The following is a 110655-nucleotide window of genomic DNA, read 5'->3' on the forward strand; positions in this document are numbered from 1 at the left end:
ATTCATTCTAAGTTGTGTTAAGAGATGAAGGAAAACAAGATCTTTATTCAGTTCAGCTAGATTTATTTTTTCTTCAACTAGTATGTACTTTGCATTCAAAATAAGAATAGATTTCTTTTCTAAAAAATGCTAAACTTAGCCTCAACTATGAGGATTCAGTATTAGGGTGCAAATGTCAAATTTTGGAGGTACTTCAGAAGTTTTACACTTGGACTGCATGGACTCTATTGATAACCTTGATTTGACACAAATCACAGAACATCTGGAACCACATGTGTTTTACTGACTTGCTTTATGCTGTATTTAAATATTTTAGGGGTCACCGGTCACCTCGGCTGTTCACTCTCAGAGTCACAGCCTGATGGCCAAAACTCTGTCAAGTTCTTTCTCCTGATCAGAAAATAGCTGAGCAGGTTCTGCCCTATCTTTCCCTTTGCAGAAGCTTGCACAAAGTTACCCATTTGCTCTGACTTAGAAGACTGTGTGTAGGTCACACAACTCACAGACATCAAGCCCACAAACACACCTGTGCTAAACACACTGAACAAGGGTAGCAACAAGGAATTTGGTCACATCATAAATGCAGATAACTGGACCAGTACACAGCATGGGATAACACATTTTTACCACTAGAAAAATGATCAGAAACCATCTCCTACATCCTGCCTGCCCTTTCCAGTATTCTTCTCCACATCCTCTCTGCTGTAAAAGATTTTGATCCACTGGGACTGTGAAATGTTTGATGCAGTGCTATTGGTGTGAATGAGATGATTTCCCTCTTGCAGAAAGTTGTAGGTTGTTTGTAAGAAAGTTTTCAATAATTATTCTTTTGTGTATGTATATAAATCAAAAATAACTGATAGATCTGCAGTAGTTACCCAGACTTAACCAGTTTATTGCTAGAGGCAATAGTGATACAGCTTTAGGTAGCAAATTCTGTTTACAAAAGGTTTTAGAAGTATCCCCGTAGAAAGGATCTGCGTAACATCAGGTTTACATGAGATGAAGGGCAAGTGGCAAATACACCCATGTTTTCTGAAAGGTATTTAGGTAAAACCAGAGGCATCTTCATCACACGGCTATTTCCTCAGAGTGTGCTATTTCTGTATGCATATATTCAATTAGGCCCAGTGAAAAATTCAAAAGCTTGTCTAAACTGTAACAGCATATACAATTAGGAATATGCTCTATAGCAAAGATGCTAATGTTAGTTTTCTTAAATACCAATTAGAAAGTTATATATTTTCACATCAGAAAATGTCACACCTATACTCATTCATACATGTAGTAAGTTGTCATGTATCAGCTTTATCATCATAATGGTTGTAAACAGAGTGTGAGTACAAGGCTCCTACAAAATAATGACAACAAATAAATCCCACCACTCTTGCTACTACCCAAACATGCTCAGCAGCGTGCATGACTGGACACTAACCATAAGACCAAACTGGAACAGATTCTTCCCCAGGCTGCTTTTGATCGCATTTAGGGAAAACAGCTCTCTTTACTTATTTGAAGTTACACAGCTCAACAAAAAATATTTAATATTCTCCCTACAGAACTTAATAGCACATTTATATCAAAGATATTGTTAGCGTGGCTGGAAAATCCCTCAGGAAAAGTCTTACCTTATGTGGGGGAGACAAATGAAACCCAAGTTTGCAGCTTGAGACTTTTATTTTATTCTAAGGACGAATTTATCTCTTTCCATTTCAGTACCTCTGTGCTCTCTTCTGACCTAGTTTTGTCTGTGATTAATGCCAGAGTTTCAGTGGAGTCACTTGAGCTCCTGTAAGAAAAGAACTGAAGTAAAAAATGAACGCACTCAACATTCCTGCTCTGATAGATTGCTTGTCAGGACACTAAAAGCCTTGCAAGGCTATAAGTGAGGTAAAGCCCCAGAACTGCCATTCTTTAGGAAAATCGCATTTTGGTTTTCTACTAATTATTCTGTTCTAACATAATGAAGTCAAACCTCATTCAGACTAAGCAGGTATACCATTTGTACAGGCCTCATATAGGCTGTTTCATAGGATTCATTCCCAGTGTTGCATGGCTAGAGGACATTCAAATTTAATTTCAACCTTGGTTTAGACAGGAGAAAGACAACAAACGTCTTCTACTGAGAAGCACTGCAAAGCACAACTGGCCAAGGAAGTTTCTCAATTTAACTACTTCCTATTCTTTCCCTACCCAAGCACCTTACTGGGAATGTTTTTCACTTGATGATAGAACATCAGCAAATAACATGAAGGACTGAAAACAGCTGCATCTGCTCTTGCAGAAATGGGCAGGAAGTGACCACAGAAGGTGTCTCATCCCAACCCTCCCAGATGGATCCCAGGGTGTAGTAGGAGACCAACCTAAAGCTTGCCTTGCAGGGTTAAGTGGGCAGGAAACCTCAGATGTGTCAGGTAACAAGAACATAAAAAGGGCTGTACTGGCCAGGGCCAAAAGCTCTTCCAGCACTGCATCCTGTCCCTAATGTTATCCAGTAATGGGTCCTAAGGAAAACACTGCATCAAGCACATGTGATCTCTCCTCCAATATAATGAGGTCTCAGTTTGCTAAACAGATAAATACTTCATTAGTTAGGAGCAAGAAATGAATGCCAGTCCCACCTCTTATTAGCAAAAAAACCCCACAAGATATCTTACCTGAAGCCATAAGAACAAACGTTGGCTGTTTATGTTGTTAAAAAAAACACTCATTTCATATGAGATAAGCAAGAAAATACCTTCATCAAAAGTGCAAGTTATCTTCCATTCGAATAGCTCCATTATTCCTAGTGTTCCCTCAATCCTCTGAAGATATAAAAATAAATAAAAAGATAACTTTTTTAATGAATAGGATTATTAGAATTTTTTAACTACTAGTAAAAGGCAATATTGTTGATGCATTAAGAGTACAAAGTTACCCAAGCTTATATGATAAAAATCCTTAATGACTTAAAAGATTGACGAAGGCTCTGAAAAGTCAATATTTAATAATACATTTCAAGCCTGGCTTTCAGTTGCCCAAGTGAACAGTATGGGGTTTTGTTTAATCAGTACTTAAAACAGTACAGCTATAGCTCCTCTTCATTATTGCTAGAAAGGCAGGTAAATTCACATGACTACCGCAAAGTGGCACACACACATTGCTTAAGTATTAATAAAGCTTGCTTTCACAAATGTATTTCTCTTACATAGGACTGCATTTATAGTTCACGTTCTTGGTTTTGAAGGAAGAGTAGACAGATTTCATGTATCCTATCACTTAAACACTTCTTCATGTGCTAGAAAGTATCTGGACTTTCAAAGGTTTAAGTAAATTAAGCGTTGTCCCCCAGTGTTAATGACACTAAGGTGTTTAAGTAGTGTCTCTTATAAGCTCACCATAAATTAAAAAGTATTAATCATTAGTATGTATTAATGTAAATGTATTAATCATTAGTGTGCTCTCCTACACCATCTTTCCCCGTTTTTTTCACAATACTTAAATACCTAAGCCAAAAAAAAGGCACCCTTTACCACGTGGAACTTCATAAGAGACAATCAGCTGACAGCAATGAGATTTAAAGACCTCAGTGCTTTATTCACTTCTGACATCAGAACAATAGTACTATTTTCTAATGCTATTTTCTTAAAATAAATTATACTATTACACATACAACCTACAACCTGTATCAGAATACCAGTTAGGAGGACACAGCAGCAATACATTCAAAGCTTCATATTGCTGCTGTTAAATGGGCACGCCTCTTATAAACACTTTTAAATTTGTACTTGCATTATTCTGGCCCTTAAAACTTGTCCTGAAAATGCTGAAAAGGATATTAGAAAAAGCAGTTGGGACTGAAATAGAGAAAGGAAGAGAAACATTTTATGTATGTGTCTAATCTTGCTTTCCATGATTATAGAGATAAAAAGATTTCCAAAACTGGGATTCAAAATTGCATGTTTTCTCCACTTCAAAATCAAGAAGCGCATTTACCTCTAAGGACTCTCAAGTACATTCAGCACTGTTTTGTACAGCAAAATAATAACAACTTCTCTGTCCATATAATTTCAAAAAGAGCACCAGAAGCACTTGGCACCAGAAACTAACAGGGCTAAAGATAGCTAAGCCTCCACTTCCTTAGGCACCAGTCCCACAACAGGAGTCCTGGTAAGGCAATGGGCTCAGGGTGCTACTTAGCAATTCCTTAGCCCAGTGCCAAAAATTTTTGCAAGGAAGCATCAGCTATAACAACTCCTGTGCTCCAGTCTGCTTTCTGCGGCACCATCAGCACAGTAGCACTGACTCTAGATTCTGTTTTCTCTCTTTTAAACCTTTTAGAGATCACAGAGAAGGAGGAGTTGTCCCAGCACATATTCCACCTACTCCCAGGAAGAGTTTGCACAGCGGTTTGATTGACTATGACACAAAGGACTGGAAAGCAGCTAATTTTGACATGAGTGATGACAGCAAAGCTTTGCTTTTTCTCCCCTCTCCTTCAGGAGGAGGGAAGTACAACTAAATAAGGAATAAAAGCAGGATCCTAGAACCACTTGCCACTAAATGGTCATTTCAACAAGGCTGTTTTGCATTGGTATCCAAGTTGCTGCTGCTGTTTATGCAAACAGTGAGCCATGGTAGCCATGCAAAAAGCCATGCACAAAACACGTTCGGAATCTTCACTTGGGGCACAAAGGATTTAATAGAGGGAAAAAAGGTACAAACTAGAAGCTGTAAATGACAGTTTATGTCCACTTTTATCTTCAGTATATATATATTTTTTTTTTAAAAAAAAAAGCTTGGTTGAAATCCCATTTAGCACAGAAACAGCTAATAGCTAAATCCCTGTGGTGCACATGCTCCAACACTTTTAATATTGGCATAATAAAGCTGAATTTTAATAGACTTTGACATTACAGTTATTCTAAAATGGGTGTTATTCTGCTTTCAACTATATTGTAAATAACATTTTTTTTCCATATTACCTATAAAATGGCAATGCTATTCAAGAGAAGAAATACAGATTTGACATGGAGCATGAATATATGATACCAAAGGCTAATGTTCCGAAAAGTGTGTTCCACGTACCATTCTACAACCTCTATATTTATATTTGACCTATTATTTCTATAGATTTTTCATCATTTTTTATGTTTCATTACTTTCAAAAGTAATTTTTAAAATAACTAAATTTTCAAAAATAAAATCAAAACAAAATCTTTAAATCATTTTTAGGGTAGCATATCTGCAGAGGTCTGAGTAGCTTTGAACAAAAATATTGATTATCAACTTTCAAGATGGAACCACAGAGGCCTTGCATAGAAATCTGCTTGCATGGAAACCCTACAGCCATCCACGAACGTGTTAAAATGAGAGTCTAAAGGTTTCTGCCTTTTTCTGAATGTACTGTATATTCCATTTTCTCCACTGTGGAGGAAGAATCAGAATACGCACACAAACACACACATACACACACACACTTGTGCCAATCCCATACTATAGCCAGCAACTGTTCTGTCTGATCTGTAGGAGGAACAGATGAAGACTGGCTTTACAGCACACAATCAAAACTTGTTTTTAACATATTTTAGGCTTTCTTGAGTGGGAAAGAGGAATCATTCAACCAGCTTCTCTGGAAGCTCATGGTTCTGTAAGTGAGATTCTATATTCCAATCAGAAATACAGTCCACAAGGACATAGCCTAACCTTACTTTTCATTTATTTCTGCTCAGCTTCCTTTCCGTACACTGGGAAGGACATAACTTTCTCCACTCTGTCTCTTAAAATTACATGTTTAAGACAGGTATTTACTCTTACTGCTCATTATTTTAGTACACTAACAGCAGAGTTTTTCCTCTCAACTGAAGTTTAAATGGTATACTTAAACACAAACCAGATCATGATGATGAGACTACACATCTCCAAGTTTTGCATTCCTCCTTGCCTCAAGTGAGTGTCAGGTCTAGTTTCTGAAGCACTGTATTTGCTCAGGAATACCTGCTTATAAACCACAACAGACAATACTTGGCTCTCCAAAACTGAAAGCATGTTTCCAAGCAGTGTCCAATCAATCATTCAAAGGAGAAATAGGGCAGGAACCTTTGTTCCATACTTTTATAACCCCTCATTACAACATATCACATTAAGGTTTTTCCAAGTCTGTGTCATTTCAGACTGTGCAGGTTATAACTACATATTCCCACTGCACATTTCCATTACAGCATAAACTTTGCTGAATGAATCATGCAGAGGACTTGCAAGCCTTGATACATGAGGAGTGGAAAGGGCTGGACTATGTTAGTTTGAACACGTCGGAGAGTGAATCAGTTCAGAAACCTCCCAACAGATTCTAGAAAGAGCTTAACAGTAAGAACAAAGTCTATAATGACAAAAAAAAACCTCCAATTTATTGCACTTTCATTCCACAAGAAGGCACACGTATAGCTGGTAATAATGTGAGGGCAGGTAAAGTACTGTTTGTTTGGAGGTTGGCTTTCTTTTCTTTTAAATTGGGCTTTTTACTTTACTTCTTCCAACACTATAGGTACCTCCATTAAGAGAAATTCTGTATCTCAATCTGGCATTTCATAGCTACAGGTTGCTCACTCCAAGCTGAACCCAGCAAATTAACATAAAGGGAACAAAGATCTGTGTGATGAAAGAAATGAGCATTACTCTGCATGCACTAACTCCATCCTTGACTTCTGGCAAACCTTCTCTTTGAATATTTTGTAATGAGTATGATGAAAAAGGAAAGCAACTGAAGAAAGTTACTGGCTACTATTCAGCAAAGCATTTGGAAACAGAACTGTGGAAAAAGCTAAGCACCAGAAACATATTTCCTTCTATACAGTGCCAGGACTTTGATAGAGCAGGCTGGCAGCTGAGGACTGCTGTCAGCCCTCGAGCTTTCCATTTGCAAAGTGATACAAGTCCATCGTCACCAGACTGACAGCTGTATGACATGCTACCAGCAGTCTACCATGTGACACTGCTGGGACAGTAAGGCTGAGCTCCATGTAGCAGGTAGAGCATCATCTTTGGTCAAGAAAGCAGGACAGAAAGCAGCAGAGCAACTGCTGCATTAATAAAATCCATCAGACAAAGCTCTTAAGTATAGCCACCACAAATGGCCTAGTGCTATCCTGTTCCCCAATTCCTGCAGCATGCTATATCTTACAAGCAGTGGAACAGCATTTATTAGGGCAAGAAAGAAAAATGCAATGGGTCTTGAGAGTTGGGGGATTTAAACTTCTTACTGATATATGAAAACTGAGTATCAGAGGTTTGTAAATTTGGATTCTACTTAAAAGGGCAAGTTTGAGTAAATAAATGTGTATCTTCTTTTGTGCCCACATGATTTCATGTACTGTTAGGTTGTTAAAGGGAGACAGAAAATATGAGAAGTCCAAAAGCACACTGGGTGAGGGGAAATAATTGCAGAGAAGCTCTTGCAGATATACTGCAGCAGACCCAAATTCCACCCGTCTTTATGGTTTTGATCATGAGTATATGTAACTATCTCACGTTACCTCTGACATTTTCATACAGTGTTATTTTGGCTTTACATACTTGGGACTGAGTAACACATTAAGCACAACTTAATCCATCAAAAACAAAAAAGTCATCAACAATTCCGGTCCAAAAATTGTAAAAGGGCAATCATACCATCCAATACGTCTAGCAAATAACATTATGTTGCTCTGTAGCTTTTGTGCCCACCACAATTTTGGCCAGTCATTTTAGGCACTGTGTAATATGCATCTTGTGGTTTTGTGTAGGAGGAACTCCTTACTGTCTGTGGAATGAAGAAATGCAATATGCGCCATATAAAAGGCAAACACAAAGGCAAGACAATGTCAAAGGACAGAAAAAGCTCTTTTTGATAGAGTTTTCTCTCTTTGTTCAGCATCCCGGTACAATCCCAGCTAGCTTTGTGAGTGGTCAGTGATGCAGAAAGCTACGTGGGCACATACCCAGCCAAGTGTTACACACGGAGAAGCTGCACATTTGCACTCACTGTCAAAGCACCACCTTCCCCTCCTGCACACCGGCCACGACAGAGCAGGGCCCCAGACATTACCTTCCCCTCCCTTCACCAAAGAGCAACCTGACCCCTTACCCGCCCTCCACTTGTCAGCCCTCCAAGTGGAACCAATAGCTGTCTGCAAATTAGCCCAGCACATACTGACATACTACTCTGAAGAGCCTATTTAAAAGGTTAATAACATTTTAAATCCAATTAGAGAGCCTAATTAGCTAAAGTAATCTCTGCCTACTAAATCTCAAAACAGGTGAATGCAATAAAGATTACTCTCCTCTTAATTTTTTTGCCGGCACTGAATAGGATGCTGCAGACCAACAGTCACTCAGTTGTCAGGCGGGCACCGCGATCACCCCTTCATCAGAGCAAGTTTAAACACGGCAATTTCACCGACCCGCTCCCCGGGCTCCCCCTGCCCCGCCTCACGGACGGACGGTGACCGGCAGGTGTCGCCCTAGCCCCGCAGATGGCGGCCCCAGACCTGCGAAAGGGGTTCGGGCTTCTCCGCCTCGGGAAACCCGAGTGCCGCCGGCGGGAGCTGCCGCCAGCCGCAGGGCTGAGGCGGCCTGCGCCTTCCCCCGGCATCCTGACCTCCAGAGTGCCCCGGGCGGTGGGGAAATCGGCTCCAGTTAAAGAACCTCGAGAAGTTCAACAAGGCCAAGTGCAAGGTCCCGCACCTCGGTCAGGGCAATCCAAGCACAAACAGGCTGGGAAGAGACTGGATTGAGAGCAGCCCTGAGAAGGACTTGGGGGCGTCGGTTGATGGGAAACTTAACATGAGCCAGCAGTGTGTGTCTGCAGCCAGAAAGCCAACTGTACCCTGGGCTGCAACAAAAGGAGTGTGACCAGCAGGCCGAAGGAGGTGATTCTCCCCCTCTACTCTGCTCTCATGAGACCCCAGCTGTATTAATTCAGCCACGGGGCCCTCCAGCTCAAGAACTTGGACCTGCTTGACAGAGTGCAGGGGAGGCCACAAAGATGGTCCAAGGGCTGGAGCACCCATCTTGTGAAGACGGGCTGAGACAGTTCATCTTATTCAGCCTGGAGAAGAGAAGGCTCAGGGGAGACCTTAGAGCAGCTTCCAGTGCCTGAAGGGGGCCTACAAGAAACCTGTAGAGGGATTTTTTACAAAGGCAAGTAGTGACACCAGAGGGAATAGCTTTGAAGTAGAAGAGGACAGATTTAGATTAGACATTACGAAGGAATTCTATGAGTGTGACACTGGAACACGTTGCCCAGAGAAGTTGTGGCTGCCCCATTCCTGGCAGTGTTCAAGGCCAGGTTGGACAGGGCTTTAAGCAACCTGGCCTAGTGGAAGGTGTCCCTGCCCATGGGAGGGGGTTGAAACTGGATGAGCTTTAAAGTCCCTTCCAACCCAAACCAATCTATGATTCTACAAACCCAGCCTCAGGGTGCAGGAAAGGAGATCCCCGCCCACCTCCATCTGGAAACCTGCTGCTACAGGCCGAGAGCATCCCTGGGCCTTCCAAAGTACTCCCCAGTACAGGCAGGGTCCTCCCATTGTCGTTCTGCAGTTCCTCATCACCCATCACCAGACTTTGATACTTTCAGTAAACCTATATAGACAGAAGAGATTCCAAACATTTCAGGACCCTTTTCCTCTGAAGATTAAACCCCCACATCACTGTCCCCATCGCTGAGGGAAGCATTCATGCCTTTAACGGTGCACAACAGTAATACACTTCAGGCCATAGACAACAGTATTCCCCAAGACAGTCACATCAGAGTCTCTGAAATGATCACTTACACCATGCAGCTCTCCAGAAAACAGAAAAAGCATCACAGGCATAACACCAAACCAAACCTGGTCCAGGCAAAGCCCACAGAAACTGTAAAATCTGTAATACAAAAGCATTGTCAAGAATACATAGGTTGTTTTTTTTATATGCTTAGAGAAGAAAGGCTGTCCAAATTTATGCATTCATTTTAAATGATTTCCTATATAGGTCAGCTGATAAGATCAACAGGAAAATAAACCAAAAATAAATAAACTGTAATGGAGCACTCCAGTGAAAAGTTCCGTATTTCCAGTTTAGGGAGATAGACCATTTAAGATAAGAATTAAAACCTTTTAAACTATTGTTTTACAGTATGTAAGAGCTTGGTCAGAATTGAACAGAAAACTTCAAGTACATTTGCTGTATTCTTCACTATTTGGCTGCCACCTCATCAGATTTTTCAGAATGCAAAGGTTTCCCTTTCAGCATACCTGTGTTCATCTGCAGTCTGCCTGCTGTCTTTTCAACCCGAGTTTCTACCTTTTCCTGGTATAGATGGCCTACTACTAATGCTGAAATTTGTAACTCAGGGACTTAACATCTAGAAGTAGCTTCCCACATGCATCCTGATAATTTCCTATACAACCCTGCTGCACAAGCTCTCGGGACATCTGCTGTTATGCTGGAGAACCATGATGCTGGCGTTACAGCAAGTCTAGTGCCAAATCTAACTGTACTGGTACAGAGAGCTCCAGCGTTGCCTGCAGGGAGAGCCCACAGACCCCTGGAGGAGCTATCCCATTACAGAAGGTAATTAACTCCATCAACGTTGCATTTCAGTTACACGATTTCACAGAGCACAAAGCACTACACAATCTCTTCATAAGTCCAGATAACACAGAGATGTCACTTCCACTGTATTCAGTGGAAACAAATGGTAGCAAACAAAATCTGTACTGCTTTACTTGCCCAGTGCAAGGCATTTGAAGAGCAGAATTAAACTGGACCATTAAAAAGGATAATAGAGGTCATTTGCTCAAGTACACCAGTATAAATCTTCATATGTAAAGTATTGATGAATCCATCTGATGGATGGACATGGAACCGAGAAAGCATCTGTTCAAGTACTTTGCAACAACCACATAACTAAAATCACCATCAGCTGACAGTGGAACAAGTGCCTGTGCCAAATACAATGACAGGCCTTAATCTCATCTTCAAAGAAATCGGATGAATTTCCTTCAGAAATCCAAACGGAAATTGTACATATTCCAAAATTGAACATACTTGTTTAAAATAACATGAGCATGGAAGGGAGGAGATAAGAAGTCTTTTGAGCATCCAAACTTAACTTGGACTTCTCAGAACACTATTATCTCCCTCAAGGAGTGGTTTTGTTATTTGATTTTGTGTGGAGGAGTATTTTGGCTGTTAGGTTGTTTTTGTTTGCTTGTTTTTTTTTAAATTTGCTTTATGAGAGGCAAACTTAAAGAATCTTTCCAAACAAAAGACCTTCATAAGATTACAGGAATGTTATTACCTTGAGCTATTAAAAGTTACAAGATTTTCAGTTCCACAGATCAAGATCTGTGTCAAAAGACTAACACTCCAACCTCTTCCCTAAGAAGGCATAAAGTTTTCTTCAAATTTCATTACTTCACGCTGACTTTTTTTGCATAGCATGAGAAAATGTTTGGGTTTTTTTTCTAATCCATGTTAAAGTTTACTATGTTTACTTCAACAGGAATTATTGCTCTCTCCCTGTTGTGAGCATGTCCACGAAAAACAAACAGGGTCATTGAACTTTCACACAGACAGTGAAGAAGATACAGTCCTTCAAAGTGATAGGAAATACCTAGGCACAGAACACAGATATGGGTATGGACTGTTTAGATACTAACTAAAACCAGCACAGCAAGATTTTTGCCAAAATTTACATCTGACTGCAACTTCAATATGCAAAACAAAGCATGAAGATCAGGGTAAACTGAAGATTATTCAACATCAGGAACACCCTCTACAGCCTTCATAAACTTGGACAGATAGTGCCAAGATACAATACATAAGACACCCCTTATGCTTCCAAAGTGCCCGCTTCAGAGAGTGCTCTGAAATTTTTTATTTATTTCTTTTTTGATGCGCCAAGAGACTGAACAGAAAAAGTCAGCAGCCTGAACTAGCCATAACTTTTCTATTTCAGGCTCTCGATGCTGAATTGCCAGACAACACATGTAGACGGCGTTATCTGACCCACAGATCCTGCACAGGCATACACACACCAGAGCAGTGCCAACAAAAGCACTTAGGAGACTGCAGAGGTGAAAACTGAAGCCTACACTAATCAGATGGAAGCAGAAGAATCCTGGTTCTGTATCACCACCATGCCTTCCCTACCAGTTTAGTAGTGAAGTAAAAACTAAATAAACTATTAAGCCTGGAAAGCAGATACTTAAGTGACTTCAGTGGGGAACAACAGGGCAGGAGGGAAATGAAAAATAAAAAGGGTGAAATAACAAATCATGGAGCCCAAGCCTTTATTTGAGCTCCTTCAGTTAAGATATCAAAGGAAAGACGAAGGATGACCATATCCTTAACACTCACGACGAATCCATCCAGTGAACACATTCTGAAAAGAAGCCTTTCTCACTATACGTTTTCCAGCTTGTGAGAAGGGATTTGGGTTGATCCTAACAGGAAAAAAAAAAATAAAAATGTCAAGCTCTTCTTTCAAAGCCTCAAGGAGCTGTTTGTGAGAAGCATGGATCTCTTCTTGCTACTTACAGTGAAGAGCTGAAATTCCTTATAAAGAAAAGTTTGTAGCCAAGTCAATAAAGTTGGAACACATGCGTATGCAGTAGTGATGGCTGGAGCTACAAGAAATGGAGGTGTCTGCAAAAGTTCTGTGGCTTTGCTCCTTTAAGGATCAAAACTGAAATAGAAGACCTGAGCCAAGCAGGAGGATTCTGCTGAGGGAAACCCAACTAGGGGAATACCGATATCATACCTACAAAGAAAGATGCTCCTTAAGACTGCTTTCAGTTAACAGTTTATCCACCAAGCCCAGGATTTCAAAACATCTTCTATAGGACACAATATGTAAAGAAAAACTGGGTATTAATCATCTGAAAAAAGAATGTTTCACATGAAAGACTAATTCCTCTGTTGAATTCTACCTACCTGATTTTGCTAAAAGACCTCTTTGGAGAAGAGATTTTTTTTATTATATCTGTATTAATATTCTCTCCAGAAGCAGGTATTGCAACCTTTCCATTACTTTCTCACCATTTGTCTTGCATCCTTCTAGAATATATTTTTTAAAAAATTAATGTTATGTATTTATGTTGGAAAATGCCATATAGATGAGGTTGCATCAACATTCTTGTGTTTATGTAAGGCCTCCCACAGACATTTGGACTCATTGGACTTTCAGAAACAGCACAAAATGAAGAATATAAACAACCACCATTCTCTTTTAGCTTTTAGGACCTTTATGTATTTTGGGCAGTATCAGCCTGCTTCTTGTATGCTACTGTTTATGTTTGGTACCTTTTTGAAGCTGCAGTCTTCACAGCTACTGGAGTAACCTAAAATAATCTGAAAGATATTGAATACAGACATTATCAGATTTTGTTGTGTTTTAATGCTTGAATCCGAAGCCCACGCTTTTGACTATGCTCATGCTTACGTTTTCTAGAGCAAATCTCTTCACTGCATCAGCCATTCACTGCAGCTAAAGTACAGATTGTCCACAAAGCAATAGTGACTCAGTAACACTGGTCTAGTCTACCCCCTTGTGCCTGGTGTGATCTCAAATATCACATCGAAGTAGTACAAATTAACTCCCATCAATCCATTTGTGCTGATTAATTCTGCTGCTGCTCATGGTCTTCTGCTAGGCTGGAACTAACAGACCTGCTACGGCAGCTTTAACTAGAATCACAGAATCACAGGATGGCTGGGGTTGGAAGGGACCTCTAGAGCTCATCTAGAGCACTCTCCTGCTAAAGCAGGTTCTCCCAGAGCAGGTCACACAGAATCGTGTCCAGGCAGGTTTTGAATATCTTCAGAGCAGGACGCTCCACAGCCTCTCTAGGCAGCAAACAACAGGGTATTTAATATTACCAAAGTATCAGTTAAAGTGCAGAAATATTAGAGGTCAGCTAAAAATAAGACACACAGGGGTGGGGGAATACACGTAACTGTAAGACTGCAGTGCCTTCAGGGTCCCCCCATAGTGTGAAGACACACCTGGAAAAAACAACCAACCCTCACAATTACTCGATGTTGCAAGTGACTTGGTAAATGAATTTGGGTTAAATTCCCTTTTTGTGCTCTGTAAACTGAAAAAGCAGCCTGATAAAAATCTTGTAATTCCCATACTGAAGAAAAATATCTACTTATGTAATTTAGTCACAGATTATTAAGCCAAATGGACTGTATGCTTTACCAACTTAGTTATTTGTGTAGGTTATGTGCCAGGCATCGTGAATCCAAGCTATCAGCTATCTTATTGCAGTGAAAAAAGCAAGGTTTTTAAAACAAAACAATAGCTTAAGAAATTATAGTGAGGATTTAAACTCATACAAGATACTTAAAAGACAATAAAATAGTAAAATACATATTTATTACTGCTCTACCAGACAGACCTTTCCAACTCAAAAATTCAAGTCATTGCAAATAAATATGTATTTATCTTCAGTACTATGAACTACGATGAATTACTGTTGCACTTTAAAAAGATGAAAAAACCTGAAACAAGAAGAAGAAAACATCTCATCCTTGCTTGCTTCCTTCTGATTTTAATATTTTAGATATTCTTCCCAAATGAGATACTTTCTTCCTCTTTTTACCTTAGAAAGAGTGCTTTCTCCCCTGTGTTAGTCACAGAAGTTTACACAGATGAGGGTAACTGGCTCCTGCGGGGCTAGAGAGGAGCTTTCCTTAAAAGTTTTCACAAACATATGAATTCAAAACCTGTTAGTAATAAAGAAATAAAACTGCTCTTTCACTTTTGTTTTTACCATTACTGAAAAAGGCAAATGAGAAGTCTAATCTGTTCAAAGCCTTGTTTAAAAACACACAGTGCTAAGTAGGCATATTCTTGAGTTTCAAATTAAAGTGCAACAGATACAAAATGTGAAATCTTTAAAAATGTACCTTCATTCATTTCACAATATGCACATCTTTTTCCTTTAAAACTGGTATTTCACCCATCAATAGTTTCAGATCTAAAAAAGGCTCCTGAGTAGTACTGCACTTGTAAGAGTTCAATATTCTTTTTTAAACAAAAGTTTGATAAATGAATACTCTGACAAAAGTATGAAGCACTCCAATATTGAAAACAGGAGAGGGAAACGTTCCTTCAAAGGTTTTGAATTGAAGGCCACATTCTATTCACTGTATATTGCGATCCAGTATCTCTCAAGAGTGAACAACTTTGAAGACCAATACGTACCAAGATTGAGCTCTGACTCTTTTGCATAAGAGATGCCTACATTTCTGCTCACTGTATTTCTAGGTGGTCTGAACTTAACCACTCCTTCCCTCTGTGTTTTTATTAGTAGATAAGTTGAATAAATGCCACTTGAAAGCCTGTAATGAAAAGTTAAGTGCCGCTCCAATAAAAACATACAAACAAACATTTACATGTTTTACTGTTCTAACACAAAATGTTCTCTATAAAGAGTAGAAATCAAAATAGTGTCAAGTAACACGATTACCTAAGAATGCATTAAATTTCTTTTTCCACAAAATAATTAGGTTTCTTCATTAGAACCAGACAGTATTTCAGTTCTACCAAACAAGCCCTATGGATCTTTTCTTCCAGTTTCAACAGAAATTTAATTAGGACAAATAAAAGACTTCCGAGATATTTTGTTGCAACTGTAGCAACACATTTCAAGTAAGGAATTAATGTAAAGTTTTATTTCTGGTCACTTACATGACTAAAATACCAATTGAAAAATTGATTAATTCTTAAGCTTCACAAATTCCACTTTTTAAAAATCTTTATTTCCTCTACTTAAATCAATGTCTAAAAATTTTTCTCAAAAGGGTGTAATACATTTCCACTGAAAATAGTTTTAGTTCTTTTTCCAAACTTTTTTCTAAGAATTGAAGGAAGGTGCATTATTGTTTTGCTTCAGAAGCCAGGCCCTACTATCAGAAAGGACCTGGCATGGCCATACACACACGTGCTCAGGTGCAGTATCATACACATCAGTAAATAATATACAAAAAAAAAAATCCATAGTGTATAATACTGTGACAGTTTTTCAGTATATTCACAGACAGTAATCTCTGATTACCTGTAACTAAACTGGCCATAAATCCTGAAGGACCTTGTCTATAAAATTGAGTAACCCATCAATATACTCTATCTCTTCTAAAAATACCCATATTTTACACTAATATACACGGCATCTGCTTGCAAACACAGACGTAGCCATAAATAAAACTTTATTCTTTCATTTCATTTACAAGCTACCAAGTACCATGTATTTACACAGCACTGGACACTTAAAGTAGTTGCAGTCACAAAATGATCCAGACAGCTGTTGATAAAGTAAAGGATCTTAAGATAAAAGCAAAGTAATACTGTAACAGATAAGTGGCAAAAAAAAGCAGTTTTGCCATAATGATCAGACTTGCATGTTGCATCAATTCTGGTTGAAACAACTGAGTGCCATGCGATTCTCAGCTTTAACTGTTTGCAGTCTGGCTAAAGTTTGTACAGTCATTTCTCCTTTGCAGTTATTAAAATAAAAAAGTTAAAAACTATAGCAGCAACAAGCAAACCCTGTGACAGGAAGGCAAGGTTTAAGAACTAAAAAAGTTTATACAATGTGCTTAGGAAGGTTGCAGAATTTATCTTCCATCGGCTGGAGTTCGACTGAGTGACAACATGATTCGGGCGTATCTTTCACACAGTTCATGTGTGGAGTAGGAGGGTAACTTTGGCGGATCATTGAAACCTTTAATCTCTGTAGAGCAATCTAGCAGTTTTGGCAGGAAATCTGTCAGCTTTTCTTGCAAGTTGGCTGCAAATAAAACAATAAAGCCGAGCATAAGCATGTATTTCTGTTGGATGTGGAATTCTCCTTTTTCTGCCTGATTTTTATTTAATGGTGGGTGGGAGGAAGTGGACTTTCACTTGGAAAGATCCACTTCCTTTGAGTCTGCCAGTGATAACTAGGACATACCATTCCTAGGAAGATGTTAATATAAATGCCCCTTAAGAAGGTCTTAAGAAAAACAAATGTTTTTCCATTCAAAAAGCATGTTTCCTTTAAGGCCTAATAACCCAGTGCAATATATGGGAAAAATTGGGATTACTTAAAAGTCAGGGTACCTCAAAATACATTACCAAGGCAGAGAAGATACAGGTTCAGTTCAAGATACGGAAAACATCACATTTATAAAAAAGGGCCTTTTACCTGAATGAATAAATGACTTACGTTCCATTTCTTGTCCAAGATAGGAACACCAACGGTTTCTCATATCTTCCACAGCAACAATATCTTTTTCTTCCATTTCATCCACCAGTAGTAATGGCAAACATGGGACAATAAGCTCATTCATAATGATCAGTCCGTTGTTTACTTCCTGATCATCTCCTGATTCAAACAGTGCTGCAGCATGTTCATTTAGTTTCTTCATAAGCCACCACAAAAAAAGGAAAGCCTTTAAGTATACAGCATTTCATGTTCTACCATGCATCAGTTTCTGTTTAAAGCACAGTCATCCTACAAAGCTACCTGGTAATTTGTATTAACCACAGTCACACTTTATCATTTACAGCGAGGATCATATACTCTATTAAACCACTTGATCTTGTGCTGTTCCTCAAACCACTTCATTTGATACCTCCCAACTCAACCTGTGCAGCTGAAGACCCAGATCCTGTCACCTGCTTTGGTTTTCTCACTTTTGCTAAAAGTGACATAATCAAGGAAAAACAACCTTGTTTCCTGCTGATGCCTTTCTCAGTATTCATCTCCCCATCAAATTGTGGCAACAGGGTGAGTCAGTGAGTCTGCTCACCAATACTGTCAATTGCTGTTCCTACCTAACCCAGATATGATGGCAGCGAGCATACCATTTACAGTCATAAAGAACATGATTGATTATTCCCCCCAAAATGCCAATAATTTCTTTATTACTTCTACTATTTTTCCTTATAAAAATTTAAGTATTAACTTGTAAATGAAACAAAAATGCAACACTTTTCTACTAATTAATTTTGTTAAAGCTATTCAGCACATTCAACTCTGAAACATACTTCACCCTTCACTTACTAGCAAACATTCTCGTCTGTAGTGAGATATCAGCTCTTCATCATGCCCTCTGTATGGGCCTTTCGACAGGAGTTCTTTGTTATTCTGGTAAGCATAGATAAGGTAGAGCAAGGCTTCCATGTAACTGAAGAAATAAAAAACATTAGATGCAACATCTAGGTATCCTCTGTTTCAAGATAACTACTATACTTTTTAAAGGACAGGTAACTTCACTTGCTTGTTTGACTGTAAGTCCACCCCTCCCCAACAATCTCTTCATAATGTTTTTTTCTACCACACAATTTCATCTTTTATGTCCATTTAAACAATTTATTTTATTATCAGGTTACATCGTTTGCACATGAAGTCTGATCCAGAGCTCTCTGAAAACAATGGATATCATTTCACTCAAAAAATAGCTTTGGATTAGCCTTGAGTATACATGAAAATTCATTTTTTCCTGCGTGCATTTATGTCATATTAGGTTTGACCTTCTGCTGCCATATATACCTTGATACCATTCTACACCTTAGAAAATAAAATTGAAAGCTGTCACCTTATTTCTAAAATGTAAATTGGGAATTTTTAGCCTCACTAACTGGAAGTACATTCAAACTGTTTAAGTCTGAAGTGATGGAAGAATCCACAACATTTCAAAACCAGAAGAGCTGCCTGACTGGTTTTAAACCACGACATGTCCTCAACATAAAAAGGACATGGAGCTGTTGGAACAAGTCCAGAGGAGGGCCACAAGGATGATCAGGGGACTGGAGCACCTCCTGTATGAAGACAGGCTGAGGAAGTTGGGGCTGTTCAGCCTGGAGAAGAAAAGGCTGCGTGGAGACCTCATAGCAGCCTTCCAGTATTTGAAGGGGGGCCTACAGGGATGCTGGAGAGGGACTCTTCATTAGAGACTGTAGTGATAGGACAAGGGGTAACAGGTTCAAACTTAAACAGGGGAAGTTTAGATTGGATATAAGGAGTAAATTCTTTCCTGTTAGGGTGGTGAGGCACTGCAATAGGTTGCCCAGGGAGGTTGTGAATGCTCCATCCCTGGCAGTGTTCAAGGCCAGGTTGGACGAAGCCTTGGGCAAGATGGTTTAGTGTGAGGTGTCCCTGCCCATGGCAGGGGGGTTGGAACTTGATGATCTTAAGGTCCTTTCCAACCCTAACTATTCTATGATTCTATGATTCTCTGACTTACAGAAACCTAGTTATGACAGTCACTGAAAGCAGTTCAGGCAGCTACCCTAAAAAAAAGTGGTTATAAATCTCATTCTTATTCAAACGTAAAAGAATCAAGGAAGATAAATTTCCTAAGGAAGTGGTTAGAGGAACAGAACACTGTGCACTCACTCCAGGTGAGAACAGGAGGTCAAGTTTAAACTACCAAAATCAAACCACAAGACTACTAAACATAGCTAAAAACTGTGTGTAAGCACACGCAGAGTATACCTGAAAAATACATGTCAGAACTGTCCAAAGTAAATAAACTCAAGACTTACAGTAATGCCTCCCAATGAGACAACGTAGAGAAAGGAGAAAGCTACTTGAAATAGCAATGGCTCCTTAAAGCTTTTACTTTTCAATATCCCTGTTTAGAAGAACAAAATGAACCCCAGCACCATAATTTCAGAGTCTACTGTGATACCGTTTCTTCCACCAATGAGATCTGCTTATAGTACCTTGCAGTCCTAAATATTTATCAATATATTGTAAGTACAATATATTTACTTTTAAAGTTACATTTTTATTATTTCGGTGTTAATAAGGGAATTAAATAGTTCATCAATTTAGTCTTGTTTTCAGAATAAGGATGGTACCACTGCCCTCTACAGTGCACAATGCAAGAACCTCAGTAAATATCTCCTTTGGGAACCTGTAGATGAAACATGGGTTCATAATTGCAAAAGATGTCTTTAGGTCAGGTCAGTGGATACCCACCTCCTCACCCATCATCTAAGCATGTTCCAGAAACTCATAACTCTAGTCTTATTGTCTTTGTATTAAATACCACTTGAAGCATTTATGAAACTGAATGTCTTGCCAGAGTCTGATAATTTTTTCTGATAACTTCATTTCTGACACATATCAGAGTCTTAAGACTGGTCATTATGGGCTTGTGTTGTAAGTTATAAAGATGTTTGGTAACAAATGCCTCACCATAATTCTGCAAATTGATGTAAATAATGTAAAACTACACCAAAAACGCTGTTCAGCAGAGAGAAGAAACCCGTGCTTCCCTCCCTCCCTTGGCATAATAAGGATATATTATGGTAAGAAACAGATTGCTGAAAACACTGCTATTCTACAGCTGAAGGTGCCATCCTGGAGTCCAAGTGCCAAGCAACTTGAAGGTCTTACTGTTCCTGCCTGCCTGCTCTGCGTGTGCATGAAGTCCGGGGATAACAAGGAGGTTTCCTATATACCACACCCATGCCAGAGACATTTTCTACTGCTAAGGGATCAGGCAAGGGCAGTGTTTATTTTTAAAATAAGCCAGGCAATCTTCTGACTTTGTACATAATATTCTGTTTAAGACTGACAAAATAGCCTATTGCAACTTAGATTATTAATGAATGTTCTAATAATGACATACTAGCAACGAGAAGACAAACCAAAACTATGGGTTCATTGTGTTAGCCACTATACAAAGACATAGCTTGTCACAAAGACAAGACAGTGTCTTTTGCAATTGATTTTCCCATTTTGTCTGGGGCCTTTATTTCTGGGAAGCACATAACACAAAAAAAGAGAAATATGAAGCGATTTACTACACAACATATAGACAAAAAATTAAATTTTATTCCTTCTATAATTTCCCTATCTACTGTGTTACAACACGAGAAATCAGCTAAAAACTGACTATAGAATTGTTTTCACAATCAAATATCTGTATCATGCAATAGCTTGCAATTTTCACACCACAGATGTCAGCCACTGGATATTCTGCAGCTCATCATTTCATTCCTTTGGCTGGGCATGGAAGAAAGAGGCAATTCTGTTTTAAAGACTCTTCTGCAGAATATTTTGAGGCTTTTATGCTGTAATTACTATCCTCTTTGCATTTGTAGATCAGAGAATAAATTTTAGGTTTAGTACATTAAGTACATAAATGTCACCAATTTTATATAGCCATAACTCCTGTCTTGGTTCAAAAAGAGCAGGGAATAAATCACCATTGCCTCATGGAGCTAAGAAGAATCAGCTACAACTATGACAGTTATGGATGATAGTTTTCCTCATATGTGTTCTTTCTTCCTGACCTTTAAAACCCTTCATGGGTGGAATTTTGGCTCAGATAAATGCAGAAGGAAAAACTTGGCTTCTGTGGGAAGATGCAATAAAAAAAAAACAAAAGGGGGGGTCTGGTCTAACTTGTCTAATTGTGATTGCTGATGAAAACAGATGAATGTACGTGCACATATGGTTCCAGAGAGGAAAGATTCTTATGGCTGAGGGATACCCAGAGCACTTAGGTATACCTAGAGCACTTAAGAGTAGGAGAGAAAGAGGAATATGGGTATATGTGGAGGGTGCTCTGAAAAGAGTCCATGACTTGGTAAGAGATTGGAAATGGAGATTAAGAATAGGAAGCTGTGGGAAATTTTGAGGAAGATGCAAGACTGAAGAGATTAATGGACTGAATAAATACTTAACTAAAATGAAGAACATGTTAAACAATTCTTAATTTAAAAAATAGCTTTACTTATCAGTATTACATTTTGCCTTCAAATTGCTCTACTACATTTGAGCTCTACACTTACCTCTTTTTTTGGAAAAACTCCAATCCTACCATGAGAAACATGGTTGTTTCCCTGAAATTTCTATAGTCTTGATGCCATCTCTGCATATAAGAAAGGGTATACAGAACTTCATTCATAAACATGAAACACTTTTTTTTTTCTTTTACACACACACACACACTTTACTTAGCGCTGAATACTCACAGTAAGTGCTAAGGACCCCAGGAGGCCTGCGTGTGTAAAGCTTGCCTAAATCTGCCCTGCCTCAATTAAAAGAAAATACTTAAATTTCTAAACTGTTTCTAGATAATTTTTACAGAATCTATTACCATTTGAAAGGAACACAAAGCATCTTTGAAGAACCACAGTCAATTATAAGAGATCCCTTTCTTCTCAAAAACAGCTGAGAAGCTAAGAGCCTTTTTCTTCTTCCTTACATTACACTCAGTTATTTACTCAGAAAGTGTTAGAAAGCTTCTGTAAGTGGTTAGAAAGCATTCTAAGTGGTGCACAGGAATCTGCCTAGGACATAAGTATCGACTGTTAAGAGTCCTTAATGAACGAGATTATGCAGAGTTGAAAGTGACACTGTAAAATCAGCTACAAACTTAGTTTTAAATTAGAGATTAATTATTTTCAGCAACTATTAGTCACAAGTATTTAATGTCTGAGATTTGCTCTTCTTTTTCTGATTATTTTTTTAATGGCAGAGGAATTAAAATTAAATACATAAACTGGTTATGTATGTTCTCGGCAAACAAAACAACCTGTTGTTCATAAGAAAACGGGAACGGCTGCAGAGACAGCTGGAGGAAAACCACAAATGTGATTGTGCTGTGACCCAGTGCTCAATATGCGTAAGGCTGGGCTTAGACCACCTTTACTCTTTCGTTGCTGTTTATAACTAGAGAAAGCCAGTTGGCTCATATGGTGATAAATGACAAAAATACATGACATTTATTTAGGCTCAAGTCATTGGAATTAGATGTGCGGAAAAAAAAAAAATCCAGCTTTAGACCAATTGATAAGAGCAGTCTTCCCACAAATAAATGGTCTTTCAATAACCAGTTTTAACTTCTCAGTGTAAGACAAGAAGAAATTTGTGAAGATAAAATTCAGCTTACTGATAACTATTTCATATTACAATTTAAAGCATAAAAAATACTGACCTCGTATTCCTCCATGTTTACTTCATCTGGTTTTATCATTTCAAGCTTGGCTTGCGCAACCTTCATTATGTTACGACACCTTACAAAAAGCAACAAGAAGTCATGGAGTATTACTGGAAATTCTCAAAGAACATTATCCATACACAGACAACAGCCTCAAAGAAGTATAAGCTACAGCCTTATGCAAACCAGTATGAAAACACCGTGAAAAATGTGCTCTCAGCAGGAGAGGGCATATTTCTGAAGTACATGTGATGGAGGCCTGTATTATCTAAGAATTACTTCTTGTTTTGTTCTGCTAAATTGCAACATTGCCCAATTTTTAATTTAAAATTCAGAATGCTTTAAATTTCCAAATATTTACTTTCAAAAGTAACATTAGAAGGTTATTCTAATAACACTACACAGAAATTATGTTCACTTCTTTTCTATTTATTTATTTATTGGAAAAAATAGATAGAATTTCAAGTGGAAAAGAGACACTCTCTTACTTTCAGGTAAGTTACTCATCTAGCTTGTAATGCTTTGCTGTCTACTACTGGCTTTCAGGGCAGCGAAGAAACACAAATTACAAAGCCTTGCACAGTGCTTTGAAAGACAGTACAGAAATCTTTGTGCAAAATTATGAACCACACTGAGTATTTCTCCTTATTTCATACCAATAGAAGCCCATTTTCTTCCTTACTCTTTTTCACAGAGATTTTTATAAAGATGCTATTATTTTTATTTTTTTATTTTTTTACAAAATCTACTTGCAAGCCATAACTGGAAGAGAAAGCCAAACAAGCACACTAGCAAATACACACTAGCTGAATATGCAGGGGCCTCTCCACACATCAGAGAACATTCATGAGCACAGGAAATGAGACATACAAATCTTACTACCTTTCATCAAAGCTAAGATTGTGATCTCCAAACTGTTCCAGTAATGTTCTCTCAATTATCTTCTTTGGTGCCTGGTTTTGGATGAAGTACACAATTGCATGACGCAAGCGATAATCACATTCAGGTGGTGGATCTTCCTGGGCTAATTTTAGCAAGCGTGTGTATTCCAATTTAATTGCCTAAATAATTTCAAAAAAAAAACATTATTCATTTTGGCTTTTAACTCTTAAGCATCGTAAACACTAATAGGATAATCCATATCCCATAGCCTGTTGCCTAAAAGAAAAATATATTTTTTAGCACTTCCATAGATCAGACTTCCAACAAATCCGAACTACGTTAAAAAAAAACCAAGCAAAAAACCAATAAAACAAATGGTAAACCTGTTCCTGTCTCTCCCCAACTAAGCCTGCCAAAATCCCAGGCAGACCTTTACTTCAAAAACAGTCCCTGAGCAAAGGTTTAGCCAATCCCTAGAGACGCTTCTGTAATCTTTTACAGTCCAGAAACAGTGTAAGATTTCATACACTTTACAAATCTCATGAGGTTAAAAAAAAGTACCTCTAATACATGGTTAAAATGCAAATAAGTGAATTAAAAATTCTACAGAAAGTTTGAGGAACATGTATGATTTTGGAAACACTAAGTGAGAAAGATCTTTCAAAAAATCAAATTGTAGGATCTCTCAAGAAAATAATACTTTATGACAAATGGTACTGGTCTTCTATAGGGCAGGACAGAGTCCTTACTGAATATTGACTTTTAGGTCAACAGAAGCATTTATTTTTCCAGCTTCACCAGCACATTAGATTTTAATGAACATCATCTGTTATAGCAATTAGATTTGATTCACTGAAACTATACAGCATTAAACAAGAACAACAAAAAAATAATTAGAAACATGATAACAAACATTAATATGTTCCATAATTTATCTCTCAAAACAGGGAGCTGATAGGATTGTTTGCAAACACTAAATGCCAACTTGAAACAAATAACTTAGCACAGTAGCTCACACATTAGCAAAGTTCAGTGCAACGTAAGTATAAACTAAAGCTCGCAAAATACCCTCTTGAATATTTCAAATTCCTTTATGTTGAAATACCTGGCAGTGGCAGGTAATTTCTTGACTTTTAACTGAGAAATTTAGGTTCCCATCACTAGTACACATTTTGTTTCAGGACAAAACACATGGGTAGGATATTATTCATACAGGCTTAAATACAGAGCATGGGGAGAACTTTAAAAACAAAGAGAATGTTCTGCATCAATATTTTTAAATATTACTCATTTGCATTACCATTTAAAAGGAAGTTTGTGAGAACCAATTATAAATATCAAAAGCCACAGACAAGGTTTCTATTATCTTACATCAGAAGATGTTCTACCATTAGAAAACCAACAAGGACATCTATGCAACTAAACCCTGTTCATGGGGTAGGCCAGAAACAAAAAGACAATTGCTATTAGGCATTTTTCAGATAATTACTTAGAAGCAGGAAAAAAAAAAAAGCAACACGAGCCCACTATTTTATATACATATGTAAACAAAAGATGTTTTAATACAGATTCAGAAATCCTATGTACAATTAAAAAAGTAACACTATTTCTTTACACAGCATATAAGAAAAAGGGATGATAGAAAAAATATCACATGCTTTCATTTTCTCACTGAGAATGTTATATAAAAATTTTAAGGCAAACATTCTGCAAGGAGCTGCCTATAAAGTTTAAAAAAGGATGATTGGAAGAGGTCACTGATGAAGAAGCATCTTAACGGGTTTGTATTAGTCATGTTTCAAGCCTTTCACTCTAAAGGGGGGATGAAACTTTAGCAGTAACAATGACCCACATCAAATGGGCTTTATCTAAGTTACACTAAAATAAAGACATCATAGAAAAGAACCCACAATTTTCTGTAAAAACTCACTTTATAAAAATCGAATACATGAAAAGACCCAGAGTCTAACAGCATTAAAAAAATATTGTAAAAGCTTCTACAATAGGTTTATGGAGTAACATGAGATTTCATCGGACACATTTCAAAATACAAATTTTGTTACAAAGTAGGATCACTTCATCTGCATACATTCATCTGCATACATTCCTCAAAAATAAAGCACGTTCCACCCCTTATGAGTTATTGAAAACATGAATCAGCAGAAAATGAGTGAGAAAACTTTTCTACTCTCCAACAATTTTGTGTCAGAACATTTTCCCACTGAAAGACAAAATTCTGTCCCCATGAAGCGAAAATGTTTAAGTATTTAAAGACCAAAGAACATATCGAAACAGGGCTCAGCTGACAACTCTAAAGCAGTAAAAAAAAAACTTATTTTGAACTGCATTTCTGATTTAAAATTATTAAAACACCCTTCATATTAAATAAAATAATTGGCTGCAAACAAACTTTCTGGTAAAGAGTCTCATTTGATCAAATGAGCAGGGTTTTTTTCAACCTGACAGAAACAACATCACCACCACCAAAAAAGACATTTTCATTAAGTAATAAATTTGAGGGGGAAAACACAATCAAATTAAAGCAGAAGACTCACGACTGAATCCAAAACAAAACCTATTTCACTAAACAGAGCCTATGGCAGGTGTCTCTCCATTCCCTGAGGGCTGGCCCAGGGTTAGGTTTTGGTCCATTATAGGTGTCCATTAGAAGAACCCACACAAACAGACAAACCAACCAACCCATGAGATTTTGATTTCCTTACCAAGGCATTTGAAAATCTTGCGGTGGTGATTTTCACTTGGGTTTTGTTTGTTTGTTGCTTGGATTTTGGTTTGTTTTTGGTTTTGTTTTTTTCTTTTGGTTTTTACAATTTCTTCTAATGCAACCATATCATTAAGAAGAAACCAGATTACTACTTAACAACAAGCAAGAAACTTCTTCCCCTGCTCCAAATCACATGAGAGGATTTTACATCATGTCAAAGTAATTCCCTTTCTAATACCCTGAAAATTCGACAGATCATGAGCAAAAAATGCTCAGAAGTTTACATATTTAAGAAGACTAAATCATTTCAAAATCTGGTATCATTGTGAAAAGCAGCAACCACAAAAAGCCTTATGTCTAATTCCTGGTAATAAAACACTGCATAAATAAATACTATTAACATACATGCAGTTACACAAAGGAAAGTAATTTTGATGTACTGAAAATCTTTTCAGGAATATAAAACAAGAACATCTCTGAAATAAATAACCAATGACTACACACCAATGTCCCTGGGTGAAAAAAAAAACTGATTTCTCAGTCAGTCTAGCAAAGCCATGGGTTTTGTTACTAACAGGGGAAAACAATGCACATTCTTACTGATTACATATCTAAATTTCATGTTACTATGATTAGAAAGCTAAAATGCAGAAAGGTATATAAGGTACTAATACCAAGGCAGTGTACTGCTGAATTTACAGGAAAATAGCCTGGTTTCCAATGGGAGAAGTATCTAAATGGAGGACTGATATCAGAGTATGTATAAATGTTGGAACTGCCCTAATATGCATTAAAGGGGGAAGGGAGAAGCTTATCTAACAACAAAAGTCAGCGGAGAAAAAGTTGAAAATGTTAGTTGTACCTTAAAAAACCCTGCTTCTGGCCCACACCTGTCATAAACATTCCTGGCTTTACCTATAGCCATGATAATACCTTGCATGTTCGGGGTCAGCATGACCTGCCAACAAGGGATTTAAGGTAAAAGTTTTGAATGATTAATATTTTAATGACCAAATTCAATATGCTTTTAGTCTCATGCAAGACAAAATGCAACTTAATGCATGCATACATTGAAATGGCACATTTCAATACAGATCTGGTGTACACATTCTGCAAGTCAGTCATGGCATGTGTATATATTTTTACTGTAAGGACATATGATTACAGGAAGCTTACAAAAACAAACAAACAAAAAAAACAACCCACAAGAAAACCCCAACAGAACTATGTCAAAAGCAATTTGAAAGTTACAGTCAAAACTTCCCAGGAAAGAAACATGCATCCTTCAGCATTAGTATCCACCAGAAAGTACATATTGATGAGTGCTACCGGTGACCAGTTTCAAGTCAAAAAAAAAAAAAAAAAAATCAACCAAACATACTTTTTGACACTATTATATATATTATACTAAAAACATAAACTACACCACCTGTATTTTATGCATATTTCAATATCAAAATAAGAAACCCCATTGCTGAAAATACAATTGGTCCCTGAACCATTTGCAGACAAATTCTTATTCTTAACAAACACAAAGCCAATAAAACATACATCTCACAGCTATTCATACCAGTTATAGACAAACAATTTGATACATCTAGTTTACTCAGGAAGGCCTTTCTTCTTTGTTATCTGCGAGTAAAGAAAAACTCCCTCTCTCCTTGCCTAAGGTATAACTGGCACATCAACTAGCACAGCAACAAAAGACAAAAACCCCTAAACCTTCTGGAAGGGTTTCCCACACAAGAACAACATTAAAAAACCCAAGTGAATACACTTACAAACAGAACATAGAAATACAGAAGAAAGTTACCATCCTCTAGAAAAAGTATGGGGACAACGGTGGGGAAAACAACACTGAGTTTTTGGTGTGAAGATGTCAATTAAATCATTTTATTCCTCACCTCATGCTTCTAGTTACAACTGATCCAAATTACAGGGCAGAATGACCTGAAGTACCCATTTGCCTACGGAAGCAAAAGCTCCCCATAGTCCACCCAAGACCACATGCTTAGACACCCAAGAATGTGGGCTGCAACAACACTATCCCCAACCAAACCAAACATGGAGTAAACTGTGCCAAGGCAGGGCAGTTTGATGACCTGTTAAGGTTGGTTTCTCAGGATAACATGGGCAGATGATATCTGTTCCTCAAGTAGTAACAGGTACACACACCATCCTAGGTTTGATTTTAGGGGGAGGGCAAGAACTTTATGCTTTTGTTTCTTAAGCTTTGGAAGAGTCAGCTCCACTAGCCATATCAGTCCCAGGTTATTTCCACGGATCATAGAACTGTAGAATAGTTAGGGTTGGAAAGGACCTTAAGATCATCTAGTTCCAACCCCTCTGCCATGGGCAGGGACACCTCACACTAAACCATGGATAAACTTAATCTTTAAATTTGAAAAGCTTAACCTTGGCATTGACAAATAAGGTATCAGACTTGAATTTTAGCTTTATTGGACTGACATGAAAGCACAAACATTAAGATCACTGGGCATCTTGTCATTTTTTTAAATCACACAGTAGTCCACAATCTAGGGCCAGCATTTCAATTGCTACCTGGCCTAACACAAACACTCAACTTCCACAGCTAAAAAGACATATACACTTCCAGTGTAAATGGTACCATGCAAAGCGTGCCCAATTAGAGTAGCTAGTGCTTTCCTTTCTCATTTCATTACAAATTAAGACATTGTTAAGGTCAAACAAATCACTAAGCATTTAGTTTCGCAGAATCTGTTAGATGCCATGATGTGCAAACATGCCAAAAATTCTCATCAGGCAGGCAGCACAAAAAAGCACCAAAAAGGAGCGGTGCACACAACTGCAATCAAATGTACCTCATCGTCATAACCCCCCTCCTCTGACTCAATCACAAAAGTCCCTACATCAGGAATCGCCACTTCTACAACTCGCTGGTTAGGAGCTTCTTGAGCTGGGGCATTATCAGCTGTCTGCAGAAAAAAACCATCATCAGTCGGGGGGGGGGGGAGGATTAAATAATCAGAAAACAAGAGAAAGATGGAAAGGCACAAACTGATGCTGATCAAGTCAAATCCCGTGCACTGCTGAAATTCTAAGAAAAATTATATATATCATTTATATACACTAATTACTTACAGTTTCTTAATTTTTAATAAGTACATTTTAAAATTAAGCCATTGATTACTAAAAGAAAAAGCAACCAACTTCATTTGTTCTTTATTCACCCATCTAGAGGTTACTATGCCAGTATTGCAACTTTAACATCCACTAACAATTCCAGGCAGTTGTTAAAGGATGTGAACCCACCTCTTCTTTTCATACATTTCACCAAAAAGATAATACATATATCTGAAGTACCTAATGAATTCATACTAGGGGACAGCAATAAGCCAAAGGCTAACATTCCCTGATACTTTAGGAGAAAAAAGCCTCTTACAATCAAGGTATTATAAAATATATTCATTGGCACATTACATTCAACTGGTTTATTTTTTTAGAACAACAACTACACAGAAAAACAGGGGAAAACTATGCTAGTCACCAAAATTCTTGCTATGTTAAGCAAGTTTTAAACAACGGAGTCAAATCACACTTCCTATGGTCTATCATTGTATAACAGCCAGTTTACAACATTTGTAGTACTTAAACCTTGAGTCTAATCTAAGCAGAGTGCCATGCTACTTGTTCTGCAACTATTACAATAGTCTCATTTTTAACAAAGATTCTAGAAACACACAGAGTACCTATTTACATCCAGCACCATATATATACAAAAGAAGATTGTGCAGTCAAAGGGCAGAGAAAAAAGACGAAAGAGCAGAAAATGGACACAAATGATCATGTGGTGGCTAACCTACAATCCTGTTTGTTGCATGGTCTGATGTTGTTGTTCCTTCTTTTAAAGCAGACAAACAGAAAGTGGAGGAAAGGAATATATGCCTGCATGTCAGAATGCATATGGAAACAGATTAATTAAAGATCATGCTGATAAATTGAGAAGGAAGCACAATTCTGCCTAAGTGAACCTTGGGTATACAGAGAGCAGCTTTTACTAACGGAGTACCCTCAAATTAGCTACAAACTAGCTTTAGATTCTAATAGCTAAAACGTATTTGTTTCAAATAAAAGAGTTTGCATGGTTTGGGGTTTGTTTTGGGTTGTGGGTTTTTTCTGTTTTATTTTTAAAGAGCCATCCACCTTGCTGCAGAACAATGCAGTGGAAATATTGAAATAAGACAACCTGCACCTGCCCCTTAATGCCTATCATGATGCTCCCCACGTGGCTCCTCAACCACAGCCTTCTAAAGTTCTAAGGCTGATCACAGTGCAGTGTCAGTAGCCTGAACTAAAACAGTTGATCTGTAGAATTAACTCTGTAAGATTCTTCCCCAGTCCACTGGGATAGATGCCCACAGACCCTAGAACGAGGACAGCACCATACAGAACATTTTATCATGGGTTTGGTATCTTCACAACTAGCCCTTCAGCTGGAGGTAATTCATATTAAACAGACACCCCATAAGCTGTTCTGTATTCCCAGAACTCAGAAGAGTCAGATATGCAGCAGCCTAAAACATCAGTGGTAGAGCGCCTTTTCACCCAGGGTTGGAATAGTTTCCCTGTTGCCTTTGATTTCAGTTTAGCAGAGAAAGCGCACTTCTCTTCTTTCCTGACAGACACCACAGGAGAAAGGACTAGAAAACACGTCCCAAGTAAGAGTCAAGCTGCCACCTCATTTTCAAAGGTTTTAAGTGGACTTTCCTGTTGGCCTCAAAGATATCTGGGGCTAGACTGCTTTTGTTTAATGAGGACCTGAACTTCAGAAGCATGCTTCAAATTTTGCATAGACCTAAATTGTACATATCTCCAGTATATGCTGTACTCTTGACAAGTACTTCAATCACGTAGATGACATCTAAGTATTTTTCTTCTACTACACCCATTACTGTAGTACACTCCTTCTGAATGGACTTTAGTGTTGGGCAGTCTCTGAAGAAATAGCAATTTTCTGTTCAAATTTTCTAAACACACACCCCTTTTTAGCAGCTATTGCACTATTTCCACTTGCAAAATAAAAGCAAAAGTTTTTCAAGCTTCAAAATATCCTCACCGTATCCATTATAGCTTCTGGACCTCTGTCTTCTTGTTCAGCTAAAGCTTTGTTGATCGCTTGCACAGAATCTTCTTTTAAGTGCTTTGAAATATCAGTTCTTGATGGCTGCTCTAAATATTCTGGTTCTCCTGCTTGAACTTTGTGAACAGAAATAAGATGAAAATTTCGTGTGTTAACATAAGCATAAATTTTGAATTGATTAGTTGTATTTGGATCACTGTCTCATAGACAGGTAACCCACCCAGAAAATGCAGGGTAGGTCACACCAGTCACAAATAAAACTTTACACCAGTCTTAGTCTCAGGTAATTTTGAACACTTACATATAAAAATGGACCCATGATTTTACATTAAGAACAACAGACCCATCCTGTCTATAGACCCAGTAAGGCTCTTGAGTGGTAGGTGCTCATCAATCATATGGGGGAATACCGGGAACAAAGATAAGATTCTACCTGGACATTCCAATATATGGAATGACCTACAGCCACTTGGGTGCCAGATTTTTACTTTGCAAAATTAACAATACATTATATTCTTCTGTCTAAGGGAAATCTCAAAGTTTCCCCTACTTGAGGGCAATAAAAATGATTAGCATAAATAACATCTTATACACCTTACATGATGAAAGCCGATTTGACAAACACAACATTCATTTAATACTTTCCTTTACTAACAAAAGAACTAAAACATGTCTCAAAGTGTCTGTGAAGCCAAAACATCTAGAAGATGAAGTCATTCTCCATAGTTTGCAAAAACAAATGTCACTAAACCACTGCACTTTTTACACTCAGTTTGCAGTCATAGTTATGAGAAATATATGCTTAGTCTTAATGACTCATGAACAACAATGAGAACATCTGGACAGCAGTCTCATCACAAATCCATCATGTCATCTTTCACATAATGTACATGCAGCATTCTGCAGTGGACCACAAGGTAAACATAACCTAAAACCCAACAGCTTTTTCTGTGTCAAAGCAGGCATGTTTTCTAGTCACACTGCCAGTGGTCTTTGTTAGCTTGGTTCCTAAATGCACAGGCCTCAGTGTTACTGAGTATTTTCCACAGTTTTAACAACCTTGTTTTTACATGGTAATTTATTAAATGGGCCCTACTATTGCTAAATCTATTCAATACATCACACCAAATAAATTATTCTTCTCTTCAGCTCTAAATTTTGTCCCAATTTAAAACGTGAAGGTAGGTCTTCTACTCAATCACTCTGAATAGAAGAATATACATCACTCATGGACTAATAAATTCTCAAAGAAGACTGCTGAGAAGTCTTCTTTAAAAACCCAAAGTTTCTATTAAAAAAAAAAAATTCAGTAAAAGCTGAGCACAACGGGGGGGGGGGGAGGGAGAAAGGCAGAAAAGCCAGGATTTTATTTTTTTTTTTACTTTATATAAAACAGTAAAATACAAACAAATCCCCAGACTAAACTTCAAGTGCAGTTACCTTGGCTAAGTATACAGTTGTCATTAAAAGATGACACAAATTAACTTTTTGTTAAACAGATACAAAAGCCAGTGATTTTTTAAATTTTTTTTTTGTTCTACTCCTTTTACAAACAAGTAGAAGCAGCTAACCTGGAGCAGGTGAGGGTGCTGGTGCCCTGGGTATCTGAGATAGCAACTTCTCCTGCTGTGCTTTCTGAGCAAGTTCTGCATCCCACTCTTCAAGTTCTTTTTCAAACCGTTTATTGTCTTCTTTGACATAATCCCTTAGATCAGAAGGCAGTGTGTCCATTCCAACAAGGATCTGTCCCGTTTCTTTGTTAAACTCCTCTGTATCAACATGAAACAGAAATTTCAGGAAAAGAAAGAACAGGGGAAAAGGAGGTATGTTCAACAAATTTCCTCAACTCAACTACTGAAAACATACAGTACAGCATCAAAAAACTATTAACTGATTTTACTATCTGTCAGACGCTTCTCTGCTACTGAGATGTATGACTACTGCTCTTCTGATCTTTGGATTACATGTTCTTGGGCACCACCAGATCGCTGCCATTTTGAAAGATGAGTCTCTCCGGCCATGAGCACCCAATGACTGTGAACACTCAGTAAAAGAAAACCTCACAAAACCACACCACAGCTAGATTACTGCCACACAGAGCTGGACACAACTCGACTTGCCAGCAGAAGAGGAGTAGGAGGGTAGGCCAACAGGTATTTGGAACGTTAACTGCTAAGAACACTGGCTACATTGAATAATCCTCCTATTTGCTTTGAAAATGCTCTCTGCAAGAGTACCCCAGATGCTGCTGAATGAATCACCTGCAATTGTCCTGCAGCAAGCAGGCCTCAGACTTAATTAAGAGTAGTACAGCAACTCTACAGGGCCCATAAAACTAGCAGCCACTATCAGGCCCCACAAAACTCATGCTAAGGGATCTTTGCCCTCCCTCCAAAAACTTCCATACAAGCCTTATAGTTACATATTACTACATGACCTGAAAAAAATTTCCCAATTCACATATTACTTTTGTTAACATGTGGTTGATAAGGCCACGGTATTCACGTTTCAATGAGGAACTGCTAAATGTTTATAAATTAGCAAATGTAGTTTATTTTGCTGTCTTAATAATCCTGAAATACTGGCATTATCTTTATTAATCTAGAAGTTGAAGAGCAATTGTTCAACACACAAAAAACAATGTGAATAACAGTAATGAGCAGAACTAGAACCATAGCAATTATTAAACCCATTTAAAAAAATCTGGAAATCCATCCAAAACAAGCTCGATTTATCAATACATTCAGCATATTCAGCTATTCTTCATCATGCAGGAAACAAATCCATAACAATACCTTGTATCAAGTATTGCTCCTTATCATTTATATACATTAAGCAATATGCACTGGCATTCCTGTAACCACCAAAAGAGTCCCGTTCCAACTCTTCCCAAGTTGACTTGGTCACAGAAATGTCATTGTATTTCATCCATCTGTTTTGGTGATGGTCATAAATATATGCCCAGTAGTGTCCTGCATTAGCTTGACCTTCGTGAACAAGCACAGCATGCAACCTGTAAGGAACCTTAAAAAAAAAAACAAAATGAACCACAAAAATGTCAAACTCTTCTTGCAAGCATTTAGTTCCTACTACCTGTCAAGAGATAATAGCTACATTAAGTAACAAAAATAAGATGAAACAGGATCAAAACACAAGACAAAGGAAATCCAAAAAGGTAAAATTACCAACTCACTAAGCATAAGGACTTTGAGCTATTTTACTTACTGCTACTCATTACAAGAGATCTTAAAAACACTAGTGAGCACAAATGTCTACTCTGCTAGCTTCACTGCCAGGCATCCTCTTAATTCCTTAGTATTCCTACTTTCTTTGTACCTACAGAAACCCTCAAATAGGTCAGCCTTGATTGCCCATGATTTGCTCCAGTTCTCACCTGGTAAACTTGCCCTGAAGTCTGGAAAGGCATATGCAAATTCGAGGTAAACAACTCTGTGCTTTCTATGTGCCAGCAAGAGTTTATTTTAAGAAATATCTGGGAGTTGAATACTTCCATTACCCAAAATTTTTACAGTAGAATAGGAATACAACTGTTTTCCAGTATTTTAACCGTAACAGTGAAATCATTGCTGAGAGAAGCATGGAACACACGAAGCGGACCTCCCTCCTGCCCAAGGAAAGAGGGAAGATACAAATTTCTAAGGTCAACCTAAAAAGTATCCTATGTGTTCATTAACAGGCAAGAAGAATAGGCAACTTTGTTTCTATGTAAGCAGTTGGAAATCTGAGGGAAAGAGAAGCAGAATGTATCAGTGCCTCCTTACTTATAAGCACATGCTGCTCATTTTAACCTGCTGAAACAGCATACACAACATAAAAGAGAAAACTGATCTTTCCTGCTATGCACAGCATGCCTGAATGACAACAGCTCTGCTAGGATGAAAACCCTGAAACCATATTCCACTGGTGTCACAGTCTGTAGATAAATGGTCTATTTTACACAAGGTCCACTAAATATTTGTTGCAAATTATCTCAGCACCACAATAATTAGTAACTGTAAATAAATATATAACTATGACTTCATAAAGTCCCTGAAGTTATTTTTAGCCTGATCATTCTCTTCCAGGCTATATGCAAGTGCTGGAGATTTTGCAACCTTCCTTGAACTATAAAGCTGACTGACTGCACAGCAGCTGGAATCAAACAGTCTGTCATCCCAGAGACCAAAACGCACAGTAAATCTCCCAAGCACAAGAATCACACACAGAAGAAATCTTAGCAAGTACTTAAACCTGAATGCTCTGGGGTTTTTAACATCTGTTATCATAACAGTGTGAAAGCCTTCTTAAAATGACTGCAAACCCACGCATATGCAACATAAATATATACAGATCCTGATTAACATATAAATAAATAAATAAAAGGTTAGTGAAGTCTCTTCAGACTTTGGCAATAAAATTTCCTCACTCCAAAATAGGGCATTAAAATCCCAGCTGAATTTAAATCGTTTAACTTAAAACCATGCTAACAGGGTCAGCTTGAGGTCCCCTACCCTTTCCTCCAGCTCAGGAGAATCAGCTATCAATCATCCATGCTGAGCTTACAGGAAGGTGCTCCAGAGAGGTCTGTGACTGGCAGACAGGCAAGTCCAGTGCCAACAGGCATCTCTTGTGATAAGCCATTATATCAACAGTAATTAACAGTACAGGGCAACACATCAAGTAAATAGTTGGCATTAAATTTCTTAGTTTACACTTACTACTCATGAAACAGAAATGGAGCTTCAGCAACCTCTTCACATGTAGCTACAGAACAGATATATCAAAGCTGATATATCAAAGATGAATTCCCATAGGAAAAACATGTGCATCTCTTTAAGGAGAGAAATAATCAAATAAACAGTTGATGAAATTTATTCATTCAGGAGGACAAGACAAGAAAAGAATTTTGGGAATATTTCATATGACAATTTGACAAGAGTTTTATGAGCAACTATAATCTCCTTAGAATCAAAAAGAACACAAAAAGAAAAGCTTCTTAAGTAATTCATAAGAACACCTTGAAGTATCCCGCAAATGTAATATGCTTTCCTTAAAAAGTTTAGTTTTATGTGCGCAGACCTTATCGACTCACAAGAGAAAAGCTTTCAGTGCTACAATCGTATCATTCAGAGGAAAACATTGATGTGAAACTGCTCCCATAGAATGGGGCAATACTGAGCTATCCAAATGCCTCTGCAGAGTCAGCCAAGGGAAAGCAAACAGCTGTATGCACCTGCCTCCTGATTGTGCCAAACACCCACAGGGCCGAAACAGGCCGAGTTGAAGAAGGCCAGCCTTCACCGCCACCCTGACATTTCAGATGGATTCAGTACCTACTTGTTCCCTGTCACTTAACATACCTCACTACTTTCAGGCACAGCACAAAAATGCCCTTCACAAATCTATATACTGTTTCCATCCTCCTTTTTCTGGAATTCTGTTTCAAAACAAACCCAAAAGCATCTAGTCTATATTACAGCACGCTAGGACGAGGTGTTTTCCTAAGTAATATCCTTTTTCCATTGTAATGATTGCTGACATATCTTCACCATGCAGAGGTATTTCCTCTGGTAGGCTGTTTGGATGTGAAATTAGCAAATTACTTCACTTCGCTGTTAGATGATACGTAGCCTGTAGCCTTCCAGTTACAATATGAATATTCCAGTAAAGAAAATGCCTGCCAGTAGCAAGCCTAAAGAAACCCATCTAGGCAAGTCTGCCTGAAACCCTTAACATCACAGTTCAGAGCTGCCAGGAACTATTACAAGCCATGTACAAAACAAACATATACCTCAAGTAAAACTGCAAGCTAAACACGTCTTACATGGAAAGAAAATAGTTCTTTTTCCTAACAAAGTAACAGAGGAAGTAATTTTTAAGCTTAAAATCTGTCGAAGGAAGTGAATGTAAATATGTGAACATAAGAAATACCAGAGGAGCCACAACTCCATCGCAAAGCATTTTAAAAACGCTGTTCAGATTACACAGCACGAGAATCTCCCTAAAAGGCAGCTTAGACTAACAGTCAAGGTTGTGACTGACACTGAATCTAGACAGAGGGTGTGAGGGTTTTTTTTAATAGAAAAAAAAAAAACAAAACCCGAAGCAACAGCAAGCCCACTGGCATTATTAACTATAAATTTACATCAGGAGCCTTGAATTTGTAAGTATTAGTATGTAAGTTTCAATACACAAAGGCAATAAGCATTTGAGTATAAAAATAATTGTTTCCTATGTCTAATGCTTTGCCACCTTAAAGCCATAAGATTACCTAGCAATATTGTCATAGCAGGGTGAGAAAATTTTATTGTTATACAAAACCTGAAGTTCTGCATTCAAGTCAAGAAAGTGGAGCAGACATAGAACATATTTGGGCTTTTCATCACAAAGCTGCTTAAACTCAAGTATGCCACCTGTAAAACATTGTGATATTCCCTTTCATTTGACTGTGCTTAATTAAAAGGTTTGCAAAACTCATTATGACTTTCTAACGAAATTTCACTAACTATATAATTATTGTATACCTGCTTTATTTTCAAGCATCAAAAAACTTTCATTAAAGTGACAAAAAGGATTTGTTTTGATTTATTTCATGCAGAAATTATACTTACTTGGACCATTGTTTTGTCAGAGTACATCAGTTCAATTGTCCGATGTATTCTAGATATACTTTCTTGTAAATCTGAAAGAGAAATAAAAAAGAAGCTCTCTTTCATGATGCTGCATAACTGCACGTGGCTTCATCTTTATTTTATCTCATTAAAAGCCAAACAAGGGTACATTTCACACTTGGTGCATCTGTTTTTCTATCTACATGCCAAACACGAAACCTTCTCATATGATGAAGCAGTGACAGCTATTCATAATGCACTCCTGCTAGCTTCCTAGAGCTCAACCAAGCCCACTCCTGCTGGAACAATAACTTCCTTTGTTTTCCTCAGAGCAACAGAACAGACTGTAAGCTCTACCCACTCCAAAATGTCCTGGCTTAGAAATTTACTGAATTTTCCCATGTGGAAAGGGTCACTCTATCCTAAACTCCTCTGCAGCACCAAGTCAAAGCATGGGCCCAGCCAGTACCACACTGACAGCTCAGACATGACTGCAGTGACCTTCTTTGGCATGGACCACACTTCTATTTCACTCTACTCCCCCCAGTACAATGCACACTGAAGCACTGTGTACACCTCACTCAACAGCCAGTACGCATCTTCAGTTCATATACCTTCAGTCTATTACAATCTCTAACTTCCCTTCCTATTTGCTAGAGGCAAGTTTAGAAGTACAAAACAAGCAACTCAACACACACGGACATTAAGGTGATTTCCCCCACTTCCACAACTTCTTTCCAATGGCAAATGCACTTCCCAGCTTGCGGCATTACCTCTAGTGTCATTCTCTACTTCAGTCCTCCAGCGATGTAAACAGCCTTCTAGGACAGACAGCTCTTCCTCAGTGATGTGCCTCGGTGCTGGATGCATTGGCAGATCAGGAGGAATTCGTGATTGTGTGAATGGTTTATGTATTACTGATCTTTGTACAGGAGATGTGCTTGGAACATCTGATGATGAAGGTCCCTGCTGCTCTATTGTGCTACATTCATTCAAAACATGAAATTAAAAGAAAATAAAAATTGAATCACCATGCATACAAACTAAAAGCTACCCTGTAAAAATAAACTTTTAATCTGAAAACAGATATTTAAAAAGTAGTAATTTCCTACAGTGCAATCCAGGAAAGATACCTACAATATCAATATGGCATTAGCATGTCAGTTCTGGAAACCTGGTGGTGTAGTACACATTAGCACAATAATAACTCTGGCTGCCATTCCCCAAAATAAAGGAACTGGATCGGTCAAGCTACAGTTCGCTTTACTTGAAATGCTATTCAACACTTTCAAATAACATCATACAAATAATCACTATGGTTTGAAACATTTATTGACAAACTGGAAACTGAAAAATCAGAGCAGCTTGTCTTATGGCCCAGTGACCATAAAATCCTAAAAATCCATAAAATCACCTACCTACCATTAACGTTAACTGAACAGCAACAACAAAGGGACCTCTGATATTTACGGCACACTGGAAATCTAGCACCAAGCCATCTAAACTTGCTCCAAACACACCCCCTAACTCAAACGGCAACTCGTACTAACCAGGAAAACTAGGAAAATTCTACAAGAGCAGCAGAATATCAAAAATGACAACCTGTTACAGATTTTTCTCTTCCCATCAGTGAGACCACTCATATGTAATCACTACCAAAAACCTGAAGACCTTTATAGCATTTTACTTTGTGTACATCATCATGATACAGCCTGAGGAACCTGGATTCTTCAGTAGGTTAAAAAGTTCTGAGAACATCAAGAGCTGACAGCGTCACTTCATATAACATGCTATTGTGTTTCTACAGATTGAAAAAAGTATTAATACTAGACATTTTTTACAGAGCTTCCTTTATAGGAGTTTGAACAAAGTATATCACTTCTGATCCTGTATTTCATGCAAATAATGGTAGCTTTTAACAGTTTGTCTTCTCTTATCGTCAAGATTTCTACATTATATCAGGAAGACATTTGAAACCTTTCAAAGGCTTTTAGATTCATTTACTTCGCTTGTCTGAACTACGAAGTTAACCATCTTGACTGGATCAGAATCTAGAACTCTACTTTCCCAATCCAATATAAAAAGCTGTGTTATAAACTGCCAGTGTCCACCTAACCAAGTCTGACCCTAAGTTATACTCCTAACTGTGGGTCACAGTTACTAGCTTCAATAATGGGAAAAATGACACTATTGGAGCTTTATCTACCTCATGCTTTGGCTACTCTGTGTTGAAAAAGTCAGACTGTTAGGTTCCTGACAAACTCTGTGAGAAGTGTGAGCTGCAAAGCAGAAAAGGAGCTTAACTCTGAGGCTAAATCAACAGAAACCCTGAAGCTCTGCAGCACATACACACTGACTAAATTAATATTATTCAACAATGCAATTAGGAAGCAGTGACTTCACCAGATACTATGTCTATCTGGAATTTTAGGTGGAATTGTGCCTTATTTGAAAATAATAATTCTCCACCTGAAGACATTTTTATAAGCACATGAGACAAACCCGGATTATTAACATTTTGTTTTATTTAAGTCATCTGTTGTGCTGAAAAATACTTCTAGGAAGAGAGCAGAAACTTTACACCTTAGAACACGCCTAGCTGTATTAAACTGGTGAACATGGCAGGTAAGCTTCCTTCCCTGTCTCTCAGTGGCCGGGTTGGCACCAAGAGGATGATTGGCCTCTTGCCTTGGGAGAGCAGGAGGAGGCAGCTCTTACCTGGGTGGGGTCTGGGCTGGCAGTGTGCTGCTGGCAGGGGCACTAGCACCCAAGTCATCAACCGGAGACGTGCACACTGGTTTGCTGGAGGCAAACTCCAAGGCGTACTGCAGGACATCTACCAAGGGGAATCGTTTAGGACCAGAACCATAGCTTAAATATCTGTTAACCACAAAACATATTAATGCCGTGACTCACGTATACGAACAATACATTAAAAAAAAAATTTTTTTTTTTTTCTGGTTGACTGCAATTAAATAAAGAAACCCTTTCCGAACATGTTTCATGCACCAGAATTACTGTCCTTATAAACAGTTTCCAAAGAAAACAGTAAAAGAAGAGATGCAGAAAGGAAATCTAGAGCAAAAGCCTACATACAAAGTATACAGCTGCAAGGACTAATTCTACTAATTCTATGTAGCCCATAATATTATTTGTATTTACAGTTATCTATAGTACCGTTCTAATCTCTGTTGTAAAACTGTGAGGTATTCTTTGAGTCTCTTGATTTCATCCCGTTTAATTCTTGTTATTTCTCTGTTTTTGTGCATATACCTGTAAAACATGAAATTCAGAAAGAGGTGTCAGCCCATAGTATCCAATCACTGAAACTCAGGTCTGTACACATCAGCCATACCACAGGGCTAATAAAAACCTCACACTCTCTAGAACCTACAATACACTAAGCAGTAAAGCAGAACTGAGAAGAAAATGCTAAAATCTTCCCTCCCACAATTTTCTGAAGATGCTTTTACCCCCCAGTATCAAAAGTTCATACTATAGATGACAAACATGTAATCAGAAAGCTTCTAAACTAGACAGTTTAGGAGGCAATCACATAGCAATACTCCTGTTTCATTAATTAGACTCACAAATAAATACTCAGCATCTAACTGAAAGGCATCATGGTATCTCACCTCAACACATAAACTGCATGCACTGACGCTGAGAATCTCTTCAAACCATGCAGTCTATGTAGTACACCATGATGGAATAGCTGACTTCTCACCCTCCTTCCCAATTGGACTCATAAACAGTGTGATTATTCAAAGTATTTTTCCTTAGTACACCGCTATCTAGCAATAAATTAAAGACTGAAGTGCAAGAATGTTTTGGCACAATTTAGTAGTATGTCTTAAATTGTTATCTACGTGTATTTTCTGAAACAGATGAAACCCATGGAAATTTTAACTTGTCTAGCTAAAAAATAAATTTACTGTGATTTAAGCACAGATAAGATGCACCAGCAACTTTACCAAACTCATGAGATGTAATTTATATTCATACAAGGACTCTGTTGATAATATTATACTGTACCTGTCCAGATACAAAATTGGAGGAAATTCTAATTTGTTGTGTATCTTCTCTGGTCTCCCCAAAGCCTGATTAAACTCAAATCTTGAGAGCTCAAAAGTTAAGACAGGAGGAAGCTCAGTGAACCAGTGCTGAACAAAAGAAAAAACAGAACACCCCACAATGAATGCCTTCCAATAGGAGAACATTAGTAATAATGGTACAATACCTGCAGACTGACACACGTATAACAGAAACCGATTTTAGAGGGCAGATCAGCATAAGCTTTACGAAGTTCCCATCTTTCCCCTTCACTGTAAACAGAGACCATTTGTCATCCATGCTGCAGAGTTTTCCAACTCATCTATCACTATCTGTGCTAAAGCAGAGCAGGCACAAAGGCTTCTTCCTTTCACATTTGTCTTGTTCAGACTAAAAGCGGCCTACACTTGAACCCACCTGCCTTGCCAACTGCCCTGTCCTCTTTTAACTCTCCCATGCCACTGAAAGGGTTGTTTACATTGTATCAAGCGCTCTTCCCGCTAGTTCCCTCAGGCTCAAGTTTCTGACCCTTTCATTCACCCAGTATTGGAGTTTCCAGTGAACCCTGAAGCAGGACCAGTGAGTACTCCGGGCTGCGTGAGACCAGCTCTCCTGGCGCTGTAGAAGTCATATTTTTCTTTAAATCTCCTCCATACTAACAACCTCTTCTGAAGTTTCTGCTCATGTCACTAACCACTGTTAATCCGTCCATGGACGAACCCATGTTATCATCACCTTATCCCAATTTTCTTTGAGTATTCAGTAGAGGTCTAACTTTAGTCCTTCTTTCTTTCCTTACACACTTGGCTTCTTCAGGTACAAGATGAATTCAATCTTAGTAACAACTAAGTTGAAACATCAGTGTGTTATCAATCAGCATTATTCTCAGACTAAAGCCAAAACACAGCACTGTACCAGCTACTAGGAAGAAAATCAACTCTACACCAGCTGAAACGGGGACACTAAACATCCACTCAGGCTTCCCTGATTGCCGCAGACACTGTTGCCACATACTTCCAACACCAATGTCCACAGCCCACACGTGGCATTTGACCTGGGGCTTGCTTCGAGTTCTCCTATCCAGCCAAAGGTCTCGAATAGTCTTTTCATGCAATAGAGCCTTTTCCTTCTGTGCACATGGCTAAAATTCAGGTCTAGGTTCTCATCACTCCACATATCAGTGCAATGTTTCCTCTCTTCTCCTCTTGCCTGGCCTTAGTGCAGAGAGCCTTTTCACACTAACAGATTTCCAGGATGTTGTTGAATTTTCCTTGTTTGTTGTCTTCAGCATCACTCCCCTCACCTGCTTACAAGCAAAGTAAGCTGCCTTCCTTTTTTTTGCCTGTATCAGCCTCCACTAATCACCTTTTCAGTTTTAAAGGAGATCATAACATTTCTCTTGCAGCAACTTCATGCAGCAATAGATTTCAATGCTAAAGTCAGCAAAGCCACACCACAACTCCTCCACCTTAAACTCTTTTATTGCAAGGCCCCCAAACTCCTTAATGATGACTAAGCTGCTGATGCCCTGAAGTTTATCGACCATGATGCTGACAAACACTCTCTCATTTTCCCTATCTTCTAACTCCAAGTACATGCAATCAATCTTCATCTTTTCTTGAATTTGGATTCAAGTTCCTTGGGACAGAGAATGTCTCTTTTTTTTTTGTTGTTGTTTGTTCATTTGTACGTTAGCTTGCTTGCTGACACCAAACTCAATGGCTGGGGCTTTTAGGCATCATGATAATAATAATAATAATAATAATAGCAGCAACAATAATGATAATAAACAAGCTAAGTACCCCATTTGATGCAATGGTGAAGAAGAAAAGTAGAATGTTACTTTCAGGATCTTTTCATACATGCAACTACCGTGTTATTATTATTTTCTATGAGCTTTGATATCTACCATCTGAGATGAATGCCACTTGAAGTCTCTGTTCAGCAGAGTCAGACGCTGATAAAACTAGAAGAAATTCACCTTCCTTCAGTACTTTCAAACTTTCCAATGCCCTGTAACCCCTTTGAGGCACTATGTTTAAACATAACTAATAACAGCAACAACCGCTATAAATAAATGACTTCAGTTCAGGGAAATGTAATCAATTTACTTGGCACTGGTAATAATGCAGTAATGTTTTTTCTAAATTTGGACTTAACACATTACCTTTCTTGTTTTGCCAATGTTGTCAATCTGTCATACGACTATTTTACCTCCATTTCTACATGCTAAGAAGCCAAGCTGATTAAAACCCTGACAGTTTCACAAAACACAAATCTTAACACTCTAGACACTGAAATTACAGGTGAAAAAAAAACCCTCAAAATCAGAACAAAGCAATAAAAATAGTCTGACATGTCTAGTCAAGCATTTATAACTGAACTGACATTTTATGCATGACTGCACATAGGTTTTAACTGCAAGATATTCTTCACTCCATAAGATGAACAATTGTACTCCTGTATTAAGTACATACAAGATTTCAACTTGCATAAAGCAACTGAGCTTTGTATTGTACCAAGATATTTAAGAGATTTTTTTTTCCTTTCAGTTATATTTCAGGAAACATGCTCACTGTAATAAGACGTTTCTACAAGTGCTGAAATTAAAAAAAAAAAAAACAAAAACCAAAACATAAAATAAAATGGAAACATCATGCAAAAGAAGAACACATCCAGTAAGATGTGTAAAAACATTTGAAAATGCTTGTTAACATCCCCTTTGGTTGATCAATATTCGATCAGCAATACCTGACCAGAAAAAGGAACTGCAAAAGGGATACTATAAAACTTCTGTCGATAACACAAAATTGGAAATAGCAATTTAGACTGGAGGATGATTTCAGGGTATGTCACTATGCTTAGTAATGAAACCCTTTGTGTACGTTGATATGATTAAAGAAAGCAAAATTTCATCACTGCAAAAGACTGACATCAAGGAAGAAACTATACCTGAACTTTTTACTTAAGTAAAAGAAATCTCCTAAGATTTCACATCTTTAGAATAACTGTGATGAAACATGAACAACTTCCAAAAGAAAAAGCAGCTTAGCCTCCACAGGCAATGGGAATTTCCGTATTTCCACATCAATAATGTACATGTTGTTAGAGAGAGCTCTGCCAGAGAAAAATGCTGGGCATATACATACATGTCAGCAATAAGAAGAGACATTTCAGAGCATACCCTCCCTTTTCATTCTACAGTCACCAATGATCCAACTACCTCTTTTCCGTAATCTGTGACTTGTCTTGTTTATCATCTCACCCCAACACCACACACTACACATCCCACTTCTTAATGGGGTTCCATCTGAATCCATCCACACATGCTTTCAGCATGCTCTGACATCTGGCAGCCTCCTACTCTAGCAAGAGCTCTCTGAGGAAAAAGAGCAGCCCACAGAACATGAATTACCTGCCCACTGCTGCAAGGAGGGTAGGGGGCAAAGGGAAGGATGGTGGGAAACATCAGAAAAAGGGGAAGAAGGCTAGGGTGCTGAGGAGTTACAAGACAGGCAAAGAGGAATAACAACAAAGCAACGGTCAAATGCACAGCTCATGGTTGCTCTTTACTGCATGGCACAGGTCAGCAAGTCAGTCAGCAGTAGTCAGCTACCACAGGACATTACACCCATGACCTCTCTGGTGATCAAATATCAGCAACAGGTGGGAACCGGCCTGCTCCAAATTACCTCTGTAAGCACTTGATTGTGCCAGCTTTTAATAAGCATGAACTTTGTGTCTTATGAAAAATTAAAAAAAGATGATACTCTGGATACTCGGAGAGATACAAACCCCTCAGATTAACAACCCAGTTCTGTCAGGCATCAGAACCTAACACAGCAGCAGGTCACACAAACAGCCACGAATCCCAGTGAAAATTAAAGAGCACTACAGCAGCCCCCAAGAGAAGCCCACAGGAGAACTTAACTCACCTCCTGACCAGACTTTGCAGAGTTTTCTGAATGGAGAGATTCAATTTCCCCTTCAATCATTGCAGCTTCTAGGCACTCATGCAGATCTTTAAAGCCATTAACCTGGAGTGGATACTGGCCAAACATCTCTGTGTTTTCAAACTTTTTACCTTCACATAAGAAATTAAAACAGTTGAGGTTTTAGGAACAAAACTTTGCCTTTACAAAAAGCCTAACAATCCTAGGTCATCTTGCCTAGTCTACTGAACAGTACCCACATTTTGTTATTGAGCAATTCAATTGTATGTATGAAAACAAGTTACTAGAGAAAGTCACTTGAATCTCATATCGAAAATTACTGTATTTTCCTCTTCAGCCCATTTTTTTTAATATTGTTTTTGCATCTCTTGGTAATTAGCAAAACTCAAGATGACTTGGCACCACAAATGTATGGGAAATTTTACACATATAAATCAAAGTCCTGCTCCTGCAAATACCAGCTCAGTAATACAACTCTACATTGAATCAGCAAAGTCAGTGGAATTGCTGGTATGAAACAGCCCTTTGTATAAGTACTTTTTGCAAAAATAAAGCACAAAAGAGAACACTCGCGATTTCATCCTGAAAACAAGATCATGATTTGGTAACAGCGTATAAAGATGCAAGTTCAAACATGAGAAGAAATGTGGGTGACAAGCTTCCAATCTACAACTTAAATTTATTTCATCCTAAAGTCAGTAACAAGTCTTCTCACATCAGCTAGTTTCCTTCCATTGGTTTGGATTTTACGTATCTCCTCAGTTAAGATGAGAACATAAGGGAAGAAAGCAGCTGAATGCAAACAAGCTGGAATGCTAGCTAGTAGCAAGAAATTTGCAGAATGTGTAAGTCTGAAAGTAAATCATTAGATACACTGTTCCAGGTAGAGCAACAACCTGGAATTCACTTTAAAAACTATAGCTTCTTCATTCAAATGCATCTCAGGAGTCATTCACTCTCAGGATAGGGGACAGAATCACCAACATTAGAATATTTTCACAACTGCTGTCCTCCCAGAAACACAGAGCACTGCAATTCTGCAGATCTACTAATTATATACAGATAAGATAAAGGGAAGCTTGTACAGTCTCCTCTTCAGTACTCTGACACTGCCCTTGCACAGGTTTCTACTGACTTGTTTTCAATGCACTGTACTTTTAAGAGGGTGACTTACCCATACCAGGAATTTTGCAGAAGAAAATGCAGTAACTGAAATGTTAAACTGCATTAAATGAAGCAGAAATAATGCGAGAGACTAGCTCAACAAAACACAATAACTTGCCTTCCGCATACCATTAGTAAGTAGCAAAAGGTGCCCTGATGATAATTTCTTGCAAGCATTTTCTTAAATATGCTCAGCTCCTGAAAGTTATTGGAAAAAGAAAAAAAAAAAATGTTCTGGACCATTGCAGCTCAGTTTAACTTCAGTCTCATATTCTCATGACAGTCTGTGACAAACCTTTGGTCACAAACTGAACGTGTAGTCTCCAAGTATATGTCCGCAAAAGTAGCTAAAATGTTACAAACTTAGACAAGCACTAAGCAGACATGAGCATAAAAGTCCAAGGAAGTTCAGATGCATACCTTCAAGTACACCTACTGCTAGAAATCGTCCATAAAACAACTCCACCATTGGGTTCTTTGATTTCTCGCCATCCCTGAAAACAGAAAGCATGTAAGTGCAAGATACCAAACATAATGCTCTGACTTTCACAAAACTATGAGCAGAATATTCTGAATTCATTACGGAAATGCTATTTTACTCAGATACTCATTTAGTTTTGCACTTTCCTCTAATAATAATAATAATGATTCACATATTTTCAGTCAGTTTCAGAAGCACTTAATTCTAGGAAAAATTATGTAAATCAGATTCAACTCCTGAGTCGTTAAAGTGTACAAAATCTGTGTAAAAATTATTTCCTGCAACACTCTAGAAACGATATATTCAAAAAGACAGTGTACAGATATACAAACAATGAGTATTTACCTCTGAAAAGATAAACGAGCAAGGTTTGAAGTACTTAAACTACAGGATTGAAAAGAAAAGTTGCTTTCAAATCGAAAGAAACAAAAACCCAAAAAGAAAGCGTAATTGGTTATGTACAAAACACGTCTAATCCTTCTAGACTCTGGACTTCACTCAGCAAGGTTTCTAACATGAAACAAGATGATGAAAATGGACAATTCATGGAAAAAGAAAGGTATATTGAACTAAAAAAAGCTATGGTGTTAGATCTTTTTCTGCCATATAAGAAGATGTGGATTTCTGGTTGCTCAGTTTGCTTTTTCTCATTAAAACATTCTACATACAGAACTAAATTAAAAAAAAAAAGCACAACAAAAACTTACCTCTCTTCTTCAGCTTTAATTTGGAAGGCATCTTCTAGCCAATCTAGTAATTTGTGTGTAAATTCACTAACATCTTGCTGTTGAAAAAATATAAAGTGTGTTCACATAGGTAACAGAACACGATAAAGTGTCACCTTACAAGATCAGTATAGCTTTATTCCTCTTAACAGCAGCTCCAAAATCACACTATATCCAAGACTATGCTATGAATGTTTTTTCTTATAGGTGGCTCTTAATGCATACTAAGGCTCTGGTGTTCCTCAGCCATTACACTGTCCTGTGATCTTTATTACTGGGGCTCAGCTTTCATACCATGCTAGTCCAAAGGCATCCTATGAATCCCATTGTTCAAAACCTTTGGTATCTAACAAGTGGTGACTAATATTACTTTCATCGAGCACTAAATTCAGCAATGCTGTTGACGTTAAATACCTTCACCACATAACCTCATGTGGAAAAAAATGCAGAAACCAAGTGTTTCTCAGAAAACTAAAATATACCCATTATGATTTAGGCAAGAATTCTGAATACAAGTATTAGGATACTCCAAACTAGTTATCTACAGGACAAATAGGACTGTACCAGCTCTGGAAGCATTGTTAGAGCACAAGAATAAAGCCCTTTAAAAAAAAAAAAAGAAAAAAAAAGAAAAATCACAGCCTTAGAAACAAAACCCCAAAAGCAAGAATGCGAAACTATTGGTTACTTTCTAAAATAATAACAAGAAAGTATACTGAATAAAACAAGCAAGCTGACCAGATTTTATTTATAAAAGTGACCAGAGATCACGTAATACTAGAGAAAAAACTCAAAACCTGATAATTAGAAGTTTCTTTTCTGTGGACATTTTGAATTTTTGTTGTGCATTTAAAGTATTTCTTATTGCCAGATAACCATATGAAAGCATGCATAAACTTGAATGAAAAAAACCACAGAAATTACCTGTTGGGAATCATTCGATTTAAAAGCATCTTTAAGGATTTCAACCGCTCTTGATGGGTCAACGTATTTTCTCTTTGAACCAACTAGAAGTGCAAACAGGTACCTTAACTCACGCATAAAAGGCAGATTCCTATGTTCCTGTATCTGAAGAAGAATTAAATATATTTAACAAAGTGGTAACAGAAATCTACTTTACAGAATTGTTACCTAGTGAACTAAGGGTATATCCAGCTAATCACCGTGATAATACATAAGCTTACTTGTAGTACTACCAAGGTAGTGTTGCATGCCTTTTACTTGTCAGTTTTGTAAAATAATGTAGTTCTCTGAGAAAAAAAATTACATTTCAGAACTGAAAGCTCCCTGAAATCACATCTAGATGTGGCTGTTTGAGTTGAAATAGGGACAAATGGACAAGACGAGTTGAATTTAAGACAGAACTGCTGCTCCTGAGACTCACAACACCTTAAGTAATACACTGCAACAATAGGCATTCATTTTACTGAAATCAGTATTCCTATATATTAGTACTCCTATACCTCTAGGAGAATTTCTTGTAAACCTACACACTGCCTATTACCTTTTATTTTATATTGAAGACTAAATCTATAATGTGTACACAAATCATTACTATTTCTCTTGACAGAAGTAAGAGAGATGGCGTGCTCTCCTTTCTACCTAACTTTTTAAGTATAATTCATGGCCAAGATGGAGTTCTTCTGGTTTCCAGGAATGAAGCAGAAGAAGTATTTTCTGCCTGTATAATGAAAAGTAAGTAAACTGAAACGCAAATCCATCATTCCATTGATTAAACCACGGGTTACAAATGCTATGGCGATCAGATATCACTCATACTCCTAAGTAGATAGCTGAAAAATACTTGTGAAATTAAAACCCATGTAATATTGACTTGTATTCAGAACAGTAGTTCTAAATACAGATACTTTGAATGTAAATATCACTCAAAGGCAGCACAGAAGTCAGATGCTGGTCAAACCAGAATTACTTCGTGACAAAATATTTCACATGCTCAAACAGCAGACTCGTTTAGTCACTCCTATGTCAATCCAGTATGCATAAGGCTTTTCGTGCATAAAGTCTGGTTTATTTTAGCTTGAAAACCTGTGTGTGATGAATTGGAATATGTTCTGCATAATATCTAAAAAAATACTTCTAGTCACGTAAACTCCCAGGTTTTACTTGTTCATCTGGTCCACCTTGCAAAACATCAGCCAATTATGAACCATGCTCACAGAAAAGGCTGAAGACTTCATCAAATGAACCTAATTCAGCTTTAAATCATCATGAGAATAAAATCAGTCTTCTATTTACATATTTAAAGCACTTTTTAACAACAAAACAGGGAAACAAATTATGAAAGTGATTTTTTTCTTAGCATTTTCATAAAGTGATCTATTAAAAAGATCAATAGATTTTCAAGTTTTAGATAGACATATTTTATCAAGATGACTGAATACCAGTGATGATTCATATGCATAATATAGAGGATTGACCACAGAGTACTCTACACCTCACCTTCCTTTTCATAAATCTGAAGTAGGTAGGCAGTGAGTAGTGTTGCATTACTTATCCAAATTTACACTACTAATTTGGCTGAATTTTAAGCATTTTGTATCTTTATGTTGAACAACTAGTTACAGATGTCAATAGGATTACTCAGAACAAATATCTCTGTAAAGCCTATAAAAGTTCCCTAAAACCAGAAAAATCCTTGCTGGTTTGTTGTTTTGTTTTTTTTTTTGAGAAAGCACTATTTAATGCATTAGGCATGATCCTTGCCCAGATTATGTGAGCATTACCACAACAAGCAGCAATTCTCATGGAACAAAGCCTAAAATCTTCGAGAAGGGTGTGAGCCCGTCCCCAAGACAAGGTATATACAATTGCACAAAGGACTTGCATATTAAGAACTAATAAGGTGGTCACAATACAGCACACAGCTCTCAATTTCATAGCATACTGTAGGTGCATCAACACCTACAAAATACAAAAAAAATAAAATCAGTTTTGAAATAAAAAATGTATGGAAAGTTCATAATCGAAAACTTTCTCTATTTTATTACCTAGCCTACCTGCATAAATATTTTTTTTTAATAATTTCTTATGTTGGAACAATTTATGATTAGAAATGCCTCTAAACAATCTACACGTTGAATACATAGCAAACATTCATTATTGCCAATCAGTATGCCAGGACACTGGCATAATGATGATGTTGAAACGGGGAAAAATGTGCTAAACTCTAACATAGTATGCACCTCCTCTGATAATAGCACATTTCCTGAAGATATCATTGAGGCTAAATATTTAGCTGGCCTCAGTACATACAACAAAAAAGATCTGTTTGATATGACAGTAAGAGAACTGGGAGAGCAAAGAAGCTGTAGTAATCTCAGAGACCCATATCTGTTCTACAGAAGGAAGCCAAGGATCATACCATGTAAGAAAAATCAATTTTAAATGAAAAAGTATAAAACCAGATCAGATGTATGAGCAATTTTAAAAATCCAGAAAAACAAATTCCAATTAGCTGAGGCAAATAGGGTGGGGTTGTTGTTTGGTTTGGGGTTTTTCGAAGTAAAAAATTATACCAATGACTTCTGAATTAAAATGTTTAGCTGCTGAATTGTTAATAGCATTTGGATTTAATATTTTAATAGGAAAGAAAAAAAACACTTTGCTATGTAAAATTCCCTGAAGTACAACCACATGTTTTAATTCTAAATCAAGATATTGTCATGATCCTACCATTAAGCTCTACTTTCCACCAACTGGAAAAAAAGCAGGATGTAAACCAAGGTCTTGAAAATCTGGGATTATTAAAACTTGATCTTTTTTTAGCAAGGAAATGTGATCCTAGGGAATGATAGTCACATATAGTTCTTAATACTAGATTAAAAGTAACCAAAACAAAACCAAGTCAAGCAAGTAAGCACAGTAATTTCCATGGCCTTTTTTTTGTCAACCAATAGCTTATGCTAGAACTCTACACTAATTTGCCTCTACTTGACTTCACCTTATAAAGAAATAAAATCACCCTATTTGGGGGTATGAAAGCTTATTTCTATTTGCTTAAGTTCTTTTCCTAAATTCTCCTCAAAACATATTTCAACATTAATACAATCCTTTTAAAGCTGTAGGTAAGACAGAGGAGTACATCAAACAAGGTTATTTCATTGTGGAATTTAAGTGAATAGAAATTACTGCCAGAAAATTTTACTAGCAGGCTTGCAGAACACAAAATTTTTTGCACAAATGCATACACTTGCCTGGTGTCACACCATTTCACATAGCCTTAATATTGTCTGTTATGGTCAGAATGTCTAAGAAATAGCACTGTGGAACTGCTAAAGGATGGCAGTATCAATGCTTGGACAAGATGTTTTTCAAAGACAACAGCTTGTTATTATCTATTTCGTATTACCTTTTGGATGCCAACTGCTTTTTACACCCTGAAAAAATGAATGTAAAGAACTTTGAGTACTGGAGGATATTACTAAAACAAATTATATGATGAATAATGAAATACCAGGCAGAAAGTCAACAGAAAAATTTATAAATAAAAAATTTCAGTACAAGTCTTTGGGAGATGGGGCAGCAGGAGAGACTTATACAGTTCTGACTGAACATTCAACTTCCCTTTTACGGTACATACCGTTAACAAAGAGACACTGCCTACTCTATGCCCATTTTCTTTTGCTTTTGTTAATTGCTCTCTGTTGCTAGTGAACATTCCAGTCAAGCCTGAAATGCCAAACAACTAAGAACAAGCCAACAACACACTCCCTTTTTAAAACCCGAAAAAAAAAGAAGCAAAAGGCAATAATCTAATTTCTGGATCTGCAAAAATTCACTGTTCTGTAAGCCCTTGCTAAAGGTCAGGTGATCTAATGCCTTCATGCTTTAAACAGACACTTCCTCTTCCAATTTATTCCTTTCTATTTCACAACACAGAAACCATAGTGCCATAGAAATCAAAGTGTCCCCATGTATTCTTCATGTACGCCCTCAAAGGGCACACATGAAAAAAGAAAAACTGGTTTGTTTTGTCCCTCAGCCCATGACCGTCTCCTCTCATTAGTCTGCGGTCACAAGAAATCTGAGCCAAGGCACCCCCTTCCCAATCCCATATAAGCACTAGATAAACATGGATAAATTTATACTTACAACCACCTCATGAAAAGGCCAAAAAAGACAAGCTAATAACCAAAAGTTTAATCTCAGATCATGAGTTACAAGTAATTAGCATCCTCAAAATAAACAATGAAGTTGCCAGGCCAATGCTACCAATACTGCTGGCAAAGCTATACAGATCAAAACCATATGGGTAACAAAAAAGCATGCCTGTAGCTGCGCAGTGTAAGGGAACTAGAACAAAATATGGTTGATAACACAAGCTACGTCTGCATTAGAAATGGTCATGCACTGGCAGCAGTGCTGCTACAGCTGCACCAGCAAAGCCCTTCCACTGAATCCGGTTAAGCAGCAGTACTTTGAGCAAACTCTGCCTCACTCAACACCTTGCCCCATACCATACTGTGAGGCCAACATAACGTATGCAAGATCCATAATGGGAAGCTCAGAGAAATGTTAATTAGCACCTATAAAATCCATGCTAATTTGAGGTAGAGAACAGTGCAAGGGAGAAATGCCCCTATCAGCCACCAGGAGGTTAATTTCTAATTTTACCTTTTGGTTTCGGGGCAAGTCTTGAGCATTTGCAGGAGGACTGAAATTCAAAACTAATCTTCGAAACTCCAGTAGGTTAAATAACGACTGAAAAGAAAAAAAATTTTAGGAAGTTTAAAATTTTTAAGTACTTCTACAAACAATACAAAATTCTTCCAAATGTGCCTTCATGAAATAAATGAGATGTTAAAAATATGCAATGCTAAGGTTTCATTTCAGAAGTTAGACCATTTCACTTCACTTTGCTAAATGTATTACCACCAAAAAAAACAGCTTAAGCAAAAAAACTCATTTACATTTATCCCATAGATGGAACAATAATTTTACAATAAAAATTGTATTACTTGTATAACTGTCAGTTTTCAATTTGAAATTAAAGCGTGCTTAACTACGTAAAATTCACCTTATAGCCCCCTCTATCATCTACCACCTCAGTGCAGAGGGAGTACATCTCTGCATATGCTGTTTCAATCCACTTGCAATTACCTGTACTAACTGCATTCTGTCCACTCCCCCATTATTATAGGATATAAGTGATGTACGTTAGAGCAAGGAAACTGGATTATACATCTTTTCAGGTAAAGAACTAGTAACATTCTCATTTTATGGTCAGTAAGACATGAAAATGGGTGTCTGACACCCACAAATAATCCTACAGCGTAACACAGAGCCTGGAAACAAGAGAGTACAAGAACAAGACAACTCTGTGGTGCAGAACTAAAAGTCCAAAGCAATGGCTGAGAACTGAAGTCCTCAGCACTTGTGTAACTGCATCATTGCTTTTCTGTACAGACAGAAAGCACTTCAACGAATGTTCACTTCATGACCAGAGACTAGCATTTTGATGAAGAAAGAGTAGCAGAAAAGGTCTGAAGTATTTTAAACATGCCCATGAGAGAAGCACAAAAAAAGATTTGCCCTCCTAGTCATACCCTTTGCTTTTACAATCTATAATTAACTATTTCTGCCACCACCCCGATCGCATATTAGCTATTTATTTTTGAACGGCAGAGCTTGCCTACCCCAGCAATAGCCTTTGATCCCACAATTTGCTCTACACAGGTAAAGACTTAAGTAACAGACCACAGCAGGCTTAATAGGATTTTAACCCCACAGTGAAACTCAAACTGTGAAGAGGCACTATAGTTATTGTAGTAATTTTGAACATGTTGAAAGAAAGAAAAAAACAACTATGAGTTTGTGAAAAGTTGCAACACTCCTGACTCTCCTGTGAGTCTGTACCAAGTTTAACCTCTTCCACACCATACAGTACACAGCACCTCCAGCAAAATGAAAGGACAGAAGCAGTCATCCCTAACATTCTTAGATTTAAAAATAAAATAATTAGAAATAAATAAATAAATAACAGGAACCAAAACCAGATCTTTCTGACCTTGCCAAACCAACAGAGACAACCAAGTAGACAAGCTTTTCATTTTTCTGTTTTGCTGTTGAAGATACAGGTTCCCCTTTTATCCGTCCTTGCAGAGAAGGGAGATTAAAACACGCAGTCCTCCGTTTACTTACTCAAAGCATAGAAAATGTTAATATTTAATTCAAGTGTCATTCTAGAAGTTGATATTAATTGAAGTTTTATTTAATGATGTAACAGCATTCCACTGGTGGGCTCTTCATCACGCAAAACATAGCAATGTCTTACATACAAAATAAACCAGCTGCTGAAATGTAGCGTCCAAAGACTGACTTCTCTCTATGACTAATCCAAGTGCCACCAAAGTCCCAAGCAGCTGAGCTGGCCAATTTCATACTACACATCCACAGATTATGTACAGAAAATTGTACTAAAGTTGAGAATTTTTGCCTGGCATTCAATTCACAAGTTTTCACAAAAACTCTGTTTCTTTAATTGAGAACTCTAAGCTCCGAACATGTAACTCCATACTTCACTAAGCTGAACGAACCTATTTCTTCAAGCTGCAGAGAATAATTGAGAGGATTGTCCGATATGCTCTTTTCTGCTTCAGCTTTGTGGTATTCAAAATTTCTTATGCAATATATTTCTTATATTATTATGCAATAAAAACTTTTCTCCAGAACAGCTGATGCTGTGTGTAGCTGCCCTGAGGCACAGCTTACAGTTAATCTACTGCCAACACCACTAATGCCAACAGAACAGTACCAGTGTAAGTGTAAACAAATATACAATGTGTGCCTAAGACCAACCAATTTTTGTGCCTGAAGTACCTCAAGGACGAACCTACCATTCTTCCTGATGTAAGGAGATATAAATGAGCTCACCTAAGCCCTGCATTGCAACATAGGGCTCCCATGGTCAACCAGCCAGTACTTCAGGAAGGGGCTAGGCAAAACAACTCCCCATTTGCTGTGCCATCTGTTAACTGGACTTCCTACACCCAAGGTAGGCGACACCATGGAGCAGAGGCTGTTCTTCTGCAGCCACCAAGAGAAATGCAGCAGAGACTACCCCTGACCCAAGTACTACCTCCTGGCCCCAGGCCAGAGCACTCGGCTTCCAAACACATTGCATGGGGCAGAACTTACCACTTGGCTTCAGCTACAAAATGTTTCAGGAGTCCCAATGCACAAAAACAGGCCGAACCTGAAAGGCAGATACTTCCTATCTACCGGCCTTGGTTAAATAGGTTTAAAATTTACCAGTGTAAAGTATGCTAAACTCATGCGTGCAAGAAAAATTCTCTAAAAGGTGGCTGCATTTTTCCAGTGTATTTAAACCTATTTTAAGAGCTATCATCCAGAAACTTGACCAAGCTAAGGCTCAGATAAGTTATATCAATTGAAATTGCCATGAAAAATCAACAGATTTTTAAAATACTTGCCCCTTATTTTGTCAGCCTGGGGGCAGAATAAGATGGTAAAAGCAAACGAGAATAAACAACAACAAAAATCCCATGTTAGTTTGGGACATTCAAATTAACTGTGCTGAATGACAACAGATATACTGGGGCTTTCCCCCATTTCTGAGTACCCACGCTATCTATCCAAATAGATGTGTCCAAACACAATTTCAGAATATAAGCTTGCTTGGTTTCACCTAAAACACCCTGCTTATCCCTTTCACCCCCTTAATGTCTAGGATTATCAAACATAAGGACCTTGGCAGAATATAGGTTGCCTGAGTAAGGGAATAATTCTTAACATTCAAGGACTACATTAACATTGCAAGAATATAAATCAGTCAGCATATTAAATCCATAAAAGCTTGGCACGTAACACAGATCATTAAGAGCCACCAGCAGAGTCCTAAAATAGTAAAGTTATTGTCATCAGCAATACTTGCAGAGTTTTCAGACTACTAATTCTAAACCAGTTTGCAAGATGCCAAAAGCATTCTCATTTGGCAGAAAATCCTCTATAGGACACTTAAGTAGAATGAACACATTTGACCAGTGGTGTAAGGGCTGCAGAAAACAAGCCTCTCCTAAGGTAAGTAAGAAAAGTAAGTAATTTAAAAAAAACGAAACCAAACCCATTAGGGTTACTAATGAAGTTTAGCAAACAAAATAGGACATAGGACATGCCTACTGTGCACAGCTGGAACACCACCAACATATTGTGAAATGTGGTCATCATTCAGGTTTCTCTTAGAACAGCTCCAGGAAAAGCTGTACAATTTCTGTTCTTGTGGCAGGCCACAAGAACAGAAGGCTCCCTTTTACCAAAGTGAAGCAGATTAACAACAGGTAAGGATGCCACGACTAGTGTATAATGACACCCACATGTCAGCTGGAAATACTGGCTAGGAATTCGTTCAAATTAGTGCCATGGCTTGAGATTTACCAGGAGAAAAATGCAAAGACTAACTTGAACTTCGACAAATATAATTTAGGAAGGTCTTAATGTGGCTAGTAACCAAGAACTAAAAATATCTTAGTACAGCTTGAAAAGCAGCTCTTTTGCAGGGGGAAAGAAAAGTATGATCCTTCAGAGCTCTTATATGGACTGCTTCAGGTACTGGTACTTAGCTAAAACAAGATCCTGTGCAAGTTAGAAGATTCTATATGCATTAACATACAGCATTTGCCTCAGTTTGTCATCTGGGGCCTTTTATGCATTTCCAGTTTTACATTTATTCAGATTTTAAAGCCACAAAGCGAGGCCGTATCTAGCTTCATTTTGTGTAGCAAGCAGGGAGCAATTTTTAAGAATGAGTACGTTATTATTGTTCTAAATATAAAAAGTGAATATACAGCTCTGCCTATGTCATTAAGTAGATCAGCCATATTAGGGTTAACTTTTTATTCATATCAGTAATCTAAATCAAAGAAAATGCAGAACTCAATGCTGTGTATGCTCCCACCAGCATGCGTTACCATATGTTCCTTCCGGTACCATTAAGAACTTTAAAATGTACTTGCTATCAATATTTGAAGTGCTCAGGGTTCAAAATAAAAGTACTCCTAAATACCGCACTTAGGCTTATTAGTGACTTAACACTCCTGCACTCCTTAGACTGAGTATTAGTGTCGAAAGCTACATACTGCAAAAACATAAGCAATTTCACTGGCAGGCAGATCTACTTCTCTCCAACTTTCAAGTCATTTGGATTCTATAACACTAATTTGAGAGAATCAATTCTCCCTCCTCTGTAAGACCTTCCCTGTTTTTTCTATTTATTGACCTATTTTATAATTTTACCTTGTTTCATATTCTTGCACCTGCTTTTCTCACACTTAAGTCCATGAGGTGGCTGCTCATTGCCACTGCACTGGCCCGCACTATGCTCATTTCTACCCAGCACCCCCCTGTAACTCACACTGGGGCTGCCTTTTACTCCACTTGTGCATGTGTTATTCATGTTAAGTGCTAAATCCTGTTTTCAGAATACAGACAAATGACAGGCATTAAAATTGGTCATCAGGCCTATAATTGAGCCTATGCATGCACTACATAGCAATAAAAGTCAGCAAGCATATATACAATAATAATTCTTCCTATAATGCTTAAACAAAAAAAAACCCGTTATATGCATATGCAAATTCGTTTTAACATATTTTAATCAGTGTAGAAAAAAAATTACTGTAACAAGACTATTTAAAATTTAAAATGTACTTTATCTTAAGCACGTTAGCCCTGTGTTTTGTGTTCTTCCTTTTAGAGAGAAAAAAAAAAACACACAAACTTAAGAAAACAAGTTAGTCACTCAAAACAAATTCCTGATATTGCTTCTTTCCATGCACTGAGCATTCGGCACAGTCAAAAGCCTTCCTGAAAATCCTTACCTTCTTTAGAAAATCGCACATAAGGGAAAGGGAAGGGGAGAGAGGAAAACAGCCTCAAAGCTGGTACTTGAGCTGGTTCCTGTTCAAACTTCCTTGTAAAAGTATAGGAAGAGGAGTTTTTCCTCTCTCCCTCTCCAAAACAAAGCTCCTACAGACTGATCAGACTATGTCAGGGCTGAGCTTCAGCAGAAGAACCCCATGTGTACCGTGCGAGAAGTCAGGATAACATGTATTTTCAAAGTCACAGAGAGATTCAATTTCAAATCTTAAGAGCTTTGGAAAGTATCTCAAAAAGGACATTTTTACTTATAAACAACCACTCAATCAGCATTCCAAACAGCTCAAAAACAAAGTATAAAATGCAGTTTTAAGCTGTCATATTTTGGTTTTACAAAAAGCTGAGGTGCAATACGGAAAAAAATGGAAAACAGCTTTCATATTGTTTGATCTAGAAAGTCAAACTAATCTAGGACCTCTATCAGACTTGGGTTAAGTCAACATTTTAAACAAACAGCTCACCATGGTATTACCAGCCTGCACTCAGAGAACATTTACTTGTTTATAGCAACAAACTCAGAACATGACTGCAATTCAGAAGACAGACAAGTATGCAATGCATCCAGAAGAATTCACTTTACGCTTGTGCCTTGGCAAAAAATGCCATTCAACCACTCCTCTATGACATGTTCAAAGCAAGATTAAAATTAATAAATAAATAAATAAATCTGTTAGGACATAAAATAACAGCCAACATTTCCTTACATGGTTACAGTTTCCAACTTCTTGCCTAAATGCATAACATGAAATAAGTTCGTGGTATAACTTCATTTTTTAATGCAGTTTTGTGTTGACGTATTTTCTTGGGGACTTAATTTTAAATACAAGTTATTATCAAGTCAAAAGTCTTCAACAGTAGTACAGATTTTTAGAAGCTATACTGTGGAAAAATATTACCTGTTCATTTTAACAGTGCTGAATGTAACTGTTGAAAGCAAAACTTTGTTTTGGAGCTATGTGAAGAAAGACTCCCCTCTTCCCCTACAAAAGAGGATGACTTCCACATGTACATATTTCTTAACGCACAAATAAATACAGATTAAAAGGCGGTATTTCTAGCAATGTTTGAATCTGTTAGCATTTGCTGTCACTCACTGCAAACATATCTTAAGTAATTTCATGCTTTCAGTGTCAATATACCAGACCATTGATGACTGTATTTGACTAAGTCAGCAAATTGGTGGCTATCAAAACCAATAAACATTGCACAACAAAACTGTCAAAATGCCAAAAGCTTTATTTTTCCTTAACAAGCACCCCTTAAATAGAAGGAAGAATATTTTTCTCACTTTGCAGTTTAGTTTTAGATTACATTACACAATATATCATTGTGACTGACAGTAGTTAACATTTAGATATTGTTGACCTATGTGATGTGTCAGGTTTCAAAAGTCTCCTAAAGAAAGCTTGAAAATATTCTACATAGTCAATGCAACCTAAGGAGTCAATCTGCCCTGTGGATAAATAAATATGGTATTAGCTAATGCTCTAAGTTAACATGCATTAAATTTCCTGGGATGCTTGTTTGAAACACAAGTCTTCGTGCCTGGCAGATAAAATTAATAACCTATATTTTCAACCAAGTTATAAATCTTTCAATAGTTCACTTGAATTACACTCTATAGAACTAAATACAGAAGCTTAACTACCTTTTGGGATCAAACCTTTATAATTCCAAGTGCCACAGATTTTCACATAATATGGGTGGTGACCATAAGAACTAGCCAGCCCTCTTTATAATCTGTTTTTAAGGTATAAAGTTGCCCATTAGGTATAAATAACATGAGATCATGTTATTTATATCAGGTCTAGCACAGGTTTTACCATTCTCTAGCCTCTGTTCTCATCTCTGTTATTAATGAATTAAAATTCATGTTTCCTCGAAAATATTTAATTTATACACAGGAAACTGCAAATGTTTCAGAGAAATGCACATACACATAAAATCAGTCACCTTGAGACCCTGGGACTACAATGGTACGCAAAACATAATTATATGACTGAGAAGGTAAAACACTACATTACAATAACTCCACAAAGAGCTTTATGGAAATTAAATGTTTCCCTATATTAGCACCAAGACAATGTTTCTGCCACAGGAAAAAGAGATACACCATTACTTCAGTATTACCTGCAGGTAAGTAAATCCTGCCCATAAGAAAAAAAACAACAAAGCAAACAAAGCAAACAAAAAAATCCCAACCAAATAAAAATCCTAAACAAATGAAAACAAAAAAACACCCAACACCAAGAAGTCAAAAAGAACATGGGTAACAGCAAACCAATTTATGTATCTATTAGGATTTCAGAGTAATTTGTGAAGAAAATATCGAACAAAAGCTTTTAACTAAACAGCAATGAGGTAAAGATGGAAGGTACAGGCACAGACAAATAGGCAATCAAAAAGGAAAAGGGCATGAGCAGCCCATTTGTTCCAGCCTGAAGAAAAGTTATTGTAAATTCACTAAGCCTGTGCTGGAAAGCAAAATTCATAAGAGATCTAAAAGAGCAAGTGGCAAGATGACCAAGTTTGCTCAGTACAGAGATACACAATGTCATAAAAACAAGAGCTGGCAAATACCAGCTGACAGAAGGATTATATGGGACTGAACGACTACATAGTAAGAGAGATGAATTTAACAGAGATACGTGTACAGTGGCAAACAGCGGAAAGCAAACCTAAAATTTACAGAAAATGAGGGGCACCAAACTATTACTATTCAAAACTTTGAGTTTACGATAGATAGTTCCATGAAAGTATCATTCTACGCATTAAGTACTTAAAAGCAGGATAAAATAATTAAGAAAGGAGAACAGAATTAAACTGAAAATATTACTATAGAATTTCAGGGTAATTCAGCTCAGAAGGGACTGATGGAAATCTCTTGTCAAACCTCCTGCTCAGGTCAGGCTGCTCAGGGCTTTTTCTTGGCATGACTTAAAAGCCTTCAAGGTTTGACAGAGCCTGCACAGCCACTCCAAGCAACCTCCACTGCCTGCCTGTCCTCATGGGGAAAAAAAATGCTTCTCTAAATCTCTCTTAACTTAATCCCATTGCCATTTATCCTTCTAATATGCACTGCTGTGAAAAGCCTGGCTCCATCTTCTCAGTGGTTAGGTAACACATCAGCCCATAACTTCCTAGGTTGACTTTGGTCAATCTGCAGTTAATCAGAAACCTTTCAAACATGAGAGTGGCCTTGCTAAGACTTTCCCCCATTCTCCCCATCCACTGAATGCAGCTCAATGGGTCCTGTGGACTTTCATAGCTGAAGTTTCCTCAAGTAACCTCTGACTCAATCCTTAACCATATTCAGAGTTCCTCTCTGCCAACTAAGCGCAGTGGTCTTGGGAGACCTCATCAGTGAAGACTGAGGCAAAGCAAGGCACTGAGTACCTTAGCTTCTTAAAGCGTGCTGTCACCTGCTCTATTCAGTAACAGAACTGTGTTCCCCTTGCTCAGACTTTTTTGACTAGTGTAGCATCAAAACTTCTACCCTAGACATCCCTTGAGGTATCAACTCTAGATCAGCTTTCACTTTCCTAACACCACTGCTTCATGCCTGGGCAACACCTCCAAACTCCTCCTTAGCAGCCCATCTCTGCTTCCACAGTGCCTGCTTGTATTGGAGCTTGGCCACGAGTTCCCCGAGGAGCATAATGGACCCTTTCTGCAATGAGAGGATGCTAGCAGTTTTCCTGATCTCCTCTGCCCTTCAGAACTGCCTCCTATGGGATCCCAAATACCAACTTCCTGAAGAATGCAAAGCCTTCTCTCCTGAAGTCTAAGGTCTGCACCTTACTACTCCTTCCTCACTTGCATCAGGATGTTGAACTCCACTATTTCATGGTCATTGCAGTCAAGAGTACCCAAATTACTACATCTCTAACCAGTTCTTCCTTTTTACGGAATGGCAGACCCAGATGTGCATCACTCCTAGCTGGCCCATTAGTATTTCTATCAAGAAGTTGTCCCTGATATTCTCCAAAAATCTGTTTGGCTGTGTCCTGCTCTGCTGGACTTCCAGCAGGTGTTAGGATGTTTATTAAAGTTCCCCACAGGAACCACAGACCATGATCCAGAAACTTTCTTGCCTTTAGAGAAAGCTTTGTCCACACCCTCATCCTGAGGTGGGTGGTCTGTAACAGCCTAATCGTGGTGGTACCTTTACCAGCTTTTCTGTTTGTGACCCACAAACTTTCATGTTAAACTGTGATTCAGAGAAAACTCCAGGAACTTGCCAACAAAGTTTTAAGTTGACAAACAGGTATTCTTTGGAGCAGCTATCCCCCATGTCTCCTGGCACCACAATAAATACCTGCTTGTCAACTTAAACTTTGTAGGCGAGTTCCTGGAGTTTTCTCCGAATCAACTGTCATCTTGTCCCACACAAATGCCACATACATTTGAGCTTCTCCTTCTCAAAGAAGGCAACACCCTTCCTTGTCATCCCTACTTGTCTGTCCTGAAGAGCTTGTCTCTGTCCACCATACCATCATAGCTCACTCACACCCTGCAAACTTTCCTGGTCCCCTAACTAAAATGCTACTAGAGCTAGAAAAGATCTGTTGCTGAAGAACAGCAACAAAGTGGATCAGAAGTTAGACAGATTCTATATAGGCAGCTACTGAGCAACCATCTTGGAAAAAAGAGACCATAGACCTGTTGAGAGAAATTATCACAGCAGTCCACAAAACTGTAACAGCAATCAACTTTTAACTGCCTTCACACCAGGAGACATGAAGGCCACCAGACAAAGCTAGTGGGAGACAGGTTAAAAGAGCAAACAAAAACGAGGCAGCTCTTTATGCAACAGGGAGCACAACTATGGAATTCCTATCCAAAGGAGCCTATCGGTGCAAGATGTTTGTAAGGTTCAAGGGAGACAAGTGCATAAAAGAGAGGTTAACTAGGGGTTAGCAATTAAAACTGCGAAAGATTAAGAAACTCCCCCGGGATGAAAGCAGTTGGAGGCTTGGCAATGCTCTAACAGAGCAGTATTATGTCTAGTGTTTGTACTCATCTGTAAACATCCATTTGCTGAAATTGCTAGGAAGAACATCGATCTAAAAGGACTCAGCCTGAAGTACAACAACCATCAGCATGGAAGTAACTTTATTAGTTTATATGAAGTGCTTCAGCCTAACAGTAATTTGTTAAAAATTGGTATTAAATATTTTATTTGTTTCCTCTTAAAATGTCAGACTTCGAAAAGTTACAATATGCTGAATTTGCCTCTTGTAGACTAAAGAGAAATTTATCCCTCTTGTATTACACTTTCAACCATAGTTTTCTGTGGTTTCGGATGCTTTTCAATGCATCTACAGATTATTTACAGAAGCATATTTAGCAATCACTCCAAAAAAAAAAAAACCTCTTAAAAGATACATTCAAAGTTTATGTGTAAATAAATTACTGATATTAAAACCATCCAAAATAGACACAACTGCATCCATACCAGACCTTATCCATATCAGACCTTCACTTTACTCCTTCTGAAGTTTCCTTTTCTATCAGTTAATCCTTATTTTATCCTACTCACCTATTACAGCTATTCTAGTAAGCACTCCACAATTGAGGGTGTCTCATTTCCTCTACCTACCTCCATTCTTAGCCACCCCCTTTCAGTCACTTGCATGCACTCCTTTAAATATAAAAGGTCTGTTCCTCATCTGTAATCCAATTTTCCAGTTTTTAGGCATCCATAATTGTTACTGATTTCAGCATGAGCTGCAGACACCCAGGATCTTCAGAGACTCAACTCCTGGTCTTCAACAGCTTTTTAACAAGAAACATTTTGAAGTTTCACTTAGTTATGCTATAGTACTTTCTCCACTTCAGTCAGACTAATGGATGAACATGTTAAGAGATGCAATAAATAAGTAATGCTCAAAACTATCTCATGCAGTGGCCTAAAATCCCCAGTTATCCACTTAAAATAAGGTAATTCACTTCACAACAAATACAATGAAGAGTACTGTTTGCTAACTGAAGAGAGTGCTTACCTGAATGACAGCACTAAACCAGCATGTGTTGCCAACGTTCTTTAATCCTACTGGACAGTTGTCTTGCCGCTTTCGATCATAAGGGTTTGGAGAGTCACTCCATACCTCTGGATGGGTCCTCTTTAAACTTGCTTTATTTTCTGCAATACTGGCTTCTAGAACTCTTTGGGAACAGAAGGGAGGGGGAAATGTAAGGAAAAAAAAAACAAAACAGGCATAGTACAACAGCTTCAGTTACTAATACAGACATCATTATTACATCATTTACTAACTTGCTGCTGAGCTTGGTTTTACATTTACATGCAATAATATATCTCCAAAAGTAAGATGCCATATTACTTTTAGGTATATTACAGTAGTTCCATTATTTTTTGGAAAATGGTATTAGTGAGTGAGTGACTGAATTTCCTATGAGAGCTCTCAATGCAAGAGCTATGTGTGTAAGTCATCAGTTATTTAAGAACCAGACTGAAATGGACAACAAGAAATTTTAGGGAGCACTATTAAGTGCAGTGCTTTCATCTACAAATGCTTTATTGGAGAGCAAAGTATAAAGTCACCAATACTTATTCTACTGATAGGAAACCAAAGCTAGCTGGGCAACTTTCAAAAACAAATTAAGGCTTTAGTTTCCATGCTTGCACCTTATGCGATTGTATTAATCGGTTTACATAGCGAGTAATTACTTTATGAGCCACGGACAGGCATCTCCCCACAATTTTTCAAATGCCACCCAGCAAGTTAATTGCATGGTTCAGTGACCACACTCTGCAGGAAACTGTTCCCACATGACTTATGCTGAATGTACATATTTCACATGACATAAGATCTTGTATGTATTACACTCCCAAGCTCAAGCTTCACTCAACACAGTATTTCTATATTGGCACATATCCTTAGACTGGTGACAAAACACCCTGAAGGCAATTTGTGGTAGCCTCACATTGTAAATAGAAAGATGGAGTGGATACATTCAGATCATGTAACTCATAAGCAAAGTTGCCTAGTGTGTGCACTATTGATAGTCACTACCCCCCAACCATCTACTCTGACTCTCATAAAAGGCTGAGCTGCTATTGAAATACTACATTCACCAAGCACAGGATTTCAGAAGCTGCATGACAAGCATCTAAGCAGTCTCAGCAACATGAAGGGCTGCCCCCTTCAGTTCTAGACTCACTAAACATCAAGAAAAGGCAGGTTTAGGCAGGTCTGTAAACTGAGTTCCTAAAGGACAAAGTCTGAACACCTCAGAAAAACCAAAGGAGCATGAGGGAGAACACACACACGGCATAGTCACTCAGTTTCCTAACTAAATTTTTATTTCAAGCTATGCTCCTGGCAAAGAAAAGCTATCTTACAAAATATACAAGAACTATGAAGCATTATATGAATTTACTGTAGATAACTGCTTTGGGGAACATACTAACTTGTTATTTCTACTTATTTAGGGGGAAAGAAATAGAAGCATTCAGAATGAGGCACCATTTGATATAAATACCCCTTTTGCATCAATGTATCTCCGGAAGAACCTAAAACTGGTAAGCTACAAGAGTCTTTCACAATAAAGTTCTCTCTTAAGCAACCCCCAAAATGTAAACAAATATCAAATTGATTTCCCTTCTCACTGATACAATCCTCAAAAGTGATGACCTGTGTATCTCTGCTGTGAAAGTTATTTGAAAGGGACATTAAAAATTAATTCAAAACAAATGTCATGTGTATTTCAAGTGGTTTTCCATTCAGGCAGAATTACTTAAAAATTCTTTAAACTAAGTCAAATGGACCTTTAAAACTGATGGGAAGACTGAAAGACTGGAAAAATATTGTAACAGGACTACAATACCTACACTATAGCCCTTTTGTTTCAGAGAAACAAACTTTTTTTTTTCCCCCCAAGCTCAAGAACATTTCAAGATATTTCAGAATGCAAGCTCAAAAAAAAAAAAAATATATTCTCAATCTGAAACAGTTCCCTAACCCCAAGAGTTTTACCATTTATCAACTTAATTACCTACTAAAATTTCTTCCTTGTATTTTGTATTTCTTTAGCAGGTAAAAGACTTACTCTAGCTCCACTTCTAATCTGTTCCTGTGCCTTAATAGTGTTTGATTCTCAAAGCTTCATGGTATTTTTCCTCACTTTTACTTGTAACATTATCTGTCCTCAAAACATATAATAGCTGCACACCCTATGTGTCAAATTCATTTTTAGCCATAATGATAGCTGTGATGCAAACCAAAGTAAGTGAGCTCAGTAAACAGAAACCTAATGATCAGCTCAAACTCACTTGCATAGTGAGTATACCTCTTATACCATAAGGTTCACTACATTATATTCATATAGCCCTGATCTGGGAGACCACCTTGACAAAGAATCTTACTCACACATTGCTCTCAACAAAACAAGCATCCTTCCAGAAAGTTACTACAAGGCTTTAGCAATTCTGATTATGCAGCCAAAACACCCTCCTTTGCGACCCTTGTAGGCTACAGCAGCAGAGCCGTAAGCTGCATGCAGGGTATGGCATTTCCGTAGCCTCACAGGACCAAAGGCTGCCCCACCTCCAAGTGTTGGAATCTTGTCAGGAGTAAGGGTTAGTTAATGCCACGCTTAGCATGGGTCTTGAAAGCAGTGTTATTTCTCTCTGTAACAAGCTGGGCATAGCCAAGCAGCTTTGCAAAGCTGCATGCATGGAGCTAGCCAGACAATGCAATAAGCCTTGGGCAAAGCGAGTTCACAGCTCAAAAGTTCAGCCAAACTATTCTGTAGAAGCCCACTAAATATGCTGCAGAAAAGCCCACTCTGGCTTGTTACTCAGCTAAAAGAACAAGGAAAGGACCTTTTCCTGTGACTCTTACAGCTGGACATCCAGGAATATCCCAAACCTTTTATCCCCCCACCCAGTTCCACCTTTGTTCTATACACACAATGCTTAACCACAGTGCAGAGAGAACCCAGGAGTTTCATTGACCATAATTTAAAAAAAAAAAAAAAAAAGAAAAAAGAAGTGCCTAGGGGTTGTGCACATCCTTCTAAACATATATATATATATATGGGTTTATATATAAAATATAAACTTATAGTATGGGCTTCATTTTAATATAGCTACTACACTAGGCACAACACAGGGCAGCTAATTTCTCCTTTCAGTCATAGCCTAGTAGCTTCCTCAGTGAAGCCTTATCTGGCCAGCCTCATCCTCCATGAAAATCCATGGAAAGCAACATAAACAGAAGAAACTTTTTCATATTAGGAAATACACTGATCATGCACATTTCACTGGGAGACTTAAAAATGGAACAGTAAGAAAACTTTAAACATGCCATGTAAAGATGTTCAGCTTGGGCACTTGGACATTTCAGCTGCACTTCCTCTCAACACCTACGTAGTAATCAGATCCATCCTCATTAAGTAGCACAAGGCAATTACATTCAGGAAGACAAATTCTATGTGCATTAAAACATTGGGGGTTGGAACTTGATGATCTTAAGGTCCTTTCCAACCCTAACTATTCTATGATTCTATGATTTATTACAAAAGTCAAGAAATTCCATTAATGCTCCCTTGGAAACCTTAACAAAATCAGTGCAAATTAGCTTCCAAGCCTCTATGAATACCTTTAAAAAAAAAAAAAATTACCTCCACAGAAAAGCCTATCTAAAATTGCACACATACTACATTATTTAAAATGTAAGATTTCCATAGTTTAATTTGCTTATTATTGACTTATTTTATTTCTGCCTCTTACTTAACCTACAAAAACAAAAGCAAATGGCTGCAGCTTGACTTGTTTACAACCACAGTGTTCTACTTTTTGTTTTTGAGAAGTCCTGCACAGATACTGTGCTTTCTATTGGAATGCCAACATTCTTCTGTGGGGTGTTAACTACAAAGTGATTCTTTTTTAATTTTTTTTTAAATAACAGTCTGAAGTCCTCTCCTTAAGGAAACTGCCTGAACAATTCAGATCTAGAATTCAATACTGAACTTCCTGTATTTGTACAGCTCAGACATAATTTGCCATCAACTCAGGCTGAACTGTATGTAACTGAGTTGATCTAATACCTCAATGCTGCCAAAACTATCAAGATTCTCACTCTTCCCTGCCTCCATTCACAAGCAAAGTCCCATTCCCTTTTTTATGTCATGATACACTCTGGATCTTTCAGTGAATATTTCTGGATGGCATATACTACTGTGCGTAATTTTTCCATCAAATATACATCCAAAAGACCAGCATTTTCTTGGTATATAACTGAATAGATTGTCTGTATGTCTTTGAATATACAGAAAAAAAGAATGGCACACTTTATTTTCTTCAACCAGAAATATACCATCATTTAAAATGAATGTATTTATCATATTTAGTTATTGGCTAAGCAGGTAAGACCAAGAGAGACTTTTTAGTTTGATAAGTTGAAAAACAAAGTCTACAGGAAACATTCTAAAGCTTCAAGGCTCCCAACAAGTGAGCACAGCAAAAGCAGTCAAGGCTTGGGGAAGGGAAAAAAGGCAAAAGATTTCCATATCCAGAAACAATTCCGTCTTTCTGAGTGCCTGACTAAGCCACAACTCTGGTAACTATGATGATTCTGTCCTTCAAAAAAGGAAGATGCAAGAGCTGAAATTCTGAATCAGAACTAGACAGAACTTCCACCACAATCTCATATACATGCACATACTAAAGTCTTCGGGGGGGGGGGGGGGGAACAACAAACCCCACAACACACCACTTTAAATATTCTTCCGATTATTAACAATAACATAAAATCTCTTTCAGCCCACCTTCTCTCCTGAAATGTGTTACCTGAAATTCATAAAACAAGATGGCTTTTATCACAAATGGGGAGAAGGGAGGCATATGCTTATTCTCACAATTAGTCCATTTGTTTTTCAAAAGGAAAAAGGAAATGGCTGTGGATAAAGTAACATATTCTCAGAGACAGACTTTTCTGGTAAAAATTTTAGTCTGTCAAATCGAATGAACTGAGGAAAAAAATTATTGAGGTGAATCTCCCCCATCATTATATTTTTCTTAGAAAATTAGTCTTTGCAAGAAGGCAGCACTTAACCTTCTAAAGCAAGGATCAAATCATTGCCCTTTTCTCCTAGAAAAAGGCCAGCCACAAATGTGAAAACAAACATCCCTCTCCCAAGGCCAGACACAGATGAAAACCACCAACTTCCCTATACCCACACTTAGTTCAAGTCCCGAGTATTTCATAATTAAATCTATATTTATACGTAAACACACATATTCAAAAAAAATACTGTAAAAAATCTGATCAAAGGGTAACTTATAGACTATTATCATGGCCAAGTCAAGAAAATTACATTCATAAAACTTTAAAACAAGAAGTTAACTTCACTCAAAGCTTATAAATCCTATTTGTTAAACAGGTTAATAACATACTTTATCAGCTAAAATGCAGCAGCTGCTCTTAGTATACTCAAGTCATAGCATTACTATCCCCCTCCCTCAATCTCAGCCTTAGTACAGAGGTAAGAAAATGTTACAGTAAAATGAACACTGCAAAAAAACAGGACAAATAATTTATTAACTTCTTAATTATAGTTTGTTTTTTTTGCTTTTTACCTGATACACAAAAGTTGTAGGTCCTACTTAAATATGACCGTATACCCTCTATCTCCAACTACTTCCTCAATATTTAAACAAATACACCAACATGAAACATACCGTTAAATCCTAGCGCACCCACATAATAGACTATTTTCTGATGTAAAACATAAAATACATTAAAGCAACATCCTGAAGCCAGGCATATCAGTAGCACAAGTGAAAGTAAACAAGTTATTTTTTGTTAAATTAAAAGTTAAAAAAAAGCAATACAGGCCAATCTCCAACTCTTTAATTTAATTTCTGCTTTATATAAGTTGTTTGTTTACCTGCTAATGGCTTGTTCCTCATCTGTTATTCCAGTCTCCCTGAATGCCCTGTTTGATTCCTCCAAACTCAAGGCAATTGCCCTCTGAAGATCATCTTTATCATCTCCAGTGAGATCAATCACATCTGAAAAGCAAAACTATCTTTCTCAAAATTAAAATTGAAACAGAATGAAAGGCAAGTCTTACTGTAGAGGAGAGAGAGCCCAAGTGGATCGCTGAGCACCATTCCAGTCCATCCCTCCTTTGTCCTGAACTTTTCCAAGTACTAACCCTGATAATGTCTCCCTTCCACCTCCAAGTCAGATAAAAGCTTGCTCTTGTTAAAATACAACAGGCAATATTCTCCCATCCTCCTAAAGTTCTTAAGTTTCGCAAAGCTATGGGACAAATTTAGGAATCCATGGTTTCTGAAAGCCCGCTTAAAGCAATACGCTTAAATTTATTACTTTAGTTACCATAATTCATTGCTTCCAGGGAACAGATGATGAAAATAACCTTCCCTTTAAAAGGATACCTTAACTGAGCATAGCTGGTTTACGTTCCTAAAGGAGGAACATGTGTAGAGTTTTCCCAATATAGCACCAAATTATACATGTATTTCTGTGCACTGGTGAACCAAATACTTTCACACAGTTTCATAACATGTGGGAGAGTTCCTTACTTAACCCAATTATTTTCTATCCTGTCTCTGCATTCGTTTTCTGAACACATTTACACCAAATTTCTGTCTACTGGAAGTACCCCATCTCAACAGAATTAAGAAAACAAATACTGAAGTTAAAATGAGAATCCATACTTGGACATGTGGGGAATGCTGAATGGGCTACTGACTGTGTAAAGGAAGATGAAACAGCCCTACTTCTGCCTCCCTCTCTAATCCCATTATTTAAAGAATCAGATGCCAACATCCCCAGAAAAATCTCGTTTCCTGACAGCAATGCCACTCCTAAGGAGGGATTTCCCTACCCACATCACACAGCCATACAAATCATACCCCTGTTCAGCATAGCCATGATTTCAGAGCAGCCAGGGCCAACAGGAATGTCCCTCAACTGCACAAGATTTTCAGAAAAGCCAAGGTCATTGGTTATCATGATTTCAAGGGCAAAAGTCTCATTTTGCAAATTCATCCAGACAGAAAGAGAGGAGAAAGTGCAAAAGAGACTTTTATGTGCAGTATTAAACAGATACACATGGAGCACTGGATGATTTCAGTCTCCCTCCTCCAAGGCCAAAGCTTACCCCCAACAGCTGTGAAAGGGACTAATCTCCAGACAGCAGTATGGACATTAGAAGCTAAAAGACTGAGAGAAAGAGATATAGATTTGAAACTGATGACTGCTCACAAAAACAGATGATCAGCTTGTCTGCATTTCTCCTTCCCCAAGCCAGCTCAATTACTCACACCCAGACAGCCTCTCCATCTAGCTTCTGACTTCTCCTGGATGGGCTGACTTGCTGTCAAGACAGCTTTCCCTATTTCTGTGAGCCTACTTGTCTGTGACATTTCTCATTGGATTGAAATCAAACACTGAACTTATGATACAAAAAACACTGCTATAGCTATGTATGAATAGAAAACAGGATGACGTGTCCTCACAGAAAGCCGAAACTGAATAGAAATCGTAAAATAAACATATAACACCAGCATCTTCAAGAGCTAGCTTTAAACTTTGCCCTGCTTTCCCCATTGGAGATGGTTGAGTTTCTATTTTATTTAGTGAGCCTTTTAAGGAAGCATTCTTACCTGCAAAGTAAACTGGGCAATCTGTTATCTGGAAGTATGGAAAAGTGCTATGGCCACAAAAGCAACACTTAACAGTTTGTTTTCTTACACCTTTTACAGTCAGCTCAGATCTTTCAACATATCAGGACAGTTCAACTCAAATGCCTGAAATTCTCCTTCAGAATTTCCTTCTCCCTCCTAAGGAATTACAACAATCACCAGCAGAAATCTCACCCAGAGAAAATATGACATACAAGATGAGAACAAGGTAATTCAGGCTAAATACTAACTCAATCAGGGTCACATGCAAGCATGGCTCTGTTCTAGAGGGGAAAGGCTAGGAAGGTCATCAGCGATGAGAGGATGGCATGACCACACACTACCTATTACACTCTAAAATGTAGTGCTCATGTTGTATTTTCTACTCGTTTGCATGTATTCACACACAAACACCTCATCCCACTGGAGACAAGTTGTTTTCCTGAAAGGAGTAATAGTGGTCACAACTGAAGATGGAATGAGCCTTAATCAGGCAGTCACACATGCTGATGGAGAAGTACAGGATTACTTTGATTACGAGGGAAATATCCCTTCCTTTTCCCGTCTCTAGTCAGGCCAGTGGTGAAATTCTTTTACAACAATAAATAGGAAATTCAGACTAAGAAGTAAACTCCTTTATATGGGGAGTGTTTTCCAGAAAAGAACTCATAGCCCAGCTGAAAATTCTATGGTTAACAAAAGTTCTCACTGCTATACAAAAATCTATCAAGGTCAACTGCACCTCACATTTTCATTAAATCGTTCCACTTCTTTGCACCTCCCTAGCTCCTTAATCTTTCTTAATCTATACCACCACCCTATGTAATCAGAAGTTTACTACCATTCATATTACCAGTGATTACACCACTTTAATATCAAAATCCCAAACCCTTGACTTCCGCTTGCTTTCGGGAAGTGGATTGACACAACAGTTTTCTCTGGCATGCAACAAAAGTTTTGGAGCAGACAATACAGCATTCTCTTTAGAAATGCTGTTTTCACACACACATTGCTCCAAATCTGCATGAAGAGAGACAATACAGTGAAGACCTGCTCCCAGATACTACCACCACATGCGAGTGTTGCAACTGATTCATGTTACAGAGAGCTTAACTAGCATAACTTGTATCAGAAAAATACAGTTCTGAATATCAGCTGATTCATGGTAACCTACTCCATTCAAGCTTTTAGTTTGCGGCAAATGTTAAATAAAAATGTCCTGGAGATTTAAGCTCATGTATTTTAGCTCATGTTTGCTGTACCTGGAGCAGGTTCAAGGCCTTCTTCAGCATCTCAGCTGACACAGTAATTCACTAAGCTGCAACAGCTCATGTATGACTTGAGCCCTAAACCACAGGATTACAAAGAGGAACTCTCAATAGGAGTCATAACAGAAGGGGAACAGTCAGAGACTAAACTCTTAACAAAACTATATATATCAGCTTGTCTGCACAGTTTGCATTCCTGTCAGTTGGTTATAGATTATACAAATGTACATTACGTCAAATTCATGCAGTGGTATTTTTTTGTTTGTTTAAAAATATCTTCATGTTTTGTAAATTCTTACATTTTCTGGTTTGGGGTTTCTCTTTAGGGTTTTTTGTTTTGGTTTGGGTTTTTTTTTTGTGAAACTGTCAAATTTTGAAGCAGTTATTCTGCAAGTATTATCACCTTGTTTTTTCTCACAATCTTAAAAAATTAACCTAGTTTTAAAATAGTTATTTCTCTTCAATTTTATAGTGCTAATGCGAACCTATGACTCTATTTTATAGCAATTACTACTGGAATTCAATCATGAAACTGACCTACTGAAGTTTCCTACGTGACCTACTGATTTCTGTGTTCAAGATCTGAGTTTGAAAGGGGAGGGCAGGGAGCAAAAGCTGACTTTTATACAAAGTATTTATCAGACACACGAGTTTCCTGTGACAGGCTGAACGATGCATTTCATTAAGGTTTGAGAATGCCACCTCTCCAAATCTGTAGTCACCTGACTTTAATTTACATATGCCAATTTTGTAATACTCCTCTTATTTAGGCCACAGAACATTAAGACAATACACTTGCTTTTGCTCATAGAGATACTTCTGTGTATCACAGCCTTAGAAAACGCAAACATTCTTAACTAAGCCATGACTACTAAACAAACAAAAAAGTTTCCTTCTGAAAAAAGAATTCTCTATGAATGAAGAAACTGCTCTTCAAAAGTCTGCCTTAGTGCACTCATGACCTTTATTCAACTAAAATTAACATGCAGAATTAATCAACTGCTTTTCTAAGAAATGTATTTTTGGTTTACAACATTGTTATTATATAATGATGTGTGGTTCTGGTACATCAGATCCAGAGAATTTAACATCAGTTGTAATTCTATAAAGCAATTCTAAGTTGTAAATTGAAATTTGTGACAAATATATCAGCGTATATGTAGTAAATTCACACACTATTATCTAACCTCATATCTTCTTTTCTAAAAAACAAAGTTCTTATCAGTCTGTTTGCTTAGGAAGTTTCTATCATCACTTAAATAAATGGTTCTTACTTGGTAATTGCCTAGGTCACTAAAACAATTACTGTGTTATTTACTGGTTACTTATACCAGGAGGAGGCAGAGAGTAGGAACTTCAAACTTGAGCAGGCTGGGAAACTGCATGAGAGACAGATCTGAAGTAGCAATTGAACCCAGGGACAGGCAATAAACAATCACAGTGATGCGACTGCTGGCACAGGGAGAGGAAAATGAAGGGGCAGGCCTGATGGGTTCAAAGGACAGGTGCTAAGTATGGAAATACAGCAGCAAGACTCCAATTTCAACACAGCAACAATATAAAAAGAAAAAACATTGAAGTTGAGACTACATCAGTTTTGTTTATTGTCATTATCTATTCTGTCATGTTAAACATCATGAACGTCTTGGGCTCCTACATAAAGATTTAAGGGAATTTAATTGGCTATATATGCCAATTTTGGTTAAAACTGGATGGGGAAAGGGTACGCAGCACCCCAGCACTACTCAGCCAACTCCAACAGCTCTGTCGATGAAAGAGCTAGCAAATGTTGGCCATCACTATCTTACAGGAACTTTCGCATCTCAGCTGCATTTACACTATCCTAGGATGATAACACCTTAAACTGATGATTCACACTGAGAGCAATAGAAAGGATAGGCAGGATGGAACAAAGGAACAACTGAATCTGTAAGATGTAAGGAGGACCTCAAGGTACAAGACTCCTGACATTTTGAAGCAGGGACCCTGCCATACCAAGCTAGCGACACTCCCAGAAACGTGGACTGAGATGACACATTATCCCTGAAATAGAAGGAAATGTCAGAGAGCGATATCTGAGTTGGGTAAGGTGACAGAAGAAACTAGCATCAAATTCTACTCACAGAAACAATAAAATGTACTGCTATAAAATGAGGACTGACTAGGACATGTGCCAAGAAGGATCTAGGAGCTACAGTTGACTCATGTTCAACCTGCAACTCACATCATCACAGCACTTGAAAAATACAAAGTGTTACACTTAGGTATGTTGTCAGAGTACTACAACGGACATTTATAGCAATTCACCCATTTCCCTTAAGAACTCAGCTGAAGTATTATTTATTGTTTTGAGTGTCACAATTCATAAAAAAGGCAGAACTATTACAGAAGGTCTAGAAGAGAGTTAAAAAAGAGTTACAATAGGTATAGGAATAACATCCAAAGCCTTGGAAAGAATTTGAGCTCTCTAGTTCAGCTATGAGAAAAGTCTGAGGGGATATTATGATACACCACATTTGAGCATAAGACACTTCATCTGAGACAAAAGGAATGAAGTGTATCACAATCTCCACATGGGATAGTGCAAGGAAAAAAAAGACTTCACCTGAAGCGAGAGGGATTAAGGCAAAACATTAAGATTCTACAATAAGGTCACTGAAGTACCAAAACAAATCAAACTTTTCAGAACCTATAGAACAGAATGTTTTTTAAGAAATGTTATATAAACAACCCTTCAGGAGGTTTTAGGTGCAGTTAAGTCTGCCTCCTTGGAAAGACTTTTGAAACCTATGTAAAGACTCAGGCTCTAGGAAGAGGAAGAGATAAAAAGCCAGGTCCCAGAAGCAATGAAATCCACAACCCTCAAGTTGGTGTGCATGGCATTTTATAGTGACATTGTACTATGTCTTTATAAAATGGCTTGAAATCTTTTGTTTCAGCTGTGGAATGTACAATTGTGAACAGTAATAATTCAGGTTTTGTGGAAAAGAATTTCGAGTTTTCAAAAGAAAGGAGGGAGAGAATTTGTCTTGACAGCTCTTGCATAAGACGACAATACAACTTCTAAAATACATGTTTTCATCTTGCTGCTTCCTTTACTCATGGGTTCTGGAAGTTTCTCAATTAATAAGAAGGAAATGGATAGATGCTTAAAAATGCAACAGTTCCATTGTGCAGCCACAGATGAAAATACATTGAATTACCTCAAATGGAGAAAAAGAAAAGGTTTCTAGAGAAATCAATATAGTGAAAATATTGGAAAGCACTACTAAATGTCTTTTGCTTTGCTTGAAGTGCAGTGCCTAGGACTTATGCTACTAAACAGAACATTAAAGTGATCTTAGATTAAAAGGTGTGTTCATTTGTACACTGCAACCCTAATGCATCTTCTGCTCTCTAGCAGACTGCAGAACGGAAAAAAAAGAAAAGAAAAAAACAAACAAACAAAAAAATTCCGAAAGAGTAATACAACCTTTGCAAAGGTATCAGATAAAGCATGCATCACTCTTGACATGGAAAAGCTACGCTTGCAGGTGCTTGCACATGTCATTTTTGAACAGGCAAAAAGGCAAGCATAATGAATAACACTGACTGTGCAAGTCAGCCTTTGCTTTTAAAGATGGAGTAAGTTTTATGCAAACTCATTAATATTTTTGCATCTGATGAAATGTTGCATTTGCTAATAAGAGAAATCAGCTTTTCTTATACCTCCTAACATACAAAATACAACATGCAAACAGCTGAATGATCCACGGTCACTTTTGCAAGAGCCAGTGCACAATTCAGGCTATTGCTGATTGTTATACATCCATTTATTTACTCATACATATACATTTTTATTTTACCCCTTAACTAAGTAACCATTTCAAAGAAATGTAGCCAGTCAAGCTCCCAAAATACATTTGATATACCTTAATGCAAGGCATATGTTCAAAAGCCTTTGTAAGGTTTTCTGTGGCATAAAACAGATATGATATTTATCTGTAACTCCCTTTCATCCCAAGTTTGATGACTTAACTTTGTGGGACTGTGAAGCTCGGTGACTCATAACATTCTAAGTTCCAAACACACATAGGTAGTTAAGCAGTAAGGAACAGTAAGGGTGAGTTATAATTATCTTCACGTAATTATACCTACGTGGGATAGTAAAAGGGAGTCAAATTTGAAAGGCAAGATACTGTCAGCAACTCGGCATAGCTACTGAGAACTGCTAATAGTGTTCTTTGCAGAAGGGAGTGATGATGGTTGCAGATGATTTTCATTTATGCCCACCCTTCCATTCTCTTCTCCCAAGCCATCTGCTGTCTTTCATGTTACTCCCTTACATGGCAGTACTTATTAATAAAGGGCCCTGAAACTTGTACATTTTAAGCATAGTGCATTTTTTAAATTCATAATCAAAATCATGACATGCAAGCAGATCACAAGAGAACTACAAGTTTCTGCAGGAAGCTTTTACTAGATCTCCATGATCAGACTGGTTTAGACTTTTCTTGTGTTGTGTTGAGTTCTTACCCTGTAAATCCTCCAATGTGAAGAAAAGGCCAAGATGCCTTCAAATCATAGCATACTTCCAATCTAACTAAAACTGTGAAGGCTGGCAAAGGACTCTCATCTTTGTTGCCAGTGAGGACCTGACCAGACACTGAAGATGTAAACACTTTCCCCCTTTCTCTCTGCACAACACCACCCCCCCTCAAAATGAAGAAAACCCAACACAATAACAACAAGAAAAAAACTGTTTTTCCACAGCTTCTTGATTAGTGACCTATAGTGCTATAAACGTGTAAGGAATCTCGGTCTGCCTTCAGCCCTCCAGAAAAGAGAATCCTGCAAATCAGCCTGGAATGCACAACTAGAGACTGACTCTGTTTAGTTTGATCATCAGTTGTGGGTAACGTGGACTCTGCAGGGTTGACTCTTCCCTCTTCTACCCCTTGTCACCTCGCATGTTAAGTAAGGTTGCATAGCACAGTAAGTGACAGTGAAACTAAACACTTGTAATTAATGGATTACTAATAAATCTAATTAAATACGGACTGCAAGAGAATCCAGCTTACCATTCCACTGCCATAGCAGGTCTTCAGTACAGGACACTACGACAATGGAGACTGTGACAATAACTGACAACAGGTAAGTTTGTTGAAAATAGTCTCCATTTCCCCTATGTCCATTTTCTGGCATTGAAAAATAAATATATAGAGGGCTTTGTGTGTGTTTTCTTTCAAGGGAGGGGAAACTTAAACCACCCCCCACAATTTACTGAGAGGATAATACAGCTACCTATAATGCACTCAGTGCATTTCATACAGGATTACTAGTAACACCAAGGATTTAAATGCAGCTTTCAGATCTGAGATGTTGAGAATAAACTCATTTCCAATTAAACCAAACAAAAAAACAAACAAAAAAAAAAAAAAACAAAAACAAACAAAAAAAAAAACCCAAACAAACAAAAAAAAAACCACAACAATTGTGCAGCTGACAAGAAGACCCAACTAGATTTCTCTACAGTGGTGCAACTGTAGTCACCTCTGCATTAGTGAAACAAAGAGAAAAAACCCTACTGAGGGTGAAGCTAAATAACTCTACCCATTTAATAAAAGCCACATATAGCTGTACTGCATACATGGTTGAAGGATCAATATATAACTGAAATATTCTACATCTGTATTTAGAATGTTGGGATGTAACTACAGTATCAAGAAACTCAGATTTACAGAATTCCCACTACAGAACTTTCTTTGTCTTATTCTTTCATATTCTTTCCTATATTTATTTGCAGAACACATTTAATATGCTTAACACATTTTCGCCCCCCCTAAAAATGACTATGCTCTTAAGCAAAGGAATAGAACTCACATGGCTCAAAGAAACAGAGATTGAGGGACCTCCTGTATCAACTAAATAAAAATCTTTAAAACTAAGTATATTTTATGTTGATTTCACATATAAAATACCTACTCTTTTACTACAAAAATCACACTTAACCTCTCACTTCTTTCTTTAGGAAAGTCACTGCAGCCACAGAGAAGCAACTCTTAATATGCTAAAGCCTAATACGCTTAAGATAGACATTCACATATTCTGTTTTATTTTGATAGAAGACTACCCAGCTTTCGCCTTTACTTATTTACTGCACCACCCCAAAATAAATCCTATCATAGGAAAAAACATTAAAAAAAAGATTGAAAACCCTGTTGTTCACCCTCTGATCAGTACCATACATCAGTACCAGGTAAAAAAAGCTCAAATAATTAAAAAAAAAACAAAAAAAACCCAAACACCATTTAAAGAAAGAAAGAACACATAATAAAAAAATTGTTAAGTAAGAACTAGCAGCATATTAACAGCCATCTCACAGGCAAGTTTTTAGTCTCCTTGCCTTTATACTAAACTTATAAAAAGAAAAAATACCTACTGGTGTCTGCCTGGCTGCCCACGCTGATGTATCTGTCATTTCCAGGAAGGGCTGTTTGGTAGTAAGTTGCCTCCTCTAGCTGGGGAACTTTGGCATTCTTTGCAGTAAGAAAAGCCACAGCCAACTCCAGATTACCGTTGCTGTCCTTTAAGCATCAACAAAACAAGATATGAGAGTCCCCTCACTCTTTTTTTTTAGTTTTCCTCAACAGCAAATGCCATTACAAGCAGCTCAGAAGATCAACGATACATTGTACTGTCAGGTGAAATACTCACTAGAAAATAAAGTTTCCAAACTTAACATATTTTTAATCAAAACAAAGATAAAACATCTTATAAAATTTACTTTGATAGAATTCCACTTATTTCAGAAAAAAAAATAAAGGTCTTGTAGAGCAGGATAACCCCTCAACAAGCATAATCAGTACACACAGACTTCAACACCATTCAGCTGAATTCTTCTGAAAACCCATCATTTCATTTTTTAAAGCCAGAAATATTGGCTTTTGAAGGGTAGGTGCATACATGATTTATGCTGGATCTGAACTACTATATATGATGTAAATTCACTAGATCCTTATTTACCATGCCTAATGCCCAAAAAACCTCTGCTTGAGGGAGATTTTATTTATAGATATATATTGGAGGAAACAGAACGCAGAGAGACCTGCCATTCCTTACTTGCATTAAGGAATTCTTCTGTGCTGTGAAAGAATTTACAGTGGTTAAAAAAAAAAGAAAAAAAAAAAAGAAATAGCAGATTAGCAAAGGGTGGCAAGTTCAAGAAGAGCTCTTCGCTCTACACCTTGACAAGAAAACACCTGAGCAACTGTAGTAGCACCAAAGTTTCTCAAAACGGTTTACCTGAAGGTTAAAGACAAGTCATACCATTCCCATCTTTTCATTTAACACCAGATTAATTTATGTTAACATTTATGTATTAATACTAATTTAAAAAAAAAATATGAATTTATTCCTACCAAAACAGATCAAGATTCCTCCTAAAGTGAACAAGGCATCATTATTAGTTTTTTTTTTTCCCTCCCCAAAATAAATGTAAAAAGTATTTAAAAGCTGAGAATGGAAGGGAAGGGTAAGAAAGGGTGGGATTTAGGGTTTTCACAGGCAGTTATAAGATGTATACATTCAGCTACAAGTCAGACATCCATCTTACCTTCAGCGCCTGTTGTAAAACCTGGATGTCATTGATCCCAGTGATCTCCCGCAGCTGATTTAAGAATGTTTGCTGGTGCTAAAAAAAAAAAAAAAAAAAAAAAAAATCATGAAAATAAGAGCCAAATAACAGCAAAACCAATTACTTACAAGAGTATGCTTCTCTACAAACTTTAAAAGTAACTCCCTCTGAGCTTTATGCACCACAGCGGGGTAGAGTCTTCATTATTTAAGTCTGCCTTAGTTTCTACAACTTGGGCCCTTTTAATTCCCAAATGTAATGGTTTTTTTTGGTGGGGTTTAGTGCTTTGGCTTTTATTTTGTAAAACAAAAAGAATTATAATGAGTGAGCCTATGCAACATGGGTTTAAGGACCTACATAAAGCCACAGTTGGCTCTCCTGAACAAATAAGCTTGCTTTTCAAAGGCAGTAGGGGTAACAGTTGACTGAACTCCCACCAAAACCAGTTTTTTCAACTCTCAATTATTCTCAATCACAGTATTTCTTTAACATACATATTGCCCAGCCATTCCAACCTCAAAAGTAAGACATTTTTCTCTACTGATCATTTCTGTTTTAAGAGAAATGCTGTCAAAATGACCAAACAAAACAGACAAAAGCAAAACCTTAACAATTTATCTTAAACACCTTCCTAGACCAGTTAAATCCAACTCCCCCAAATCACATCAGTCAACATCCATGACTGAGTTTAAAGTAACACATGGAGATGGAACAAAAGACATTCTAAGTCTCTTATATATTCACTTAATGAGAATTTTTGGCCCTTTTACTATTTTTTTTTTTTTTTTAATGAATAATCTGGTCCCATTCCTGTTTAGAGCCAACAGCTGATTGCCTCTGCTCATGCTCAGGTATCACATCACAGAAGCAAAAACACCCCCCAGAAAAAAAAATAAATAAAAAAAAATCACACCACTAGCATGGAAGAATCCCTGAACTCCAGTTAACCATTACAACCATCTGAAACATTAAACCCATGAAAACAAAGAGGACTGACCATTGTTCAGTTCTAAGAAATTCCATTCTTCCTTTGGCAAATGGGAAAAGGAGAAAAGCTCAGTGGTATTTGCAAGTGGTTTTTCTTTTTTATTGTTTGCCCACCACATCCTCAACTCAAACCAACTTAATTTATAAAAGAGAAGATTTTGTAAAGTACACAAAAAGCATATTTCCTATCAGTGACAAATAAATGTTCTCATGTTACTCTCTGTATTCATTAAAAAAGAACAAACCACCAACTACAATTGGCTAGCGGCTATTTCTACAATGCTTCTCTTCAAGTATTTGGAATCAAATATTCAAATACCCTTATTCTCTCCTTATCGCAGCTTTGTACAGAGGAGGAAATTAAGAGCTGCATGAATGCTGAATTCCCCAGTGTGAAATGAACCTGGCAGGCGCTACTTCATGCCCTAATAAGTTGAAATAGAAGGCATATAGTTCAGGATGTTTATGAATTATGTACACAATCTTCCGTTCATTTATGATCCTAAGGGACACTACTAACAATCCAATTTGCCCTCTATTTTTTTTTTGTCTTTGCTTTTTAAAAACCCTGCTATTGGCACAAGAAAAGCGAACTGATGCAGGGAAACAAACTCCCACTCTATCCCCATCCCTCACCCCCTCATTTGTTTACTCTGTGCATTTCATAGCACTGTACAAAGGCAGGGCTTGTTTCCCCTATAAAGTTGTTTCCTGCCCCTGGGTCTGCAAGAAGCAAAGGAAAGAAATAAAGTATTTGGGAATTACAAAGCATTAAAACTGGCAGGAGCAATTCAAGGCCAATGCATGGCAGCAAACTGGATTTATTTTTGTATTTGCTACCAACATGATGGTTAATAAAATGGAAATAGTTTCACTATAAATTATCATAAAAAGTTATAACAGATTTCTCTATCTTCAACTATATATACAACACTTGGAAAGGCTCACCAAAGAATATTCATTGTTCACAAAAACTGGGAAAAGAGAGAAGAGACACAGTTTACCAACAAACAATCTCTTAGCAGTTCAAAATATTGGCTGTCAATTTATGAGCACAGCTGTCAGTTAAAAACCTAGACATCTGTAGTTTATATCCAGATTTCAGTATTCTGGTGTAAAGTTCTGGTTCAAGGCCCCCTTCCCAAGGACATACACATTTAACAGACCAAAACTGGCCCAGAGATGTTCCTTTCTCATAAAAGAGATGATTTAAGTACCTAAATATACTTTCTTCAAGTCAAGATTTTAAGGCACTTGGCTCCAAAATTCTGAACTGGTAGTTAGGTGAAGAGCACAGAGAATCCATAAGCATCCCAGTTACAAATGACATAAATTAAGAGGAAAAAACAGTTATCCCAAGTATCTCAAATGGAGCCGAACTGCTCTGGAGCCACAAACACCCGGTTCAGACATTACTGACTTTTCAGGTAAATGCGGAGAAGCTGCCACTAATCTCTCATTGAGTTATTTCAAATCACATAGAAGTTACAGTGACGATACACCTCCTTCCAAAAAGGAAGAAGGAAAAGATAAAAACAAAGCAACAAAAGAGTATGATTTCAATAGTTTCCACCTGTGTTCTCTTAGTACGTGCCAACAAAGAGGTCTTCAGAAATAATTCTGAAACTACCTAAGGCAGCTAAAAAACTCCTTAACACACCACTTCATTGGCAGTCTTCTATTCCACACATTCACCATCTTCCCCTTATCCCCTCAAATATGCATCATCTTCACTGTGTACAGACCTTTCCTGAAGCTGCACATTTAACTTTGCCATTGTTCTCCTTTACCACTATATTGATGATAGGTTATCACCCACAAAATTGTGTTAACAAAGGCAATTCTACTTTTTTTCATTACAAGTGACAGTGCAAGTAATCCCTATCAAACCTTTTTCCCCACTCATGATTAGCCATTGAGATCCAATTTTCTTTTTGCTTTTCTTTTCACTTAGGAAGTTTATAAAACACAATTGTACCTACAGAGAGCTGTTATTACTTAATTCTTGATGTAACTTTAATTTACTGCATCTGTACTAGACTGCTAAAGTCAAAACGGATAAAGTTTATTTTTTTTGAATTATATTCCTTTAGTACAGCCTATTGTGTGGCACACTGGATGATTTAAAATTATTACAAAAATTTTACCATTATCCATGACTGAAGCTTGGAGATCAATTCCTAATGCAACTGCTACATCATTAAGTCTCTTCTGTACCTTAACTAATATTTAATACAATACTTAGGACAGACTTGAACATATGAAGCAAGCCACCTTCCTTACTCCTATTAATGCTCTTTCTGATTATATCTAGCCTAGAAGCTTTACTCTTCCTGGAGCTTGGGCTAACTTGAGCTGAAATGACTGAAGCATATTGACCCTCAAATGTCCATGAACACTACTGTATACAAATGCAGATCCCAAAAGACTATTCCAGGTGCAAGTACAGGTGCTAAGAAATCCACTTCAATTATTTTGAATCCTATCTGCCTGTATCCACTTCTTTCTTCATATTTACATGACAGATTCCATAGTTTATCTATATAGCACAGATCCTCCAGCTAAGCGAGTCAAGACTCCATGTGTATCTGCAGTGCTGCACCAAATGTGGTACGTTATATACTCACATATATATGTACCATATACACTCCATGTAGTTTGAATTGCATTTGACTCATCTCTAAAAAGGCTTCGGGACCTGGCCTACACTTTGCTGGTACAGCTGCTACAGGGTAACCTAAATCCTTGGCCAGAAAAAGGAGACAGTCTCCTGATGCTATCACTGCCCTGAGATCCAGCTGCTCACACCCCTTGGTCCCACCACAGGACACAGCAATCAGTTCCCCAGGGCTTTCATGCATGAGCTATTCCCAGCCTTCCCCCTTCCTCTGGCTCCCCGAGGTATGCAGTATGTATCTCCAGGCTTTCAGCTCTTGGAAGATTTCAACTAACAGGAAATTCTCACCCTTTTCCTGGATGGAAGCCAAATTTGAATATTAAGAATGCATGCCCTTATTTCCAATTCTTTCCTTTTTCAGTCATCTTCCCTTCCTCTCAGGAAATGCCCAATTAAGATTATCTGGTTTATAACCTCACACAATAGCATACTCAGTAGTTGTGCCAGCACTAGTGAAGCAGAAAAGGATTTACACTATTGTCTACGTAGAGAGATACTGTGCCCAAATTAGTTCTGTGACAGTACTGTAAGCTCTGATAACTTGTCAAAATCACAGCAAAAAGCTAAATTATACAAATGAAATTTTGGACACAGTAAATCTCATAAATTGACTAATTCCGAATTATACTACAGATAAATTTAGGGGACAAAAATAACTACCTTTTGATCTGCTTATTTTCTCACCTCTGTAGCTTCTAAAGAAGTACATGTAATCTTTTGCTTTATTCATGGCAATATCCAAATATCTGTATTTGCAACACAAGCACTTTCCACCTTAGAAGATTAAAAAAACATTTTTCAGCTTCCAAGCACAGAAAACATTGTATGATTAGTAATAAATGAGATGGTCCAAACACTATCAAAAGAAAACAGGGCCTACTGCCTCACTATGCAGTTCATTTAAATAGTACATAATTAAATTGAACTATGGGAATCCCTTCCTTCCCAAGGGCTGAATACTTGTACCAGAGATAAAAAGAAAGGGGGAGGGGGAATGCAACTGCTGAGAACAGCATCTTGACTCTGTCCCTCCATACGAAACCCACTTACTATATTTCCCAGTGCAACACCAGTTTGTAAGAGCTATTTGTTGGAGGAAAATCCAAATGACACTGCATAAAATATTTTATATTAAAGACAATTTTAATGTAACCTGCTAATGGTACCACCTGGAGACAAGCAGCTAGTAAGCTGGTTTCTTCATATGATTTTGCTCTCATGAGAAGACCACAGAGATTAGAACAAGGTAATCATCTATAAATAAAATCTTTACGCTTCTGCCACAAACAAACCAACATACAAAGGACAAGCAGGCTAAAGAACCTCAATTACTACTGTAAATGTCATTTTCTGCCACATTAATCATATCTCCCAGGAAGAGTTAAAAAGCCCACATACACTGCTGAGCATTATGGCTTCCAGCAACACAGATACATTAGCCATCTTCTAGATAAACTGTTGGTCAAGTTCCAAATACGCAAATAAAAACTAACTCCTTCCATGAAGATACTAAGTTGAAATACAGAGAAAACAGTAAACTCCAGAAGGCTTTTAGCATCTCTGCCCTCAAGATTTTTCTCTCTGGTGTGCAAAATAAACATATATATATAAATATGTAAATGAAAAACTGGGTATACATACACAAATTTTTAAAAGCAGTATTCTGCTACTGCAAAGACCAAGATAAATTTCTGCACTGGTTTTAAGGTACCTCCTGCAAGGGAAGATCAGGTTCCAGATGGTTTAAGGAACCTGACGGTGCATGAGTCCATGGGACCCGATGAGAGATGCATCCGCAGGTCCTGAGGGAACTGGCAGATGAAGTGGCCAAGCCACTATCAATCATATTTGAGAAGTCTTGGCAGTCTGGTGAAGTTCACACTTCATGGAAAAGGGGAAACATAACCCCCATTTAAAAAAAGGGAAAGCAGGAAGACCTGGGGAACTACAGACCAGTCAGTCTCACCTCAGTTCCCAGAAAGACCATGGAGCAGATCCTCCAGAAAACTATGATGAGACACATAGACAATAAGGGGGTAATTGGTGACAGCCAACATGGCTACACTAAGGGCAAACTGTGCCTGACAAATTTGGTGGCATTCTATGATGGGGCTATGGCACTGGTGGATTAGGGAAGAGCAACAGATGTCATCTACCTGGACTTATGCAAGGCATTTGACCCTGTCCCACACAACATCCTTGTCTCTAAACTGGAGAGACATGGATTTGACAGATGGACTACTCAGCAGATAAGGAATTGTCTGGATAGTCAGACTCAGTGGCTCAAAGTCCAAGTGGAAATTGGTGACAAACGCTGTTCCTCAAGAGACAGTACTGGGACTGGTGCTATTCAACATGTTTGTTGGCGACATGGACAGTGGCATTGAGTGCACCCTTAGCAAGCTTGCCAACAACACTAAACTGTGTGGTGCAGTCAACACACTGGAGGGAAGGGATGCCATCCAGAAGGACCTGAACAGGCTCAAGAGCTGGGACAGTGCAAATCTCAAGAAGTTCAACAAGGCCAAGAGCAAGGTCCTGCACCTGGATCAGAGCAATCCCAAGCACAAATACAGGCTGGGCAGAGAACGGACTGAGAGCAGTCCCATGGAGAAGGACTTGGGAGTGTTGGCTGATGAGAAACTGAACATGACCCAACAGTGTGCACTTGCAGCCATAAAGCCAACTGTATTTGGACTGCATCAAAAAGAGCATGACCAGCAGGTCAAGGGAGGTGATTCTCCCCCTCCACTCTGCTCCTATGAAACCCCACCTGCAGTACTGTGCTCAGTTCTGGGGCCACCAAAACAACAGGGACATGGACCTACTCAAGCGAGTCCAGAGAAGAGCCTCAAAGATGATCTGAGGGCTGGAGCGCGTCTCCTGTGAAGACAGGCTGAGAGTTGTGGCTGTTCAACCTGGAGAAAGAGAAGGCTCAAGGGAGACCTTAAAGCAGCCTTGCAGTACCTAGAGGGGGCCTATAAGAAATTTGGAGAGGGACTTTTTACAAGGGCACGTAGTGACAGGACAAGGGGGAAACAGCTTTAAACTAAAAGAGGGTAGATTTAGATTAGACATTAGGAAGAAATTCTTAACTGTGAGGGAGGTGAGACACTGGCAGAGGTTACCCAGAAAAGCTGTGGATGCCCCATCCTGGAAATGCTCAAGGCCAGGCTGGATGGGGCTTTGAGCAACCTGGTCTAGTGGAAGGTGTCCCTGCCCATGGCAGGGAGGTTGGAACTGGATGGTCTTCAACGTCCCTTCCAACCCAAACCATTCTATGATTATTAGAGTACCTCTTAAAGCACAGCAGAATTGGGTTCCCTTGCCTGTTATGTGCTAACTAGGTTTCTTTTGTTCTGTCATGGAAAATGAAACCTCTTGCATGACATCATATTCTCTAAGAAAGTAGATAAAGATGTTTTTTTTCATACACATACAAATGCAAAATGCATCTCAGCTTTGGCTTGGACAAAATTCACCTGTGGAGAGAGAGGACATGCACCGAGACCACAGCTTTTCAGCCCAGAACTGTTCTGCATGGACTTCCAAAACCTACCAATTACAGCAGCAGCTTGTGCAAAGTGGATAATTACTTATCTGCAACTGGACTGAGAGCAAACTTCCTTCAAGGAAGCAAAAGGGCACAGCGTATGGCAATAACCTTCAGTCAACCACAGCCTGGACAAAATAAAATGCAAAAAAGGATGGAGTGCATTACTTGCGAGCATACAGTCCTCCCTGAAAAATTAAAGGATCCTACTTAATCACAGTGTTATATAACTGTATTTAATCATAAGACAACATTCAGAATACTCTCACTACATTTCTATGAACAATAACAAAGCTGCACTGCTTCAACTGAAAATGCTTTAACAAGTGACTTCTCAAAATTTAATACTACGTAATCTACACAACATGAGAGCATGCATTCATGTAAATGCTCACTATTCTGAGCCTCCTATGTGGCTAAGAAGAGTCTCATGTATTCTCAACATATAACACATTTATTTTAATTCAAGCTAATTTCACACTTTTTGAAATTGTAAAGAGAGACTTGAGATTGTAAAGAGAGGTTTGAGGAGTCTGATTTGTAGTTACTGACAGTAAATATATGGCAAACCCCACATAAACAACATAGAGAAGGAATGAGACACTGAAGCCAGATTTCTTACACAACTTGGGGTGGGAGGGGGTGGGAAGAATAAAGCAAGAGGGAAGCATCACCTTATTATATGGATCTTCCTAGGCAAATTCCAGGGTGCTAAAAATTTGTGGTGCCAAAGCTGGAAAAGGCACCACTGAGTACATACATGTAATAATATGGAGAACGTTCAGAAAGGAACAGAAACGCACTTCCTTGAACTTGTTTAGTGGATTTTGTCTCATTTTCCCTCAGGCCAAAAAAGCACTGAAACTCAGCCCTGGACTCCAACTCAGCTGCCTTGCAGGTCTATTACCTGGAGTACAACCAACCATGCTCAGTTTACAGTACCAAAAGATTTAGTTTTCCCCAGTGGAGAAAAGAAAAAACCGACACCACCACACCACCACCACCAACAAAAGAAGGAAACAGTAGCTGAAGGCAAGATGAGTAGCCATTATAAAGAGAAACCGAGAACAGACACTAACGAGGCGGTAAAGCCATTTAAACGAACTCACAAGAGTAATAAATGGTGTGACCTATGACAAAGAAGCATGAACTGGATCAACAATCTTGTTATTTCCATCAAAGCAACATGGCTTAAAACCAATCCTCCAAACCAAAAGAGGAACAAACAACATAAAAGTAACTGAAGCTCTTGTCTTAAAATTAGTCCATGAATTGATTCATAAACAGTGTTGCTTGAGTGAAGGAGCATGTAAAAAATTGCTTAGTTTCACATTTCTAGCTCTTACTGACAACCACTCTTAAACGAGCTTCATTGACAGGCTGACAATCAAGAAAGGACAGCAGCCTTTGTACTTAGTGAAAACATAAGAGGTGTCAGAAATGTAAAATTATTGAGACTTCGGAGGTCTGTGTGTTTTAAACTACCGTCATGGTTTGTTACACCCTGCTCAGGAATAGCGAAGCTCCCAATAGTAATGACAACAGCTCTAAAAATTAATTAACTACAGTAAAACCAATGAGATCTTTAGTTTCATTTAACTAGATGTAAGTTAAGCTTCAGGTTGTTTGCACTTGAACAGCCACAGGAAAATCTGCTTCACCAAAAATCCTTTTCAATTCACGCACACTCCAATAACTGTGACAGTAATTAGCAAAAATCTCTCTGCTCTGATCCAAATCTGATGGGTGACTGGTTATTGGTGGCAGCGAGAGGGGTCTTTCAAAGTACCAGCACACATTATCTGTAAACTACACTTAAAATTCAGAAGGATTCCTCCAAGAGCCCACCCGTAGACAACAGCTGAGCAGTGCCACGCAGCACTGGCATGCACCAGCCTCGGTCCACAACCTAGTCCCACCTCAACACATTCATACTCCAGTATCCAGAGAGCTGTCAACATTATGCACAAGCCACAGCAAATTAAAGCCAGTGGACTTAATAATAGGTGACATGATACAAATAGCAAGGAGAAGGAAGCTTGAGGACAAGAGACAGACAGCTGTGTGTACATACACAAACATAAATATACACACATACTTTCCAATCACTCTTGGCTACTTTGTTTTTTCTTCTGGTTTTATACATTTACTATCATGCCTAAATACTGTATTTCACAGTGTCTGCCCAGGAAGTATCACCAAGGCACAAGCTTTCTCCTCACAGGAAAGTCTATTGCCCAGGGTATCATTATTTTACTGTAGCAGCTATTAAAAATGTCCTTTTGAATGTCTTTCATGAGATCTTGTCTTTCTGAAGTCTAAAACAATACTGCAAAGATCTACATTTTAGTTTCCCACCAAGATTTTTTTCTTTTGCATCCCAACCAGTTTAACTCATTGCACCAAACAAAAGCTGTTCTGCCTCAAGTTTGAGGCTCTTCACAGTCCTTTCATCACCCATTTATTATTTGCCACCTGTCAAATTGAGAGGGCAGTCCTGCTAGCCCGTTCAAGTGTTTATTTATTTCTTGGGCGGGGGGGGGGAGGAATTTATTTGTTTAAGGTTTTGGTTTTCTTCCAAATAGCCATCATGACAGTCTCATCCTGCCATCCTGCTCTGCATAATACAGAAGAACTCCTAAAACAAAACAACATCAAGCTAGCCCTGTCATTCTCCTCACTGTCATTATAACAGGAACTCTATGAACAAGCAGACCAACTGTGTAAGCTGCAAGTGTCCTCAGGTTGGTGGGATCCCAGCCTCTGCAATGCCTGCAAACAATAAAGTTCAAGGGCTGTCAGACCACAGGCTGCTTCTGACCAGTCAGCTGTCCTTCCCTGGCTGTAGCTCCTGCCAGAGCTGGCCAGCCTAGAGGCTGGTATTGCCAAATACGGCCTGCTCTGGCCACGAGCCACTCCTTCCTTTGAGCCAGCACCGCCACTCACATGAACCCCTGGCAAGCCAGCCCAGGCTCTCAATAAACCATCAGAAAGATGCTCTCTGGTTTTAATTAATTTCCTGCTGACTTTGCAAGAGCCAGGGGTGGGACAAGGGAGAGGACAAGACAATGGCTTCACCTAATTCCGCTACATTAAACTGTTGTGGAGCTGCAGCCTCCTGAGAGTGAATTGTTTCACTGCCTTTATTTTAATCCTGGTTTTATCGCATGAAAGAAACTGAAGGGGAAAAAAGCCTTCTGCAGTCCTTGACCTACTTAGGCACTATTGCAGAAAACTTACTCCAAAAAAAGATTAATATAAAATTCATACAGTAATGGATCTGATGCTCCTGGTTGTTTCTTGTTGGTCAAAGCTGCACACCATACAAATGAATGCACACTCATACAAAGTTGCACACCATCAAATGAGTGCCTGAGCCTGCAAAAGCTGAAATTCCATATGCTCTTCTTTACTCCCTGGTTCAGGTATTCACAACAAGAAAGATTTCACTTACTCCAGCTGTTATTGACATAGGTATCAGAGGTGCCAGCTCGTGTTGAACAACTCCCCCATGTGCCCTAGGCAAGCAATACCAGGCTGGATTTCATAAACAATTTGTTCCACACGAAGTTTAGAATAGTACAGCAATCCTATAAAAAAGAAATCCTAAATAAAAGTTAAATTGCACTTTATAAGACAGGTCTGTATTATGAAGAGTATTCAATAGCAGCGACACATTTGGGCAAAGAACTCACCTGTCTGCTTTGAATAGGAATGGGAAAAAAAAATACAGTAACAGAAAGCCTTTCAATAAAGGCTTTTCCGTTTAGTCGGACTGAAAAAAGTAATTACTAACCCGATTTCCTAAGGGAACAGGCCCTGTGATCAGAGTATGCATGTACGCAGGCAAGCCGGCCCTCCTGTCTTTCAGCAACAGCCCCAACACCACAAGGCCACCAACCCCAGGCCCCCCCAACATCCTCAGCAGCACCCCGGCTCTCCATCTGGCCAGCACACAGCTCCCAATAGTGCTGCCTGCTACTGCCCACTCCACGGACCAGAAGAAATTAGGCTGAAACAACACAGGGGGCTGCGGAACAGCAGCAGAGGGGAGCACCTCCACCCCACTGCAGTGAGGTCTTACAGTGGTGAAGTCACCCCCACCCCAACTTTTAATCCAAGGTGCATTACAAGAGGAAATCCCATCAGAAAAGTTACACACCGTTATTTGTAGCATTCAGTAAAACTATTTAACAGCTTATCCTACCCCTAATAATCATTTAAAAATAAGTCCTATGAAGAGACACACATTGTTAGTTCTCTGCACAAGAATGAGCCTACAGATAACATCAATCAGCTAAGATTTGGGGCAGTATTAACAGGTTGCCTGCAAGGTGACAGGTTTCTGACAGCAGTTCCAGCCTTTTCTGGGTGAAATGCCAGGAAGCCAGTGGCACGTGCGGCATCCCAGCAGAAAGGCTGCTGCAACACCACAGGCTGCTGGCCTGTGAAGGTCAGTAAGCAGCTTTCACGTGCATTAGGTAATAACCTCAATGGATGCAGATAACATTAGAATTAAAATGAACCTCAAACACAGCAGTGACATTAAAGTATTTAAAGATGTGTTGTGATTTATACCAATGATCAGCATATCATTTTACTACCTCAAAACTGAAGAAATTCAATTACAAATTCAGCAATGCACTCCACAAAAGGAAACTGACATTTTCTAGGATGCTTTCTCTCAAGGAGAAAGAAAGAACATAATATTGAGAATCTCTGTTTGCGGTGTTTTGTTAGTTTGGGTTGTTTGTTTCAAGTTTGGTTGTTTGGGTTTTGGGTGGGGTTTTTTTTCCGGTTTGGTTTGGTTTTAATGAATTTTTAATTACTTTACACTGAAACACACATTTGCCTCAGCTCCCACAGAAAACTGAATGTGTTATATTCTAACATGTTAGGACACAGTCTCAAGAAACTTACGACAACTTTAGTTTATGACCCCAATTTGTTATAATTCAGTCCTGTCTTCCTTGTCTCAGTGGTGGTGTTGTAATATCACCACTGGTAACTTTCCACCATCCTTCACTAGCTGAAACTCCATAGGCTGACCTGAGTAAAAGGGGTATGAAAGTCTCCTCTAAGCAGTTTACATTTTTGAAAAATAATTTGAAAGAAAAATTTTAAATTCTGTGCCATTTTCCTAGCAGCAGTATTATGCCAACACATTCCCCATCCAATAGAGATAATAAATTCCAAGAGCAAAATCTTCAATCCTTTTCTACTCAGTAAGGTCACAAAGGAACAGAGTATTCGGCATCTTTGCTGGGGCCAGCAGGCAGTTGCAAACTCCTTCCCTGGTCTGTATTAAAGCACCAGAGTCTGTACACTGCATACGTAGCTCCACTGAGCACTGGGAAGTAGGTGGCATATTTACCAGTCATCTTTAAATCACCCACAGAGAAAGCTTCAAAGCAACATACCAAGTTAGTAAGAGCTGGAACTGGTGATGATGCAGTGTTGTGGTTTAAACCAAACCAGACAACTCGTTCACTCACTTCCCCCCCTTCTTGCCCTCCCCCTACTCCCGCAGGGACGGAGAGGAGAATCGAAACGAACGCAACTCCCACGGGTTGAGATAAGAACAGTTTAGTAACTAAGGTATAACACAAATCACTACTGCTACCACCAATAATAACAATGATAAAGGAAATAACAAGGGAAGAGAATACATCACCTCACCATCAGCCAACCGATAACTCGTCCCCCTCCAGCCTGACCAAGCACCGACTGATACCTCCTCCAACCCTGCAGATTCCCAGCCCTTCTGCCTAACTCCCAGTTGCATCCTGGGCATGACGTACTGTGGTATGGAATACCTCTTTGGTCAGTTTGGGTCAGCTGTCCTGTCTCTGCTTCCTCCTGGCTTCCCCTCCTCCCTGGCAGAGCATGAGGCTCACAAAGTCCTTGGCCAAACCAAAACATCGTTATCAGCTCTGTTCCTGAGCCAAAAGTCAAAACACTGCACTGCACCAGCTACCAAGAAGGAGAAAAATGACTGCTACTGCTGAACCCAGGACACGCAGAAATCTGCCTATCTTTACCAGAGGTTACCCAAGTGACCAGAAGACTATACCCAAAGAAACAGCCCAGTCAGCTTCAGATGAGGGGACAATAACCTCAGAATAGTTTGGGTTGGAAGGGACCTTTAACAATCATTTAGTCCAAAACTCCTGCAACAAGCAGGGACACCTTCAACAAGATCAGGTTGCCCAGAACCACATCCAGCCTGGCCTTGAACATCTCGAGGATGGTGTATCTATAACCTCTCTGGGTCCAGCCAGGACTGTCACAAGAGATGCTCTGTGGCTTTCAACATCAAGTCCCGCAAAACACATGCAGGACTAGAAGGAACTTTTAAAAGCTGCCAGTAAGACGCTGGTTATTTTTAGTTTCCAAACAAGTAAAGGAATACAGTGAGAAAGAGAAGATGTAATTCTAGTACCTCATTAAAAAAAAAAAACAAAAACAAACCAAAAACAAAACCAGACTTGAGAGAGTTATAAGCTTAGGTGCCTGAATTAAAAAGGCTTGCCAATTACTACCACCAAATAATTTAAAAGTTCTAATGTAAGGAAACAAAACAGTAAAGTCTCTAAATTAAAATGGCATGGTCCTCAAACAGGTGAGAGGTTACATGAGAGACACAAGCAGAGTTTGAAGAAAAGCAGCTGACAAATGGGTAAGCAGGTAATACAAAGAGGAAATAACTCTGCAAGCTGCCCAAAAGCCACTTAGTTTAAGAAGACACTAAAAACTAAAAAAAATTAAAAAACACATTTACAAGCTTAAAAGCTTTCTCTTACATATTTTCCCATGATTCTGTACTAAAACAAAGCAAAAGTTAAAATCTGCAAAACACAGGAATGCTTTCTCAGTCATAACCTAAGATTTCTGGGATACAACAAAGTACACAGTATTCAGTCCTCTAACCAGGCCATTTATACCTATGCCCTTTGGAAAGTGGTTTTATTTTTTTTTAAAAAGGTACATTTCCAACACCCACAGTCCCAGGAGAAATTTCTGTTTCAAAGCAGTTAACTTTCAGAGGAATAAAATGAAACCAAACAGAAGGGGAAGTGGAGTAGGAGTCTGTTCTCACCATATCCTCCTCTTCTGAAGAGGAGGAAGATGCCATGTGCCTGTGTATACCCAGCCTTTTCTAGCTGTTTACTTTAAAGCACCCTCAAAGTGTTCACCTGAAAGTAAATGAATACTATTTTCAATTTCCACACAGCATTTTTTTTTGTTTCTGGCTTAATCCCAGTAGAACCACAACTAAATTCAACTTTTTTTTTTTTTAACTGAAATTCTACTGAAATTCAGAAAGAGCAATTTTTTATCTAAGAATAAGAACAGGAGTTTTCAGCACAAGTATCTGGCTTTTCTTGAAGTTATACAGCTGTGAGAACAGCTATCACAAACTTTAAACGCACAAACTCAAGCCTAGCATTCACCAGAAGTAATAGATGGCATTAAATATAACTACTCATGATCTGAAACTTTTGTATCTTGGACTTAGACCCTAATGTCAAGTGAACACCCTGTCTTTATTAAAAGGAGCCCTCTGGACTATGGGGTACAACAGGAGTGAAATGATGACACATCAGTTAGTAGCAAGGAACTACAGAGGCATATAATGCCATTATGCCATGTGCATTAATTTCAATGAATTCTGCCTAGACCAAGGTAAGATATGTGTCAACTAAATTTAAATAGCTATGGATCATGCCTTGAAAACACTAATGCCTCCCTGAAGAGTTTTTATTAAATACTATGATTATTCTGTCTACATATGCTTACTGTAAAGCTTAAAAATATGCTTTCACCTGATGGCTAAAAAAGCTTTACTCAAGGATATTCCAAGCACAATTTGCATTTGCTTGACACCTAAACTTTGATAAGCTTGACTGTTGCCAATTAGCAGATAGCAGAAACATTTTAAAAGAAATGTTGCGCAGGGTATAATTTTTTCCAGCAAGAATCCACCAGTTAAAGTAATTCAGAAACCTACTATAAACAAAAACATCAAGTCAAAACTGTGCTTCTCAGAATAAAAACTATTAGAATTTGCATACCAGTATTTCTGCTGCCTTAAAAAAAAAAAAAAAAGTGTTTTACATACATAAATCTGTGTCAGGTGATGTTGCCAAAGTTAACCTACTTGCACTCCAGCCTTCGGGCTGTTCCACATCATCTGTTTTCTAGATTCCACCTCTCCAATATTCTGGCTTCAGAGAGTTACATTAAAACCTTGGGCACTCAGTGTTGCCACCTCCCACAAGAGTGCTGTTTCTGTTACCCATCATCAGGTAACATCAGGTTTTAGGAAAACTCTCTTGCTCATTGCTTTCAACATGCTCCTGAATTTCATCCATTATGGCAAAGAAAAGCAAAAGCACACAGGCAAAAACATTTTCAAAAGAAAGAAAACTGTGAAACCTAACTGGAAAACAAATAAATCAGTGCCTTCTTAAAATGCAAGAGTCTAAACAGATTAAATAATTTTATTGTGATTTTCAGAACTAATGATGTTACTAAATACATGCAAAACCAGTCTATAATTAAACAGGTGAGACCTCACAAAGCCTGCATTGGACCACTTAAGTTATCACAATGTCCTACTCACGACATTTTGAATCAATCTGTCCTTGACACCATCTTAGGATCCAATGATTCCTTCACAGCACTTCATCGGAATCTCAACACTGAATCAAAACATTACTTAACATCTCATTCATGTTAAAGCCTAAACCCACAGATTCTGCACCACATTCACCAGGAAAACTACTATATTGTTCAGTATGTTAAAACCACCGCTCTCCCAGAAGGCACAGCCCTGCAGCTATCAGCAGAAGGCAGCACAACACTGTACCTACCCCAGCGCACAGACCAGCATACTTGCCCAAAATATCCATCCAGGGAGGTGTAACCCACTGCAGCAACGAGAGAGGCTTTCATTCCCTTTATTCATTTCTGAAAACGGGGATGGTAACATAGAACTGAAAAGTGGTATGGACAAGATTACTCTAAAAGAAGTTTGTGAAATGTTCTGTTAAAGGTCCACAGAACTCTTAGTTTATTCCAAGTTTTGAAGTCCTAAAGAAACCTCATGGTAAAGAGATCTAAAGCCTGCAGTACAATGAGACTGCACATATTTTAATGCTGTAAAAATGCAACGTTTTAGATGGTGACTGTACTCAACCATGGTACACACTACAGCTGCTCTCCATTCTACCTGAAATCTTGGCTGAGGTATGCTGGCACAATACAGCTTCTGACAACATCCATATTCAGCTCAGTGTTGATGTAAGTAAACATTCAAAAATCTGACAGGCCACACTGTTCAGAAGGCTGTGTTGCCAAATTATGAGTTACAAGTGTTCACAAAACCCATTTGCCAACCTGATGCAGGAAACAGGAAAAAGTATTTCCTTTTACTTGGCATGAAGCCCTGAGTATGTACCATCATGCAAGCCATGACCCTGCTATCCTGTTCAGCAGTAAACCATCTCACCACCTCATCTTCAGTTCAGCCTCACAGCTTGATACTACTTTGTCACTGTATTTTCTCCCTTTTTTTTTCAATAATAAAAAAGATGAAGAATTCATCATAAGTTTCAACTTTACATAGTTTTACATGCAACTATTGTGACTCACAGTACTAGCTTTTCCCTATTAATTATACTTGACCACCCTTAAACCAGAACTTGGTACATCTCACAGCCCCCAAGTGAACAGGTGGAGTTACCATCTCACCTACTGCACACTTTGCTCTCTGGCGAAAGTTACATTCGAGTTATATTAGTTTCACCTAGCTGGTGAAACCACCCTGACATTCACTCCAGTCAAATATTTTCTACTCTTGCAGATGCTGACTTCTTTAACAGCACCCTAACTGCTGAAGTGCAATCACCAGCAAACAGAAATGGTCTTTATTTCCTAAGGTGGGGAAAAACAGACTGAAATCTACCCTGAACTCATAAAATCATTCGGAAATACATTGTCACAACAGCCTCTCCTACATTACTCTGGGTTGCTACTTGGATTATGATGCTACACTGCTACCCCACATACAAGTCAACAGCCCTCTGGTGAGAAGCTGAAATTACAAGTGCCCATCTGCTGCTAAAGACCAAAACACCATTACACTGGTAACACACACAGCACAAACCTTTATTCAGAACCAACACGATCTTTCCCACTCTTACATAATCACACTGATTATGACAGAAGAATTAGAAAGTGAAAGCACTCAGGATACTTTCATTTCCCAGGAAAGCTGCTCCCACATATGCGGCTTTTCTAATCGGTGAAAGCAGAAAAGACTTTCCTGTCTCAGTCCAGGTCCTGGCAACACGCAGAGAGAATTTTAAGAGCTCTGTTCCATAAGAAGTACAAGAAGTCAGTAATAATGAAAACCAAACAAACAAAACCAGAAAGTCAGACCTTTAAAGCAATTTGTTCCTACGTGAAAACATGTAAGTGAAGACACAGCCCTTAAGCTTTTTGTTTACCTTTTACACTAAGGACTATCAGGAATGTCACATTTGACTCTCAGCTTTTGCCAGATGACCAGCTAGGAATTGCAAATCAGCAGATTCACTACAGCAAGCAAAGAGCAATAAAACATTAAGGAACCCTACAAGCATGTGGGCACCTCAATAATCCCCCCATCACTGGCACCACCAGCAACAGCTGAGATGGGGTGACTGATGCAGCACCCCAAACAATTCCTGACACAGATGATGTATGAGGGTTAGAAACCTCCCAGCCACCTCTGAAAAGATCTCGGCTCAGCCTGAAAAGGCAGCCTCCAAGTAGGCCCAGGCACGGGGCTGATTTGACAATTCGGCTACTGCACCCCACCCGCATCCAGCACTTCCCTCAACCCAACCACTCACAGCACTGAAGTTATGGAGCCAGCTCCTTGCTGACTGAATAATCAGACCGTTGACACATGGGGAGAGTCCTCAGCCAGATGAAAAAGAAGATTAAACCAAAAGCAGAACAGAAATCACATATTCATTCTATCTATCATTCCCCTTCAGTTAGAGAAGTCCATGAACACCACCCAAATTCACAGGACTACTGATGCTGCTTCCTGCCTTCACCTATCTTTTCAGGCATAAGAGTGCAAGAAAAGCAACCGTTCGATTATCTTCCCACTTGTCTTTAACAAAGCATTGCTAAAAATGTGAAATATTTTCTATTTTGAGACATGGTTTTGACCTTTTCATGAAGCTGATGGGTTTTGTCATCCTCTGTGGCTGCTGCTATAGATACAGGGTTATCCTAAAAAAGTGTTTTTTTCTTAAGAAACAGTAAAGATATTTTGAATTAATATTACAAAAGGTTAACAGGAAAATGTATAAACTTTACATTTTCACATTCTGAAGCGGTATTTTTAAGGCATGAACCAAAAGATACTGAAATACATTATTTCAGACAGATGCTCATGGTTGTACTACAGCTGTCAACTCCTGCTACCACAATTGAAATAATTACTGAAGTTTTTTTGAAAGGTTTACTAGAATGCAACAGGCTTTAAACTGCTATTAAAGGTTTCAGAAAGGTGCATATTCATATCACACCGATAAAAAAATCCACGATTCAGCAGGATTGCATGCCAAAACAGCCCCTCCCCCCCCCAAAAAAACACCTACCACCAAACCTAACCACACCCCCACCCTCCCAGCAAAACCCATCAGAAAGCTCACAAAACCAGAAGCATTCAGCATACCAATCTCATAAGGGCTTCCAAAATTACTCTGAATCCCTGACCTTTGCACCTTGCTCTACCTTCCAGAAAACACAGACAAGAATCTATGTAGAAAGCACTAACTAGAAGTAATACAAACTCCTTTTATGAACTCTTTTGGTTTTTTTAATACTTTACAAGATGTGTATATCTAAATAACTCCATAGCACTTCAAATAATCTTGCAAATTACTCAGTGTCTGGTGCAAACACTTTCAGTACATCAGTCTGGTTATTCTACCCATCCTGGACAAACGACTTAATAAAGCTTTCAATAACCATACCAGCAGAATCAGGTACAACGCCCTATATTCAAGCCCACCTGCCTGCCATACATTTCAAACACAGACAGCCTGTTCATAGGGAGATATGTAACCCATCCTCATTAGAGGAACCAGAGTGCACTTCTCAGGTACAGGACGACACCTGCATGCTGCTCACAGGCAAGAGAGGCTCTGGGTATGCAATGAGAGCAGCAGCCTGGAGCCTCCTGATTCCACCAGGCAAATGGTCAGTCAGGCAACCCTGAACTCAACTGACTGAAACACAAAGATTTCAAAGGCTGCACCCTTAGAAGGTTGCCACCTATTGAGATTAAAAAAATAATAATAACAAAAATGAGCACAACTCCTAAAATATCTTCCTTGTATACCAAGTCCTCAGTAGGTATCCTTTGTGATCACCTCCTGCCATTCAGGACTGCATCAACATCCCTATTGCAACTGTTGTAGACATATGACTATCACATTTTATATGAACAACTAACGCACTATTAAGCAGCAGCTACTGCTTTCAGTAAGCAGTAAGTACCACATTAGCTAAATCTTTCAGTCCTAAAACACCTCAAATGCACGGTATGAGCAGCGCAGAAGCACACACATGAGCTAGTACAATTTTCTCCTTACTACCCTGAAAAAGAGCAAGGGAGAAGTAAGCCGTGTTAGACCCTGCTTTAAGGCAGGTATTCTTTCAAGTGGTAAATATTCGTAAAGGTTTGGGCTGCTTTAAACTAAACAAAACAACAAAAAAACACACACACAAAAAAAAAAAACAACAAGCTGAGCTGACACCTGACTTTATTCTACTATTCCTGTGATTACACTGCCAATATGCTGCTGAATCACAGGTCTGCAATAACAGCAGGTGTGGGAAATCAAGACAGATAAATCAGACTTTAAATCCATGTATCAACCAACACTTGGCTTGTCTCTTTCCAGAAGCAGCAGAACTTGATAATACACACCGCTGAGAGGTCAGCCAAGCACCACCCTTTAAAACCCAGCTTCTTCAAGCTGCTGTGCCAAGATGACCACCATGATAATTATTAGAGCTGAGACATTGCCAAAACATGTATGACCTCTCTCCATCACTTCTTCCAATTACTAGTAAAATCAGCATCCACACCAACCCGTGTTGCCAAACCCCGCAAGTAAGGGACATGGGCCAAGGGAAGGGTCTGCCCAGTACAACGGGCAGCCTGGGACAGTTTTCCTCTGGGAGGAAGATTGACATCCATGTGCACCAGTGCAAGCTGCCCCCAATGAACCCTGCAACACACATGCATTAGCTCTTCAGCAGCAAAATGCTTAACAAAAAGGGTTTTACTGGACAGAAATACAGACAGGACAAAATGAGCAACTATTCTGGTTAACTTCCCAGAACATTTATTCACATGCCTTAGTCTTAATACGAACATCACAGATAACCTAGAGACACCTAATGACATTAGAGCAGCACACAAGAGCTGTGAGCAATGAGAGAAACATGATTAATTATTTGCTCCAGGAGATAAATTACAAGTTTTATCTAGGAGCCAAGATGACCAGTAAACATAAAAGAAAAAATATCTTTTGACCCAAAACAGATGCTTTAACTACACAATGAACTAAAGATAGCTTCAGTGGGAAATGGGCTGTTTGTAGTTGGAGCATTTATTAATACAAACCTACATCTCCAAGTACTGCTGAAGTTTGACACATACTTCCTGTATGACAGTAAGAAAACATCTGATGAACAATGTTGGGAACCACAGTTCTGCATAAGGTATGCTGATGACTCAAGCATCTCTTGGAAATCCAATATATTTCTGCTTGTATGTGGTTTCTTCACACTAACAGAAAACAATCATAACAAACTTTGAGGTCTCCAGAACAAGCTCATTATTTGTGGAGCATGGGATTTTCTCCTTTTGAGGGAAGATGACAGTATGGTAACCACTCCACCTTTCAACCAGGCATCAGCCACTCTACCTTGACAATTTTTCTTCTTACATGCAAATAAGCCAAACAATGCTAAAGTCTGTCATCTAGTTAGCTATTCATTAGTCTCATTAGGCAATGAGATACTCGCTTTGGAGTCAGATAATATTTTGTTTTGCAAAACATTCTCAAGATTGGCCTCCTTTACTCTCTCACCTCCCCCTACCCCTCCTCCCTCCCCAGACGCAATTATGGATAAAATAGGAAACAGGGAGTTTCAGATATCATAATAAGATGATTCAACAGAAGAAATAAAAAAGAAAATCCCCTCCTTGAAAAGGGCTTTGTTTTATACAGTTTCTCTAGATACACAGACAAGTAACCATCATCTATAGATGCCAATTACAAGTTTAGAATTATTGCTAATTTTCACTGCAGTGTGGATTACTAGGTGACCTAGCACAATCTCCAACCACCCTTTAGGCTTATCCTCAGTTTGAAACTAATGCTGAACTACTGACCTGCAAGCAGCAGTTCAGCTAAAATGGTAACATTTCCTCTTCAAGATTATTGACAGAAAGTGCAACAGGCAGCTCTGACCCGCGTCTACCAAGTACTAAATAACAGAGTATCTGATGTGATCATTAAGGGACATTTAAGTAAATCATCAACAGGTTTTGTAAAAGGTAACACTGCTTACTAAAGCTGACAGGTGCACAGCAACAACAAATTGTTAAACAGAGAAGACACACACATAGTATGGGATTTGGCAACAAAACTCTGCTACTCCACCCTGTTAGCACACCCCAACTGAAAACACCGACTGAGGAACCAGGGGACAAAATTAGTGTGTTCAACCACTGCCTTCCTGCTGAAAAGGCCTCAACCAGTGCTAGCTACTTCGAACTATGATAGCAGCTTGGCGAGACATGCCTCTTCCTCCAAATGAGCTTCTTGAACATAAGTTGTACCACTTTGACCAATTATACCTTAATCACTGCATTCCCACTGTCCGCACTTAGAGCTGGAGCCATTTAGATTCAGCACTGACTATACCAAAGCACATTTACTTTTGTCCTCTTGTAAAAGCATCACAGGTCATAAAAAATCTATATATAGGGAAGAAGAGACAGTCATACTACTAACCAGAACAGTTGCAATAATCAACAACGGCTACCTTTGAAAAATAAAAGATAATTTTAAAAGTGCTGTGATTTAACTTTAGGTTTCTTTTTCTCTTGCCAGTTCTGTTCAAGTAAAAAAGAGCTTTAGAAGGTGTCCTAAAAAAAAAGGAAGGAGAAACATTTTCCATTAACTCCTGGTGCTCAGAGGAAGATTCACAAACGCTACCATTCGCTGAACCCCATTTCACGACCCCAGTTAATACGAGTCCCTAAACCCAGCACTCCTTCACCCCAGCAGGAGAGCGTGGCGGCGAGCCGTGTGTCACTCGCTAGAAATAGCGTTCACCTTTCGCAGGCACGGCTGCCGGCGCACCAGGGTCACGCCGTCCATGTGCAGCATCTACCTCGCGGCCCGCGGCCCACACCGTGCCTGGGGGCTCTGCCAGTACCACCCCCCCCGACCCACCCCCGGTCCGTCCTGGTACACTACCTGGCAGCTCCCTAAGTGCAACAGGCCTGCCCGGGGCCCTAGCGCTGCCGTCCCAGCCCAGGGCTGCCCACCCTCCCGGGGAGCGGCAGGACAGAGGGAGAAGACCAAGCCCAGTTCAGAGCTGACCCGAGCCGGGGCCGAGGTGGCGGAGGCCCCCGCTATCCGGCCGCGCCCCTGCGGTGGCTTCGAGGTCACCCCGGCCCCAGCCCGGGGCTGAGGCAGCGGGGGCCGGGAGAGGCCGCGGAGCGGGGAAGGCGGCCCCCCCCCCAATACCCCGGCTGACAGAAGCTTCCCGCAGGGCCGGGAGACGGCGAGGGATGGGGAGGCTGCAGCCCCGCTGCAGGGGGGAAAAGTTGCCGGCGGGGCGGGGACCGGGTGCGGGGGCCGCGTAAGAAAGAAGCGGCCTCAGCTCTGGGAGAGGGCATGGGCCAGGCCCGGTGAGGCCGGCGGGCAGGGACGCGGCGAGGGGCGCGCAGTCGGCTCCCAGGCCGGGCCCTGGCGCAGCGGGCGGGCAGCGCAGGGCTGTGGCGGTGTCTCACCTTGGCGGCGCCGCCGGGCTGCAGCACGTTCTGCTCCACCGTCATGGCCCCCACACGGCTCCCAGCTGCGCCCCGGGCTCGGCGAGCGGCGGCGCCGTGCAGCAGCGGCTGGGCCGGGCCCGGGCTGGGCGAGCAGAGCGGGAGGCGGTGGAGGAGGAGGGGCAGAAGGGGGAGCCGGAGTCACCGCCAAGCGGGCGGGAGGGCGGCCGGCATGGGGCAGCGCGGCTCCGCTCAGGCCCCGCTGTCACTCCCAGTGCGGCCGCCCCTGCCACCGCCCAGCGTGCCCGGAGCGCCGAGCTTGCCGCCAGCCCCGCCCTCGGCTCGGCCACCGCCACCGCTCGGCAGAGGTTCCCTGGCGGCGCCGCCCCGCGCACCTGCCCCGGGCGGAGCCCCCCCCCCGCCCGCCGCCACAGCCGCCCCCCTCTCCCGGAGGCCGCAGGTCCGCCGCTGTCCCTTCCCGCCGGATTTGCACCGGCCGCCTCCATCTTGGCGGGATAGCGCCGGCCTGGCTGTGGCCCAATCGGGAGCAGCCCGGGCCCTTGGGCCGCCCCGAGCCGCTGAGAAGCACCCTGCGTCCTCCGCTGGGTACAGGTGTTCCTCCGCCTCTCGAAGGGGCAGCTCTCCGCGCTGCGTCCCGCGGGAAAGCGGAGTTCCCCCGCTCTGCAGCGGCCGCCCGGGGGAGCCGCGGCCTGGCTGGGGGAGCGGCGAAACCCAGAACTCCTCGGTCCCGCTGGGGGCCGGCTGCGGGCTTTCCCCCTGCCGTGCCGGCGAGGGTGTCCCGCCCTGCTGTCTGACAGCCACCGGCGCCTTAGCGGCAAGCACCCGGCACTTCCCGGGGTCTGTAGGAAACTGTTGGGAAATTCCAGCGCTGGCTGCTCGCGTCGGCCACAAACCTCGGCACCAAACGGCGCTTGAAGTGCATCTTCCCCTCCCCGTTTAGGTTTAGCTGGGTGAGCCGGGAGGTGATGGCATTCGGCATTCAGCTTAAACGGGAACGTCCTTAACTGTTTCACTGCTGATTAAAGTGTAGGGAGGGTTTCAGGTCTCGGCAAGCCACACTGAATTTTGGCATCGCAGGTAAAGGGTATGAGGTAAACAATTGCCACTCCATTTCTCCGCTCTGTGGAGTCAAGGGCAGGGAAGGAAAAGACTCAGCTTTGGGCATCGGCATAGGCAAGGGAAAGCCAACCTAGCAGAGCGGCGGGGGCGCTGGGCCGCCCAAAACGCGTTAGGACAAAAGTAGGTGAACGGCAGCCGAGGAGCCGAGCCCACCTTTTGAGTGCCTGCACGGTACGTCGGAACTCCAGTTACATGTCTCCAACCAGTGAAGCTTGGCCTGTAGGGAGAGCTGAAAAGGGCTGCACATTCTGATGGGTCCAAATACCTAAAAACCGTGCGCTGGGAGCCTCATGCAACCAAATGAACTGTGACTACTGCTCGTCCGTCACACAGAGCCTGAGCATTTACGACTCTGTAATTCAATTCCCCCCTCGCCCCACAGTAGAGTATGAATCTTTTTAAACCTGAGATTATCAAGTAATAACATCACTGGAAGAGCTTGGGCTTAAAGTACAACACGAGCACAGCTTGGAGGAACCTATTGCCTTATTCCACTGCAGCGTCTGTGCAGTTTGATCAGTATTTGCCCTTCCCGTGTTTGTTGCTCATAGATTGTATCAGTTTTAATGTTTTGTGCCTTCTATGCTGCAGTATACAAGGCGGATTTTAAAATTAATGTTCCCAAAGAATATATCATGCTAAAGACAAGAAACTATTCAGATAATATAGTGAGATCAGAAATAGCTTGCAAATTACTCTTCTGGTGATAAGGGCAGAAATTATCTCTGCTCAGACTGATGGCTACGTGTAAGAAAGGTAACAGGAGCAGTTTGGGGGATTTTAAGGAAATCTTTTCTGTGCTGTGCTGGCGTGCTAGCCCAGTTCCTCTTGTCCTCTTCCAATACAGAGTCATGCTCTTGCTCACACAATTTTACAGCTTCTACAGTGTTCTTTACGTATGCTGCACTATTTGTGTGCAGATAATTTTCATCAAAGCTACTCATTGTTCACATTGTTTGATAATATTTGCTTCAATGCAGCATTTAAAAAAACATACATTCATCTTGCAATTTTTTCAAGTCCTCTTTGTTTCATTTAACTCGATAAAATAGCTTCCCTGACTGACAGAGGGTGTCCAGAAAGGTGTTGGAAAGAAATTTTACTCTTTGTCCAATTCATTTCAAATCAGGATAGGATGACAAAGTATCATCTTGCATTAAATTCTGTTCCTCCTCCCCCCCCCCCAAAAAAAAAAAAAACCACTTTTAAGGGCTTGCTCACTTCCTCACTTTCTTTAAAATAAATTAAAAAAAAACTGAACAATCCACTTCCAAGACAGGGATTCATCATTGAAATCCTGACAAAATCTGAGCCATAGCCATGCAAATTAGGATTCTGTTGTTCATATGGTGTTGCTGGAAACTAGACAGAACAGAGTTTCATGTTCCGTTTGCAGCACAAGCTTTATATGAAGTACACTGAGCACAAGACTGGAATTTGTACCTCATCAGAAAACATGATTTTGTCAGGTCTACAATTTAGAAAGAACTCTTAACTTGGTTGTATTAGTATTCCTTAGTGTCTGTTAATACTGTAAAAAAATACTGTTTCAGAAGAAATTACTTGGTTTCACCATTCCCTCCTTTTCTGCCTTCAACTCTCGTTGACTGAGCCCAGATGAGTTTTGTTCAAGCCTAGCAAAGAAATCAGCATGACAACTCAAATCTAAAAGCTGTCACACCTGCACTGGTACAGCACAAAAAGAACCATATAAGAGACTTGCTTTTTTTCCACTTCTGTCATATCATGTAAACTCTTACAGAGTAATACCTGCAAGTATTATTTCTGAGACATGATCCCTTAATGAAGAGCCCACAGGCTCCTGTTGCTAGTGATCCTTTAGCTGTCACACTTCAGAGATGCAACTATCTTCCTTCTAGTCTTCTTGATTGTACTAGTGCACACAAATGGAAGTGATCAGAGGCTGCATGATGACATTTGCTTACAAGTCTCAAGAGCTGAAATTTACTTCTCCTTTTTTTTTTATACCTTCCTGTTGCTTTTATGGTTGGTTACAAGTTGGACAATGTACCTTAATGCACTTCTAATATCTTAAATAGCATAAGGCATAGCTATACATATTTTTCCAGAAGTCTATCATATTTCCCCTTAATTGTTCCTCGCCTTTTAATATTACAGGGTTTGGGTGTTAAACATTTGGCAATGCATTGCACAGCCTCTGCCTTCAGATGCTTGGTCCCCTTAGCAAGGTTACCCCTGTTTGCATGGTCTCCCCCCCAGCAGGGCTGCTGCAGAGATCCACCTGAACTACACCCTGAACTTCTCCCCCCCTAAAGATGTTGGTTTCTTCTGCCAGATCAGTTCCCCAAAATGGTTCACTGACTGGCTGTGTGAACAGCTGTGCAGGCCCAAAAGAGAGGGTGACACAGGCTCAGTGATGGTCCCTGCTGAGCTCTGTTTCACTTATTTCTTAAATCAGCAAGTGATGGTGTCTTTCCAAGCTGCAGCCAGCCTGTTTGATAGAAACCCTGTTCCTGCTCACTAGGCTCCTTGTCTTCCATTTTTGTAAGGAACAAATAAAACGCCAGTCAATCACAAAACACTTTAGCACATGTTCTATTGTATACAGAGATCATGTAAAACAAGAAATAGCTCAACATTTCCCTCCGCTTTCAATAGGCTTGTTTTTGTCTTTAATTAACTGCATCATTTATTTAGGGCTTTAGTTATATATACTGTGGCTGCATTTGTTACAGCTGAGGAAGTACAAGTCAGGACTTCTTGGTCTTCTTTTCCCAAATGTGTAACCTGCTGTGTTTGCCATGAAAAGCACTGCTTTAAAAAGTGCTGTAAATGCTACAGATGCACAGCCTCTGAGAAGTTTCTCTAGATTCGCATTCCTAAGACCCATTTTGGAGCACTTTCACTTAGGCCTTTTTGCTTTGCAGTAAATAGTTCAGCCACCTGAAACAAACCCACTGGCACTCAAGAAGCTTTTTAAGCATGACACCTTTTAAATCATAATTTGGCAATTACTCTATACATCATCGGTAACCATTCAAACATTGCTTCCTCACTTGCAAAATCTTAGGTTGGTTGTTCCCCAAGGGAACCAAACCAAAAATTAACTGAAGTTGTACCTTAGAAAAGAGAACAATCATTGTCTGAAAGCCTTTTGGAAATCTAAAAGTAAAACTAAAATGATGTGAATACAGCGCTTGTTACTGTACAAAACACAGCTTCATGTTCCATCGTTTATATCGTTAAATTGAAGGTCCCTCACCTTCCAGTTGCTGCCTGACAGCAGATGCCTATTCATACGCCTTCTAAAAGTCAGGTGCTATATGCAAAATAAAACTTCTGAGATTTAGAGTATCGAGTGATGTAACCACAGCAGAATTCCACAGAAATTATGGGTTCTCTGAGAGCCAGGTTCATGCGCCTTACATTTAACCTTAGCCATCTTCACATTTTATTCACTTTCTTGACCTCACTTGTGCATTGATCACATCTATTTCACACAGCTTTTCAGAGAGGAAAAAAAAATTTTCCTATGTGGCTGAAGGTAATTTAGAGCTTCAACAATGAATACAAGTCCTTTCAATAGGCATTACCCACCGCTTATCAAGCAGTAGAAAACTTCAGAACTTTTCCCCAGAATACTTTATTCTGTCACTGGAAAAGGTAACTCATTTAAAGGAGCATGTTTCACCACAAATCACTAGCTCCACTGAATTTTGTTTTAGGTAAAATAACCATTAGCACTCCCTCTGTTGTAGACTTCACCTAGTAATTATTTACAATGTTTATTTTTAAATTATTTCAGCTCAAACATTTACCATTTTTAGCATCACAAGTGTGTAACACTCAGATATTCAATATCGAAACAATTTATTTTGGATTACAAAGCAATGAAGCCAGTTCTGCAGAAAATTTGATTGGATTTTTTTTTTTAATCTTTACTTCGAATTTTTTTTTTTTCAACTGGGAGAACTTCCTGCAAAGTAAAAAGTCATGTTCTCGTCTTCCATTCATCTGCTCAGTCATTTCTTGCTTTCTGTTTAAGCAGATGGTCATTGACCATGATGATAGCCTATCGT

The 110655-nt window shown here is 38.9% G+C and overlaps 1 protein-coding gene across 3 annotated transcripts; it reads right to left on the reverse strand.

Annotated features, from left to right (window-relative positions):
• Positions 1-15752: 15752 nt before the first annotated feature.
• On the reverse strand, positions 15753-105633 carry USP25 (ubiquitin specific peptidase 25). 3 transcript variants are annotated; one of them, XM_057412998.1, is made up of 26 exons: positions 105476-105633; positions 82130-82207; positions 80957-81101; positions 71503-71626; positions 65592-65754; positions 54307-54393; positions 49597-49734; positions 48655-48731; positions 47887-47960; positions 46285-46433; positions 42332-42459; positions 41474-41569; positions 41015-41176; positions 39070-39278; positions 38297-38367; positions 34481-34709; positions 33257-33454; positions 31662-31801; positions 29407-29520; positions 27426-27521; positions 23839-24017; positions 22954-23032; positions 21806-21885; positions 18060-18183; positions 17220-17415; positions 15753-16802 (listed from the first exon to the last, which is right to left on the reverse strand). In XM_057412998.1, the coding sequence occupies exons 1-26, from the start codon at positions 105518-105520 to the stop codon at positions 16630-16632; spliced, it is 3354 nt and encodes a 1117-aa protein (XP_057268981.1). In that variant the 5' UTR covers positions 105521-105633; the 3' UTR covers positions 15753-16629. The 3 variants fall into 3 exon arrangements, with proteins under 3 accessions (XP_057268981.1, XP_057268983.1, XP_057268982.1); XM_057412999.1 differs by lacking the exons at positions 27426-27521; positions 29407-29520 and having other exon boundaries at positions 16205-16802; positions 105476-105631; XM_057413000.1 differs by lacking the exons at positions 71503-71626; positions 82130-82207; positions 105476-105633 and having other exon boundaries at positions 80957-81097.
• Between the last annotated feature and the right edge of the window lie 5022 nt (positions 105634-110655).

This window comes from Pezoporus wallicus, unplaced genomic scaffold (assembly GCF_028554395.1).
Source record: "Pezoporus wallicus isolate ANWC-B61680 ecotype Strahan unplaced genomic scaffold, APGP_CSIRO_Pwel_v1 contig_6484, whole genome shotgun sequence".
Taxonomy (NCBI): Eukaryota; Metazoa; Chordata; class Aves; order Psittaciformes; family Psittacidae; genus Pezoporus; species Pezoporus wallicus.

What these genes read in the sequence shown, in the direction of transcription:
- USP25 (XM_057412998.1), bottom strand. Translation starts at nt 105,520, where the DNA reads ATGACGGTGGAGCAGAACGTGCTGCAGCCCGGCGGCGCCGCCAAG. An exon ending in ACTTGCCCCGAAACCAAAAG is followed by an intron (nt 49,735 to 54,306) that starts GTAAAATTAGAA and finishes CTTCAGATACAG; the next exon opens with GAACATAGGAATCTGCCTTT. An exon ending in AATCTTAGCTTTGATGAAAG is followed by an intron (nt 23,033 to 23,838) that starts GTAGTAAGATTT and finishes GCTTTTTGTAAG; the next exon opens with GTGTCGTAACATAATGAAGG.